The 133088-nt window shown below is 38.7% G+C and overlaps 2 protein-coding genes across 2 annotated transcripts; one reads left to right on the plus strand and one right to left on the minus strand.

The window, feature by feature from the left end:
* Window positions 1–3931: 3931 nt before the first annotated feature.
* Window positions 3932–21575, minus strand: MATN4 (matrilin 4; the record flags this gene model as incomplete). The annotated part of the gene is made up of 10 exons (XM_081322178.1): window positions 3932–3993; window positions 4415–4516; window positions 4998–5150; window positions 11737–12150; window positions 14418–14540; window positions 16432–16554; window positions 17057–17179; window positions 18268–18390; window positions 19130–19699; window positions 21500–21575. The coding sequence occupies 10 exons, from the start codon at window positions 21573–21575 to the stop codon at window positions 3932–3934; spliced, it is 1869 nt and encodes a 622-aa protein (XP_081178304.1).
* Window positions 21576–28891: 7316 nt separating this feature from the next.
* Window positions 28892–71149, plus strand: RBPJL (recombination signal binding protein for immunoglobulin kappa J region like; the record flags this gene model as incomplete). Its single annotated transcript, XM_081323654.1, has 12 exons — window positions 28892–28901; window positions 44888–45002; window positions 49916–50041; window positions 52506–52576; window positions 55889–56004; window positions 59963–60137; window positions 61080–61217; window positions 63243–63355; window positions 65114–65254; window positions 66594–66749; window positions 68740–68843; window positions 70876–71149. The coding sequence occupies 12 exons, from the start codon at window positions 28892–28894 to the stop codon at window positions 71147–71149; spliced, it is 1539 nt and encodes a 512-aa protein (XP_081179780.1).
* Between the last annotated feature and the right edge of the window lie 61939 nt (window positions 71150–133088).

Raw genomic sequence — 133088 nt, forward strand, 5'->3', positions numbered from 1 at the left:
TCCCATTCCCATGGCTGGCTGCGGAATCCTGGGAGTTGAAGTCCACAGGTCTTAAAGTTGCCAAAATTGGGCACCCCTGCTGTAGTTTTCCTTGCTTTCTTTTCCCTGCCTGCTCTCAGTTCTACCTTTCAGCAGTCTTTCGGTTCTAACAGTTGAAGTTTTCTATTGCTTTCTGAAGACTAGTGCGTAATACTTGCCTTTGGCTTTACAGTCTCCTTTCCCCACGTTTCTGCTGTCTTTGGGGCTTCATTATTTTTCTCAACCCACACACATCCTTGTTTTCAGTTCTCTTTTAATAAACAAACACACAAAAACCTCTCCAGGTAAGGAGAGGGTGTGTCTATTATAACCATCCTTCCTAGATAAAATTAAAACTCTGCATCCCTGGAATTAAAAATGCCTGCTCACTCTCCCACATACGACTGTGCATAAATATTTAGCAGTGTATTTTCTACATACAAATTGTTTAAAAGGTAAAGGTTCCCCCGCACATGCGTGCTAGTCGTTTCCAACTCTAGGGGCCGGTGCTCATCTCCGTTTCAAAGCCGAAGAGCCAGCGCTTGTCCGAGGACGTCTCCGTGGTCATGTGGCCGGCATGACTCAGTGGGTTAGGACGCTGAGCTTGTCGATCAGAAGGTCGGCAGTTTGGCGGGTCGAATCCCGAGTGCCGCGTAACAGAGTGAGCGCCTGTTACTCGTCCCAGCTTCTGCCAACCTAGCAGTTCGAAAGCACGTAAAAATGCAAGTAGAAGAATAGGGACCACTACGGTGGGAAGGTAACAGCGTTCCGTGCGCCTTTGGCGTCTAGTCATGCCGGCCACATGACCACGGAGACGTCCTCCGACAAGCGCTGGCTCTTCGGCTTTGAAACAGAGATGAGCACCAGCCCCTAGAGTCAGAATCGACTAGCACACATGTGCGGGGGAACCTTTACCTTTACCTTTACCTTACAAAGTTATTAGAAGCTGATCCTTATGATTATAGTGACAGGTTTGAAGATTTATGATAGCAGAGGGATGTTTCTGCAGAATCCAGAAAGATTTTTAGATTTAGATGTGATATCCTTTCATCTTGCAGTTGGTTTCAGATAGGGAAGAACAGTTTGTACTGATTTTTTTCAAAGGCTCTTGCATTTTATTATTGCTTAATTTATTACCCTTCAATTAGTTCACAGCTGTATTTTTTGGTGCCAGAGTTTCCACTCCTAAAATTTCTCATCTGCTTATATTTCTCTTCCCACTATGATGCCCTCGTGGGCAGTCAGTACTAGAATCAGCCACAACAAGCAGAGCACAGCAAAGAAAGTACATTTTCATAAAAGTTTATTTATGTGATTTGTTTTAGTTTTTTTTTTTTTACTTCAAAATCATTTTAGGTTCACTAGATGCCTTGTCTGAATTGGTTGATTCAGAACTACCAGCAATAAATCTTATACAGCTGTGCTTCGTCCTCTTCTACATTTGCTTGGAGTGGGGAGCATGGTGTATATTATGAAGAACAGGCTCTAGCCATATGATTGGAAAATCATGGGGATCAAATGTCCCATTCAAGGTTTTCACCTGTAAAAACAAGTACTGCTCTGGATCTGGAAGAAAACATACATTTCTATGGGTGGGAGGGCAGGTCCCGTCACTTTTCACAAGTTCTCATTCATTGGCACAATCAAATGCTCCAATTGTCCATTTCTCCAGAGCATGGAAAAAGGGATGGTGAAGGAAATAAGTTTCTTACTTGGCATTCCTCAAAGACGTAATTTGGGTGGAAAAATTATGAAGTGGCTTTGCATGTAGAGCATATTAAGGCTGTGCAGTGCTTTGGAAATATTTCATTAAAAGTATTTTAGTGTACAAATGTAGTTTTTGTCTGCAACTCATTAAAGCATTCATGTTTCTTCCTGGAATCATGTGTCCACTCTCTGCAGCTGCTGATTGATCCCATACAGCTGCATTAAAGAACTGAAAGATGATGCTAAATCCATGTTCTTATGTGCTCCAAAACAAATCCAATTTGTAATCAAATTGGAAATGTTGCACTATTTTTGAGCATGTGTGGAACATATATGAACTGTTTGCATTGTTATGCCCATATGATGATTTTCCAGGAGTATATAGATATTTACAGCATAGTGTAAAGACTCCTCCTGTGTAAAAAAAAGTTCCATTAAATTTTTAAGGATGTACAATAATATACTCATTGGGAAAGACCCTGAGTTTGGGGCAAAACGAGAAGGGGATGACAGAGGGTGAGGTGATTAGACAGTGTCATCAATGCAATGAACATATATTTAGACAAACTCTGTGCGATGGTGGAGGACAGGTGGCCCTCATGTGCTATGGTCCAGAGGGTCAAGAAGAGTTGGGCATGACAGCGACTGAACAATAACAACAATAATATAGTTAGCTGCTTCACTGCTTGTCTTAATATAAAGCTTTAATTTTCTGTTTTTTATTCATCTGTTTAAGCTTACTTTACTGTTGAAGGTGGCAGAGAGTGACATCATTAGGGTGTTGTCTGTTATGCATCTTTCCATCACTGAAGCCTCCTTGATTGTTTATATTTCCCTTCTGGTTTAGCTACAATAGCACCTTGCACAACATAAGTAAAACACAATTTCAGTCTGGAAAACAAATGTGCTGGTTCACCTTGTGGATCTGCTTTCATAACCATCTGGCTAAATATTAAAGGATTCAAAGTCCAGGATACTTGGAAGAACCAGCTTGGAGAATATTTAAATCTAACCTAATATATTCTCTTTATATTTTGGATTATTCTATAGAACGGAAGAGCATCAATCACTGACAGCATGTTTGTCTCCACATGGATGCATCTGTGTATTCATGAGGAAGAGATTTTCTTTTCTTTTCTTTTTTTTTGGCTGATTTGTGACATTTTTGTTCAGATTACTAATATATGCAAAATAATTGGAGGTAAGGGAAAAAGAATTATCCAAATACAAATTATTTTCACATATTTCAAATGGAAAGAAGATACAAAGAAGTAAGAAATCAACAACAAGTTTATTTATCAGGATAAAATTTGTATATAATAAAAAGACAATTATTTAGAAAAAATATTACCCTTACCCTCTCTTAGAAACAAAGGTACATACATATATGCAGACATATAGAACTTTTAAAAGAATTCACTGATTTTTTAAAAAAGGGAAATCATGACAAATTCTCCAGCAATTCTGTCAAAGTCAGGTTGGGCCTAGAGAGGTAAAGAAATATCCCAATCACTCTTTTGTTCAATTTTTGAACCAACTCATTTCAGTTGTTGATTTAAATAAAGAACCACTTTCAAAAGCAAGTATTATTCAAGCATTCCCCTCCCCTGGGCACTTCAAGATATGTTAAAATTACAAGATGCTAGCTGGAAAATCTGCGAATTGTAGTATCAACACATGTAGAGGAAAAGCTGTTTATTAGGAAAGTTCAACTGTTCATAACGAAAGATAGTAAGAAAATCATTCACACCTTCTTTTTGGGGGGAACATTAGACAGTGATGCTGTCTCTTCTTCCTACAGATAGCCTGATAACATAATTTAGCAAGGAAGGAATTTCTTGCTTCATGCTCCCATTTTTGCAAATCAAGACTTCTGGGTTTGCTTCAAATTCCTTTTAAAAAAAATCAATAATTACTGAATAATCCCAGCAGCTCTTGAAGACACTAGATAGTTCACTTCCTTTTCCTTCTCTGAAATGTCCACCTACCAAAATTCAATCAGGTTTTTTACAGTTCAGTCTCAACTATTCAACTTACCAAAAGGGAAAAAATGTAAAGTGTTTTTTTATATAATTTAGACAATCTGGAGGAAAAAGAGTCCCACTCAAGATCCTGAGTAGATAATCATTGCAACCACTCTTGATATGCCAAGGATGAAGTACAGAAAATTTCTTTGCCGAAAACATTGGGTATCTTTACATGACAATCACTTTTTGTTGGCAATTTGATTTTCCAAATGATCGAGTCTGGCAGTCATCTGAGCAAGTGCTTGCATTAAGGAAGCCAAAACAAGAGATAATGTGAAGATACACTGAAATGTTGATTGGCAGGAACATATCTCAGCTGCAAGTCAGGCAATCCTTTTTTTTTAATTCCTTAAGTTTCCTCAAAGTGCAAACTCATCACTGTAAGCACTCAACTATATTTAGTCCCTTACCCACTGAACCTTTATTTTTTACTTGATGTATTAGTTCCTAGAAGTTTAGCGTAAGTTTTTGTATTTTTATTAAATAGTTTATTAAACGTTTCCCTAAATCTTCATTTTTTTAAAATACTCAAAGACATTTAAAGTAAAAATTTCAAATTTTGCTAAAACAGTAGGTTTAAGCAACTTTCCTATTCAATTTAGATTTTCCCAATGTCTCCTATCACACTTTTTGTGCAAGTTCCACTTTTTAAAGGATATTTTTATTGGTGAGATCTTGTAGAATTTCAATAGTGTTTGTCTGGAACTGTACAAGAGCCGCACATTCACATGGGCTACGGATTTCAGTTGTTCCTGTGCCCTCCTCTGAAATACCGCAAAGTTCATTAGACACATAGATATCCAATCCTTTATCCATAAACAGTCCCCCAAATCCCCAGCATCCTAGGAGAATCTTATATAAATTTATCTTATCTACCCATTTTGGAGGTTTCACAAATAATGGTAAGCTTTGGTTTATTTTAGCCATGGTTTTCTTCAACCATTAGCCTAAATCATAGATCATAGCTTAAAAGCCCATAAAGATGCTGTACTTATTTAAGGATACTGAAATATATTTAATGATGAGTATCTATAGTTATATATGTAATAAAACGTGCCCACATATAGTTATGATATGAAGCAAATTTGACAAACAATTCTTTGCCGTCACAGATTTCAACATCATTTTGTAGTGCTAAGTAATCTGGATCCTGAATGACAGTTAGGGCAAGATACAAAATGGACAAGTTACCCATGGGTTTTACTGGAATATGTCCTCTAAATACTTGAAGCTGTAGTAACTTACCTGGGCAGATATTGAGTTTGAGATTGTCAACTATATGAGTCATGGTGTTAAAATCTGCTGAATATGAAAAATGTTGATCCACTGGCTCAGAAGCAATTTCTCTCAGCTCTTCCTCGACAGCTTTACCAACACCAACTGCAAACATGATGATACCTGCATACCCACCAACATACAGTAAATTTCAAGTTAGGTATCTATGCAAGGAATAGCAGCCTAATGCTTCAAGCTATAGTCAGTCATTAATTTATTTTTAAAGCCCCTGGAACAAAGCAGGAAATAAAATCAAGCTTCCTTCTCACAACACTGAGGAAGAAATAGAAAACTGAAGCTTTGCACACACGAGTGATATAAGTCTATACCCTTTGCACTGTCAGCTCACAATCTCTACCATCATCTTCCTTCCAAAATGCTGGCTATTCCAATAATCAAAACTCAAAAAACTTTGAAGGATTCAAGCAATTGTATCTAGTGGGATTTTGGACAATCTGAGCCTCAATATGATAATTACTCTTATCTGTGTCATAAAGATCTTGACAGAATGAAATAGTGATGACAGGTCAAATATTATACCATCGAAGACACCATAACTGATTCTTGGATTGCTCTTGCTTTAACTTCTGGTTCAGATGGGAAATGGGAGCTCTTTCCAACTATGTAGATAAGGGGTCAAACTCCCCACATCACATGACGTGTTGCGACATATTATGACTTTTTTCCCCTTACTGGAGCTAGGGTGGGCACAGCTTCCGCATGACGCATCTGGCCCGCGGGCCGACAGTTTGACACCCCTGATCTAGATCATGGTTTTTCAAAAAGCAGCTAAATTCTGCTATGTATAGGGAAATGACAAATACTGGTATCTTCTTCCAACGTGTTTTAATATGCTCTTATGCAAGCCAAGCCAGGTTTTAAAATACTTTTAACTTCAGCAGCTCCCACTTCAGTGTGAATGGGATTGAAAATTGGGGATTTGTCCATTAATGCCATTGTACCCCTAGTCTTCTGACAGAAAGCTGATTTAAGTACTATCTGCAGATATTTAAACTTTTATATATAAATGCATATATTGACACTAAGTGGATTAGGAACACATTTCAGTGTCTTTAAATTTGTGTGAATGCTTATTTTAAACTGCGTCTTATTTGGCAAATGGGATGAACAGATGGGAAAAAAGCTGACACATACTGTATATCTCATCCTTCAGAAATTGTTTATTTGCTTGCTTGTTTGTTAGTTATATCAAACTAGTAAAGAAGGCCTAGAGGAGCTCATTAGGGATCTAAAAATAGTGAAAATTGGGTTAATGTTAAATATTAAGCTCATGCTAATATCAACTACCATGCTTAATGAATTCACTGCTAACAAAGAATAGAAGATAGTAAATAATGTTATTTCCTTTGGTTTAGGAATAAAGAAAGATGAACAATGTGTTGGAAAAGTAAACATATCAACAAATTGGCTATTCAAATTATAGATTTGGAAATAGTTGCTAAGAATACTATGAAAACATCAATAAATCAATTGTGAACCAATAAATTGGGTATGTGTAGTTTAATGAAGAGAAGGGTGAGGGGTGACATGATAGCAGTGTTCCAATATCTCAGGGGCTGCCACAAAGAAGAGGGAGCCAAGCTATTCTCCAAAGCACCTGAAAGCAGGACAAGAAGCAACGGATGGAAACTAGTCAAGGAGAGAAGCAACCTAGAACTAAGGAGAAACTTCCTGACAGTTAGAACAATTAACCAGTGGAACAACCTGCCTCCAGAGGTGGTGAATGCTCCAACACTGGAAGTTTTTAAGAAGAGACTGGACAGCCATTTGCCTGAAATGGTATAAGGTTTCCTGCCTGAGCAGGGGGTTGGACTAGATGACCTCCAAGGTCCCTTCCAACTTTATTATTATTATTATTATTATTATTATTATTATTATTATTATTATTATTATTATTATTATTATTATTATTATAAGGCTAATTGTTTCTCTGAGTCAATAATCCACAAGGAGAAATTCACACTTGGGTTTGGAATGCAAGCAGTTGGTATATTGGAAAAAATAATGTTTGGCAAGATTATTATTATTATTATTATTATTTAGATTTATATACCGCCCTTTCCCGAAGGACTCAGGGCGGTTTACAGGGCATTTAAAAACAGTCAATACAAACGTTAAAACAAAATTAAAAGAGATTAAATAGAACCCTGAGAAAATTAAAACCCAGTTAAAATTAAAATTAAAAATATTCTCAGCCTGGGCCAGAGAGCTCGAAGAGCCAGGTCTTCAGGTCCCGGCGGAATGAACGGAGGTTTGGGGCAGTCCTAAGCTCCGCAGGCAGCTGGTTCCACAGGGCAGGCGCACCCACTGAGAAGGCCCTACCCCTGGGTGTTACCCGCCGGCAGTCTTTAACCGGCGGCACCCTGAGGAGACCCTCCCTGTGGGAGCGCACTGGACGAAGGGAACTTGATGCTGGCAGCAGGTGTTCCCTCAAATATCCCGGACCCTCGTCATTCAGGGCTTTATAGGTCATCACCAGCACCTTGAATCTCACCCGAAGGGCAACTGGAAGCCAATGCAGCTCACGGAGTAGAGGTGTTACATGGGAGTATCGGGAGACCCCCATCACAACTCGCGCGGCCGCATTCTGCACCAGTTGAAGCCTCCGGGTGGTCCTCAAGGGCAGCCCCATGTAGAGAGCGTTGCAGTAGTCTAAACGGGAGGTCACGAGCGCATGAGTGACTGTGCGTAGGGCATCTCGGTCCAGGTAGGGTCGTAACTGGCGCACCAGGCGAACCTGGGCAAAAGCCCCCCTGGTCACAGCTCCTATATGGTCTTCAAAAGTGAGCTGCGAATCCAGGAGGACACCCAAGATTGAGGGGAATAACAAGGTGGATGGACATGAGGAGAGACGTCACTTAAATACCCATGGAAAAGCTGTAAATTGTCACTGGGGCAGAGCAATATAGAGGAAATTTGTACATACAGGTTGTCTTCATCTTGCAATCAATCACTTAGGATTCTAAAGCAAGCAGCTACCTACATTGAGAAGCAGCAATAGGAACATTACCACTTTAGTGACAATAGCAAACACGTTATTTCACTCTGCACAGGAAAAGGCATTGGTGTATCATTCTTTTATTTTACTAACAAGAAACCCACACATGGATAGACACTATAAATTTGTAGTGTTGCTGTGAAGTGATTGATGATCTAGGTGCCAGATTATATACCCCTCAGGTTGGCTGGCACTCAACATGCTGCCAAGGAAGAGTTGAGGTTCTTTTGGAGTACTAATGGTACTTATTAGAGCCTTATGGATCTCAAATTGCTGACCTTGCAATGCAGAAAAAAGAAAATCTTAAGTTGCAAAGAGAGAATTACAGGGGGACATGGAACATAAAATTCATGAACATGGGAAAGCTAAAAAGTCAAATATGAAATGGACTAACTACACATGAACATCTTAGGTATCAGTGAATTGAAATGGACTGAAATTGCAGTCAGAAGACCACACTGTTTACTGTTCAGGGCATGAAAAGTAAAGAAAGAACAGTATTGCTTTCATAGTCAGGGTAGATATAACAAAGATGGGCCTTGGGTATATTACAATCTGTAGCTGAATAATATCAATTAGACTTCATGAACAACCCTTCGATAAGATGCCCTAAATATGCTTTTTTCACAAGGTAACTGGACTTCCTTGCTTTTCTCTGAAGACGTTTCACTTCTCATTCAAGAAGCTTCTTCAGCTCTGACTGGATGGTGGAGAATGGAAGGATTTTTATACTCCTTGCAGACAGCTGGTCATTTCCATTCTTTTAGCGAGTCGCTGAGCACCTGGAGGTTTATCTGGGTTGTCAGGTTCTCCTGATTAGTGCAAATGGGTATGGAGCCTCCTTGGAACTGTTGAAAGGACTGTGTTGTAGACTGGAGATAGATGATGTCATATCCCACCCTCTCTGTTGAGAGAGGACTGTTCAATTTTGACCCCTCTTTGACCTCTCTTTCAAACCAATGGTCCTCTCTGTCCAGTCAGAGCTAAAGAAGATTTTTGGATGAGAAGCAAAATATCTTCAAAGAAAAACAAGAAAGTCCACTTGCCTCATGAAAAAGCCTCTTTGGAACAACTATGACTTGAATGACTAAGAATCTCCATAGACAATGGTTATCTAGGTTTATACTCCAACCACTGATACAAAAGAAGAGAAGGCTGGTGGGTTTAGTAGTCATGTACAATTTGAAATAGTAGAAAAGAGGTGCTGCTTGTGGTTAAAGACAGCTGAAAACAGCAATGTAGATGGACTTTATAGCCTAGGATACTAAAATGAAATAAAAAAATGATTTATCAGTCTTTGCCAATCCAATAATTCCTTAACTGCTAACATAATTTTCAAATAACCAAAATGATACCTACAGGTAGATGAGGTACACAGAAATCAAATTGACTATTATTTGTACAAGGAGATAAGAAAGCCTAGTAATAGCAGCAAAGCCACTCAGAGTTACCCTGAGGTAAGATGGATGGCCAATAAATTTTACATATAAATAAATAAAATAAGGATGTAGCCAGGGGCTGACTTTAGAACAGTTCATGGCTGTTGTGTGGCACCTGAGATCACTATGTGATACCGACAGCCATATAAATAAATAAGTATATATCTACAACGATTTGAATCCTGTACCCAATGGTCTTCCTTGTGAGACTGTGAAAATGAAAATTAGAAGAACAGAAGGAGTATTGAGATTTTTAAACTTTGGAGAAGTCTCTGAGAATGTGCACTCAAGTAAATAAATAAATGGATCACAAAACAAATCAATGCAGAATTCTCACTCAGGCACAAATCACCAGACTCAAATGATCATATTCTGGACATATGCAAAGAGCCAGCTCCCTTGAGAAGTCCCTATTCTCTTTGTCACACTTAATGCTTTTGGCCATTCTTGGGAAAAAGCAAGGTTAGAAAGTCTGGATCAGCTTCGGTGAGACATAGAGAATTACAATCCAAAAATAACATTGGCAATGGACAAAAATCTTTATTTATTTTTTTGTAATTTTGGGTTTAACTGCAAAACATAAGCTGTCTATTTCATCACTTGGAATTTTAATAACTGCCAAGAAAGCAGTATCAATGTCTCTGTTTTTTAAAAACATACTGTTAATGTGAAACTCTTATATATTTTTTCTTTGGCAATAACAAGAGGAAATTAGAGAATTGACTAATTAGCCACAAACTCCTGGCTCAACAGAGATGAAAGCAATATAACAAAACACCATCAATATGAACATAGTTAATAATCATTACTTTTAAAGGAATAAAATAGGAGCAGATATCTGAGAATCATGATTAGACCAGGTAGGCATGATTTACTAGACCAGGATTGTAAACTTGTTGTATGTAACTCCCATCATCCCTGATCATGGTGAATGAGGAACTAGAGTCCTGGATGCTGTTGGATTCCACTCCATGCCCATCTGGACAAGCTAGTTCTAAAATAATGGCAGTGTCCTATTTTCCATTTCAAATAAAAAAAGGCTTGTCTAAATTTATGTAATTGAGCCTTCCACTCCTTGATGTTCTCTAGATGTGTTAGGCATCTCTTGTAAAGTTTAGCTGGAATGCTGGGTAGGTTTTTTGAGAATTATACATCTGGAAGACCATATAGAAACACTGTGAAAACAGTAACGTGCTAATTATTTTATTAAGTCCTGACATTGGAAGCTGCAGATAAATTGTTTCTGCCACTGGATAAGTGATCAATGTGCTATGCAAAGCCTTTAGTTTGAAAGCCTAACAGTAAAGCATCATTTTGAGCTCTTCTGGGGATGATAGTAGTTCCATACAACAGTTCCTATAGAGCAAAGGAAGTGCGTTTGAGGCACTTGCAAATCACTTGATTAAGAACTGCACTCCTTCTATGGCAAAAAGCACCTCACTGATGTGAAACCAAACCACTTTACACAAGCTTAGTGATCAAGCTGTTGTTCAAAAGAAGGCTATAATTTAGTATATCTCTGTCATGGGTTGTAGCAAAATGTGTCCATTTGGGAGGTGTTTTCAAGGATTAAACCAGTTCAGAGCCATTTATTATATTATCTATATCACTCCACATCTATGCAATTATGAATAATAGCGTTGCAATGCATTAAACACATTGTAAACATAGAAAGAGCCGATGTTTTATAGAGTTTAAAGTTTTGCACTATGATAGCGCAGATCCAAGCACAAGTGCACCATCAATCACGGAAACTCAATGGTTTACTACGGGCAGTCACTCTTTTGCAGGTCAACTTCTCTTGCAAGGTTGTTGATGTGAAGGAAAATTGGACAAAAGAATTATAATTAGAATTAGAATTGGAAGGGACCTTGGACCTAATCCAACTCCCTGCTCAAGTAGGAGACCCTATACCATTCCAGACAAGTGACTGTCCAGACTCTTCTTCAAAGCCTCCAGTGATGGTGCACCTACAACTTCTGAAGGCAAGCTCTTCCACTGGTTAATTGTTCTCAATGTTAGGAAATTTAAAAATTATATTAAATTTAAAAATTATTAATGCATTAATTTAAAATTTGAAAATAAATTTGATTTTAAAAGTTTTATTAATTGATTAATTTAAAAAATTAAAAATTAATTTAATTTAAAATTAGAGAACACTATGTATGCTACCTTCAGTTCCTGGAGGAAAGGCTAGATATGAACCTAACAAACAATCCAAATACATCACACTTTCCATTTATAGCCTTACCTGATTCTTTTCCTTTTCTAGCCCATTCTGAGATGTCATCTTGAGAACGTCCATCAGTAAAGACCAGGCCAATCCTGGGAATGTTCTGGGAAAGAGGTCGGGCACCCTCTGCCTCAGAGAAGCTGTGTTCCACCATGTGCTTGAGGGCCAGTCCAGTCATGGTGCCCTTTTCCATGTACTGTACTCTTTGAACAGCTTCCTTAACATCAGCTGCTGTTGTAAATTTGTTGAGTGGGAACTCAGTGCGCACTCGGCTAGAGTACTGGACCAGCCCCACATGGGTGCCTTGAGGGGACACATCTAGGAAATCCACTATCTGATTGACAAACTGTTTCACCAGCTCAAAATTCTGGGGTCGGACACTCTTAGAGCCATCAATGACCATCACCAAATCAATGTGCCCAGCCTTGCACTCTGTTGCCCAGGAAAAAAAGCAAAAAAGATGGGATGAGGCAGTTTTAATTTTGACTTCAAGAAAGCAGAGAATAGCAGAGAATTTCCTACCAATCTTTTACTTCTTGCCCCAAAAAGCTTTGGAGACTTTCTCTTAAGTTAGCATTCAATGGAATAATAAGGTGCAGGTCAAAATTTTATTGTTCATAAAATGGCCTACATAACATAAAATGACCTAATAATTGAATTCCCAAAATGGCAATGAGATGGATTCCCCCCCCCCCCGATGCCAAATGACCCAGAAGACACCCTGGAAATATATGGAAAAGAACATACATAGATAATTAAAGACTTTAAATATCACATGGGAAGACACTGACATACTCCGAAAATACCGGAGATCCCTTGCTGTTTGATATGCTACATATGCTACATGCATCATGAGGTCACAACATGAATTATTGTCATTTTTGGATGATTGTGTCCTTGACTTACAACCATACTCTTAGCAACTGTTTGAAGCTACAATGGCACTGGGAAAAGTGACTTTCAACCAGTCTTTGCACTTAAAACTGTAACAGCATCCCCATGGTCATGTGTTCAACATTTTGAACCTTGGCAACCAGCATGTGTATATATGACTGTTGCAATGTCCTGGGATCATGTGATCATAATTTGCAACCATTCCTGTTGACTTATGACAAGAGGTCAATGGGGGAAGCTGGATTCCACTTAACAACCATATGATCCACTTAATAACTGTAATGACTTGCTTAAAAACCATGCAAAAAAGGTTGAAAAATCAGGCATGATTCACTTAACAATTGCCTTGCTTACCAACAGATTTCTGATCACAGTTGTGATCATAAATCGAGGACTACCTGTATTATTGCTTTTGGTCTTTTTGTGTGTGTTTTTTGTCACAGAAGACATGGTTGTTCCTTTACCTATTCACTGAATACCACAGTAGGGAATGAAGCAGTGGTTCAAATTCACCTTTCTGGAAGTAAGTTAGTTATCACAGTGCACCCGGCTTCTCAGTAAACCAGTAAACCAAATTCACATATGCCAATATGGTTCAAACCACTAATACTACAATCCAATCAGAATGTCAGCTGCCTATCTTTGTCTTCTTTGAAGCTTGCTAGCAACTGCCATAACCAGGGGGAAGGGGGAACTGAGAGGGGAAGAGTTGTGAAGGAATCTTATGGGAATTTGGGGAGTGTGCACACTGACAGGAGCCAGAGGAGCTAAGCTGCGTAATCTTCCTCCTTTTCAAGGACACCGGCCCTGGGAAAGGAATTTGCTCTGGTGCCAGAGGTACCATGTTCCCAAAACATCAGAATGGGACCTGTTTGGACTACTCTCCTAGGAGGGAGAGTTTGGGACATTGGGGATTGCTTTCAATATATGATTTTTCTCACAGTTTTTCTTCAGAGCTTGCCTCTCTTACGCTGCACTCAGCATCTGTAATAAAAGTACCTTTTCTCTAACATCTATGGAGTCAAGCATCGTTCTTTCTTAGGGAGCAAGTTTAGGCCGGTCTGACACAGAACATGCAAAGCCAAAATAGTCAAGCCAGTTCCTCTATCACTCACAGAAGTGGCTAAATAAAAAGGACTCCAAATACACAGACTCACCACTGGCATAACTTAAATCAGATTCTCTGCATCCAAATTACTGTAATTTTGTCTGACTTTCTTTCAGACACTAGCTCATATTAGATCAAACTTTGTTTTTTCTAACTCTTTGGGGTTGCATGGGAATTATATCTGTCTCCAATTCTAGCCAAGGTTGATACATTGAATGTACTTTATACATCAAAATCCTTGCACATTCCTTCACTGGATTTTTGCAAATTGTACCCGAAGCTTTCTGCTAGATTATAGGGGAATCAAGCAGCATGTTCAGTCCTTTCATTCTTTCACCACAAATCCTAAAAGTATTTCTAATCAAACACATTTTTGTCTTCTTCAGAACCATGGCACTCACTCTGGGACATCCAATAAACTCCAGAAAGTAATATAACTCTCATGATGACTTTAGGTTCTTAATAAATCATTTATGTTATCATTTGCTGGTCTAAAATGTCTCCAAGGAGCAGAAACACTTCTCTGAGATCAGTTCAGTAAAAATATTCACTAGCAAAAGTGATGGCTCTCATTCAAAATGCCACTCTTTGTTGTCTGCTATCTCTAAAATAATCTCTATGGCTACCTTTCATGAGATGTTTACCTGGGAAAAATGTCCAATACATTAGAGGAACCTTTTATCAACCAGATACTCACTGTTACAAGTCTTCTTATCTGCCTGCAGTTGTTGACCTTCTGGGCAGACACAATGGTAAGAGCCAGAGGTACTGAGACATTTGAATTCACATCCATGTTCTACAATATTGCAGAGATCATTGGCTGAAATGCCAATAAGAAGCATGTCATGTATCATTCAGAAAATATATTTTGCCAAACATGGTAGCCTTTATATGTGTCAAACTACAATTGCCTTATTCCATAGTCAGAGTGGAAATAACTGCATTATGACCAAATGGTGACTTGTGCAGTGCTCTAATAAATGGATGTTATTGATGTTGTTGTTAGTCTTGGTTTTCTGAAATATCTTTCAAATATAAACATGAATAAGTATTTAACAAATATCCAGGCTGGTTCACCTAAATATATAGGGAACATGTGTCCTTTATTATAAAAGACAGTCTTTTATCTCTAAAATCTGTCCTTTAAATTTGTTTAATTACTTATTTTCTCAATTTTGCTCCAGAATTTTCCTTTGTAAAGCAAAGTTATAAATATAAACAATTATTTTCTTTTCCTTATGAACCTCTTTCAGATTTGTCCTTTTTTTCAAGTTGGGCCTTTATTTTCCCCAAGAAAATGTAGTCACTTTACCTATAAGTAAAGCTGAAATATCCTATACCTACAAGGATGGTAAGAGACACCCCATACAAGTCTCATCACTTGTACAAAAGCATTTCCCATATTTTATTCATTTTACAAAATGTTATATCATCTACTCAGACAACTTGGGGCAATATGTAATAATCATTCCAACATAACTACCACCAAAAAAATTACACTGAAAATATAAATGATTAAATACGCATCAATCTAAATCTCAAATAGCATGTTTAAATAGCAAGGCTTTATTAGGAAAGGTGAAACACACCTCTGGGGAAAGCTGGGCTGCCATAGAAAACTGCCTTGTAGCCCATCTACCCATCACCTCTCATAGGAACAGGCCCTCTCTAAGTCAACTCACAGAATGGGCAGAAACATTTTGAATAAGATGATTCCTAATGAAACCTGTACCACAACATAGAGAGCTTTATTGGTAATTATCGGCACTCTGAATTGCACCCAGAAGCCTATTGGCAGACAGCTCAGGTATTATTGTGGTGTTCAGATGTTATTCTGTAACATAGTCATTCCATTCTGGACCAGTTGTAGCTTCTGAACTGTCTTTAAAAGTAGCACCAAGTAAATCGCACTGCAATAGCCCAAATATTTGGTAGTAAGGATATGATTCAGTGCTTCTGGGATCCGAAAGATGGGCATAGGTATAGCCATAGTTTCTCAGATGCTGTGAGAAATCCAAGCCATGGATCTGCAGTTTCAGATGACCTTATGTAAGCTAATCCTGGAGCCAAGGTTTCTTGAAAATCCAGAATTTTATAGACAAACAGTATCTCTAGCTTGCTAGGGCTTATTTCTTTCCACACAGTCCATCATAGGCTCCAGACATTGGTTCAAGATTTCCACATCTCTGGCTAGACATAGAGTGGTGATGTACCAGTAAGTACCATTAACCTATTGACAATATCTCACCTCAAACCCAGATAGTGAAGCTGAAACTTAAATACTGAGATAGCTAGATAGTGTCATTGACACAATGAGCATGAACTTGATCGAACTATGGGAAATAGTGGAGGACAGGGGGACATGGAGTGTTATGATCCATGGGGTTGGAAATAGTTGGACACAACTTAGTGACTGAACAACAAATCCTCAGACCAAAAGATGATCACTAACAGGGATTTCATATAGATGAAATAGTAAATATATGAACAAAAATATTTCTCAATTTTTCACAATTCTCCAAATAAAGCAGCTTTTGTCATGGATTATTAATCAAGAGCCTCAGAATCATATTCATAATTCAAGTGGATGCCTATTTGCACTGCTCTGCCAGTCTAATTCCACAGATATAATCATTTGGCCCATTTAAGTGTGCGCTACATGTGATAGATTAAAGCATACAAAGCCACAACCAGCCATATATAAAATATACCTTGGCATGTCTTGCCATCTGCCTGCAAAGTGAAGCCATCATGACATCGGCAATAATATCCATTAACTATATTAACACAGTCATGCTGACAAGTGTGGTTGTTGAAATTGCAGAAATTGATCACTGAAAGAAGAAAGAAACCATTAGAGGACATCACCATGTATGCAATAAAACAATCTGCATTTTTGATTTAACACAATGGCAGGACTCAAGATCCAGCATTTGCTGCAAACATTTGCCTTTCTTTCCTGTAAAATGGCTTCATTTCCTTTACATCAAACAGAACTGGCATAAAATACAGAAGAATATATTTAATACAGTGTGGAAAACCTGAGATGTCCCAGAAGTTGTTGAACTACCATAACCACTTCCCTTTCCTTGGCCAGCAGGGTTGAGGCTGCTGGGAATTCTAGTTCAACAACATCAAAGGATCCACAGATTCTCCCTTTTTTGTATAGTTTAATGAGGACAGAAAAGATCCCAGTATTGCAAAGAAGGGGTGACCTTTCTCACTATGCCACCTTCTTGGTGAAAATTGACTCTCCCACACCACCCAAATTTCAACAGCAGCTACAGAATGGTTATTTCTCCTTATAACTGCTGATGCAACACAGAGTTTACTCACTGCTACAGGTCTTCTTGTCTTGATTAAGCTGGTAGCCTGTCGGGCAACGGCAAATGAAGGTACCTTGTGAATTAATGCACTGGTGCTCACAGCCATGTCTCTCATTAGCACACGGATCAATGACTGCAGGAGTAAAACAGCATTCAGAGTTTGAACTTGAGCCTTGGTGGAGCAGTGGGCTAATGCCTCCTTAAGTAACACCAGCTGCCTGCAATTAGTGCAGGTTCGCATCCCACCAGGCTCAAGGTTGACTCAGCCTTCCATCCTTCCGAGGTAGGTAAAATGAGGACCCAGATTGTTGGGGGCAATTAAGCTGACTTTGTAAAAATGCCGCTTGGTGTGTGTGTGAAAGCCCTAAACAAGCAGGCATATACATAGAATGAAGGCTACTGCTAAGCTTGTAAGCCGCCCTGAGTCTTCGGAGAAGGGCGGGATATAAATGTAATAAAAATAAAAAAAAACTTCAGAAAAAAACCTGAGAGGACTGTTTTCTACTGGGACAGCTAAGAGAGAACCCAATCCCAGTTTTGCAAAAAGCAGAAAAATGGCTCAGATACAGATTTATCTTCTAGTTTATCACTTTCACATTAGCTTCAAGGATTTCTTTCTTTCTATAAGCAGCACTTCTGACTCTCCCCTTGCTATTTTCATTAACAAACAGTTTATAGAAATACAGTATCAGATAAAACTTCCACATGATATAGCTTCTAATTTTTTCTTGTATGGCTCAGCAATTTTGTAAAACCAGTTTCATCCAATGACACATGTTTCTGAGCTGCAGATTTTTTTTTAAAAAAAGGTCTAATTTGTTTAACTAGCTGGAAGATACTGTACATACATAAGCACTGATTCCTGTGAACACTATGTTGGGTACCATAACTAATACATAATCAACACTATTAATTATGTGTGTGTGTGCACTTTTGGGGCCCCAAGAGATTATCATTTGCATCATCCTTTTATTACCACTAAATCACTTGATGGTCTAGATTTTTAAAAATAAAAAATGCAAAAGGGGAGCTAGCATGCTGCAAAGTACTGGCCCCCATAATCAAATGGTCCCACAGCCATTATGATAAATAAAAATGGCAACCAAAGAGCAGAACAATAGTTAAATGTTTTTCCTCAGTGCAGAAAAACAACTGTTTTGTGAGTGCTCACAAAATGGTTTCAAAATTTCACCCATCAGTTAAATGGTCTATTACTCTTACTTGAGCATGTTTTTCCATCTGCATTAAGTTTGTATCCTCGTTTACACTGGCAATAAAAGGAGCTTGGGATACTGACACAAGTGTGCTGGCAGCCATGATCAAGTTCTGTGCACATATCAACACCTGGAAGAAGTAAGTTTGCATATTAAGAAGGAAGGATGTGCTGGGAACTGTAATATTGTAAAGCAGTGGAACTCTTCTGGAAGCATGTATATAGCTCTATTTAACTTTTCTTTCTCTTTAGCTGGAAATCTGGATAGAAAAGATCCTTTAGCAGTGCTTCTCAACCTTGGCAATTTTAAGATGTGGGGACTCCAACTCCCAGAATTCCTCAGCCACCATAGAATAGTAGAAATGAAGCAATAATACAACACAAAAATAGTAATGGCAATAACTCCCCACCCTCAGATACTTAGATACATATTTCTGGAAAAAGTTATTTGAAACCAAGAATGGCTGCTGAAAAAGTGGGTTTTTGAGCTATTTAATCAGTGCATATGCCTACTTTGAAGATAATAATCATCACAAAAGTTTCTATAAATAAATATTAGAGACACTGCATAGGACATGCTTTATTTTTGAACAGTTTTAAGTGAAAAACCTTTACAAAACTTCACTTCTGAATGCAAAGAGTCTGTTTGGAACATTTGGGAAATGTTTGAAATAGAGCTGTTTCCAACTGAAAATATTTCCAAAATGCTCAAAACAGATGGACCCACACTTGAAACACTAGTTGAACACTTGGGATTTCAAATTTAATGACATTTTCCCATTCAGAAAGATTTGCCCACCCATGGTAAGTAGAAGGAAAATAAGAAGGATCAAAATCAAGTCTCAATACAAGCTTTATTCCTTTACTCACCACATAACTTGTCCTGGAACTGTTTGCCAAACTGTTGGATGAGATCAAAGGACTCCACCAAGAAGACATGTTCCTCCAGTGGGGGAGATGCCATGGCCCTCAAAGAGTTCATGTCTGCCCGCTGAACACCCACAGCATAAATCTCAATGCCAGCAGCTCGTGCTTGAGCAGCCACTTCAGTCACACGGTCCTGGGGCCGCCCATCAGTTACAATGACAGCCACACGGGGAATCTTCCTGTGAAGTGGCCGGGCCCCGTTCTGTACAGTAAAGGCCACATTCATGGCATATTGGATGGCCAAGCCTGTCATTGTGCCTTGAGCCAAGGGGACAATGCTATTGATAGCCTTCTCCATTTCGGCCCTGGTGAAGAAGGACTTGAGAGAGAAGACATTCTGGACTTGGCTGGAGTACTGAATCACCCCAATCCGTGTGGCATTAGGCCCTACATCCAAATTATGGATGATGTCAATCATGAAGCGCCGCATGGTCTCAAACTCAAAGGGCCGGACACTACGTGAGCTGTCAATCACAAAGACAATATCCAATGGACCAGTTTTACATTTAGTTTCTGGAGGAGGAAAAAAGATACAGCTGGCTTAATCACTTGAAAAAGATATTCCTTCTTTATTAATTAAGACTGTATTTAGGCTTTTTTAGTGTATCAGCTAAAGAACATGAATGATATATGGCACAAGCATACACACACATGTGCACAAGTATATAAACATACATACATACATAAATTGTAAAGACTTCTGAAGATGAGCCCCTCAGATCGGAAGGCTAGGGAGTTCCAGAAAAACATCTACTTCTGCTTCATTGACTATGCTAAAGCATTTGATTGTGTGGATCATAACAAACTGTGGCAAGTTCTTAAAGAGGTGGGAGTACCAGACCATCTTATTTGTCTCTTGAGAAACCTATATGCAGGTCAAGAAGCAACAGTGAGAACTGGACACGGAACCACTGATTGGTTCAAAATTGGGAAAGGAGTCCGGCAAGGCTGTATACTGTCACCCTGCCTATTTAACTTATATGCAGAACACATCATGAGAAAGGCAGAGCTAGATGAATCAAAAGTTGGAATTAAGATTGCCGGGAGAAATATCAACAACCTAAGATATGCAGATGATACAACTCTAATGGCAGAAAGTGAAGAGGAACTAAAGAGCCTCTTGTTACGAGTGAAGAAGGAGAGTGCAAAAGTTGGGTTGAAACTAAACATTAAGAAAACCAAGATCATGGCATCCGGCCCTCTCAATTCCTGGCAAATAGATGGGGAAGAAATGGAGGTAGTGACAGATTTTATTTTCCTGGGCTCCAAGATCACTGCAGATGGGGACTGTAGCCAAGAAATTAAAAGACGCTTGCTCCTCAGGAGGAAAGCCATGGCAAATCTAGACAGCACACTAAAAAGCAGAGACTGTCAACAAAAGTGCGTAAAGTCAAGGCTATGGTCTTCCCAGTTGCAATGTATGGCAGTGAAAGTTGGACCATAAAAAAGGCTGAGCGCCAAAGAATTGAGGCCTTTGAACTATGGTGCTGGAGAAGACTCCTGCGAGTCCCTTGGACTGCAAGGCGATCAAACCGGTCAGTCCTAGAGGAGATCAACCCTGACTGCTCTTTAGAAGGCCAGATCCTGAAGCTAAAACTCAAATACTTTGGCCACCTAATGAGAAGGAAGGACTCACTGGAGAAAAGCCTAATGCTGGGAAAGATTGAGGGCAAGAGAAGAAGGGGACGACAGAGAATGAGGTGGCTGGATGGGGTCACTGAAGCAGTAGGCGTGAGCTTAAATGGACTCCAGAAGATGGTAGAGGACAGGAAGGCCTGGAGGAACATTGTCCATGGGGTCACGATGGGTCAGACATGACTTCGCAACTAACAACAACAAAGACTTCTGAAATAAAATTATAGATTTGCCACTCCAGATAAAATACTCTTAAATGAAAAGAAACTTTCAGTACAATACATTCCTCCATTTGATAGATAAACACTATCATTTAAAGGACAGCAGGCAACTTAATGCACATGTATTTAAACTTCAGTTGCTATCAATACTCAAGAAGATCAGTGGTCAATAGCAATGGGAGTTCTACTCAAAATCATTATGGGGTGCCAGATTGTCGTTTTTGATGTTAACATACCTTGATTGATTATGTGCCATCAAGTGGGTATCAATTCTTAGCAACCACAGAGATAGATTTTGCCCAAGACAATCTGACCCTAACCTAGATGTTCAGGTCTTCCAATAGTGACGGAATCTATCTACCTTACTGCTGGACTGTCTATATATCAATCTGTTTTTAGCTTCATATCAAGTTTTAATTCAGGTTTGATTTAAAAAATAATAATAACTGGTACTTACCTAAGACTTTTGGACGAGCTTCCATCATGGTGAAGGCATGCATAAAAAAAGGTATAACATACACCAGCTTCATCATTTTCTTTCAAGATGATAGGATCTCAGGAAAAAGTCTAAAGTGCAAAAAGAGAATGTATTTATTTAACCAGATTTTTATAGCCTCTTCTCACAAGGCTGACAAAAATATCTGACAATGTAGTAGAGTCATGTTAATTTTGGGGTGGGGTTTCTGACTCCTGGCAACTGCCTGGACTAGTCCTTGCCATTTTCTTGATAAGATTTCAGAAGTGATTTGTCTTCTTGTAGGGCTAAGAGAGTATAACTGGCCCAAGGTCATTCAGCTGGCTTTGTACCTATGGTGACACTAGAACTCACAGTCTCCTGGTTTCTAGCTTGGTGCCTTATCCACTACACCAGGGGTGTCAAACTGCCAGCCCACAGGCCGGATGCGTCATGCAGAAGCTACACCCACCCCATTGCCGGCAATGGCAAAACCGTCCTGATACATTGCGCAATGTCACGTGACATCGCGAGTCTGACATGTCTGCACTATACCATACTAGCTCTCTATGCTAATATATGATAACAAAAAAAAAATCAGGAGTTTAGTAGAACCATTTCAAACTAATACATTTTACTACAAGGCATGTGATTTTTGTAAACTATGGGTTCATCCAAGATACAGAGTGGCTAAACTGATGCAGGATTTAAATTGGGTAATTGGGGCGGGAGGGAAAGACCAAATGGCTATGCGAGTGCAGGTTGCATGTGAGACTAATTATTAATACCTTACAAGTTAATAATTATAATGCATTAAAAGCCTATTGTGTTTGTTGGGATCTTCCGAGGTTGCCTGAAGCCTTTTTGTGCCTGTGAGTTTCTCATAATGGAATTAAATAAGCCTTTTAATAAAATATATTAGTTCACAATAATAGTAAATATCTGGAGCTCGGGTGTAGGGTGAGGTGACCCTTCACCCTCAAAATGTATTAGTCAACAGATTCCTTTGATATGTTTTTTTGTAATCTGATAAAATTTATAATATTACTTTCACATCCAGTTGTTCACAAATTTATTTATTTTTTGAAGATTAGTTATCTAGCTTTAAATCTCAATATAGATAACCTGGTTTGAAAGTAAAAGGTCATTTTAAAGTTGATTATTCAATGGTAAACTACAGAGCATATAGCACTTATTCTTAAGTTACTTTGTTCTAAATTATCCAGCATTCTGAGAGTCTAGAGCAGTGCTTCAGTTCTTTGGGATACATAAGGCAAGTGTCCATGTAATTTTAGCAGTTTTGTAAATGTTGGTATTAGAAATACTAAGTTGAAACTATTCTTAATGTTAAAGCAGTTATACCAATGGGTGGTTTCGTGGTATTTCTCCTGCTATATTATATTAAAATTCTTCACCATCTAGCAAAACAAGAGAACATTGTGGCTTTCTGATGAAGACCCCAACTGCATATTAATGAACTTCATTTCAGAATATAAACCAGAATAATTTATTGAAATAAAATATTCCTTTCCCCAAACTCCTCTCTCTATTACTGTTTTGTACAACATGCCAAAATATACATTTTAGACTACTATGTTGTGCAAGCCAACCCTGGGCGGTTAGTTTATGGTTCTGTGTACTGTATGGCCCAAGAAGCAAGTAAATGGAATATCCATGGTACGCATATGGTTTATTCAGGGAGGTCAACAAGCCATCATATTTTCACAATTTAGAATATTGGGAAAATGAGCAGTTCACGAAATCCCAACTAACAATTTCACTTATCTCTAGTCACATTCAGGATATTCTGAAACACCCTAACCCAGTTGACATAAACCACAGGGAAAGAAAGTATATTAGTAGAAACAGATCTTTCTGAATAATTCAAAACAAGATGTCTAATCAATAGCATATTTTTCAGCGTGGTGACTTCTAAATGTGGAAGATCCTAGATGATTTAAGGAAACTAACAAATGCAGTAATAGCAAAGTACTAAAGTGTAGTAATTTAACTAATATGTGCAATATTATAGATTTAGAGCTCTGGAAAATAAATAATAAACTCTAGATATTAATGTAAAGATATTGATGAAAAGGTGCCAAGGATCTTCCCAATATTCTGGCCTCAGTTGGTAATGCTGGCAAAACTTGCCTGTTTGGCCCAGAAGTATATTTAGGGAGACTGGCACTTGATTTCAAGGGCACCTCATGGGTTTCACAATAATTACCTGTGATATTTAAAGAAAAACAATAATAAGTTCATTTCAAGTGTTTAGCGTTCTAAATATGGAAGGAAGCAAGATGCATGAAAGGGCATCTCCCTCCTATGATCCAGCTCTGGATATCTGAAGGAAACGTACTGGCCTGGAGGGGACTCAAATCCCCACAGCAATAACTGCAACGAAAACCACCAGATTAGCACAGATTATTATAATTTTTTCAACAACAATTTTTGAGGTCTAAGTGCTATGAACATGCAATTTCATTTTAAAGAAAGCAGCCTTGAGCTTTCAGAGATTCCACAACGGCAACAACTTTTCCCAACATTTTGTCCAGAAAAGCCTTAAGAATTATTTATTTATTTATTAAATTTATTTGCCACCTATCTCATCATGGGGCTACTCCAGGTGGCTTACAACAATAAAAACAGAGAAAGAAAAGAAGTGTAAAACATAACAGTTAGCAAAAGAACACTAGAGTAAACAATGAAAAACAATGAGAATACAGCAATATGGGAACAAAAGATGGGTGGGTGCAGATGCAGAAAGTGAAGGAAGAGGTATGGTTTGCTGTCATTCTACTGGCCACCTCCAGTGTGGTACTCTTTTATTTGGTCCCCAAGCCAGCCAGCAGAGCCAGATCTTCAGACTGTTACTGCTGTTATAGAAATAGATTTCTGTAACATGGAGACTGAAAAGGCTTACGGGATAGGAGTGGTGAAGAGTCATGGTTTTCAACTTTCTAATGAGCCAGACATTCAAAATGCTAAAGGAATAACAGCATTTGCTCTATCCACCAGAGGACTTTGTAATACAATGTTCCCACTTAGTAAATGATGCAGGGAGACTCTAGAAAAGAGCAGTGGAATTCTATGAGACTATACTAAAAAAAATGTAGTGTTTTCCTTCTGTTTTCAAAAGGGAGTGTGGCAAGCAGAAGCTACTTTTTTCCTCAGCTTTGTCATTCTGGAGAAATATTACTGAGAGAGAATGAAACAGGTCATAAACTGCCTCCTCGTGGCCAATGTAAGTAGAAACATCACAGAGGATATAGATGCTGTGTAATGGGTGCAGAAGTCATATAAAACCTCATAAAATGGGGGTATTATAAATAAGCAATATTATTTATCCTTAGAATTATATAGATTATTTTTTTTTAAATGGAGTGTCTACATTTCTAATGTCTCTAGTTTGTGAGCTTCTTAGATGCATCTGCCTGGCCACCATGAGACAGAATTCTGGACTATCTGGACTTTTGGCCTGATCCTGTACTGTAAAATCCTTCTTATGTTCTATGTCTTAAGTTCTATCTTTCTTCAGCTTCTTTTATTCCAGTCTTTGTTTTATGACAAGATATAAGTAACTCAGTTTTCTGCTCCTTGCTTTAAATAAGCAATCAGTTGTGAGCACTTGTTCCAATTCTTGTCATAAAGGTCTTTTTGTGTTGTGTTCAACTGTTGCAGATTCCTGACCAATAATACAGAATAATAATACAGAAATGCTCCCATATGCCAAGGTTAAACTCAGTTATGGAGATACACTGTTGTAGCCAGAACTTATTAAGTGGTATATATATTAATGGGTGGGTACATGTATCATGCTAATCAAAAAGCAAAGAAACTAGAACATAATGTAATGATTAAGTTGTATTAGTCCTGGAGAGAGTCAAGTTCCACAAATGTAACTTTGGGCACAACAAGTCCGTTGTTGTAGGGAGAAATTGAAAAAAAATGATGTTATGTACCTAATCCTGAATTCTTTGAAAAAAGGCAGGATATAAATCTAACTAATAATATGAATAATAATAACAGCAAGCACCCTCAAGTCACCCACAGCCAAATCAGACCAAGAAAAAACAGTGTCAGGCAATGTTATTTATGTACTGGTTGCAAAAGCTTTGATTTTATAATATTTCCTTTCAAGAATATGTGTATCTCCTTACAATTTTTTAAAAACTCTTATTAATTAATGATATTGCTTTTCAGAAAGGAAGGGCATTAAATTAATCTGTTTCAAGGGACAAATACAGTCACTTAATTTTAAAAAATTCTCCTCAGATAAGGTGGATATTTATTATGAACAAATCTAAACAAATTTCACAAATTTATTCTGTAGATTTCCACCCCATACCCATACAATTGATTTAACCCTCCAGAAAACTGCAAGCTAAACAAGATTTCAGTTATTCATTCTAAACCATTTTATACCTTGTCACTTTATGCTACTTTCATACTCCTAAAAACTGGGGCATAATTACCCTATTTTACTAAAGGCCTCTTTTGTCTATATATATATATATATATATATATATATATATATATATATATATATATATATATATATATATATATATATATATATATATATATATATATATATATATATATATATATATATATATAGGGACGCGGTGGCTCAGTGGGTTAGGACGCTAAGCTTGTCGATCGGAAGGTCGGCAGTTTGGCGGGTCGAATCCCGAGTGCCGCGTAACAGAGTGAGCGCCTGTTACTCGTCCCAGCTTCTGCCAACCTAGCAGTTCGAAAGCACGTAAAAATGCAAGTAGAAAAATAGGGACCACTACGGTGGGAAGGTAACAGCGTTCCGTGCGCCTTTGGCGTCTAGTCATGCCGGCCACATGACCACGGAGATGTCCTCGGACAAGCGCTGGCTCTTCGGCTTTGAAACGGAGATGAGCACCGGCCCCTAGAGTCGGAAACGACTAGCACGCATGTGAGGGGGAACCTTTACCTTTTTATATATATATATATATATATATATATATATATATATATATATATATATATATATATATATATATATATATATATATATATATATATATAAAATATTCTCCATGTCAGCCATTTCTCTTCCCCAACACCAAAAATGTCTTGTTCATGCCTTTACAAAATTTCCAGCTCAATTTTGTGTCAGAGCCAAAAATTAAGCCTAGAAAGCATACAGATTTCAGTTAAGAAAATTGACCATTTCTATTTAGCAGGAACTAAAAGACTCCCTGAGGGTTGATGCATGAATCCAGTTCTGTTCTGAGCCGTAGTTGAAGCCAAAGGCTCTCAACATAAATAAACAGAAATTATTCTCAGTGGTTTTTTTTTAACTCAGGGTAAAACAGTGATAGTTGAAAAAGCAGTGTACTGCTGTCTACAACAAATTTGAGGTGACGTAACCCAATTCATGAGCACAGTCCTTGGGTAAGAAGCTGCATGTATCACCTCAGGCTTGTGCTTTCACAAAATACATATACCGAATGTGTGTGTGTGTGTGTGTGTGTGTGTGTGTGTGTGGTATGAATGTACGTTTTCAAAAAAAAACCCACTCACTTATATACAGGATGATGCATTTTATAGGATAAGGATCCAAGAGGAAACATTATGTCTGCCTAAGCAGCAGTATCTATCTAAATTGGAAAATCAGATAACAATGAAATGGGTTCATGGTACAATTCTTTTATATGATAACAGTCACACAGTACAAAAAACAAATCTTATTAAACTGAACACTTATATACTCAGAATGAATTGAAGAGCTACAAGACCAAATCAAAACCATATGGTTTAGGTTTAAATGTGGGTTCACACACTCTTTTGGTCAGCAAATGGCCTAGTATTTCCCAATCTTAGCACATCTTGTCACATTCAAGTTGCCAAGATTAGAAACAGTAACTTAGCTTAAAGGACCCCTGATGCAGAATATTATTGTCTCCTGCTGAAGACGATTTTGTTTTTGTTCACATCTTATGTTTTTTTTTCTTCCTTTTGATAGGAGTGGGGGAAAGCAGTGATAAGCCTGTAGTGGCAATGCAGAAGACCATTGTTATCGCAAGGATTTAGTTGCATATTTTTATTTCTCCTTATATTAAGAAAAATCTAGAAACTTAGAACTCATTCATTGTTTTTTCACTCTTGCTTGTGGAAAAAAGGAGAAGGGGAGTGGAAAATATCATGTAGGCCACACTTGGTATCATGGTAGAGACACTAGAAAGAGAACAGAGAAGAGCAACAAAGAAGATTAGGGGACTGGAGGCTAAAATATATAAAAGGTGGTTGCTGGGATTGGGTATGTCTAGTTTAATAAAGAGAAAGACAAGGGGTGGCATGATAGCAGTGTTCCAATATCTTGGGGGCTGCCACAAAGAAAAGGGAGTCAAGCTATTCTCCAAAGCACTTGAAGGCAGGACAAGAAGCAATGGATGGAACCTAATCAAGGAGAGAAGCAACCTAGAACTAAGGAGAAATTTCTTAACAGTGAGAACAATCAACCAGTGGAACAGTTTGCCTTCAGAAGTTCTGGGAGGCTTTTAAGAAGAGACTGGACAGCCACTTGTCTGAAATGGTATAGGGGCTTCTGCTTGAGCAGGGAGAAGTGGACTAGAAGACTTCCAAAGTCCCTTCCAACTTTGTTATTCTGTTATTCTATGCACCAGCAGCACATGATTGGGGATGTGCAATACTTTGGCGATTTTTATAGATTTCACAGTCATGACAAAACCTTTTGCTGAAGCCCAGTTTATTGCCTAGTGTGTGTAACTCCAGGTAAAGAGGGACACAAAACATGCATAGATTGGAACCATTTGGCCTTAGAAGCAGAAGAAACATGAACAGAAAACTGCAGGGGACAGAATGAAGCCCACTGCAAACTTTTAATCCAGCTCCCAAGTTTGTCATGTAATAATCTGCAACCAGTTTAAGTGGTAATCTTACCCATTTTATCCACTATTATGCCTGCTGGCAAAGGTAGCAGAATGTCTGTGGGAAATCAGCAATTAGAGAACAGCTGGGGAAAGGAAGTGCAAATACTGAGCAGCACTGAAAACCTAGCATCCAAGCAGGAGGCCTTGGGACTTAAAAAAAACAAAATGAAAGACATTTTGCTCTAGCGCCAAGGTGCTCACAACTGGTTGTTTGTTTAGAGCAAAGACCTTTGTAATCTAAATGGTAATAATATATTTGTGCTCACATGAAAACTAGCCAGGAGATATATAGCCTAGTGCAAGACATGACTGGAATCATTTGAAAACCTTATCTCTACCTGCAGTTTACTGTAAGTGTATAAAAACAAGCAAACAGGAGAACAAAGACCAAACAGAAGACCCAGCTGATGCCTTTCACTTCCTAGAATACTGTAATCACAACCAAAAAGGGATCCATCATCACGTAATGGAGCCAGGTAAGCCAATATGAAACTCAATTCTGCTTACTAATATCTTGCTCTCTTCCTTCCCAAGTTTCATATATGAACTATTGGTCACGTACTGAGTTTCAGCAAAAGCTGTTGCTTTGGGTTTCAACACAGCCTGCCAAGTAATAATTCCTCTTGTTATTGTTATTCTGGCTCCCTGTTATCAGAAATACTTTGAATATTCCAGTTGAAATCCTTTAGGACAACCAGAGACATCAACTCTTTGTCTCCTGATTGTTATGACTCCAACTCTGCAAATTCCTACCCAGCATAATCAAAGGTTTCTTTCTCTTGATATTGCACTCTTAGAAAATTTGAAAAATATTGTACAATCCTCAACTTGAGATGTAATATTTTATGGAGGATATTGGCAGGCAAAGCAATTTATATGAGAAAAGACTGAAAGAATCTCTGCAGAACAAAACAAGAAGCATCTGATTGAGTTTGCAAGATACATTTGAAGTTAAGCTTGAGGAAGCTTTTTAATTTCAGTTAGGATGGATGGATGGGTTGACTGATTGACTGACTCTGAGAACTCAATTTTATCTCCTCAAATTCTGTGAAGTAGGTTCAGTGGAAGGAGAATGACTGGCCCAAAGTCACCCTAGGAGCTCTCGTTGAAGGTGTCTTAAACCTAGGTCCTTTGCCCATGTCCAACACCTTAGGTATCACAGTGCACTAAAATTCAGCTACAACTCTACTTGAGACTGATAGGTTTGCATTATAATGGCCACAGTCTTAAACAAAGCTTCTGAGGTGAAGAGGTCCACCATGTATAAGTTATAAATGGAAAGTGACCCAGATTACATGTCCAATGACATTAACCTAAAATTATCAATATTAAAATTTCACTGGCTTTCTGAAGGTAGGAATTAAATATGCTAACATATGGAATTTTTGTTGGCTTTTGGTTTCTTTCCCATATGGTGTGAGAAATATATATATTACATTATATTAGTGCTGCATTGGTCATACAAATGGCCAATGTAATGGAATATGTATGTTTTGGGTTTTTAAAAACTTTTTCTGTTATAATTTTTAAAGAAATATTTTTTTTAAAAAAAGTGTAATAAGCTAAGAGGGCTATAGGTCACTGGAGAACGGATTATATAATGAAAGAACAGGGGAATTACATGTAATCCACTTCGTTCAGATCAGATTGCAAAGAGTCTGCCTGGAAATATTTGGAAATATTTGGAATGGTTCTGAGCACATCAGACATGTCAAAAATTCCAGACTCCATTTATAGCAAAAATAGATAAAATCAGGAGAGAAAAAAATCCTACTTAAAACTTCACCAGTCAAAGTCAACAGCACTGGGCCATCTCAGGCACTCCAGATATTGTTGAACTGTAAAATCCAGCAAGTGTAGTTGGCATGATTAATAGAGAAGGATCCTGAAAGTTATATTTCAATATAATACAGAATGCTACAGTTGCCAATTACTAAATTAATCCAAGGTCTGGCTCAAAATATGGCAATTATTTATGATCACACTTGGGACCAGAATTTCCACTGTTAAGTAAGGCAGCTGCTAAGTGAGCTGTGCCCAATGCTATGATCTGTTTTGCCCCATTTAAGTAAATCACTGCAGTTGTTAAGTGAATCAGGCTGTCATTAAGCAAATCCAGCTTCCCCCATTGACTGTGCTTGCTGGGAGCCAGCTGGTAAGGTCAAAAATAGTGATCATGTGACCCAAGGACACTGCAACCATCATAAATACATGCCAGTTGCCAAGAGCCCACCATTTTGATCATGTGGCCATGGAGATGCTGTGAACGTTATAAGTGCAAGGATTGGTCATAACTCACTTTTTTCAGTGTCATTGTAAGTTCAAATGGTCACTAAATGAAGGTCCTCTTTGAGTCGAGGACTACCTGTACTACATTCAACAGAAAGACCTGCTTTTCCCAGGACTTCTGAGCACTCAGTGTGAGAAACCATGTTGTCAAAGCAAGAAAATAACCAAGCAAGTTTGCACCTGTAGGAGGTTTGGTGACTATTTTATCTTCTTAGCTTCTCTGTGTGACACCCTGGGAAAAGAATGGCTCTCAGCAAAATATTTCCTACTGGGCTACTAATCATTTTTCCATTAGTCTTTGATCAGGTCCTCATTACCAGCCAACAAACCAATCCAGAATAATTGAAACATGAATATGTCTTTGTCCTTAACACAGTAACAAATAGTTTCCCACATGGAACCCGTGGTTCAGTTCTTGACACAGCTCCTTGCAGTCATAGCTGGTGATGAGAGAGTCCTGAACAAAAAGCTCTTTATAAAGCAGAGAGATCATTTTACCTTTTATGTATTACAGAGCAAGAGCAGACATCTCCAGATTTTGAACCAGTCTGTTTAAAGTAGCTCCAAATCTATTCCCATGGGGAAAGATTAAAAACAGTGCTCTATACCACTAAGACATTTAAACTAAAACTATGCTAAAATTGATGCAAATTCTTTAGATACAAAGAGGGATTTCAGAAGACTTTGAATATTCTTGCAAAGATTCTAATATTTTTTATCCCAGCTCTCTCCTATTCTACTGCAATTGTAAGGTATTTTATAAATTCCAAAAATCATACTTTTCTGGACAATCCTAAGTATATCAGTCAAGTGCCTATCTCTCCTAGCTGATGATATGTGTGATAATATGTTGGTTTGAAAAACAGTCTCTAGATTAGAGATCCTAATTTTCACAGAATAGAGTGAGGATGTTTGGAATAAAACTGGGCGGTAATTTTATATATGGTTCACTGGCCAAAATGCATCAGAATTTATCAGGATTACCCTCATTACTAGCAAAGAAGAGTTTATGTGCCTTGGGTAGGACTAAGACTTGTAATCTAGTGTACTGTATACTAGATTACAATAAGCTATGATGACATCTGGTCATGAGCATAGCATAAAGAAGATTGAGACTTGGAATCCAAGACAAATAAATGGTGAAGAGCAGAACAACAAATTAAAGATCGAAAAATAGACATGGTGTGAGTCTACAAAATTCAAATCTAACAAACTTTAATAAAAGTGAAGTGTTTGTGTGTATAAAAATGTAGGTTTAATTATGAACAAAAGGTCTAAACTGTATGTCAGAAGGTATGAATTGGTGTCATCTAGGTGCATATAAAAATACACATTGATAAACTGATGACAGTTGCCATGTCATACTCTAGTCTAGCGAATGGTGATAATGTAAAAGAAAAGAGTGGGGTGGGGGATTGCAGACACCTTCTGATCAAGGGGAAAACATGATTTTGCTGAGTGACATGAATGGATGGACGGGTGGAATCAGGAAAAGAGAAAGTGAATCAGCCATTCAGAAACCCTAGAATGAATTAGAATGGTGACTGATAAGTATCTTCCAAAAATGGAAATAATAAAAAGTGGTTATGAATGGTTTAACTACAAATCTTTGATATGCATAGATGTCAAAAGAATCAGTATAAAACAAAAGCCATGATTGCTTTGCCAGTTTATAATGAAGTCTGGAAGAAGTAATGAAGTATATTTGGATGATGAGAGGTTCGGAGTGTTAAGATAGAGCATTTGTTAGTGAGGTCAAGAATTGACCTTATAGGAAAATAATTGTATGGAAGAAAAGGAATCAACTGAAATAAATGAGAATGAAAATAAATCAACTACGTGAAGAGAAAGTACAAATCCTAACTGGAAAAGAATTAGAAGACGGATTAATCTTCCAACTGAATCGAAACCCAAATACAAAGATACAAACTGTGTCAGCTTGTTGAAAAATGAATAGGCAGCAGACACATCTTGTTGTCCCTAGATGCCTTTACACAATCTCATTTGGTAGCCAAAAAAGAGGGAAAAAAATACTAAAATCTTACACAATCAAGAAATAGTAATAAATTTTGGCAGTACTTCAGGAAAACAAAATTTATTTTACTATTGGCCTCCAGGGGTTATTCTATTTGGAGCATGTTGAAACTGCACTGAAGATTCCTACAGCCTACCAGGGCTGGGCAACCTTGGCTCTTTTATGACTTGTGGACTTCAACTCCCAGAATTCCTGAGCCAGACATGCTGGGAGTTGAAGTCCTCAAGTCATAAAAGAGCCAAGGTTCCCTACCCCTGGCCCTAGCCTTTGCAGATTTCAGTGAAGACCATTAGTTCATCCAGGACATTTTGTGTGTATTGGGCGGGGAGGTGGGGGGGGGGGAGAGGGAGAGAAACTAGTTTCCTCTCAACTTTTATTCTTGTAGTCCATAATTGTAGATGATGATTTGGGAAAGTTTCCAAAATGTCATTAATATCTCTGCTTTCTGCTTTCTATGATACACCACAACGAATTTCTGTCTGAATCTCTGTTTTGCCTATATTTAATATCATACAGCCACAGCTATGTAATATTTATTTACACAGCCAATTATGTTCTGAACTGACCATCAAACTAAAATAAACCTCATTAGATGTTTGAAGAATTATCTTTCATTTGCCATGCCAGGTACAGTATAGGGGCATTTAGCAAGAGATTTAAAAAGATGGAGGAAATGTAATTTAACATATCTTGAAAGTCTTAGCTTGGAGAAGACTATTCAAAAGATCATTATTTAGGTTTAGTACTCAATGCATTTATATTCCAATTTTTCATCATCAGATTTAAAGGTAGTGCTATTTTTAAATAATGGTACATACCATGGTTTGATGAATATCAAATATATTTCGATGGTTACTTTTTTCATTGCATTTTTGGGGTATCACTGCAACTAACCACTTTGATATTTTGATTTTCTCTGATTTTCCATGTGTGCAAATAACATAGAAGAGCAGGGATCAAAAGGATGTTGCTGTAAGCTGGTAGAAATGTATGTATCCTGTCCAATTTCCTTTGTATTTAAGTCACAGAGTTGTATTTAGTGTCCTTTAGTTTTTAATCAAAGTTTACAAGGCTTCTGAAAAAGGAATTAATCTTGGATTCATCTTTCTTTTCCAATAGGGTTTGTGAATTTTAAAGCTAAAGTATTTTTTATTTTCATTAATAACATGTGGCCAAGCCAAGCTATGGCATGGCTCTCATCTACTCTATGTAACATTGAAACACATAGCAATCTGCACATAACAATCTATGTTATCATGGAACCATTTCTGGAGTTTTGCATAATTTGCACAATTATGCAAAACAGTTTAATTCCAAATGGAGTGACAGCTCCATAGGGAGGAAGAGAGAGGGAAGAGGATTTTCACATTTGGATAATGCATTTATGTAAATTAACCATGTTTGTTACTAATGAACAACGTCAGAGTGAGTTTTAAATTAAAAAAATTAAAAAAGAGGAAATAATGCTGCAAATGTCCAAAAGCAAGCCTAAGGGAAAATCCCACATAGTCTATTCACCTAACCTTGAGTTTCCAGGATCTTCCCATTGCCATCCTTTCACATTCCCAGGTATTTGCAAGGTCACAATTAGATCTATCTTTGTCCTAGGCTGCCTTTTTAACATGCTTCAATATGAGTCCCAAGGGGTTGGACCCAGAGCTATGTCAGCATTTCCCATAATTTCCCATAATTATTTCCCTGTATTCATGTTATCTCTGGAAATGTAGTTTGGAAAATGTTCCTGTCTTTGTCTGAAGTAACTACTATTGAACGTTCATTTACTGAAAGAAGTTGGGGGGCACTTGATATAGACATTTCCTGTATATTCCATTTCCTGTTTTAACAAATCTATTTTTTTTCTTTTAAAAAAATTAAAATCATTCTGCCAACATGCATAGAGGAAGATACACTAACAGGGAGATACACTAAGTTGCTTATAAGGGGGGAAAAACTTGCATAATACCTAAAGCTGTGTTGGTTTTACAAAATATACAGAAGGCTAATTCTTTCCTTGCAGAAGCAGGTAATATAAAAAGGGTTAAGGGTGAGCTCCAGTAACCACTCTCTGAATAGACCTTTATTGAATCTGCAATGAAATCTGGGATGTAAACCATATATTAAAAACTGTGATTGAATTAGGATAAGGGTAGAAAAGGAAAAACAATTGTGTAACAATTTAGAAGAACACGCTCCTTCGAAAATTCAGCAGGGCTTCTCAGTTAGATGAGATTGCTGAAAATGGGAGTTCTATTACAACACAACCAAAAGACACTGAATAGGAGAAATCTGTCTTAAAAACTGATAGGATTTGCATGCTGGGTTCATTTAACACCCCCCCAAAAGCTCATTTATTAAACTAGACATATCCAATTCCTGCAACCATGTTGTGTATATTTTAGCCTCCATGCCCCTAATCGTCTTTGTTACTCTTCTCTGCACTCTTTCTAGAATCTCAACATCTTTTTTTATATCATGGCAACCAAAACTGAATGCAATATTCCAAGTACGGTCTTTTTCCAAGGCATTATAAAGTGACATTAATGCTTCACATAATCTTGATTCTGTCCCTCTGTTAGTGCAGCCTAGCACTTGGCTTTTTTGGCAGCTGCAGCACACTGCTGGCTCACATTTAAGTGATTGTCCACTAGGACTCCAAGATCCCTTTCACAGTTTCTACTATTGAGCAAGGTACCACCTATACTGCACCTGTTCACTTGGTTTTTCTTGCCTAAATGTAGAAGTTTACTTTTATCCACATTGAATTTCATTATAAGAGCCTTGGTGGAGCAGTGGGCTAATGCCTCCTTAAGTAACACCAGCTGCCTGCAATTAGTGCAGGTTCACATCCCACCAGGCTCAAGGTTGACTCAGCCTTCCATCCTTCCGAGGTAGGTAAAATGAGGACCCAGATTGTTGGGGGCAATTAAGCTGACTTTGTAATAATGCCACTTGGGGTGTGTGTGAAAGCCCTAATAAGCAGGCATATACATAGAATGAAGGCTACTGCTAAGCTTGTAAGCCGCCCTGAGTCTTCGGAGAAGGGCAGGATATAAATGGAATTTAAAAAAATAATAATAAAAAAATAAATTTTGTTAGATAGGGCCAGATTCAAGTATATTGAGATCTTTCTGTATCTTGGGCTTATCTTCTGGCGTGTTGGCTATTCCCACCAGCTTATTGTCATCTACAAATCTGATGTGTTCCCCTTCTATCCCCTTGTCTAAATCATTGATGAATATATTGAAGGGTATTGGGCCTAAGACAGTCAAGATTGACTGAAAAGGGTCATCCCTCCCCATTAAAAAAAAACCCCATAAATAGCCTGGACTCATAAAGAGGCAACTAAACTCCCTTTTGAGCCATGGATTTTGAAAACCTTGTACACACATGTTTATTTTTAACCAATATAAAGAACAACTTTTCCCAGTGTAACTAGCCTTGGACATTTACAATGGAATGAACTAATGACATATTGTGGTTTTGGCTAAAAATCTATTGTTTCTCCTGCCCAAACTATTTAGTATTTGAATCATATTTCGTGCCTGGAAACATACAGCTATTCCATTCCTTTTCACTGGGTGAAGTATAGTATTGGCTCCCTCTTATCACTTAAAAAAAGGGTGTGTGTGTGTGAAGATTTCCCTTGTCCCATCGTTTTTAATTCTAGGCAGCAGTGCTCATCTCTGTTTCTGAGCCAAGGGAGCCAGCATTATCTAAAGATGCTTCCATGGGCATGTGGCAGGCATCACTATATACCGATGTGCACAGACCACTGTTACTTTCCCACTGAAGTGGTGCCTATTTATCTACCAGCATTTGCATGCTTTTGAACTGCTAGGTGGTCAGGAGCTGGGGCAAAAACAAGAGCTCACCCCATCACATGGTTTTTTGAGCTCAAAGTTCCAACCTTCCGGTCAACAAGCTGAGTGTCTTAACTACTACTCCATTATGCCCCCTTATCACTTTGCACACCTTAACTAGGCTAGTGTTTTTCAAATGTAGCAATCTTAAGATGCGTGAACTTCAACTCCCAGAACTCTCCAGCCAGCATGCTTTGGAGTCCACACATCTTAAAACTTGCCAGGTTTGAAAAATACTGAATTAGATCCTATCAGCCTTTCAAAAGGTTCAGAAGATCTGGCTATTCCCTTGAGTATAAGAACAGACAGTTGATGAACCCATCTTGGTATTATGTTGTACATTTTTGTGTCACTCTAAGCACATTGTGATGTTTTTCATTTCCTTTTAAATTGCTTCAATTTGTTTTAAATTCCAATTGTTAGCCAACTAAGGTCATATATCAAGTAGGTGGTTACATAATTTAAATACCAAATAAAGGAATAAAAATAATTAATGGAAGTCTTCTGGTCAAGCCAATAATTCATGTTCCAAGGCATAGATCTTATTGCTAGTTTGTTTGCTTTCAATACATTTTTTTAGAAAACTGTAAATTGCGCAGATATTGCAATTATGCACAATAAAATGCTCTGCAAATATGGGGGGAGGCTTCTTCAGTATTACCAGGAACAGTAAAAGTCAAATTTAGAGATGGTAACAGCCTTTACCTGCTCCCTGAAGGATAGTTAAACCAGTAATAGTTCAAAATTATCTGGAGCTCAGCAGATTGGATAATCCCAACCTTACATCATATTTGCTAGTTACCTATTTATTCCTAAATGTATCAAAATACTTGTGAAGTTAACTCTTATCATTCTTAGAATATAATTCTATATTTTTGTCTCAGAAATAATTTAATGGGGTTTATTTACCTGGTAAGATCGAATCCTTAGTTAGTTTAGATTGAACAACCATAGCCCCAATTTCTCCATTATACACATACAGAAAACTTTAGATTGACTTTGAAGTCCTGACCCTGTGTTCTTTTGCTGAGATATAGTTAACAATGCTACTCACCCAAATGGTTATGCAACATGATACCTGGGAAATCCTACAAAAATCTTTTTCTTCTTGCATTCACACTGCCATTGGACACATTCTGATCAGCAGACTGATCAACATGTTGCAAATATTATTGTTGTTGTTGTTAATCATCACACAGTCAGCCAGATGTTCAGACTGGGTTTGGCATTTTTGTCTATCGAGTCCTTACCAAGGACCTGGGATAGGCATATCTGGATGTTTGATGGTGTTACAGATATTGTGTCAGGATGGAAGCTGTTCCAAAAATCAGCAGCAGCAGCATCCTGGGATATCACACATCTTCTTCATGCTATTGTTGAGTTTATTATTGAATCCCAGCAGTAATATTAGCTAATGCAATGTTTATATCTTAGTTTGTATTTATGAAGAAGAGAAGAGTATTAATCCACAATAAGAAAATCAAGTAAGGAACTGGACATCAGAATTGGTGCTACATTCTGCATGCTAGGAAGCTGTTGTGCCTCTTCACAGTCATGCTCAGAATATTTACTGGTTACCTGATTCCCTTATATGCACATAGCCATAGATTTTGTGTTGGTTCCATAATGTAGGCATGTTTTAGAGGAAACTTCTGAAGATCATTGGGATCTAAATAACTCTGTCAAATACAATGAATTTTAATGTCATGTTTAGAACAGATTAAATCTAAAACCATCCCATTACTAACCCAGTGGCTACAAACTCACTTTATTTATTATTATTACATGTTAATGTAAATCTGAAGTGTTCTGCACATTGAGGAATACTCATATACTATGCAGAAAGTGTGAGTGGTATGCTGAGTTGTTGCAACCCTTAACATTTTTGCCCAATGCAGGATCACTTTATGCACATTTACTTAGGAGTATGTCGGATTCGCTCGGATTCGGACCGGTCTGGACTCCAGCTGGGCAGAGTCTGACGATCAGGACACGGGCGATCTTGTCAATGTTATCTGGGAGGAGTTTGATTCTGTGACCCCTGATGAAGTGGACAGGATTATGGGGAGGTTGAGCTCCACCACATGTTTATTGGACCCGTGCCCTTCCTGGCTGGTTTATGCAGCTAGGGAGAGGACACGAGGCTGGTTCCAGGCAGTTATATCTGCTTCTTTGAGTGAGGGTAATTTCCCCACCGTCTTGAAGGAGGCGGTGGTGAGACCCCTCCTCAAGAAGCCAGCCTTGGACCCAGCTGTGTTGAACAACTTTCGTCCAGTCTCCAACCTTCGCTTTCTTGCGAAGGTTGTTGAGAGTGTGGTGGCGCATCAGCTCCCTCTGGTCCTGGATGAAGCGGATTATCTGGATCCGTACCAATCGGGTTTCAGGCCCGGGTACAGCACGGAGACGGCATTGGTCGCTCTGGTGAATGATCTCTGGAGGGCTCGGGATAGGGGATGTTCCTCTGTCCTAGTCCTATTAGACCTCTCAGCGGCTTTCGATACCATCGACCATGGTATCTTGCTGCGGCGTCTCAGGGGATTGGGAGTGGGAGGCACGGTTCTTCGGTGGTTCTCCTCCTATCTCCTGGGACGTTCGCAGTCGGTGTTGGCAGGGGGGCAGAGATCGGCCCCTAGGTCTCTCATTTGTGGAGTTCCTCAGGGGTCGGTTCTCTCGCCTCTCCTGTTCAACATCTACATGAAACCGCTGGGTGAGATCATTCGTGGTTTTGGAGTTGGGTATCATCAATATGCTGATGATACTCAACTTTTTATTTCGACCCCAAACCACCCCAGTGATGCCCTCGCTGTGATGTCCCGTTGCCTGGAGGCGGTTCGGGTCTGGATGGGGAGGAACAGACTTCAACTCAACCCTGACAAGACTGAGTGGCTATACATTCCGGCATCCCGGGACATTCAAAATGTTCCATCTCTCTTTATGGGGGGTGAGTCTTTACCCCCCGTGGATAGGGCGCGCAACTTGGGAGTCCTCCTAGATTCGCGGCTTACCTTAGAAGATCATATAGTAGCCGTGACTAGGGGGGCTTTCGCTCAGGTTCGCCTGGTGCGTCAGTTGCGGCCCTATCTAGACCGGGATACCTTGTGTACGGTCATTCATGCGCTCGTGACCTCTCGTCTTGACTACTGCAATGCTCTCTACATGGGGCTTCCCTTGAAGACCACTCGGAGGCTCCAACTGGTACAGAATGCGGCCGCGAGAGTTGTCTTGGGAGTTTCCCGGTACTCCCATGTTACACCTTTGCTCCGCGAGCTGCATTGGTTACCAGTTGTCTTCCGGGTGAGGTTCAAGGTCTTAGTGATGGTTTTTAAGTCCTTACATGGCATGGGTCCGGAATACCTCGGGGACCACCTGCTGCCGGCGTCAACTCCCCTCCGCCCTGTGCGTTCCCACAGAGAGGGCCTCCTCAGGGTGCCTCCGGTCAGAGAATGCCGGCTGGTGGCCCCCAGGGGGAGGGCCTTCTCTGTGGGCGCCCCGGCTTTGTGGAATCAACTGCCGGTTGAGCTCCGGATGGCACCGGATCTCTGCTCCTTCCGGCGCGGGTTAAAGACCCACTTATTCGAACAAGCTGGCCTGGCCTGATGGGGAGTTAATTTAGGGTTTTAAATATTTGTATATTTTATTGTTTTATTTTGGGCATTAATTTAATTCTATTTTAACTTTTGTATTTTTGTATTTTTATTATATCCCTGTTCACCGCCCTGAGTCCTTCGGGAGAAGGGCGGTATAAAAATTTAATTAAACTAAACTAAACTAAACTAAACTAATGCCTGTATTCATGTGATATGATTCAATAGGTTAATTAAAGTCCTAAATGTTGCATGATGGAACATGTTAAGCTTGGTTAGCTGAATTTTCTGAACCCAAGCATTGAGTTCATTGGAATATTAGCCACCAGTTCCTTCAGGATGAAAAATAGTATAAAAATAAAATTTAAAAAATGAAATAAAATAAAAAAATACATTATTGATTTTTAAGCAGAGCTTCAACAAATAATGGAAACTACATCCAAGAGAAATATGCATAAGATTGCATTATATCTTCCTAAATTGGAGCAATCCAGTTTGCAAATTGAACCCTTTTACAGAAATGTCAGATGTAATTTGAATGTATCTGCTAACTTTTCAGTTATGTTTTCGCTTCACATTTGAAGGCTGAACAGACTTTCCCCCTTCTTTTTTTATGTACTGCTAGAGTATTTAACACAAAGAGACATATTGTGTTTGACCAACCAAGAATTAATTCATATGGAATTCTTTTTTTAAAAGCCACTAAAAATCAAATGAACAAAGAAAAAAGATCTATCCACTCTCCTAATGAACAACATCTGATGAAATGCTTTGAAAAAGACAGAAAAACATCCTTTTGAAAAAGAGAAAATTTTCAAGCAGTCTTCCCAGAAGGCTGAAGGAAAAGCTTACTAGTTTAGGTAGATAGTATCACTTTACCACATAAATAAATAAGACATACCAAATTCTGCTACCACATACCAGACAGGAATTCATATTTGAAATGGGGCCAGTTCCATCTTTGAAGTAAATCCCATTGACTATATTGGGCTACTCTCTTAGGGACATATGCCAAAGCAAAGTTCTGCAGTTTTGCTCCAAAAAATAACTTCTCTGTTCTCACAAAGTTTTAGCTACCACAGCTTTTACAAGACAGATCTGGTGATCCCTGCAGGAGATGCAAGCCTAAATTTGAAAGGTAATTTATTTTGCTAGTTTTAAGCATTCAGTTTCAAGGGGAAAAGTCGCATTAACTCAAGGGGTTTGGAGCCAGGCTTTTCTTAAATGGCTTCTTGGAAAAAATGGAACATTCTACAGAATATTTTTCTCTCCATTCCTATTTTCTGCAGTACATGATTCTCTTCTAATAAGAGTTTCACTCAATCACAGAAAATTCTTCTGTGTCTTCCCCGCCCCCTTTCATTCAAGACTGCCTGCACAAGTCCTTGCCATTTTTCTGGCAAGATTTTTCAGAAGCGATTTGCTGTTGCCTCTTTCCTATGGCTGAGAGAAAGTGACTGGCCCAGGGTCACAGATTTTGTGCCTGAGGGCGATGTGGGGAACTAGAACTCAGTCACCCAGTTTTTAGCCTGATGTTTTAATGACTACACCAAACTGGCTCTCTCTGCAACTTAGCCCCACTTCTACATTTTTTAATTAACTTATTGAAGCAGCTGGTTTCAGGCTGACTTAGCCCAGCTTAGCCCTGCCCTTCAGGAACCATTTTCCTTTGAAGCTCTGCAGCTTTGCATGGGGAAAAGTGTGTATTCTACCTAAACTTGTAGAAATGTTTCACTCTTGATGCAACTTTAAACATGTTTAAACATTAAACATTTTTAGTACTACCCAATGCATAAAGCACAGAAACGAAGGATCATCTCAAAGAGACATAACTTACAACTTGGCATGCCAATACTTGTTTGCAACTTTGTCACTTTTGTGTAAATATAAACTATGCATGTTTACATGAAATGGGGGTGATATTTTAAGTATTCATGTAAGCAATAGAATACCTCAATGGAAATTGAACTATTAATCAAAGGTTAACATTATCTGGAAATAGCTTCCATAATAAATTAATGTATTAGAATTATTAGAATTAGCCAAGTCTTTTTAAAAAATGACATGTAATCATGTGTCTTTTCAGAGTCTGCTCAATTCTTTGCCATGTCTCACATAGAGGATACAGACATTATGTAGTAAATAAAATATGTTGATTAATTTTGCTTACCTCCCAAGGCTATGTGGAAGAACAAAGAACTGATTTGATTCAATTAAGGAACTATAACTATAACAAACTCTAAGCTGATACTTATAGTTCTTTAATTGATTCTGCATGAATAAAAAACTTAGAGAACATAGTAAAAGCCATTGGTTATTTATGCAAACATTACTGCATGCACCAGCAATTATGATAAACATTTTGAAGGTATAAAGAATAAACCTTGTTTAGACCTTTTCATGCTTAAGAGCACTGCAGTGATGTATTTTAACTGAAGTAAAAGAAAAAAGTACAGCCACAAAGAGACAGCTGTAAAAAGCATTTCACATTCCAGAGCAGCACGGAATGAGCAAATCCAGAGTCTTCAATATTAAAAACAGCAGATAATGTACCACAATTGTTGCATAGTTATTACAACTGTAACAGGAAATATTCTGATTTCTTATTATATAGCAATAAGTAGGTCTTATGATATTCCCAGAATTCTGTGTTCCTGTCACAAAAGGATTAGGGATGTCAAGAAAAATCTAGACATTATTTTTTAAGTTCCCATGAAATTCTATATTAGTAATACATGGGTGGCAAGAACTCAAAAATTACAAAGGGTGAGCAAGGAGAAAAATATATCTCAAATTGTCTTTCTACCTTTTCTCCATCCAGAAAAATCCAGTTCATTAAATTATTGGTATTGTTTTGAACTAATGATTAAGAAAGTAAGAAAAGCATAATCAGTTGATTATGTCTTAAATTCACATACATGATTACTTTCTTCTCTAGTGGCAGCTCATTTTTTACAACTCTTAAGATAGCTTGAAGAGAAGCAACTGAGTGGTGGAAGAGAACTGATTAAATCCAGATTCAAATTCTTACTAAACTACAAAGCTCACAATATGGGTAGTCACCATCTCTTGAGATAAAACTGGTTGGAAGCCATAGATCTTCAATAGCATCGATCATAGGCTATGAAAAAGATACTTAATAAATAAACTGTTTTCTCTAAACAATGAGAAAAAGTGGTGTTCTGCTTTGGAAAGTCTATGAGGGCTAGTTGGATATATGCTAACTTTTTCCCCATTTAGGAAAAAGTTTATACCAGTCTTTCCCAGTGTAATACCTACAAGTGGGTTTGTCTATTATATCCAATATCCCTAATCAGCAAGATAAGCAGAAATAAAGGACACCATAGTCCAATATACCTAGAGTACAGTATTGGGAAATGTATGCTTCTATAGTGTGTGTGTGTGTGTGTGTGTGTGTGTGTGTGTGTGTGTGTGTGTGTGTGTGTAGAGAGAGTGGTCTATATCCATTTTACTTAGCTCCTTTGTCAATAGGATATTTGACTGACATACTATGAAAACAACAAATATAAGAGAATCACTGTAAGTGATGAATTTGAGCCAAGCATCTGCATTTGAGAATTCACTAATATCTCAGGGCATGCATGTTGCCTTCTGATGTGCTTCAGCCACTTGCTGAAGCAAATCAGACCTGCCTCAACTAAAATCTGCAACACGTTCCCTGCCATTCTAACCAAGTCTCCCTTGATGTCATTGGAGGTTCTTCTTTGCTTGATTACATGGCTTCCTACTTTCCAGCTTCAATCCCCATCATTACCACACAGGGCTGGGAAAGCCTCCTGCTTGAAACCTTGAAGAGCCAGCACCCAGCCAGACAAGAGATGAAGCAATAATCTGGCTTAAAATAAGAAAATGAGCGACCTAATTTGTCTCCCTAGGCTGAAACTTTGGGCTGACAAACCTCAGTCAGCAGGTTGGTGGAACAGGACTCTTCCCTATGGTCCCTCATTATCTCCCTCCACTTTTTGGCAAAGAGAAATCTTGATGTCAGAAGGATATACACATCCTGGGATCTTAAGGGCAAAAATCCTTAAGGATGGTAGAGATTTTAAAAGGATAGGGAACAATAAATCAAGTGAGGAAAAAAAGAGCATATGCTCCCTAGTCAGAATCAAGCCGCAAGCCAATACAAAAACTGCCTTCACACATTTATTTAACCAAGTACTAGAAAAAGAAGTTATACAACTGCTTAACAAACTGCCGGTGGAAATGTGAGAAATGAGTAGGTTCAAGGCTGCCTGGTGTTGGCTATTTGGAGAAATGGTAGTCACTTGTTTCTTTGCAATCTTTTCCCAAAGGGCTTTCAGGAAAAGTTAAAATGCTGCAAATGCCTTGTTAGGTGTAGGTCTAGTGATGGTACCTGATGTCCAAGCGATCCTCAGAAGTCAGATTTGGGGATGGTTTGTGGGTGAGGGGGAAGCCCTATTCTCACACCCCAGTGTGAATAGATCTTACAGCCACACGCGGCTTGTGGGTTGCTACCTATTAACAGGCACCCCTTCTTAGCTTTCCAGGCTTTCTCAAAGCAGCGGCCAAGAGAATCCTTGGGCTTTGCACTTGCACATGGCCAGGCGGTTCCTCGGGAACTCGCCTTTGGAGATGATGGAGATCAATCGTGAGCCTTCCGGGGCAAACTTGCGCCTGGCCCGAGCTCAACTCGAGTTTTCGTCTTGCAGGTGCCCGGCTGTCTCCGGAGCCCCTCACTCACCTGGGCCGGCAGGAAGGCTCGGCGAGACAACCAGCTAGGACAGCGGCGTTTGGGAAGACGACTCCCCCGCAGTCTTGGTCCAGGTAAAGCGGATGGGGAAAAAGCGGAGCGGTCGGTGGGGGAGGCAGCTCCGCTCGGTACTGGCGCTGCAGACGCTGCTCGGACTGAGAGGAGCCAGAGAGGAGAGCGCGGTCTTTAATCGAGAAGCTGGAAAGGATAGGGGGGAGGGAGGCTGACCCCTTGCTCTGTGGGGCTAAATTGCGGGGCTGTCCCGGCAGGGAGCGGGGCTGCACTGTTTCAGCCCCACCCAGGCACCCACCTCCGCGGGCAGCATGGGTGGCACCGGGCCTGGGGTTTCCCCCCCCTCACTCACTGCCGGGCACGAACCCCCTCCCCTTCTGCCGCAAGATCTCCTTGAGCCTCCCTCCGGAGGGGTGAGGGTGGCTGGCTTAGCTAGACGCCTTTGAGACAAGGTCAAGGACAGGAAGTCCTAATATTAGTGTGTCTCCAGCAATGTCTGTGCAGTCCTGTACAATCGCTAATATCTGGAAGATAAGCGAAGTCCAACTTCAGTGCAATTGAAAATCCGGTGCATCGTCTCCTGAATGGACCAATGCGGAGTAAGGCTTCCTTACTTAAGCCTCCCTAGTTTTATAGCAAGCCAAACTGGACATCGTTTTTCCTTGAAGACGTTTCACTTCTCATCCAAGAGAATGAAGAATGAAGCGAAGTGTCTTCAAGGAAAAACAAAGCCCAGTTGCCTTTTGAAAAAGCACCTTTGGGACAACCATGACCTGGATGAATGAGAATCTTCACAGACGTATAGTAGGGCAACCATTCATAGATTTTCCTTATAGACAGTTCTAAAGAAAAACTTTACACCAGTATTTTATTTTAAAATGTGCAAAAGTAAGAAATTTATTAAAATGTGGATAATAAGTCTTATTTGGTGTTGTCCATTATACAGTGAGACAGCTGGAGGGACCGTAAAGCCCTGTTCTCTAAGACTTCTGTAATTGGGCTAATTGTGAGTGTCACACCACAGTCTGATTAAAAGGCAGTCAGAGATAAGTAATCTTTATCAAAAATGGGAAATTGTGCAATATGAATTGCATTCGGTATACTGCTTTTAATCACCTTGTTGTCACAATAAAAATATTTAAAAGAATGTTAATGTAAAAATCCAGATCCCCAGTAGCATCATTGCTAGAGAAATTAGATCTCTGACTCATATTTCTGTTGATGCTGGCGAGATTTTTTTTTCTCCATCTGGCACAAGCAAAAGTTCACCAGCTCTTAATGTTTGCAAATCATATCCTTTCCATCATTCTCAGCCTGAGTTTAGATGGAAGATGGAATCCTAAGGCTTATATACCACCATGATGCTGATGGAGACATTAGTCCTTTTCAGGTATACAGAAGGAAGCTACAAAGAAGAAGACTGAGAACTAATTTGTCTGGCTACAGAAACTTGGACCAGAAATAGTTGTTGCTATCTCAAATTTGTTTAAATCTAAGGAAAAAACTTTCTGACATAAGATGTATACAACCGTGGAATAGACTACCGATGAAGGTTAGGGCTCCATCCTTCCTGAAGGTTTTTAAGAAGAGGCTGGATACTGCATCTCATATTAACTGGTTTTCCACCACATTGTACAATGACCAAATGATTCTTGTGATCTCTTCCAATGCCACAATTCTGTGATTCAATCAAGTGATTATATTCAGGTGAATTTTAATAGCATCAGGCAACTATATAATGGAATGTTTAGTGGACCCAGAAAACATAGGAGGAAGCAGGAGCATTTCAGAAAAGATTCCTTGGTCCAGGGAGAAAGGAAGGAAGCTAGGAGTAACTCCATCATAATTATACTAGTTATAAGTTGATATGCAGAATTGCCAGCCTTTCAAGATTCCCTTACCTTGCCTACTAACAATAGAAAGCTAATTCAGTCTAGTAGTTAAGATGTTGGACTAGGAGCATGGACATCTGGGTTGTAGTTTTTACTTGTGGCATGGAAGCCTGCTGGATGACCATGGACCAGTAATCTCTCTGAACCCTAGGAAGAAAGGTCTAGCCATGATTTGCCCTGTAAAAGTGCAGTGATACCAACTGAAACTGGCTAAGTGTTGGACAAATATGTCTCTTGGAAGGGGAGAAGAGGAAGGCTAGGGAAACTAGCACATAAGCAACAAATTGAATTGTAAGTTGCCCAATTGTAAGTAAGATGGTAAGCTGTAGAAATTGAATAAATAAAAAATAAATCATAGTGACATCCCTAATTGTTTTCAGGAAGCTGAAATGAGTAAGAGTGGTTGAGCCACATTCTGAAAATAATGCTGTATCGGGTAGATACGGTTCCTGCTGACACAATTTCAGAATTGAATGAATATGCCCTAGTTTCTTCTACTATACTAAAGGTAAAGGTTCCCCCGCACATGCGTGCTAGTCGTTTCCGACTCTAGGGGCCGGTGCTCATCTCCGTTTCAAAGCTGAAGAGCCAGCGCTCATCCGAGGATGTCTCCGTGGTCATGTGGCCGGCATGACTAGATGCCAAAGTCGCACGGAACGCTGTTACCTTCCCACCATAGTGGTCCCTATTTTTCTACTTGCATTTTTACGTGCTTTCGAACTGCTAGGTTGGCAGAAGCTAGGACGAGTAGCAGGCACTCACTCTGCTACGCGGCACTCGGGATTCGACCCGCCAAACTGCCGACCTTCTGATCGACAAGCTCAGCGTCCTAACCCACTGAGCCACCGCGTCCCTACTATACTACCACTACTGAAATAGTGGTGATATAGTCATGCCTTCTTTCCCATGTAAAATTGTGGAACTCTGCGCTCCTCTGCAGTCCTTTGCTGAAAGCCTGGAGAGAAATTGATATCAACAATAGAGATGGGTGAAAGGAAGGGCATGAAAAAACTCAGGAAACATCATGTTGGTAGAGATGGAAAATGCTGATTGAAAAAAAAAGCTGAAATGGGTATATGGGGAGTGATCTCAGCAATTTGCCATCTGATAAATGCATGATGTGTGACGAAGCCTACGGTTCTAAATACTGTGTAAATGGTAAGGTTTCTTCTATAGAGAATATACTTTTTATATTGTTAAAACTGACTCCCAGAGATTACTTTCTCCTAATCTACATAATTCATCTCGCCATTATGATAAGCTTTTACAATGACCATAGTTAAGGCTCCATTGTGCTATCTTTAAAGTTCCTAGCAATTCAGTTTTATTGGTGTGATATATTTGGTTGTCTTTAATTTTCAGTTATTGAACTAAGAATAAACAGGAAAAAACATGCATAGAAACATGAAGAGATTGAGACTTAAATTTTCAAAATACACATGATGCCTAAAAATACAAACAAGCTTCTTGGAACCCATTATCCTTGTACCTCATCTTGAATGCACTTGAGTTCCCTGTACAGCAACTCTAATCACATTCCATCGCTTTCTGTCCTGATATGTTTAATTGCATAAAATATTTTTGGCACATAAGAATTGTTCATCCTTTAATTTGCCTTGATTTTCTGTGTTCGTGCTTGTGCAGAAGCAAGTGGTATTGAAGACTGGCCAACTGGAAATATCAATGATTAAACCTGTTCATCAAGTTTTGACTTGGTGTAATTAAAAAATTATTTACATCTTCCTAGATTTTTATGCATACTAAATAATGTCCGGACAGGAATTGTTTTTCTCATTAATTATTGCAAACATTAATAGTGATGGTACAGACTAAAGAGAAGAGAAGAATGAGAGGATTTATTCAAATGTGTTAGAAGCATAACCAATAAGACTATTATTTGCTTCCCAACAGATGTTAGATAATTGAAGTTCTCAGTTACTATTTTGTGCCTCTCTGAAAGCTCTGCAATTTGATCTTTGAAAGAATACTCCACCTTTTTTCTTGGTTGGGCAGGTGATATTGGATACTAATAATGAAATTACTTTTATTTGTTCATCTACTTATGTTAATGCAGATGCTTGCATTTATCCCCAAATTGATTCACCTGAGTTTCTGAGTAAGTGTGCATACTTTTAAGTATATAATGTAATACTTCCTCTCTATTGACTCCAGAAAAATTGTCTAGAATGTGTAAAGGTACTTCAAATTTATGTTGTAAATGTGGACAACATAAAATGACATTTTATCATTATCACCTATAAATAAACCCAGACATTTTAGTGGTCAAATACATATAATGATATAAAGAAGTTTAAAGATTAACATTCAACTGAAACCAGAACTTTTCTCACCGGGATTAATGGACAGCCAATTGGGAAAAAAACCATGAAAAATTATGTATATATATGATTAATGCTGCAAGACTACACATAGTCCTCAACTTATAATGACAATTGGGATCAGAATTTTCATTTCTTAATGAATGGTTGTAAGTTGGGAGTCCCTGCGGATTTTACTCCACTAATTGTTGCCAACTAAAGGGGGTAGTACTCATCTTTGTTTCAAGGCCATTGAGCCAGCATTATCCAAAGACATTTCCAAGATCATGTGGCCAGCATGACATCATGGAGCACTGTTACCTTCCCACCAAAGTGGTACCTATTTATCTACTTGCATTTGCATGCTTTCAAGCTGCTAGATTGGCGGGAACTGGGGCAAAGACGGGAGCTCATTCCGTCATGTGGCACTCAGGTCTCGAACCTGGGCTGCTGTCTTCTCAGCCAACAAGCCCAGCATCTTAACCGCTGAGCCACTGCGCTGCCCCTGGTTCTAAGTTGAGGACTACCTGTATTATATGGCCCCAATTGGAAAGACTATGAAATACCCACATCAGTGAATTACTTCATAAAAAGAACAGAACCAACAGCAAAGGCAAAATTAGCTTGTTTGATTAGAGAAAGATTATAACTATGTTTACTAGTATATTTTCTAGTTCTTTTTTATATATTTCATTTTCATTTTCTTAATACTGTTTTTTATTCTTCTAAATATGAACTATGTACTGTTGATTATCCTCCATATAGGTCCAATCCAGAGCAAATGGACCCTCTCCAAGATGCTGTGCATAGATATCTTCAGCTTCCATTTGATCAGACGGTGCTGATACTTCATGCAAAAGTTGCTCAGAAATCATATGGGAATGAAAAAAGGTAGGAAAAAATTTGAACTTCCTGTTAAAAGTAGATTTCACTGGAAATTCCTGCAGTAGTTTAGATAGCGTAACTGGACTTCTTTGCATATGAGTGCACACTATGTGAAGTATACTATGGATCTCTTGATAGTCCATTGTTTTCTATAAATGTCTGGTTTGCCCAGGTAGTAGTCCTCTGACAGGTGCTAAAGTTCTATTTCCAAAAGTTCAGTCAGCTTCATAATTAGTGATAGATGCTGAGAGTCATTGTTTAAAATTTGGGCCTGGGGGCAATTCTAACTGGAACATTCTTGAACTATATCTTAGTACACGGATGTGTACCTCATTCATAATTTGGGTTTTTCTGTATATAGAGTCAATATTTTAATATCATAGGATATTCCAATTAGAATAAATTCTCAATATTGATTCAGTGTAGCTTATCATTTCAGTCAGTTATTTTTACTGCACTGTGTTGACCATGGTCCATGATATCTCTTCTCAGTTTAAAGCTTAACAGCAATGTTTAATCTTTTAAAGCAATTCAATATGTTCTATAATTCATAAACAATTAATGATATATCTGTAATACAGCTTAGACATTTTTATTTGTATTTTTTTTCTTTTTTTCTTTTTCTTTCATCTGTTGCTGTTTATATTATTCTTCCAAAACATATAATAAAAATTTCTGAGGGGCAAAATTTGCCTATTTTAATTTGTAGCTTAGTATACCCTTTCTCACAAACTAATTGATTTTCCTGTCACTATCCTATCTAGGAAACCTATAAGGGAATAAGGGGAAGCAAGGAGTTTGCCACTAACCAATGTGCCATAACAGAGAAATATTATATTCTCCCCTTTATATTCTTGTCTGACGCTATGCTGAGAAGTTCATCAACATGTCTGCTTTGTACAGATGTCTGAAACTGTAAACATAAGAAAGGAAAACAAATTCCTGTTTTACATAATAGAAAGTAATTGTGCACAAAGAAACAAAAGAATTTCTGAACATAATTTATGGTTAAAGAAGGAGCCAGATCTATCCATTAGAATTATTTTTATTTACAATTGTAATTGCAATCTGTCCAATCCAAAAATCTTAAAAATAATTTGCATTTATTCATCTTGTGCTGTTTCTATGTTTCTACAGATCTCCAGGATATATGCAGGGTTAATCTGAAAACCTGTCTGACATGGGGTTAGGTTAGGCTTTAAACAAATCTACACTGAATTATATACTTTAATAGATGACTTGGGACAAGTCATTGGCAGGGTTTGTATATTGCCCTATGTATTTTTGACTTAGTGCTTTTTGAATTCATCCAATAATTCTCAGCCTAGTCCTTTTTCCACCCCAGCAGCTGTAGTAGGATTACAATAGAAGGCAGAGAAAATCTGGCAATCAACCTATTCTCCAAAGCATCTAAAGGCAAGACAATGGATGGAAATTTATAAAAGAGAGAACCACTTAGAATTAAGGAGAAATTTCCTGACAGTTAGAACTGTTAATCAATGGAACGACTTGCCTCCAGAAGTTGTGGGTGCGGCAACACTGGAGGTTTCTAAGAAGAGATTGGACAACCATTTGTCTGAAATGGTATACGGTTTTCTGCCTGAGCTGTGGGTTGGACTAGAAAATCTCCAAAGTCCCTTCCAACTCTGTTATTCTATTAGGGTCACGGAGAAAACTTAGAATCAAAAATGGAAAAAAAAATCTAGACATTTTGCATTTTAATTCATTTCTGAGGGCGATTATTACTATTAAACATACACACTGAACTAGCCAGCTACTAATCTGGTGTTTTGAGTGAACCCAGCTCTATTTTAAATTCACTACTTTATATGTTGTGCAAATCCCCAAAATCAGTTTGAGTAAAACATGTTACTGCTAAACATAGGTAAGCCTGTCATGGATACAGTTGTACAGTTGCCATACATTATTCTTTGAACAATGAACTATATGAGGTAATCATAAAAGTTAAGAATACAGAAATTATGGATAATCTGCAAGAATCAATCTCAAGGATATATAATTTTGTTACATAAATAATGAGATCCTTTATCTGTTTTAATCCATAAGGTGAAAAACACTAATAGTAAGAGTAAATCTGTTTTTCAAAACAAACATGAGCTGAAACTTAATAAGGTGACTTCTTCCAACAGACTGAACTTTCCAATTGTTACTAATAATTTTTCAAGCCCAGAGGATATTTTAGTTAAATCAAGGGACCTTTAGAGCCCCATGTAAAATTATCAGGAAGACAAATGTTAATCTCTTTCTTTGCCACATGATAACTTTGAATTTATACATTATGGTAAACTATGGTGTGATTTCCTGTGTGCTGCTCTCCTATGAACTTTCTTCATATCATTTATAAAATAATAAATATTTTTAAATCTATTTCTCCAGAAAAATAAAAATTGAAAGAAACTTTCCTAGTTTAACTATTTTATTACACAGATTTTTTTTCTTTTCTTATCAGATTCTTCTGCCCACCTCCATGTGTGTATCTCAGTGGACCAGGCTGGAAACAAAAAAAGGAAGAAATTAAAGGTATAATCCATTTTAGTTCAGCCTTCATTTTTCAAGAATTAGAATGATAGAAGTTTGGAAACTATGTGTGGGAACTATAACTGGACTGCAAAATCCAGGTAACCACCATAAAATTTACTGGGTGCACCTAGATGAGATTGATAATCCTGAATGCCAAGTCTATCTGTAATATCCTAATAAAATTGAATATATATATTACTGTTCCAATAGAAGAAAATATATATACTGTAGTCTTCTGCAGATCTAAGACTAGAAGAGTACATCCATGAACATCAAATTCAGCCATAGTTTCAACTAGGAAACTGTGAGCATTCTTTTATTTTTCTTCTATTCAATCATGTCTGATTCTTGACATTCAGACAAATCAACCACTAATAGGCACATAGAGATAAACCATATTTAAACACCATTCAAAAGAGATAACAAACAACTAAGAAGGAAATACAATCACAGATTAATATATTTAAGGCACTTCCCCCCCTGTTTTTTGTATTTTCATACATGATACTTTTATTTCTTGTGTTTGTAATAGAGGGTAGATAGGAACCGAGTTATTGCAAAATGTGGCAATGGTAAATCTTGAGCCTTCAGCAGCCAGTTGATGCTCACTTCCCATTAGTCATCACTGTGCCACATAAAAGGCTGAGCACACACCTGCTACTTGATTTTGCGTATCTTTGCCTTCATATGCAACTCTTACCAGCTGGATAAAATCTCATTGAAAACAATACCAAACTTAAAAAGTTCTCAGAGCTGCAGTAGGTGATGAATTTGAAATATTTATCATCATCGTTACTGGCACTGTGTTTCCCATTCAGTCATCAATATAGTCTCGCACCACACACCTGTTTTTCATGTACAGCCATGAACTCACAGTCACTCTTTTGCTTAATTTAAGGCTGTTCCACCTTCGCTGAACAATCTTAGCAAAAGAGCTCCAAGGGGAAAAAAGAGATGTGTATTCCCTTAGGAAAAAAGGTTACTTCAGTTTCGCAGTTCAGTTGTCATCTGTTAATTGCACTGAGTATTAAGCATTCCGTTTTCAGCCTAACTGGTAGCCTGAAAAAAAAATGCCACAAAGCTTGCAGCAATTGGGTTGTAGCTTGGCCTGCTGTTATAGGAATTGTATCCAGACCACAGGAAATTTAGACTCATGATCTGCTGGCACATGAAGAGGGCAGAAGAAGGTTATTTCCCAGACATATGCCAAACTCAGCTTTAGGAAACTGATTGCATTGCCAGGCTACCCTGAGAAATAGAAGATTCCACACCCCCATTTGAATTGGGCAGAGAAGACACAGTATCTTGACTAGAAAAACAAGTAAATTACTTTAAGAACATATCAACAAGCATGTGGAAGGGAGTGAGTGAATAAGAACTACATGCTCATATACTGAATACCCCATTCAGAGGCAGTTTGCTATGGTAGGCATCCAATTGTTCCTTTAAGTTTAGCTCATGTGGAAAACAGGAGCCTGTACTATGTGGAGAGTTTTAAAATCTTTACCAGCAATGCTATTTCTTATCCTCTTTCATCAGCAGAAGCTAATTGCAATTCAAGAAAAAGCAGGCAAACCACTTCCCCTTTGCACTTAATTCTTTTATAAGGAAAAGGATCTTGCAAATCTACTTGATGGGGGAAGACATATCAGTTTGACTTGCATAAACATGCAAAGCCCATGCTGTTAACATGCATGGTTAATTCCCAGGGATGGGCTAAAATTACATGATAAACACCTAGTGATGGAATAGTGCTTCTTTTGATTCATGTTTAAGTACAAACTGACTTAATATGAAGTTTCAAAATGAATTCACAGAAGCCAATTTTCCATAGTATTTTGAATTCTGCAATGCATTTCTCTAATAAAGCAAAAGCAAGAAACAAAAATATAAGGCATAAAAATATAAAATAAAGAAAGATTTTGTCTAGGTTTGTTTCTAGGTGGAAACCACTTTTGGACTTTTTTGGACTTTTTTTGCTAGAAAGCAAAATAAATGTTATATTAATTTTGGGATTTAACGATTAGACTTGTTTATCATGATAGAAATACTGTATAACATCGAATTTTAGATGAAAAGGTTAATATATTTTATATTTGTATCAAAGAAAGTTGGAAGTTATTCTTTTTCCATTTCTTTTTTTCTTTCCTTGTTCCTTTGTACCATCCCCTTCACTATTTTTCCTTCTGAATCCTTTTTCTTCTTTTTTATATTTTGCCTTATGCATAAATTTAATAAAGAATATTTTTAAAAGAATATACAAAATACAGAAGAAAAGAACCCTTAATATATTTTAAAAATAGTTGCATACATAATAGTAGATATTTTACTAAAAATAATGTGTGTATTGGAATATAACATCATAGATATTTTTATGTTCATGGATATAATTTTTGTAGTTTTTTTTAGAAAATACCTTTAAAGTCTGATTCAGAAATCAGATAAAATGTGTCTGAAAGAAATTGTGCATATAGCTGTATTGTATCTGTATTCATTTTATATTGTATGGTCTCTTGGAAATCTACAGAAGGTAGATATGACTTAAATGAATAAAATTGACAAATATGTGGCAAATCAGAAACAATTGTTCATCCTTAGAAGCGAACTATTACAGTCCACATTTTGGATAGAGAGGACCATTGGTTTGAAAGAGAGGCAAAAGAATCCATCTATGTTAGAACTGAACACCCCTCCCTAACAGAAGGGCAGGAATAAGACACCACCTATCTCCAGTTTACAGAAATTTCAAGAAGATTCCACAGCCAATTGCACCCTGATTCAGGTAACCCAGAGGGCAAAGATAAAACCACAAATGGCCTCAACAGCTCTCAGAGAATGCTAACAACCAGATGACTGCAAAGAAATATAATCCTTCCATTCCCCACCATCCAATCAGAACCTATCCTTCCATCCCCCATCACCACCACCATCTGAACTAATGAAGCTTCTTGGATGAGAAGCGAAATATTTTCTTCTTCCTCCTCCTCAAAAACAAACAAACAAATAGTTCAGTTGCCTTCTGGAGAAAAAAAACAACCCCACACCTTTCAGACAACTGTGACCTGGATGACTGAGAATCTCCACAGTCATACAAGCTACTAAAGCTAAATAGAGCTGTTTTGTGTTTGGTGCAGGTTTTGTTCCACATTGGAAGAAAGATGGAGTACAAATGTAATAATGTAACATAAATAGCTAGCAGATATTACAGCATATATAGAAAAAAAGATACGCAGGATTGTTTTGGCTTTCATTCCTTCTTTTTTCTAGACACATAGTATGTTGGTGTGACATTGTATCCCTTCTTTTGCCTAGGCAAAGATGTAACAGGGTCCAGTTCCCAGATATGTGGGTATATAGGACTTGATAGCATGGGCAGTAGCCACGTAGAAATGCAGAAGCTAAACTTTGAAGAACAATTGGATTCCAAGGTAAGCTGGATCAAACAGCTTATATGCATCTCAGAGTGCAATGCACACTTTCTTTTATTAAAAAAAACCGCTGCCTTTGGGAAAGCTGATTATTTTTGGCATTTCAGCAAGTGCAGAAAGGGAGCTAAGCTTTTCCTCCTTATTACGGTTCTCATGAAAATCCTTTTGCATTATGAAAAAATTCTCCCTTTAAGTGCCAATAATAGATATTTTTATTAATACAAAGAGCAGTTCAGGACAAGGATTTTGTTCAGGACAGCAAGGGAAGAAGCAAAAGAAATTGTCCTTTTCCACATTTGCTTCAAAGGATTTTATTAATGTATGCAATAAATGCAAGACTATTTATGGTCATGCCTAATTTGGGCTTTTGTTATTTATTCTCTTGGGTTTTTTTATTTAAACAGTCTTTATGATATACAGAAATGTAATTTTTTAAAATCAATAATATATTATGATAAAAGAATAACTTTGAACAGTCCGAAAGCTGAAAAGATTATTAAATCTTTTGATGTGAGCAATTTATTAAATCAATTACCTAAGTATATCTGAGAAACTGATTTATAACTAGTGTCAAAAAGAAGTATATAGCTGGTCATTTCCAAACAGAGGGTATTGCACAAACAGGGCACTTTTGGGGGAAAAAAAGGTCTCTTTCCTTGTGGTCATACAATGCACTCTCTTGATTTTCACATTTGGGACAATAATGTTACCGCTCTGGAGAGAACATACTAGTCAGCAAGTTAAAAATACCTGAAGAACAGGGAAGTTCTGATTCTACCCAGAAGTAACTAAATTTGAGTCCCTTAGTGAACTAAATTGTTAAATATTACATGTGGTTCTTGTTTAGTGACCACAACTGAACCGGCAACTGCTAAGTGATGCAGTTGGCAAGTGGAAAAATCACATGATCGAGACTGTGCTTATAGTCTTATTTCAGCTTTCCCTTTTTCCCACTCCCCTGTCCTTTGGCATGCTCATCCTGGTACTGGGATAATTGGCAAGAAAGGATTTATGCTTTGTGAATGTATTTGCATTCATTGGAAAGGAAGGGATTACAAGAGAGTAAGCAGACATACAATGGGGAGTATATATGGAAAGGAATCCTAGCTGTTTGCTAAATGCGCTGCTTAGGAGGCAAAAAAAAAGCCTTTAGTGTGAAACTGATTAGGGTCCTGTCAATTTCAGATGGCAGCTGAAGCTGGCTGCAGAGCAAAGCAACTCAGGAAGAGATCACTTGTTTAGGCAATCACTCTGCTCTCTTGGAGTGGGAGGAGAAAAAAAATGGGTCAGGCATAGGACAAGACTGTAATGTCAAGCAGGAGTTTGAGGTGATGTGAGGGTCATAAAAGTGCATCTTGGTTGCAGTTATTTTTTAGCATGATTGTAACTCCAAAGGGTTGCTGCATGATGCAGTTCAATAAGTGAGGTGTACCTGCCTATACATCAAAGCCATTCAAACATCAGCCAGTTCATCAGAATCCTTCATAAACCCCCGGGTTTACCTCCACCTTTATTAGATGCTTTGAATGCCCATCCTTTGTACAAGTTAGCCTGTTTACTCTTTTACAGTACTATTTTCCTGCACGTGACAGACATAAACATCTAACCTTTTAGGGGCTTCAAAGAAGCTCATCTCTCTTTGCTATGGCCTTTGATGTTCATGGCAGTGGGAGGTCTGCCAGAGATTACCCTGTAAAGCCTGATACTGATTGCTGCCAAGTAAAAGTGCCTTTCTTTATTGAAAGATAAAGAGGGAAAGAAAACACAAGAGTGTCCCCAAAGATCAAGATGAGAGTGATCACTTGGCATATTTTTAATAGAACAAAAATGTCCACAGCATTATCACAGCCCTGAAAGAATGCAGAGGCCAGAAGAGGGCCAGTGGAGCTACAGTAGCAACCTTTGTGCTTACATTATTTAACTCATTGTAAAAGCAAAGCTTATCAGAACAGAGAGAGCGCCAAGATGACTGGGAACAGTAAACCTAGAAGGCTCTTTGCAGTCAGAAAAGTGAATACATATGAATACAACTTTCCATTTGGATTTCCCTAACTGCTAAGTCAATAAAGCATGCATGAGACCCATATTTTGCATTTCACCTGTAATAACATCCCTAACCACCTCTCCCTTTATATTAACCACAAAGACTTTGAATAGGATCTATTATAAACTTTAGTGGGAGCTACTTGATCCCACATTTCATTCTCATTAATAACAAACTGAGCTAGTGGTGGCTCATGTTGATAAGACACCCTCTAAAAGCTGGCTGCATGATATCGGAGATGGAGTAACGTCTTTCGAATCTGTGCCTTCTTGATTGAACAGTCCTCCCCATTGTACAGCTGTTCACAATATTTGGCAAGGAAGTGGCATAATCTGGACTTCCATCACAGTTGAATTTTTGTAATCTAACAGATTCTTGCTCAAGTCTTATTCTGCTTCTTATTCTTATTGACAACATTGCGGTCATGATTACATTAACCATTTAAATTCAGCACTTTATTCTTTACCAATGCTTTATAATGCTTTGTTTTGCCTCTTTTGTGCTTCAAAGCTCCCATATCAATCTTTTGGAATAGTATATTCAGTTAGATGTATCACTTTGTTTACTCTGGACATTGGCTCCAGGAATTAGAAGGGCTAAAGTGCTGCTGGACTAGAAAATGGGAGACCAGAAGTTATTGTCCTCTCTTAGGCAGGACAGTTGGCTTGATAGCACCGGTCAGTCACCACTTTCTCTAAGCCCAACTGATCTCTCTGTGTTGTTGCTGTGGGAACATTATGTACACTATCTTAAGTTGCACAAAATAATGCCAGACTACTAGTAGTAATAAGTTATTGTGATTGGTTGGTTGTTGTGATGATAGGTTATTTAAAGAATCCCTACTAAGTCTTCCTGAAACAAAAATGATTTTTAAAAAGATTGATGATAGTATAACATAAAATTTCCCAATGTATAGAATTCTCCAGTGAGCATCTCTAGAATTCACACTTCTAGAGAGTGCACAGTTTCATGGAGTCTGGTATAATTTAAGGGTCATTCTGATCATTTTTAGGTTTCCATTTCTTTTCTTCTATTTTTACCTCCAATCAGCTAAGTTTTGGAAACATTGCAGAATCCTGCAAAACCTTTCTATCAGCAGTGTAAATGGAAAAAGTGTAAATATCAAAGGCAACGCTTTTGTATATATCATCTTTGTTCTGTGGGGAGGAACCTTTGCAGAAGAAGAAAGCTGAAAAACTTCAGCCAAGGTCCGTTTGAAATAAAATATTAATCTCCGCTGCTTGAACAGTTATTACTTAATAATATTTACATATGAAGAGAACTTCCGAGTGTTATTTACTCCACTCTTCCAATTATTTGTCTCCCCCAGTGAATTGGTGCTATTGTCAGCCATTCAAAATAGACCAGACCAGAAAACAAAGCCAAGCAGGTAAATACAGTTTTAGCGTAGCAATGGCAATAGCACTTAGACTTATACACCACTTCATAATGCTTTACAGCAGTCTCTAAGTGGCTTACAGAATTAGCATATTGCCCCCAACAATCTGGTTCCTCATTTTACCAACCTCGGAAGGATGAAAGGCTGAGTCAACTTTGAGCGGGTCAGGATCAAACTCTTGGAAGTGGGCAGAGTTAGCTTGCAATATTGCATTCTAACCACTGCACCACTACAGCTCAGATAATATCTTCTTGAAAGTCTCAGTATCATTCTTCCTCCCTGTCTTTATCTTCATGAGAACTAGGGAGAGTCTTGTCTGAGACATTTTCTCAGGTCATCTGGACACTGGTTTCTTTAATCTGATGATTTGCAGCTCTTCTCCCTGTTCCTCAAGGTTTTTTTTCTTCTTCTTCTGCCCATTACACTAATCTGTCTCAGGTTATCATGCCTAAACCCTCTTCTCAAGCCCTCCTTCCACTTCATGCCACTCAATATCCCCTCCTTCTTTAATGTAGAACTTCAGCTGCGCCAAAGCTCTCTACATCTCAGACTCTGACAAGAGGAAACACTTCCAGCTAGCCCTGAAGCTGTTCTTCAGCAATGGGCAGGAGATTGGCATATTCCACAGCAAGCTGATCAAAGTGATCTCCAAGCCCTCACAGAAAAAGCAGTCCCTGAAGAACACAGACCGTAAGTGTTTCCATGAAGAGCAGTTGCTATAAATTCTTTGGGATAGTGCTGATACCAGGAGAGGTGATAGATTGGAAAGCATTAAAGAAGGTACTGCTATATTAAGACAGGCTACTATGGAATGGAATGGAAAGAAATAGAAATGGAAATAGAGGAATTTGGAAGTCTTCTATCTAGTCCAGCCCCCTGCTCAAGCAGGAGAACCTATACCAGTGGCTGTCCAGCCTCTTCTTAAAAACCTCCAGTGATGGAGTGCCCACAATTTCTGAAGGCAAGCTATTCCACTGATTAATTGTCCTCACTGTTAGAAAGTTTGTCCTTATTTCCCAGTTGCTTCTCTCTTTGATCAGTCTCCAACCATTGTTTCTTGTCCTGGCCTCTGGTGCTTTGGAGAATAATTTGACTCCCTCTTCTTTGTGGCAGTCCCTCAAATACTGGAATACTATCATGTCACCCCTGTTTCTTCTTTTCTTTAGACTAGCCAAACCCAAGTGTATAGGACATGGTAGCTGGCTTTGGCATGTCAGAGAATAAAATCAGGTAGCAGGAGACAGAAATGTTCTCTTTCTGAGCCTTTGGAGAGAAGCTGTCACTGAGAACAATGATGAGGTGGTGAAGGTGCTTAAGTAGTTTCTTATGTTAAAGCAGATAACACAGAGCAGAAGAGCTATAGGCCAAGTGAAGGTCTGACCTGCTAGAGGTGCAGAGCTAATGTCACAATCACTGCATCTTTGTCAATTCACATCAGTGCAGAACAATCCTACTTGGGTTGTTCATGTTAAGTCCATCTATATATACATGCCTAGGACTGCAATATCAAGGTAACTAATAAAATAATCTAAATATACATATGAAAACTCCAAACATCTCTCTCTCTCTCTCTCTCTTTCTCTCTCTCTCTCTTTCTCTCTCTCTCTCTCTCTCCCACTTGCAATTTCCTAGTGTGCATTTTATCTGGGTCAAAGGTCTCTCTCTTCAATCGCCTGCGCTCCCAAACTGTCAGCACTCGCTACCTTTTTGTCGAGGGTGATGCCTTCACCGCAAGTGCCCGGCAGTGGGCAGCATTCACACTTCATCTAGGTGAGGCTGTTTTAGGGCAAGTAGAGGTTTAATCATTCATGCTGGAGCCTAACTGCAAGTCTGTTTACCCAATTGCTTAATGACGTTTTGACCTTGAGTGGCTGAAGACTATCAAAATGAAGAAAGGCTGAATAAACTTTGATACTGAAGTGAAAGTATACATTATGACTCTATGAGATTGGGTTTAAACCTCAAATAAGCTTTGGAGACAGATAATTTAGTGTATCACATTAACATCTGAAATAAATGTCGGTTTTCTAAAAGGAATAGATGTAACATTGTTACCAATACTAGGAATAGGGGCATATACAGGGGAATTCAAGAAAGACTTCCACTACATGGTCACAGAAGCCATCTTGCCTCTTGATCTCCCTTGCAGATGTCCTTGATTGTAAAGCTGCTCTTCCATTTCTGGAGATGTGATTATCTTAATGGCTTCTTTAAAAAGCCTTTCCTGAGAAGGCCATCTTCAGACTAGAGTATGCTGTCTGGGAATTCTAGGATTTATATTCCAATACATCTAGAGGGTATTGCCTTCATTAAACAATGCTTGTTAGCAGCTTGATGGCCAGTTGATATCTTTTTATAAGAACTTATTGTTAGATAATTGTCTGAAACGTAGGGTTTCCTGCCTGAAAAGGAGGTTGGATTAGAAGACCTCCAAGGTCCCTTCCAACTCTATTATATTACTACTACTACTACTACTACTACTACTACTACTACTACTACTACTTATTATTATTATTATTATTATTATTATTATTATTATTATTATTGTTGTTGTTATTGTTATTGTTATTGTTATTGTTATTATTAATCATCGCACAGTCAGCCAGATAGATGTTCAGACTGGATTTGGCATTTTTGTCTACCTATTGAGTCCTTACCAAGGACCTGGGATAGGCAGATGTGGATGTTTGATGGTATTACAGATATCGTCGCAGGATGGAAGCAGTTCCTAGTAAGGCTGCCTTTTGCAATTGACTAATGGCAAATTTGTCAATGCCAGTGGTGTTCAAGTGGTGCTCCAGTTGTTTTGGGGTTGTACCAAAGGCACCTATTACTATTGGCACTACCCTTGCTTGCCTTTGCCACAGTCTTTGTATTTCTATTTGTAGGTCTTTGTATTTTGTTATCTTCTCCAGTTCTTTCTCATCTATTCTGCTGTCTCCAGACACTGCCACATCCACTATCCAGTTGTTGTTGTTGTTGTTGTTGTTGTTACTATTATTATTTAGATCTTTCTGGGATGCCGTAAAATACAGAAAACGTGGTACAGAGTGCATTTGGTCTGGCTCCATATTTCACTAACACCTTCCTCAGTTCCAATGCCTGGTAATTCATTTACAAAGAAATTAATGGGAACTTTTAATCCATGTTCCCCACAATACTTTTGTGTCCTCCCAAAAATTTCACTGACCCATGAAGGTTAAAGATTCCAAGCTAAAAGAAAAAGGGAAAGGAGTGGGTGTATAAGATTCAGGAGTGGGTGTATAAGCATAGTTTGGTTTATTTGGCTTCAATGTATTAAACTACACTATTGTGGAATATTGGTGGATAAAATAATCAATGGTATAGGACACTGCTAAGGAATACAGAGATGAATAAGCATTTTGGAAAGAAGCATACTGGAACCATTTTAATAATTTAGTTTATTTGCAAATATACCGATGGAGCACAAGTAAGGTTCTCCTGCAAGGCAGATGATTTGTGATTTCACATCAGATAATCGGAGAGGGAGGCTCTGTGGCCCAAAATGCTTTCATTCAATATTTGCAATTTGTTCTCGTCTTCCTTCTTAGCTTCTCCCCTTACTTCCTACTGTCTCTCAGTGAATGTTTGCTGTTATTTGGCAATCAGTGGCACAGATAGAGAAGTAGATTATGAGATCAAAATCACCTTATATTTTAAGTACCATTTTTAAAACCTACCTTGTCATTCAATACAGCAAAGTTCCTGCTCCTTGTCATCATATTTTAGTCTTTCTCTCCCTTTGTTTTTCTCTCCCTTTCTTGTGTTATGCAGATGAGTTCTGTTCCCAATCCCAGGGTCAGTTCCCACTGCGGGAAGTCTACATTCGGTATGGTTCCAAAGTTCGGCTTATCTGTACAACTACTGGGCTAGCACTGCCTCCTCTGGTAAGGTTTTAATAATACTTGGAAGAAAAATAACACTGCAGAAGTAACATTTTGGAATAGTCTATAACTCTACAATAGTATATTGGTGCTTGCGCTAATCATCTTCTCTTTTCATCTTATCCATCCAGAAAAGTTATATAGTCGCTACATAAAACAGAGATGCGTCTCAGTCATAATATCTGAGGATTACTGCAGGCTGAGAAGCAGAGGTGTCCACAACAATTGTAAAAAGATGTGGCTGTTCAATTGTAGCTCCTTTTGTATGGACATCATCCATGTGATACATATGGATGGGCTTCAAGCACATGGTGGTGACCACCTCCTTGACTTTTTGCAGTCTTCTTCATAGACACTGACAGACACAGACAAAGAGAAGGGAATGTATAAGTGACATATCTCCAGTCAACACATTTTTGATATCACCAGAAACATTTATTATATTCTTGAGATATCTGCTAAGCATTCCATTTACTCTCACACATGCTGTACGTCCATCATATACTGTTATCACATTCAGCATTTTACCTTCAATTCCATATTCATTCAGCATTCCATAATTTTTAATATTTGTTAACAATAATGATTTTAAATGTTTATTGTTTTAGTTTTGTTCTACGCCACTCAGAGTCACCTGCTCATGAAATGAGCAGCTCCAGAAATTACATAAGTAAAAATCCCAGGCTTTTTACTTGTCGTATGCTTGTTTTAATCAATACATTTGCTAACCTTCATACATCTCTCTTGACCTGCTGAAAAGTAAAAAATATGTTCGACAAACATTTTGTCTACTGTAAAATTGCATTATATTTCCCAAATTTCCCTTTTTGATGTCTGGACCTCTTTCAGACAAAGTTGAGAAGAACTTTGGAAGAACTGGGATGGTCCATATCTATTCTAGTCCTCCTTGACCTCTCAGTGGCTTTAGATACTGTCGATCAAAATCTTTTTCTTGACAAACATAAGGGTCTGAGAGTGTTGGAGTCTGGGAATGTTACAGTGATTCTTCTGCCTCTGGATTCAGTTCCAATTGGTGTTGTGAGAGGAGGGTCCACCTCAAAGTCCCTAAAGAATGAGGTTCCATAGGGGTTGCCTGTTTTCTATTCTTATTTAACATCTACATGAGGTTGTTGGGTGAAGTCTTCCAATGGCACATATTTAGGTATCATCAATATACTGTTATTATATACGTTCAAATACAATTGGTTGATGAGTGATATCATCAAGGTGCTTTCTCAGCATCTCACGGAAAGGACAGGCTCAGGCTCAGTTTGGAAAGACTGAGTGAATATAGGTTTGGGAACCTCCAACAGCTGGTGCACAATTTTTTGGGGACAGGACTTTTGGTTCTAAGTTCCCATTTAAAGACTAGATCAGAGGTCCCCAACCGTTTGGGCACTAGGCACCAGTTTCATGGAGAGAGGGTTTTTTTTGTGGACTGGAGGGGATGTGGCTTTATGTGTTGCCTGCATCCTCCGGATAGGGCTTCACTTGTTTGCACAGATCAGTTTCTGGCATGCTGCTGACCGGTGCCTCTCCATGGATCGGGGGTTGGGGACCCCTGGACTAGATAGTAGTCATGGTTGAAGGGCCTTTGCATCAGTCCCAAGTACAATTCTTGGAAGACCTTACTTTGCATAGCTTGCCATTTTGTTCCTATTCTGTTCTCTGAAGCACAGTTTTAAAAATCTGAACTCCCTGCAGATGTCAAAAGGCTTAATGCTCTCTATTGAACTTTTGTTATGTCTATTTATTCTTGAGATCATTCGCAAAGTTACTAAGCAATTGGTAATGCTGGATGTGGATGAACCAGTTTCCCAGTTGCATAAATGTGCATTCCAGTTTCATGGGAGTGATAGGATGTACCTCTGCCTCTCAACGGAGAAAGTAATCCAGTACCAGGTAATGGGGATGCAGTTGTCTTCCAGTAACCAACCTAGCTTGGATATAAGTGTACTGCAGGTATCCACAAAGCTTGAAGTTGTTCAAGTTGTTTGAGTATAAACAAGGATGTGCTTGCTTGTACTCAGAGAAAGAAATTCAATCAACAAATGAGAAGTGAAAGCAAAGATGAGCAAATAAGTCCTTCCCCCCCATCCTCTTTAACCTTCCATGAATAAACAAATCTTTTGAGCTGGTAAAACTTTTGGGAGTGCACAGGCTCCATATATAGTTTAGACCTCTAGAAAACTAGTGCTAGATATCTGTGAAATTTACCTCCTATCCATAGAGGGTAAAGAGAATGGCCATGATGAACATTGTCACTCTTCCCGTCATGTGTTCAATATATGCAGAAGAGTATCTGAATAGACCACAGTGACAACACTTTCCTTTTTCCCACAAGAATTGGGACTTGTCAGAAGGTAAAGTGCATGATCCTATATCAGTATATTAATTGGGCACAACTGGAGAATTACAGATGGCTATCTACATTGGCCCCTGAGCAGATTGAAATAATTTGCAAAATTTGACCAAGATTGGATGTGATTACAGTTTCCCATGGCCATAATCAAGATCACTTCATAAGCATAGAAATGAGAAAATTAATTAGACAGATAAAAAAAAATCCCTTGCCCTTCTTTTGTTTTGTTGCAGGCTAGAAATACTGAAATGGAAAGTTGAAAGTATATGTGTAGTGTATAATTCCATTGTTTAACCATTCAAGCATTTCATTTCATTATTTCACTAACAACATTAATAGAAAGTGGCAAGTATCATATTGATCAGGTAAGACTTACTTCAGGCTTCCCCAATTTGCCATTTGCAATATCTAGACTACAGCTCCCAGGATTCCTGGCTAAAATGGAAAATCACAGGAGTGTATGGCCAGTGCAGACAGGAAAAGTCTCCTTAGTTTAGTATTTTTCAAACTTGGCAACTTAAGATATGTGGACTTTAACTCCCAGAATTCCCCATTGAGGATGATGAAGTCCACAGATCTTAAAGATACCACGTTTGAAAAACACTTAGTTCAGTTCCTCAGCTGTAAATAGAAGGCTATGGGACTCTCTTCCCAATTGAGGCAGGCTGGCTCCATCTCTACTGCATTTTAATCAAGGCTTTGCTGGCTTCTAAATAATTTTAATATTGCTCTGGATTGTTTTAAATAAATCTATCAGCTGTATCTCTCTGCTTTGTATTGGTGATGACTTCATAGAATAATTGCCTTTTGGTAGTCAGAAAAGTGGTTTATAAACACAATTGATGAATATATTCAAAGTTGATGCTTATTGCTATGCAGGCATCTCCCTGTCCCAAAGAAATAAATCGAGAATTACTGAATGACAGTTCCTGTTGGACCATCATTGGGACAGAGGCTGTGGAATATTCATTCAGCCTCAATCCAACCAGCATCAAGAATCCAGTGGGCCCTGTCCCTCTTATAACGACCTTGGAGGTACATAGAGTTTTTTTCATGCTCTTTTTACCTTGCTGCCTTGTGCAAAAAATCAGGAGACAAAATGTTGGCTATTTCATCTTAATGACTCTATCCTAACATCAAAAATGGAAGATTCATTTAGTCTTTCTTTCCCTGAAATAGCAATTGTGCAGAATATATTATAAGTTTATTAATTAGTATATTATTAGTATTGTTAGGTCCCAGTTCCTTACTTGAACTTGAGATACCATATCAATCTAATCAGTTAACCCAAGCGGAGACTTCTTGATCAAGCAGCACTTTATTTGATCAAATTAAGCAATTGGGTGGGCAACAATCTGGAACGCTGACAGAGTTACGTCCAGAAGTGCCACGCATTAGAAAATTGGTAGCATTGCTTTATAAACTTTGTTAGCCAATGAAAATCAGACAACAGAGCCATTGCATCAATCATTCCTGTACGCTTATTCCCTCCTTCAGTATATACCCTCCATGTACATGTTTCCCACACTTGCATGAAATTTCTCTGGTGTAAAAGCTGATTACAACAACTAAGAAAGCAACAGTTAGACTAAACAATTTCCCTTTGTTCCAGAACCCTTCAGTATATTAAATTAATAGTATATTAAATTTAACTATTAAATAAAATTATTCTTTCCTTGTACAACCATCTCTACAAAGCTTAGATGGAACATTCAGTTTTCACCGGAACAGAGACTGGCAATTTGTATGAGTTAATTAATATAGAATGCAACAATAGGACTAGTACAGAGCTCCGTTGGGAACAGAAAGCAGAACCTGAAGTGTGGCTGCAGAAAAATGTTTATTGATGAGACTAAAATGAAGGATTACATTGGTGCTTTTTGTTCTTCCATATCTTGGAGGCATTCAGATGGGAGGCATAAAAGTAAGCACAACTTGAGGGTTTTTTCTGTTCTGTCAATGCAGTTTGGAAACTACATTACATGAACCATATCAATACGGGATCAATATGATCCCATTTAAATTATTTATGTATTACTGTGACTTCTATAAGCATCAATACATTTTACCCTTCCCAGCATGGCTTGGGTATATGAGAAACCTGGGAAATCATTGTTCTCCAGGTATTCAACAGTCAGCCCTAGATTTAATAGATAGTGTTCATGACAACAATTCCATAATCTCTGGAGAGCTTTAAATTTTTCAGCCCACTGGCATTACAGAAGTTATAGACTTCTGTGCACCACACTCCAAAAGATTTGTTTTCCATTGCATAGTCTTCTTTCTCACTTCCACGTCTAAAACTCCCAAAGTGTATCTCCATTATCATTCTGCTTTACCTTGAAAGTGTAATTCTGACAGGGAGAGGGGGATAACTTTTTCGTTAGATTTCTTAACTCTTTTATAGAACTATAATTTCCCAGTATTCCTTCACCTGAAAACAAAAACAAAGAAAAGCAGCCTTGAAGATGGTCATGGCAGGGAGGTCTGGAGGCACTTGGCAGAGCAACATCTGTGATGGTAACATCAGTGGTGAATTTATTATTGTGTTGCTGTTTTTAAATGCCAGCAGGCCTTATGTGGCCCGCAGGTCACATGTTGTGCAGACCTGCCTTACAGTAGTATTGTATAACCCAGGGGTAGGCAACCTCAGCTCTTTTATGACTTCTGGACTTCAACTCCCAGAATTCCTGAGTCAACATAACTGACTCAGGAATTCTGGGAGTTGAAGTCCACGAGTCATAAAAGAGCCGAGGTTGCCTACCGCTGGTATAACCCAATCCCATCAGCAAATGCCAAGAATTAGAAATGGATCTTCTTCAGGCAAAGCACATTCTTGACAATGAAACAACAGCTTCTCCCATAGAGTTCCTGGGGAGGCTAGCCAAAAAGCCTTCCAGGTCAAAATATGGGTATCTTTGCTTTAAAGTCCACAGAGGTGCAAAATGAGGACAAAGTGCTGGAAGGCTATATTGTACCTTCACGATAAGATGGATGATCTGATGCTTGGGTTTGTTTTTCACAGCTGACAGGTGGAGGAGATGTGGCAATGCTGGAAGTCCAAGGCAACTATTTCCATGCAAACATGAAAGTTTGGTTTGGAGATGTGGAAGCAGAGACTATGTACAGGTAAGGCAGACACAGACTGTCCTGAAACCACAGCATATTCAGTTGGACAAGTCTCATGGCCACTATTCTTTGCATAGCCTCCCAAAACATCTCTTCAAGGGAGATCAGGAATGAATGAAATGAACCAGTGCAATATTGGTTCTTGTGTTTAGTCATTCGATATTTTTACTTATAGTAGAAGGTAGCAGCTTCTAAAATCTTGAGTCTCCCTGTGCCTGACACAAGAAAAGAGAGATAACTGAATCACACAGCAGCAGCAATGTAATTATATGGTTTCTCTGAAAAGAAGGCTCACATTTCCTTTCTGAAAGTATGGAAATAGAATCCAAAAATCTCCAATTTTTATTTCATGTATATACTGTCAGGCATTTTGTGGCTGATACCAGAACTGGAAGTCACAGAGGTAGGGATTTAAGTAAATTTATTGCAAAAATAATAAAAGCCACAAAGAAAAATTCCATTCTCTGTGAAGTAGATAACTCAAGCCTTATTTCTGGTAAAATTAATGTTTCAACAATATGCCTCTTTCTCTTGGCTGTACAATACAACCAGCTCAAGGTCTCTTACTTCTGATGGAGGAAAGATTAATGGAAAGTTACTATAATGAATACGGTAAGTCTAGGTTCTGACTTTGCCAGAACTAGTTCTCACAAGACAGTGTATATTTTGCAAGATAATCAAGATGAAGTATATAAACATATCTCATTTTCATCCACATGACAACACTGCCTGAGAGATAAAGACTAGCTCAAGATTAGTTGGAGAGCTTTGTGACTGATGTGGACAATCTGGAATGTGTGTTTGAGTCTAACAGACCTAGCATCAATGTATGATCAAAAGAGTCAAGATAGCAGCCATGGTGGTGAGATCAAACCATTTTTTTTAAAGTACAGTGCACATGCAGCAGACAAAAATGTCCAGGTGGAGTTTTGATTGTACTGATGCTTTCCTCTTTTAACTTCTGCCATGGTCATGTTTCCCCCAAATCAATCCATGATGGGATCTTTTGCTACTCACAAACTAGATTCTTATGAATGGTTTTGAATTGTCTGAAATGTTAATTAATGAACTAGTCTGTTCTCTGTTGCTACTTTTTCTTACATTTGTTTTAAACACTAAAACATAGTGCAGTTGATTTTAATTTTGTATTCCACATCCTCTGTGAAGAATGTTAAGAGAATAATTAGTAAGCACAGAATGACATCACATTTTAATATATTTTGGATGCTTCTATAACCCAAATGGGCTTTTTCTAGCCCATTTCTTGTTGGCTATCTTGTAACTAAGATAAATGATAAAATGATGGCTCTCATTCATTATTTGGGGGGGGGGTTATCATTAGATTTTGGGTTTGAGTATTAGAGTTCTTATATCTGTTGTATTGGTGTAGCACACTGCACAAAGTCATGAACATAATACGGAAAAGATACTGTTCAAAATCAGACAGTGAAATACTGCATCCTATACTAACCAAACCAAACCAAAGGCTTATTTAATGCAGCATCCTTTTTTCACATTGCTCAACCAGGTACCAATTGCAAATCCATAATAGGAAATAAGGAGAAGAATTTCCTTATTCGATAACAGGTATATACACTATAGAACCATGGCTTGTGGAAATGTTCCATAGCTAAGCAAATAGATGTCCCATTTGACTGAAATTGCCCCAGTTTAGGGCTGCATTTGGATGTCCTATTTACAAAATAGTCCTGGAACGTTGGCCTGTGTAGAGCTGCAAACAGGGAGGATAGATTTAGCCAGCTGTCATTCCGCTTTGCCTGTTCAAGTTCCATAGATAAAAAGGAAGTACATGTTGAAAGAGCATTGAAATCCAAACTCTCCACATTTTTATTTGCACAAACTTATTGATTACAACCACTGCCTCAATTTAACTGCTTGAAAATCTACTGAGCCTATCTTGGGAGGGGAGGGGAGAAGAAAAAAGGCACATGTTATGGATATGAATATAAATATGTGTGCATGCACACACCCAAACACATCAACAAATTTGTATTTTTGTTCATTTGTTTAGGAATTCAAAGTCCTTGGTGTGTGTTGTTCCTGATGTCTCTGCATTCAGCCCTGATTGGAGATGGTTACGATACCCAATTACTGTTCCTCTTCTGCTACTACGGAATGATGGTCTGATTTATTCCAGTACATTCAGCTTCACATACACACCAGAACAGAGTTTTCTGTGTGGTCCACCACTCCTGCCAGAGATGGTGCAGGATTCTGACACCTTGCTCAATTCCATCCATCAAGAATTCACTAAGACAAAGTATCACCTTTTTACGCAAAGTTAGAACTGGAACTGTATGGTCACCATTGTTTGACTAGAGCAAAATTATGGCAAATACATGGTTTTATAAAATGATGGAATGTGGTTTTTCTAAAATAGGATCATATGAACATTTTATTTTTAAATCATGCTCTGTACACATATTAAAGCATACAGCTCTGTGTTTCAACACAAGAAGGGTGGGAGTTACTTAATAGCAATGCATTGCTTTAGTAGGGAAAAAGTTTGCTGATTTTTTAACCTGTATTCCCTATTTGGCATCTTAAAGAGAATATCTATTAATATACATTATACAATTCTGTGTATATTGAATATAACTGTAACTGCATCAGCACAGGCTGAGAAACTCATGTTGCATATTTATCAAGTATCTACTAAAACACAGCAACAGCAAGAAATTCTAGTGCTCATGTCACAGTGATGGTTTTAACGTAAATGTGAGTGTTGGTAAAAGAGTGTATTCAGGCATTTGCAAGGCAGGAGATAAAAATATCAGAATGCTTTTTTTTACTTCTTTATTTTATTTGCTTGTATGATTTTATTTATTGGATGATCAAAAAGAGAGTTTTTGTCGGGGAGTTGCATTAGAAGAGCTCCAAGGTCCCTTCCAACTCTCTTATTTCAACAAGAGCCATGATGGCGCAGTGGTTTGAATGCAATATTGCAGGCTAATTCTGCTAACTGCCAAGAGTTCAGTTCTGACCAGCTCAAGGTTGACTCAGAGCTCTATCCTTCCAAGGTTGGTAAAATGAGGACTTAGATTGTTGGGGGCAATATGTTAACTCTGTAAACCATTTAGAGAGTGCTGTAAAGCACTGTGGAGTGGTATATAAGTCTAAGTGCTATTGCTATTCTGTTATTCTGTTGTTCAGTTGAAAAGAGAATTGTAGTTAGACCCATTTCTGCTACAGAGAGATGTATTCTTCTTCACCTCCCTTTGGTTTTTGGAGCACTTCTAAACCAATGGAGGTCAAATGAATCTGTGAAGTGGTCAAATGGTTACATAAATATGCTAAAACAAATTACATCAAAGAAGTCTTATTTAAAACAGAGGACATCCCACATTTACGTGCTTTCAAGAAGATACACAATTTTCTGTGAGAGGAATATTCTCAGGTACTTTTTGCTTCAAAGGCCTGCCCCACGCCAACCATTTGGTTGGCATTTAACAGGCACTGAAACACAAGCTCTTCACTATTTCTTATCTGATGGCTGAAAACAAACCTCTAAGAACCTCTACTGTAGAACCCCTTTCTCATAGCGGTCAAATATCTGAAACACACCATTTTATACAAGGTGGCATTTTCTCAGACAAATAGATCACCTTTCGGGATAGTTGCTTCAAAGAGCTGCCCTCACACACTTTAGTTCTCCAGCTTCGGTTGTAAACATTGGCAATCTATCTCCAGTTCAGTTCTTAACCAACACCAATTTTTAGCTATCCTAGCTTTAAGGAAGTAGTAACGTGTCTGAAAGAGGAGGAAAATAGCGTGCTAGTGGGCCTTTTTCAAGTGTTCAAAAGGAATTTTGAAAAAGATTTATGCCCCCTTTTAGACAGAGTCCAATTGCCAGTTAATTTTAAGCAAGCAAAGCCACCGGCGGAGAGAAATAAGGCAGTAAAGACCCACATCTCCTTGCAGGAGGCAGTAAAAAAGGAGGAGGGCAGATTAAACAATATTCCATTCATTGGTCCACCAAAAGAAGGCCCTTCATTGAGATGCTGCTATGCGGTCCTCCTCATATATAAACGTGTGCACAGTTCTTTATTAATAAGTTTCTAGCAAGTTTCAAAGGATATTGGGAAGCGTATGTAGTGTCCCATACATGTCGTTGGCTTGAAGGTTTATTCTGAATGATGGATACAGCACCAAAGGGCCAATCCAACATTCTAAACAATGTTGTTTTAGCATCCAGTGCCAACTCAGAAGGGAACCTGTTGCCAAAACTGTAGTGGCTTTTCTAACTGTGATGAACTCTCGAAAGCTTATAAAAGAGACGGGTGGAACAGACCGCAGGCTAGTGACTGTCAGCCTCCTAAAACAGCCAAGGGAGCCGTGCCAACAAGAAGCCTTTCTTTATTTTTATGGCCATTTGAAATCCTGTGGTTGATGTGCTTCAGATTAGCACAGCAATCATTTCATGCCAGTAGTTTCTAATACTGGGCTCTCATCCACAGCCCTTTATGTTAACTTAGGTACTTCTGCAGTATCAAAGATTCAGTTCATTTATTCATTAAGAATGCTAATCTCATTAACAGGTGACCTGCCTTTAACACACCAAAGTACTTCTAGGCATTCACCAATTACTGTTGCAGTGTAGTTCAGTGCCTAACTAATTCCAACTAGACCTTTACAAGCCAAGGGGTACTTTATTTTCATATACACAGTATTATATTGTTATTCATTCCCAAGTCCGGAGCAATAAACCTACATCTCTCTATGTTAGCCTCACAACAACCTTGTAGAGACAGGTGAAAAGTCAGGAGAGTGTCACACCATAGTATTGCCAGTTTAATACAGGAAGTTCTTGACTTATAAACACAATTGAGCCCAAAATTTATGTTGCTAACTGAAATGTTTGTGAGTTTTGCCCCATTTTATGACTTTTCTTCCCACAGTTGTTAAGTGAATAACTGCAGTTGTTAAGTTATTCACACAGTTGTTAAGTGAATCTGGTTTCCTCATTGACTTTGCTTCGCAGAAGGTCACAAAACATGATCACATGACCCCGGGACACTGAAACTGTCATAAATAGGAGTCAGTTGCCAAGCGTCTGAATTTTGAAAATGTGAACACAGGGATGCTGCAGTGGTTGTAACTGTGAAAAATGGTCATAAGTAACTTTTTTCAGTGCCACTGTAACTTCAGTCACTAAATGAACTGTTGTAAGTTGAGGACTACATGTATGTTAGGCTAATATTGTCCAAATAGGGTGGGACTGCCACAAACACTTCCCAAGCCTGAAGAAATCCAGGGATCTACCATATCTAGATGACACCAGGTTAGAAAAAATAGCTCTGGGCTGCAGTGCAAGTAATTTCATCTTGACTCATGTGGTTTTCATTGGTTATGTCTTTTGACCCTTTGAAGCAAAATGAATTTATTGTATATTTATTTACTTAAATAAGCACCAAATGCAATTTCCACCAATTTATGAGCCTTCACCAGAGCTGGTGCAATATCATGTCTATCACTGTCAGAAAGGAGAAACCTGTGCCATGAATTGTCATTATGTGGAGGGCATAAAGTTGGGTGAAGTTGACTAAAATTAAACTGCCTTGAGGTTTACTGTAATATATGAATCAACTATAGATTTTACTATTCAAAATGGGAGAATTATCATTTTTAATTGAGCAGTTGGGTATAATAATTTCCCTGGCTTATGTGTTTGTGTTTTGTTTTCCTTGATGCATCCCTAAATAAATGTGATTGAAATTCAGAAAAGGCGTGAAATTCACCTCATCACGTGATGTGTCACAACGTATCATGACTTTTTTCCCCTTGCTGGAGCTGGGATAGGCGCGGATTCTATGTGACACAACTGGCCCATGGGCCAGCAGTTTGACACCCCTGATCTAGAATATCTCTTAGGTGATTTGTAATATAAAAGATAAGATTTTGGAAATGGATGTTTAGAAGTATTATACGGAGAGCCACTTGGCTACTTTGAAACTGTTTCATTTTCTTTTAAAATGTCTTATGGATTCTGCCAATTGCCTGTCATTGAACAAATGTTGGCTTGGCAAATCATGGCTCTATGTGATGTGCAAACTATGTGTTGACCTTCAAAGTGTGATATCTATCTCAGAATCTGGCCCTCGTAATGCTTTCTTTTGAGTATTAGAGCCAATATGGTCTAGTGGTTAAGGCACCAGGCTAGGAAGTGCAAGAATGTGAGTTCTAGTGTCACCTTAGCCATGAAAGCCAGCTGGATGACCTTGGGTCAGTAAGCCCAACCCATCTCACAGGGTGTTGTTGTGGGAAAATAGAGGGGAAGTAGGGTGTTGGATATATTCGCCACCTTGAGTTACTTGTAAAATAATAAAGATAGGAAACAAACAAATAAGACTGCTCTTCATTACATTACTGTACATTGTGAGCAGAGGTTTGCAGAAGTCTGAACTATCTTCATATACCCCCCCCATCCATATCAAACTAAAAGTGGTTTGAATGCAAAACCGCTATTCCAAATTTGAAACACATTGCTCTGATAATTTGAAACATTTTGACTTTGAAACAAGAGTTATTTCTACCATGAAGTGATTCTAAAATGACAGCCTTTCAAGTTCAGAATAGTTATTTCATACTCCAAAACAACTGCTTCAATCCTGAAGAAGGGCCTTCTGAATTTGACATTATACAAATTCAAAAACATTTTGTACATTATTAGTTCCAAGCATTTAAAATCAATTATAATATACACTACACACATTTTTGTACTTCTGATAGTGCCTTTTATGAGAGGTGGTCTTAGTCCTTGCAAGATCATATTTGACTCTAGTTTACAAAATATTTATAGGATGGTTATTTAAATAAGCTATCTTTTCTCCTATCTTCACATGATATTTTTGGAGGGTAGCAACAAACTGGGGGCAGATCCACACTTTCTGCTTGCCTATTACCATTAAGGGACACTCATCACTTTCTGAGTGAGGAAACATTCTCCTCTTTATCTCCAGACATTGAAAATGCACTCAATGTTTGGATTAGCCAATTCCAATTCAAAGCTACAGTTCAGATCAGCACCATCTTAGGTCCTTCAGAGCTTATGGCCTCTGGCACATATATCATTCTGTTCTAGTAGCAACTCCAGATCAAATTAGCTGCAATACGTGATACAACCCTCCCCTCCAAAGACTGGTTGTTCCCTTCTGCTATCATTTTGTTCTGCATGGTTAAGTTCTCTACTGATTAGCAGTTACTAGTTTTTTTAAAATATATGATATTGACCCAATGATGACACATAAAGTCAATGAATTATTCTCAACTCAAGACCTTCATTCAAGCCTTGAATCTCCCAGGGGGCACTCTTTTGATTTATAACCAGGCTGGGAGAAAGATCCCATTGTTTTATTAATGCATTTTTCTTTTTAACAATGCTCTCTACTATTTAGTCATTCACTCAGTTTTAACACTTGGCACATGTCCAAGAGCAAACCCTCTGACAAGAGCTGCATAATTCAAATCTTCAACAGGAGATCTGAAGCTTTGTCTCCTAAGTCCCTGAAGACTCCTCAGTAATTGCAAGTCAATTGAAATTAATCTGTGCCTAAGTATAGTTTCTTCTAATCTGCTGCCCTTCAGGAATGCTATGTCATGCTGGCTATGGAAAATGGGACTTGTACTTTCACAGATCTGGAGAGCACTAAACTAAGGACCCTGGGATTGCTTAAGGTCTGAACTAGTCTTTTTCTTTTTCTTTTTTCTCATTCCCTTCCTTCCATTTTTAGTACAACAAGCAAAATGCAAACAAAAAGTCCATTCTGTTGCTTGACTGTCCTCAATGCCCAAGTGATCTTCTGGTTTGTTCAGGGACAAATACACTGCAGAGTAAAAAAAAAAAACCTCCAGAGGATGTTGGTGGGTGGAGAGCCCCTTGGGCATTATCCATGAATAGTGCAATATATAGACTTGGCTTGCTATTTGGGACACATAAAAACTAATTTATTGACCTATTTTAAGGAAAAGGACAGAAATGAGTAGATAGGGTAATGCATAAATGGATTTAAATCAAGTCTATTTCTTCTTTGTGGCAAAAATATTGGCAGAGTACTGCAGGTACAGTTGGCTTTATGTGCAAGAAAAGTAGGTAGTCACATCATGCAACAAAATCCACAGGGTCTGCCATTTGCCTTTATTGCTGTAAATAAAATAAAATAAAATTACACATCAGTAAAATAAATAAAGTAAAATTACATATCAGTGGGGAATATTGGCATTCCAGCCATTCAACTGCAGATATGGGTGGCTTCCCATCAGGTGCCCTTTCTTTGTTTATCTTGCTCTGCATTCCTACCATTACCTGAGATTTGGGTCATGAGCAAAAGGAGTAGTACTTTTTTCACAATGGCACAGATTTTCTGGAATGCACTTTCTAGAAAAGTTACACAGCACAAGGGGGATATTTTTTTTCTTTAAAGAGGCATTTAGAAAAGGCTGCAACGACTGAAATTTTCATTCCTTTATTTCTTTATAACCATCATTCCTGTTCCCATGCAGAATTTTGATGCTATTTATATAACTTTATGATCTTGAATTATGTTCTCGCACCTGTATTTATATTCCTAGGCTGAAGAAAAGAAGCAAAAATACCAAACATGAACTATTGATCAAACACACACACACACATATTTCTACAGACTTGTATTATTATTTTTTAAAAAAATAACAAACATAATTTTAACCCCATTTAAGAGCTCCCTTGGGAAAGTGGCAGCACAGAAATTAAGAAGTTAACACTCTGCATGGACCTTTTCTTTAAAAATGACAGGCACTCTTCTACGGCCAGTGGTTATATACTTTTCAATGTTTTTGATGGTAATGTTTCAACATTCCCATAATATTTCCAGAAACCATCAAATATTGGTGTGCTAGTATTTATAGTTCAAAACTATAAAAGTTTCTTCAAGCAATTAACTCTAATGCTGTGGTCAGCAAAAATCAATATTTACTGATGGGTTTTGTAGATGCCAAGGGAAAATTGGTTTCAAAGAATGCTTCAGGACTAGGTCTTTGGGGAATAATTGGCTGAGATCAAAGCAATATGCAAGAACAGTAAAATATTCAATAAATATATCCTTCTCTTTCTCTTTTTTTCCCCAGTCATCACCTTAGATAAAACATAATTGCTGATTGATGCTACATCAGATTTAATACTAGCAGGATGAAATGTTTCTGGAATAGCTTTTGATAGAGAGCTTTATCTGCATACCATGTTCCATAACATAGATCTAATTAGAGCCTGCTCACCTGTACCTTCATTCAGCCACGAAGTTCACAAACAGAAGGGCATGTTTATAAAATAATTAAATTCTCACTTACAGATCCAGATATATTAGAAATTCAGAAGAGCTTTCCCCCCTGTTAACTGAGGACAGGTTGCTTTACTGAATGTTGTTTTGTCTCCACATACAGTATGTGTGCATCTACATATAATAACCTAGCCCTAATTAGGTTCGGGATGCACTGATAATGGAGCTTACAACTAAGCATTTCTTTCCAGTTCTTTCCAAATCACTTGGGTGGCCCTTTCAGCCAGGGTTAGATTTACTGGAAAGAGATGTTTTTGAAGTAACTGATTTGGAAATATTGGAGTCAGTGAGACTCCATGGTGGCCACAAGAAATGGTACACCATTACCTAGCCTGGCATTCTCCCATTATATACAGTTCTAACACATGGAATTCCTAATTCCATTAGTGAAAGTTAATACCTCTGGAGAGCAAAGAGTTGGGGGTAACTGAAATGTACATAGTCAGCAATGTTGGGGAGTTTTAATCCATAAGAAAACTTCAACCATGGGCACAGATGTAATTATAAGAAACTGTAACTGGTCACCCATACAGGGGCACGTACCTGTCTACTTGTCAAGAAAAGAAATTAAGAGTACAATCCTTGTCTTTAATATATACGGGTGAGAAAGGCTATTTTAAGTGAGAGATGCCAAAGTTGAATAAATAATGGAGGGAAGGGTCTTGCAAATAAATCTAGTTAAATCTAGGACTAGCCCTATTAAAGCAAGCCATAAATGGATTGCTCAAAGGGAATACAATATTGTCCCAAGAAGGATCCTGCTCAGTTGATTACCCATAGGAATGGAAATGATTGATTCCAATCATTTTCTACATGGCTATGTTAGAGTTTGACTTTTCCTGGTCCAATTGATGCACCATGTTGAATTTTGTCTTGGTTTCACCACCTGGCCCATCCAGGAGGATTGAGAACAATTCCAATTACTGATGATTGTGTATCAGAAAATAAAAGTATAGAATTCCTTTCCATTAAAAAGAAGACATTCAAATGCATAATTTGCATCCAAAGTTTCTAAAACTCCATGTTTCCAGTTAGCAAAGTATAGGATCAACACCTGCTTTGCAGGTTATGCACAAGGGATTGTGTCAAAGAAGATATTCTTGTTGGCTTAGCAAACTGTTTATATTATTAATTCAATAGCATAGCTTCTAACAGAGCTGTTATTAAACTACAATCCAAGTATTATTAGATCCCATACTGACTGATCACAGTAGTTGCAATCCAAGATATTTTGAAGATAGTAAATAATTGTTATCTAGAGATCGCATCAATTTGTATTCTGAAAAGCTCTTTATTCTCCTTTGAAAGCATTAAGCCAGTAAAATATTTCAGAATATGCCTTTTCTGTTTTTGTCAGTGAATTATCAACGAGAATTCCCTTCTCCTTTCATAAGAATGTGCAGCCAAAGCTTGATGCTTCGTGCAGAAGGAGGTGGCATTTTGCCTCACAGTTTAAGGGACTGACATAACCAATATTTTTTCATTGATTTCAAAACTATTGGAAAGGATGGTCAGGGAGGCAGAGCTTAATGGGTTAAGCAAATGTGCTGCAATTTAAATCATACTGGAAAATGGAAAATGTCTTCTTTTGGGTTGGAAATAATCTCAAGTGGATTACCCAGTCCTACCTGTTTCATGGCAAGATTAATTTAATTCTTCTGTTAATCAGTCAGGAATGCCAATAATCATTATAAGTCCTGATTTTTTTTATCTGATATTATTTTTCAATAACAAAAATGAATTGATTTTGTCCTTGCCTTGCGTTTCTCTAGTTTATGCACTTTGCTTCTCCAAAAAAGAGGGTAGGCACTGCCAACAGAAACATGTGAAGGTTTATTTGTTAAATCAGTTTCCAGTACAGAGATTTCTCAATTTGATATCTTTGCTTAAATCAAAAATCTTCTTGGTCACAACCAATATATTGGATTAACAGATCTTCACTAGGGGTTGGATGGAAAATAATAAAAAAGGATGCCAACAAAGCAGGATCCCTCCCTGTCATTTGCAATATGTATTTTATTTTGCTTTCAGCATTTGCTTGGAGAGGAACAATAATATACTTCTCTGGCATATCACAATGAAGCAAATGTTAAAGCTGTTTAATGCAATGACTAACAGTGGGTGCAACCACTGGCTAACTATGGATTTCTCAAGAAGCCAACTTTTCATTTGACAAAAATATTTATTTAGATTAACGTTCCACAGTATTCCTACATCTTAGCATGGAGAACTATGTCTGTTTTGTCCTTAGCTGTTCTGGTTTTAAAATAGTGTTTTCCATCTTTGCCCAAATTAATTTTTGACATATGAAGTATCTACTAATCATACTGTCAAAGGCTGGCATCCAAACTCTTATCAGCTGATTAAGGCTAAGGCTTATTAACCCCCTCCTCCATTCACTAGGCACTACAAGCAGTCATTTGGGCTTAGGCACCAGCATAGCTGCACATATGGCTTCCAAGGAGGCAACTGCCCATATAACACCTGACCCAAACTTTGCAAACTGCCATCAAAGCACTGCATGGGGTTCCTTCAATACACAGCTATACTAGCCTTCTAGAAGACCATCACATTTATTATTAAAACAAATGTTTATAGATCTGTATGTTTTAAAAGGAGAAGGTATTGTCAAGTGGTTTAAAATAGGCTAAAACCTCCATCCCAGGTACCCACTCCCCCATCCAAACCCACCCTTTACCTGTGAACAATGGGGCATGGCTTTTCCAGCCAGTTGTTAATGTTGAATGGGAAGGAAAATAAAGCTAGAAGAATCTACCAATTTCTTGCCATAAATTCTCACAGCAAAACTATAGGAACAAGGCTGCTCAAAAGCCTCCTTACTGAAGCTGATTTGAGTTTAGCCATCAAGGCGGTGAAAATATTTTTATGATAACTCAAGATTGTAGCGATACACATTAATGCAGCTGTAATGGTATGTGGGAATAATCTTGGGAGACAGGAGGAAGAGCTGCAGACTGGACAACTGGCATGTAAAAGGTATTTCAGTCGACAGGAGGGGGCATGGGAAAGGTTTCAGAAATGACCCTCCCTAGTTTTCCAGAGAACGAAAGGAAAGGAGGGGAGAGATACTTTCAGTCTTGCAAGATTCTGCTAATGTAGCAATAGCAACAGCACTTATACTTATATACTGCTTCACAGTGCTTTACTGCCCTCTCTAAGCTGTTTACAGAGTCAGCATATTGCCCCTAATAATCGGGGTCCTCATTTTACCGACTTCGGAAGGATGGAAGGTTGAGTCTACCTTGAAGTGGTGAAACTCAAACTCCCGAACTGCTGGCAGTCGGAGTCAGCAGAATTAGCTTGCAGTACTGCATTCTAACTACTGCACCACCACGGCTCTAATTGTAATCTTACAATAAAGAGAAAGTTAATATTCATGGATATACTTCTTAACTGGACTACCTTGAAAGGCTCATGGCAGCCATAAAATGTTTCCTCCAGTAACTTTTCTGCTCTAGGAACTAAAGTTGCAGTGCCCACACATTCCACTCTATTGATTCATCTGGCTGAGTTTTATAATCTAATTATAATTGTGGTGTGCCAATAAAGAATTGTTTTAAGAAATACACGGTAAGGCAGGGCCAGATATCCTTTTGCTATTAGCATAAGACCATCTTATCAGTCTGTATCTTATCAAATAAAACACTGTTCCCCTTCCGTTCTTTACAAACTGCCAGGTCCAAAATGTATTTCTTTTTGTAAGCAATGTTTTTTTTTTTGGTCATAGAATTCACCGGAACAGAGTTCCGGCACCTTTTTTTGATGGATTTTCCAAGTTTTAAAAGTAACTTTTGAAAATTTGATGTTTGGTCCACGTGGACTTGAATCGCCCTGTCGAGTGAAGCAGATCGGCGGCAAAATTATTAAAATGATCCATGCGGGCTGCTTGTGTGTCGAATCTGATGCATGCATGCTTCATCCAGCTGCTCGGCTTGTGGCACTGCTCAGCTTGTGATTGATCATGTGGTTGCATGCTGAATGCTTACTGTGGGCGGTGACCATTATGTTTTGTTATACAATTGATGTGTGTGGGTGTGTGTACAGTGATTGACTACGTGCGAAAAGTAAATAAAAGATTAACAAGATGTGAGTTCCGGCACCTTTTTTCTTACAAAAAAAGCAGTGTTTGTAAGTATATTGATAATGAAAATGTACATGATGATATCTTATCAAATAAATAGTTATTATTATCATTATAGCAAGAACATATTCTGCCCTGTCTTATTTTGAATCCTTTTTATAGGTGCTTATAGTTACTATACATGTATCAGTTAACATGTATTCCTATTTAATATGTTTTTATGGTTTTAGAATGTTTAATATATTTAGTGCCTCTGGTGGACACTTTATTTTAAATGCTTGTGTTGTTTGTAATTGCTGTCAAGTGGATTTCTTGTGGAAGACTATCTTGCATATCAGTTTTAATATCAGGGCTCCAATGACTCTAATTTAGTATTTATTGTTGTTGACCTATCTGGACCTTTTCTCACATACTGGTATAGCTTACAGCAATATTTGATTTTTTTTTGTGCCTGTACAAATAGCTTTTTAAAGATGCAAATCAATAAAACAATTCATGTTTGATGTTAAACATTCTGGATACAGCCCAGTTAAAATTAAGTACTTTTGGTCCTCTTTATTTCAACAAACTACTTTTACAGCCTGTGTGTTACTCAAGGTCTTCATGTCCATTTCTTATGCAGATGAAAGTTTCTTTCCATTAAATGAGGTTACCAGTAGATCTGCCAGCATCTAAAGGACAATGCTACAATTGAAATAAATTAACTTCCAAATGATCTGTTGGATTGATATTATGCCTGGAAGTCCTAAGGCAAGTGCCAAGGTCTAAAGTCACATCATTGACAATCTTCAGGTGCTTCAGATCCCAGGGGAACCTAGCAGAAAAACTTGGCAACTGTAAAGTTTTTTCTATCAAACATGTTACAATCATTTTTCATAGTATCAAGGATAGAAATGAAAGTAATGCCTACTGTTTGATTAATTTCTCTGATAAAAATGTGACTGAATGCCAAACAGTGCATGATATAAACAACCATACAAACTGCAAGCAAGCCAGTAAGGAGCTTCACAAATCTCACCTCCTACCCAATATGTTGCCATTATCATATGACTTTTATCCATCTTTATTCATAGAAAACTAATGTAGAATAATTAGTTCTTCTTAATTGTCCAGTTAACAATATCGGTGCAGGAATCTTCCAGCAAATCAAGGGGCCTGCCACCCCAGCTAATTGTAAGACACTTGGAGAAATTAATATGGAGCACTTTTGCTTGAACCATATTTAGATTCACAACTGTAAAATTATGATAAACCCCAAAGGAAGTTGATGCGTTCTCAGATTTTGCACTGCCTCATGTATAGGGCTATCTATCTTGCATTGTTCACATTTTGCTCACTGATTTTATCAAGTTCTAATATGCCCATACATGCATATGCAGTGTTTCACAACAATTTTTAACTATAAAATCCAGTTAAAATGATAAATACACATGGTCATGTAAATCCTAAAAGCAAAACTCCCATACCATCAGGAATTAATAAAGTCAACATTCCTATCACCTCCCTTCTAACACCTCAAACAAAGTGATGACTTTGCCTTCTTTTTAGAATACCTCTAAGGAGGGAGCCATTCTAAGCTCAGAGAGAAGATAATTCTAGAGGGGTAGGATGACCATGGTAAAAGCTTACCTATGTGCTTCCTTCCAAAAACCTTCCCACTCACAAGATAGGTCGTTTCTACCTGGAGGACATAATTCTGTAAAAACAGAGTCCTGTAAGCCAGCTCTTTAAATTGCATTCAGAAGCCTACTGGTAATCAAAACAGCTCCCATGAGTTAGGCATAACTCTGTTAAAGCAGTCAAACAGTCACATTATGTGTAGTTGCAGTTCCCAGTGATCTTCAAATGAATGAATGAATTCTAGTAATTGAATTTTGAGATTGTGAGAATATGATGACTGTCTCCAGAACAGAAATGGCAAAAGTTCAGAAATGGTAATGGCTCTTTTGGCCACGGGCTCCATCAGCTGTCCCAACAGAAACTATGACCCTAGAAGACCTCTCTCTCACACACACACCATCCTAGACCACCTCTCTATGTAGTAGTGCAACACAATGAAGAACTACAATAAGTAAGGAATTATATGACCTGGGTGTTCTCTTCATAAACAACCACTGTCTTGCTGATCTGAGTCTGATTTGTCCAACTCCTAAAAGCCTCCAGACACCTGGCCAGCACCACCACAGCATCTCCTGCACAGCCCAAGGTTAAAGTATACAATTGAGTGCCACTGACATATGGAAGATCTTCACCCCAAACTGGTAGATTATCTCTCCTAGAAGTTTTGACTATGAGTAAAATAAGATGGAGGAGAGAGCCATGTGGCCAAGGATTTCATCTCTCATCTCCCTCTCATCCAACTGGACCTACGCATTCAGGAAGGAATGGAACCATTAATGAATCTCCAATCCTCAAAAGCACTCCAGAGGTTACAATAATAAATGATACTGTTGGGAGGTTCTAGCAGGATCAGAAGAGTTTCACTCCCTGCATTCAGGTCCCACAACAGAAGATTCATAAAAGAGCAACAACTGTCATTTTTGTCCTAGTTTGAACCTACACTGGAAGAAATCCAGATAATCCACTCTTCCAAGATCTGGTGTAGACTGCAAACATTTTCCTAAAAGACTTCTGTGAAAGAAATTGTCCATTGCCAAGGGAAAATTTCTTCAGAGGGGCTGCATCACCCCCTCCTTCAATTACAACCCTCTCCCTGGAAGAAGCATCCACTGAACTTCTCTCTCCCGTCAACTTGAATAATCTAGGAACATTAAAAATCCAATCCAGAGGTGGTTGAACTCATATTACTCAAGATCATATTTGTTCACTTTCTATGAAAGAATCCCAGATGATATCAGAAGCTGACTCAGTCACCTTAATGGATTCTGTCAGTACTGGGTGCAGCTTCAAGTAAATATGAGTGATTTTGTCCTCAAAGTGATTTTCAAATAGTCACTGGATTCTTGTGGTTGATCTGGAATATTTCATGATAGAAATAATGATTTGACCAGATTTCAATGACTTAAACATAATTCCAAAAGAAACAATACTGTGAAACAACCCATTGTTGCTGCTTATAGATTTGATAGTTTTGCAAGAGATTCTTAAAAAGAAGAAAAGAATGCAAACAGCCATTCTCAGGGGGGGAAAAACTGTTCAGATTTTAAATCAAGATTTCAACAAGCAGCAAAGTAATTGAAGAACTGCTTTAATTACTGCATGCTACTTCTATAAAAATTAAAGTTATTAGACACGTTGCACATCATGCATAGAAACAGATTCCAATTTCAGTTTGAAAGGCATTTCTTACATAAACAGTTGCTGACCTCTAGCGTTCACTCATCTCTTCTCCATAAACCAAAGAACCAGACAGGACAAAATCAAGAAGACACATTTTGTAAAATGGAGCACATCATAAAATGATAAAATAGAGCAGACGTATATAAGGAAGGTAGTTCAGGAAACCCATTAGATATTTCTGTAAGGAGTTTGCTAGAAATTGCTAGAACCATTATCCAAAAATATTCATTTTCCTGAAACTTCCATTTTTAGGAAAGGTAGTGTTGCTTTTAACCCAGTCCAACAGTTAAAGATTGGAAATCAGTGCTCTCTCCCTTACCAATTTGCCTATGATTTCGTTTTGTTCTCTTTCACAGCCACTAAGAATCTCGGATCTCAACTGATCTTCAACTGACGGGCTTAATCGATACATGCACACAACATTTCTTTTTCCAAAACTTTTTTCATACTTCAGTAAGCAGAAATGTTTCCAGTTCTGCTGACAGGCCCTGGATGGTGTCACAAAGAACCTGTGGCCCTTCAAACGCTGCTCTGCTACAATATGGGTGTGGACCAGTAGCATAAGGGGAGCTGTGGTTTCCCCACACTTGATCTCTCCTATCCTAATTGAGCCTCTGAGCTGAAGGGTAAGAAACTGTGAATTTGTGGAAATGGCAAAGCTGACTACGGGCAATCTTTGATTTGCAACCATTCATTTAGTGACTGTTCAAAGTTACAATGGCACTGAAAAAAGTGACTCACAACCTTTTTTCACTTTCCATGACAATTGCAGCATCCCCATGGTCACATAATCAAAATTCAGACAGTTGGCAATTGGCTCATATTTATGACAGTTGCCATGTCCTGCGGTCATGTGATCAGCTTTTGTGACCCTCTGACCAGCAAAGTCAATGGGGAAGCTGGATTCACTTAACACCTGTGTTACTAATTTAACAGCTGCAGCGATTCATTTAACAACTATGGCAAGAAAGATCATAAAATAGTGCAAAACTCACTTAACAACTGTCTCACTTAGCAACAGAAATGTTGGGCTCAATTGTGGTCATAAGTCAAGGACTACCGGTAGTTTGGTCAGAAAAAAAATGTTAAAGACTTTTTGTGTGTGGAAAGACTGGAAACCCTATATGGATTTTTTGTTGAAAGAAGAAACAAATGCATGGAAGATATATAGAATTGGAGTTTAATTGGGTGGGGGGGAAGTAAGATGGCAAGTACTTGATAGACGGGTAGAAATCATAATCTACATTTTCTTTCCTTTTTTCACTTCTTTTTATTCTATTTTCTCTTATTTTTTTTATTTAATATTTATACTATAAGTATAAAGTATACACACTTTATAAGAAAGAAAGAAAGAAAGAAAGAAAGAAAGAAAGAAAGAAAGAAAGAAAGAAAGAAAGAAAGAAAGAAAGAATCAAACTTAACTGATTAGCCATTCTGTCTTTTTCTAATTTTAAAATATACTTTTAAGATTTCTCTTTTTGAAGGCAAAGCTCAGAATTTATTTTAACTTCCAAAACTCACTTTTAGCATATTTAAAATTAGACTAACCTAGTCACAGATTATATACAGAGTACTTTTCTTTCTCCAGTTCTCCCAACTGGAATAAGAGGCGTGGGTGTTTTAAAGGGAGGCATTAACAGCTCTCATTTTAGAAAGCCTTAATTCCTTCAGTGTCAGTTAGGAGTGTTTTTCTGCTCTCTCAGGATCTTAAGGTGTACTTGTTATTAATACTTGCATTCAGCTACCTGACCGAGTAATAAATATGCCTGCAGAGTCAACACTGGTGAAGAGACACACACACACAGAGAGAGAGAGACTCTTGGTACTGATGGTGCCAGTTTTGCTACTCAGAGGCCATCTTTAGCCCTTTTAACAGCAGTGTTGACCTAAGTCGCAAAGGTGGCACCGTGATGCATTGTGTGCTGTCTGCTAAGGCAGTGAAGGGCAGTTCTGGGCAATTGCCAGCTCCCTGCCCAGCCAAATATCTACCAACATATTGCAGCCATCTGATTCAACATTATACAAACTTCAAAGCTGCGGGAGCAGTGTCTGCCAGGAAAGTTCTTTGGCTGGTTTAAAACGGGTGGGCTAGTCAAAAGATAATTTGCCTTTGCAGCCCTCTAATGGCTGCTGTGATGTGAACATACTATCCCCATGGTTAACAGAGGGTTTAACCAATCCCAAGTTGAGCACTATGGTCCAATTTATTCCAACCATCTGCTTTTAACTGTCTACAATGGAATCTAGAAGGCCACAGAAACCAAAAATGTGAAATGGACTATGTTTCTCCATCACACCAAAAGCTCTTATGAAAAACTCTCTACCTTGAATGGCCTCACTTGCATTTCATGACACTGGGAGATGTCTTAAAGAGAAATCTGTGCAATGAAACAGTCACCTTTCTGAGCAGTTGGAAAGAATGTGGTCAGAAGATGCTTCCGGCTTTGGAAATATGCCTAAAGTTCAAGCAAACTGCTGGACACATAAACAACAGAATCATAGAATTGAAAGGTCTATTTACTCACACATCAAGCCCCCTGCTCAAGTGCCAGGTTTAATCCAAATTAAACCTGACAGACAACTATCTTGTCTCTGCACCAACACATTCAATGAAATGGAACCCACCACCTCTGTACGTAATTGGCTCCATTGTCATATTCAGACTGAACATTGTGTGGAGAAGAGAAACTGAAGTGCAACTCCTCACCAGAAAATCCCTTCTATTGGCTGACTTTTAACATTTGCAAGCAAGAATTGCTCTCTTTGGATTAAAAATGATTGTGGGTTTCCATTGTCTCTATGTTGAAATGGCTGCTTGCGCATTTGGTCTTTTTGTTTTGAATATTTCTGTTTTTAATTAGGTGCACAACATTTTCCAGCTGAGGATTACACTTGGCTTTTAAGAAGTATGCTTCAGGCATATTGCAAAAAGCAGGCAAACTAGGGCAAACATATATTGGACTTCACTTATATTTAATTAAAATTAAATTAATTAAATAGAGTTAAGATTATTATTCTTAATGTACTTAGTCATATTCAACTTTGGGAGGATTCTGAGAGTTGCATAAATTGTACTAGGCCACCATGTATGGTTGCAAACATCTAGCTCACCATGAGATGGCATCAAAGGTTTGGAGACTCTGTTGTTATCTGGGATGATCTACAACCCTGGCTATGATAGGTATGATTGGGTACCTCTTTCTAATTGAAGAAACTTTGCTCAATTTTAATGTTAGTTAATGTTCATTGGCTGTTAGTTTTATTTCAAACCCCGTTGGGTGTGAAAGTGTTTGTACTAATGGCACTTTCTGGAAACTCAAGTCTTTGATTCTCCTGTACTTATCTGAAAAGAAAGTTCATAATTTAATACAGAAAAACAGAAAATAGTTACAAATGCAAGAATCAATTTTGAGCATTGTTTCTCCATCTTGTCAGCCTAGCTACCACTGAAACAAGTCCTAAAGATTTCTCCTTCTCAATAAATGTATGCAATTGCCTAACTTGTATACACATATGTATAGTACATTCTATTTTTTTTAAAAAAGGCAGGAATATTAAATTAATAATCACCGTTTAAAATTAGTTTCCTTTAAAACCAGGTACCCAGCTTATGGTGAGATGGACAGCACACAAATTAAATAATAATGTGATCTTTGTCTGCATATATCAATTATTCTCACATGTGCATAAATAGACAAATATATCTATAAACATCTCTCTCTCTCTCTCTCTCTCTCTCTCTCTCCCTCCCTCCCTCCCTCCCTCCTCCCCCCTTACAAGATCAAAAGGCAAAAGAAGAAGAAAAAGGAGGCAGAAAGGAGAAAGCCAGAGAAAGATAACCGTCTTAAAAATTTAAAATGATGGAAGAGAACTGGATGAAGAGGAGACAAGAAAAATGTTAACTCTTTTTCTGTTTCCTTGTATCTTGTTTCCTTGTTTAGTACTGGTCTAGTTCTAAAATAGTATTAGGTGGGGCAGTATTATTGTTGTCTTTGCAGTATTTTAATGGAAACCATTTGGAACATATAAAAATGACTGGTCATATAGCTTAGCAAAGGCCCAAAGTTTCAGAATAAGCCTGGAATGTTGCTGATTATATCTGTTATGAAAACACAACGCTCCCAAGCTGAAGTGAGAATATTCACAATCCATGCCTATCACCCAGAGTTGTCTATCTGGTGCTCTCAAAATAAATTAAAATTTCAGTTTCCAGAATCCACAACACTAAACCATACTGACTAAGAATTCTAGTTAACATAGCATCAGCACAATCTGAAGCTGTCATGCAGTGGAAAATTGGCATAGTTTAATTTTACTGATTATGTTCTTGTTGTCTGTTCTGAATTGCTATTATTTAATTAGCCTTGCAGTGTACCTTGAAAATGAATGTTTCACTCTTTCAATTTGGCATTTCTGAATGATTTGACTTAACCCACAAGCTGCTTTATTGTAATTAGCTCAGAGCGAGATATGAGCTGGAAAAACAATCTTAATATACATGGAAATCCTGCAAATGAAGTTGAATGCATGTGGAGAATTCTTCACTTCTTCACCTTCTTAAGAAATACATACTCTGCGTAGATGGATCTATGTGTTGCCTGGTTTTTTAAAACCATGATCTTGATTCTGTTCAAGAGTCCCAGTTTTTCTTTCACACATATATGCTTGCTCACAGATACACACACTTTTGCTTAGTAGTCATGATATTTTGAGAATTAGGAGACTATTTGAAGGAAATGTTTTGGAACTTGCACAACCATAGTACTTCTCTGATATATTCATTAAAGCAATCTGGTTTTTTAGGTGATTCTACAAAAGATGCAGCTGCTTTAATGAATAAAGAAAGGTATTGTCCTTCCCCACGTCCAAAGCACTTATTTGAAATGTAATTATTTTTTATGTATTTATTAGATTTATCACCCATTTTTCCTCCAAACAGTGATATACCTTGCATATTTCCCCCATATCCACTTGCAAAAATAAATCCGTGCAATAAAGTGGGCCAAGAGAAAGTGACTATCACAAAGTCACCTAATAAACTACAAGACTTACATTTTGGAAGGGTCCATGGGTCTAGGACAACTCACCACAACCAACTCGCTGCAGCCAACTCACCACGGCCAACTTGTCACAGACAATTTGCTGCAGCACAGCTTGCCGTGCAACAATTCAATGCTGTATTAATCATTTTGTGATGACTCCTGCCCCCCCCAGACACTTCGTCAGATACCTCTCCAGTTGTCAGCTCAGAGGAAGATGAACCAGTTCCGGGCACATCAGGAGAGGAGTTGGTCAATGGCTCCAAGTAGCCATCTGAGAGTGATTTGGCTGAAGCAAAACTGCAGCAGGACAGCCCTCAGGCTTCAGATGGGGAAAGCATGCAGCTGCAACCTGTCAGCGATGAGAAAGAGAAACTGCATTCTGCACCTGATCCAAGAACGTATAGGGTAGAGAAAAGGCAGGAGCAGCGATAGTCAGCTAGATTACTCATGAGGAGGCAGCCTTGCCCTTCTTGATGGACTGCACCAGAAGCTAGCTATTTAGCACAGCAGAGAGATGGAAATGATGCTGGGAACAACGTGTTTGTTTTCTTACTGTGTGTTCTTGCTTTGAACTTTGGATTGTGTCTCTTCAGCTGCTTCCTTTGCCTTGCTTTGCTTGCCTTTGTCTGTGGATTTGCCTTTGCCTTGGGAACTTGCTTTGGCCTAGTGGACTGGACTTGCCTTGGCCTTGAGAATTAGTGTTGGCTTCATTTGAGTAGCCTGTGGAACTCATTGTGATTGAGCTGATGCCATTTATTTACCTATTCAATTTCTAAGGCTGCCCAATCACAATATAATTCCAGAGAGTTTATAAAGGGAGTTAAAACTAATTATAATAATTAAGAAGAATAAAAAATGTGAAACATACTGTAAATACATACATCTCTCTATAAACACTATTGGAGCCAGGGATTTAGATATTAAGAGATCTTTCAGTGGATAAATCTGGAGCTGAAATCTCTAAAATGAGCAAAGTTGCAATAGACAATTAGCCAAGTCAAAACAGCTGTATCTACCTGAGCCTCTATTTGCAATCTCAGTAGCTAGCTGAGAGAGGATCATGACTCACAGTGCTTCAGATATAAATTAGCCCTAATTTGACTATATTTAACTTGACCGCTTAACCACAAACCAGTCTCCTGCCTTGATATGTGATATAGCTGGAATGAAGAACTCTTTCTTCATTTAAGATAAACTTAGAAGCAACCAGAAGCTTTTCGTGTTGTACTGGCCTAGTTATGTGGAGTTGTACAAGTAGTCCTTGACTTATGACTGGTTGCTTAGCAACTGAAGTTATGATGAATCTTCCTTAAGGCTAATTATGACCCAGTTCCAAAATTCAGATGATCAGGACTCCCTCACAGTCACGTGACTGAACTTTGGGCATTTAGCAGCACAGCCATACTTGTGAACTTTGGGCAAAATCCTGCAATCAAGTGACTGCATTTTAGAACAGTTTTGCTAAAACCCAGCACTTCTGGTTTTCAGCAAAACCATACCCATAGTGAACCACTGATCTGCTTTAAAATGTTGTGCTTTCTTAACAACCACTGCAAAAAAGGATCATAAATTTGGGTAGGTCACATGATTGGCCCATTTTACCACTGTCATGACCTATGGCCATGATGAGCAGGTTCCATTATGGTCACAAACTGAGGATTACCTTTATAGAAGTTATAATCCAGTACACTTGGTGTGCCCTATGTTGGGAATGTACATAATTATATACTGCCATAGTTGAGAGAATGAATACAATTGAATTAGAGACATCATTTCACCCATTGCTTTATGTAGACAGAGAGCTGAGAGACATTCATTTGTTGCCTTTCAGCTGCATATAGGCAAGTATAGCTCTTGGTTCTGAGAGATAATAGAAACTTTGAGTCCAGGATTGCATCTGTATCTTTTTTTTTCTTAGATACACATAGACCTATATTGGTTTTCCTGTAATTTTTTATTGCACATGCCAGAACTATACACAGGAATCTCAAACAAAGCCCAGGAAAACCCTCCAAAGAATAACCTTTTTTAAAACTCCCCAAGTTACAATTTCATGACCTTTTGATAATTTCAACCTTGAAATGGCATGGATTATCACCTAAAATAGCATAGCTTATCAGCTGAAATTTCATAAGATTTTGTTGTTCTTGACTATGATTCCACAAAATACCATGCAACAATCCTGAAAGCTTCTGAGATTCTTCACATATTACTTTAAAAAAAACATTAATTACAAGTTTAAATATTGAATGTTGAGATCGTGTCAGTGCTTGTTGCCATCTCTGCTGTTTCTCTGGCAAAGTTTTGCTATTTCCTCCCTCTTAATGCTGAAATAGAGTGACTGGCCCAAGGTCATCTAGTTGGCTTTGTTCCTAAAGCAGGACTAGAACTCCCAGTCTCCTGGTTTCCAGACTAATGCCTTAATCACTTCATCAAACTGCTTCATTTGATTGACATAAGATGAACCAAAATTGAGAGTTCCCCCTCCCCAACTAAGCTTTGCTGGATCTTTTCTGTCTAGAAGAATATAAATTGCTGGGTTTCAATCAGAAACCTCTCTGGAAGGAGAGAGAATATTATTTCCAAGCTAATCCTTGCTCCTGTTGCATTTCATCCTTTTTGAAGGCCTGAAGTTTGCCAGTCTTTGTTTCAGTCTCTGGTTTGCTTTGGTTTTTTGTTTGCTGTGGTTTTTTTATATTTTTGTGTTCTGCATTATGACTGTGCCTCAGCAACGCTGTTAACAACTTTATTCTAGTGACCTATAACCTCCATTTCTTCAGAGTGCAAAACAGAAATTCGTTTACGTAAGGATTGCACAAATGCACACACACACACACACACATACATGCCTCCTTGCCAATGCAGTAATATATTTACCCATAAATCATTTGCTCTGTGTGTTCATGTATATATCTTCTGTTTTGTGGTGAAGGTGGCAATGCTTGCAACAGTAATTGGCTGAGCTAGTGTGACATTACATCATGGTTGTTAGCTTTCCAACTGTTTAGGGAACAGCTGACCTTTTACGGTTTATTTTCTATATAAGAAAGGAAAACTTGTTTCTTTGGCTTGGGGCAAGATCATGCACAGCTCTAGGGAAAGGGTTGGTTCTAAGAGGAGCTGTAAGCTCATGAAGAGCCCAAAAAGAAGAATGCTGAACAAAGTAAAGACCTTGAAGAAGAACAGGAGAAACTAAGAATTTATTGGTTACAACTGATTATTTTGTTGCACTCAGTGGTTCTGCATGATTCCAAAATGAAGCTTTGTTCAATTAACTGGGATATTTCACGCTCCTGAAGATGGTTACATCAACCCCTCTATCACTTGTGTCCTTTCTTCTACCTAGGGAAAAAAGAAGCTTAATAGGATTTTTATTTTATTTTATTAACATTAGATCTTCCCATGCTATGTAGCATATCGGGCAGCAAGGGATTTCCAGTATTTTTGGTTTGGGGCTTCAGCATCTTCACATATGGTGTTTAAAACCTTTAAGTCATCTATGAATATTTTTCATCATGTATTTTGAGGGTGTCCTCCTCCTGGTCATTTGGCATGGGGAGGTGGGTGTCCATCTCATTGACAACCCATCCCTGTAAAAATTATAAACGCTATGGAAACAGCAAGAAGAATCTCAAGAAATTGAATAGGAATGTTGATTGATATTCACTTTCAAACAAAAACAAACAAGAGGATTTTATTTTTCCCAGCAATTGTCTTAATATAATAAACCCTAACAGAAAATTGGTTAAATTTGCAGCGAATGTACTGCTTGTTTTAACTCCATGCTTTCAAGAGCCAATTAAGTTTCTGTGGGGCAGATGGGCTTACACCATCCTGCTGGTTTAAGAAGCAATTTTAAATGAGTCAGCAATCATTTTTATAGAAAGAAAAAACAAGTCTACAGAGATCAAACTGCTAGGTTGGCAGGAATTGGGGCAAGAATGGGAGCTATATATATATAATGTAATTATTTGTGCCTTTCTTTATAGGCTCCAGAAAAGGTGCTCTTGCCCAACAGGTTAGAAACATTAGCTCACTTCTGCTTACTCAATACGATATTGTATCACTTGATATATTTGCTCTCCAGTAAGGCACCACACCCAAGAACTCACCTCACATCTCCCAAAGCAATGGCTTTTTGTTTTTCTAGGCAACTTTAATCTGAAAGTAAGAATAAAAAGGCGTTGAAAACTCCTGACTGAAGGGCAGCTTCTCAGTGCTCCAAAGGCAGTAAGGCAGAAGAGGAGACACACGGCTCCAATTCAACAGATAATGCTTTGTTTCCTTTTGCCAGCCTGAAGGTCTTTGGGGTTGATTTCCCCACTGACTGGAAGGAGCCTCTTTCAAGAGTTATTTTTTTATTTTATTTATTTTAATCCCATTTATATCCCGCCCTTCTCCGAAGACTCAGGGCGGCTTACAAGCTTAGCAGTAGCCTTCATTCTATGTATATGCCTGCTTATTAGGGCTTTCACACACACCCCCAAGCGGCATTATTACAAAGTCAGCTTAATTGCCCCCAACAATCTGGGTCCTCATTTTACCTACCTCGGAAGGATGGAAGGCTGAGTCAACCTTGAGCCTGGTGGGATGCGAACCTGCACTAATTGCAGGCAGCTGGTGTTACTTAAGGAGGCATTAGCCCACTGCTCCACCAAGGCTCTTAACCTGAAATAATCTGTTAACCTGAAATAATCTGTTGCGATAAAAAAAAAGGCCTTGTGCTTCACTGAAGTCAGTACAAGGGCAAAGAATATCATGAAATATTTTTGTTCATATAGCCCAGGGGAGCCAAACTATGAGAGATTATTTGGGTATCACACATTCCTTCTCTCTTCACCTTCGTATTTCCTATTTCCATTAAGAGGATGTGAATAATTTAAAAGAGGCTGTTAGGTTTTAATTGTAGCCATGGTTTTGATAAAGACAGTTTTAAAGTGAGTTTTAACATCTTTTTTGCCTAAGAATAAAAAGACATGTTCTTACACTGAAGGAACACATAAATTAATATGGCTATTTAACAGATTGAATATTAAAGCAAATGAAAGCAATTATATCCTCTTTTCCCAAAATAATTTTGTTCTGGAGCCATTTTAGGATTTTTAATGACCAAAGGAGTGGGTGGGGTGGTTGGAAGTGGGATCCAGCCAGCACCTCTTAGCCACTAAAGCACATCCTATTTCTCTAGCCACTGGACTCTACGCTCTAGCGCCATTTTGCCTGGGACTCCAAGAGAAAATGGACATTTCCACAGCTGCCCATCTACTGCCAATTGGTGCTTCCAGGATTGATCAAGGTTCCTCACATTCATAGCTCTTTCTTCTGAAATAGCAATAAAGACCTAACTGTGGGGGGAAAAACCCAGGAGCTGCAGAGAAATTCAACTACACCAGGGTGAGTGTGTGTTGCTGGTTCTGACACCAAAAATACATTGCAGATTTTCTACTGCTTCTGCTGATAAGGGCTTTAGAAGGGGGACACTATTTTGCCTATTCCAATGTCATTTTATGGACTATTTTTTCTGTGAGGGAGATGAGCGGTTTCAAAAGTAGGTAAATGATACAACTGTGGTGGGTCTTATTACAGGTGGGGATGAGACAGCATATAGGGAGGAGGTACAAAAACTATCCATATGGTGTAGTAACAACAACTTGCACCTAAACATTGGCAAGACGAAAGAGATGGTGTTAGACTTCCGGAGAAAAAAGGAGGAACCTGCCCCACTTTACATCGGGGAGGACTGTGTAGAGAGAGTTTCCTCCTTTAAATTTCTGGGAGTCTACCTCTGTGAAGATCTGACCTGGAAAGTTAACACAACCCAGGTGGCTAGAAAGGCCCAACAGAGGCTTCACTTTCTTAGGGTCTTGCGGAAGAACAGGGTAGAACAACAGCTAATGACCCTCTTTTACCGGTCCTCTCGTATGGTATTGTGGTTTGGTATGCTGGTCTGACAGCCACGGACAGAAAAGTATTACAGAGGGTAGTGAACACAGCACAAGACATTGTGGGCTGTTCCCTGACACCACTGGATGACATCGCCAGGGCTCGTTGCCTTGGAAGAGTGAGGAAGATTCTCAGGGATGACTCACACCCTGGACGGTATCTCTTTACTCTCCTACCATCCAGTAGGAGATATAGGAATATAGCCAGCCGTACCAACAGGCTGAAAAATAGCTTTTATCCGTGGGCTGTTAGGCTTTTAAATGGGACATAATCTTATGCAGAATTGACTTGGGAGGCCGGTGTGTGGTGTAGTTGGTTCACATAGTGTGGTGGGATGGAGAGTTTTTTGTCACTGTGTGTTGGGGGGAGAGAGCACGGGGGGAGGCTCAGCTAATCTCAATGTACACATGTTGTACATTGAGATATTATTATTATTATTATTATTATTATTATTATTATTATTATTATTATTATTATTATTATTATTATTATTATTATTATTATTATTATTATTATTAAACAAAAAAGAAATATTTGCTTACAGCTAACCAGTCCAATTACAATTGGCACTGTTGTTCTCCTGAAGCATTTGAGGGTGAAACTTGATATCAACTGGTATCAACTGCTCGCTTCCACTTCATCTGTGCTTCTCTGCTGGGCCTCCTAACTCAACTGGCAGCTTCCACTATGAGGAATAGCAGGAGCCAGGGGTATCCAGAGGATATAGGCCAAAAAGACAAAATGCCTGCCATAATAGCACAATTGAATTTCTGTCTATATTTTTATATGCAACAACAAGCACTTTTTTATTACATCTGGCAGACAGTTCTAACAGGAGATGAAATGGTAGGGACTACCTCTGATGCCCCTTGAAAATCTCCATCCATGCCTCTGGTTTGTCAGCCAGGATATTTCAGAATGCATGTGTCCCTCCTTCTCACTTCAACTTTCCAAACCTCTTTTCAGCAAGGATATTTTTAGACATAGGCTTAGCACACTTTCAAAAGAGTGCTAGACTCATGTTCAGAAATAGCCCCAGTGACAGGGCATAGAGCAAAGCATCTGTGACCTGGCACTCTCCTACAGTTGCTCAATCCCGCCCTACTGGCATTAAGTTGAGCAATTGAAAGTTCTTTCTGCTAGCAGGTGATGCTTGAGTGGAAAGGAAAGGAAGCTGGAGAATTCAGCTAGATCCACCAATCTCTCTCCTTTATGAGTCCTATATTAGAATTATTAGGACAGTGCTATCCCACTGCTTTTCCCCCCTGAATGTGAATAGGATTCCGTAATCAGATCAGTGTGATGCTATCATGTTTTTCTCCTTTCTATTCTCAATGGCTGGAAGCTAATTCATTAATGCAGGCAACCAGCCATGCCCTTACAAGAATTGTAGTCCAGATATTCTTCAAATCCTCAGGTTAAATTGACATGTATACTATATATATATATATATATATATATATATATATATATATATATATATATATATCTCCATTTTTCCATTCATTCAGTTACTTTTCTAGACAACAGGTTCCAAATCCCCTTTTTTAGACCAGCAAGATAAGCTCTGAAGACCACTAACATCAGCACATTTCAAATGTCTTCCCAACAACTGTTCTTGAGAGCAACTACAAAACCAATATCCCTGATAAGCTAAGACTGTGCAGAAGGATTCCCACAGCTGATGCCCTGCTGTTGTGCATCTTATACAAGGATCCAAGGACCCACTTTATAATTCCCTATCTGACAAAGCACATAGACAATTCTGATTGGTGCGCATACTTTTGTCAGATTAGTATGATTTGGTTTTCCTAAATGTGACTGAATTTTATAATAGATATGCTCTGACTTTTAAAATTATTTACCTATCATTTTATGTTGCTTTATTTTGAAATAGAATCAGTTTGTTATTTGTTTCCTTGTACATTCTGGTGAGATATTACCTTTCTATGCAAGCCAGGGCATAAGGCAGAATCTATTTTAGGACAAATTGGTATCTTTCCATACTCTAATTGTAATGCTTACACGTGCTGGAAGACAGTAACCTTTATTATGTCTCTGGAAGGAGAAATTCCCCACAGAGACACAGTTGACTAGTTTGTGCTCTTTGTTGCCTTTATAAGAGCTACTGTCTACTGAGTGATGAATTGCTTCCTGTCCCATTCTTGGCCTGCTCAGGGGCTTCTCAATGACCAACCTAGTTGCCTGTCCCAGTCATAGAAAAGCAACTACTATGAATATCCTTATTTGGAAAGTACTTGCATATATGGATGGTGTGCTAGTTTTAAGAGACAGCCAAAATTATTTTTAGATTTAGAGCTACTTCAGACATTCATTGCAGTCCTATATGTCAACCTTCACCAATGCTCCCCAAACTGGTTAGACTTCAACTCCCACAATTCTCAATCAAGCTGGTTCAGAAACTGAGGAGTTCAAATCCAGTTCAGTTTCACAGCAGATGTGAAGGCTGCATTCACCCTTGGAATCAGAATTATTGATTGATTGCATTTATATCCTTTCTTTTGCAGAGGAGTTCAAGGCAATGTGCATAGCACTTCCTCCTCTTTTTCCAAGCAACAACCACATGATGTAAGGTAGGCTGAAAGAGAGTGGTTGGCCCAAAGTCACCCAGCCAGTTTCTGCGGCTGAGGGTGGGATGTAATCTGGATCTCTGCACTCTTAGTCCAAAACCTTCATCACTATACCACCCTGAAGGGCCTTCAGATGTGCCCTTCACGGCTTCGTTCTGTTTTATCATTTTATCCCATCTTATCACATCCTCTGGATCTTTAATCATTTCTGCACTAGCAATTTATAGCATTTTCAAGTGCTTTCTAAATATTATGGTGCCCAAATAACAGTGATGGAGGCAGTTGTTATGTTACTTTAACAATGCTATGAAGATACTAGGAGTCACCAGTATAAAAATGATTAATGAGTGTGTGTGAGAAAAAGGTATAGAACAGGAAGCATAAAAAAAGAGAATAATTATGGGTATCTTTTTTTCTCACATGCTTTTTAATTTAAATTAAATAAGGATGAATATAAATTGTGCATTTGTGTGCGCTCATACATTAACATGTAATCATTAAATAATTACATAATATTACTTCCATCCAGTTTAATCTTTCCCTAATTTAATTTTTATTGTGTTTCAATTCACTTTTTAACATGTTTTATGTGATTTCCCCTTTTGTGTTTATGTGATTTTTAACATGCTAGGGCCATTGTAGAGTTTATTACAGTTGTGCAAATTTACTATACATATAACAAATTGTTCTATCAAGAACTCCACTCCTCTGTGATTGTTGACACTATGTATAAAGACAATTAAGATGGAAGATATTGATTCCTATATCCAGCCAGTGTCCATACATGCAACTGACACTTAAAACATACATTTCTCTAAAGACATTTGTGTCCATGCACACATACACACACGCATTCTATATGTTAACACTGGACACAGTGTAAAGTAAAACCTGAGACTGAACTGCATTTATGCTTCTCTCTGTGTGTACATTGAATGATACTGAACAGCTTTACATGGTTATGCACACAAGGTAAAAATGTTGTATGCTTGTTTTACTGCCATGTTTATGGTTCATTGAACTTGACACAATCCTAATGCTTCCATCATCTGCAAAAACATCCGTCATGCTCATAAACCACTGTTCCGATAAAAAAATCAGTGCGTTTGTTCTTGCCAGTAATAGCCGTCTTCTTGTTAATTTACATTTACAGCTTGAGGATAGGGCATATTTAGTGAAGATAGGGCATATTTATCACTGTATTGGCTGCAGACTTAAATCAAGTTGGAATGAATAGTTGCTTTGTTCATATTCAGCTACCATCCGTAACAAAACTGCATTTTGCCCATTAATAATACTTTGGCTATTTCCCCTTTCCTTATAAATAAACAAGTCGATTTTCCAACTCCCTTGAACTCCAAAAATTCTTAATCTAATGTTGGTTTTGAAAAGAAGACCTGTATTTGACCCATGTAATTTTCACTATAGTTTTGGCCTTGATTATTTTCCTTTGTTTCTTAGAGGAAGTATATTATATTATCATCAAACAGTTCTCCTGTACTTTCTTAGGGTTGTTCCACTTCTTTTCAACTCTTAATAAAACTATCTTTTAAATAGTCACTGTTTTTCATTGCTTTAGATTGTTTTAGTGAATATTTCCCTGTTCAATGGTTTACAGGTGTGTTTTCCAGCCTGATCCCTTCTAAATGTGCTGGCACTGCAGTTCCCAGGATTCCTAATTGGCATGGCCTGAAATCATACTGGCATAATTCTGTGATTCAGAGTTGTGTATCAGATACATCACCTACAGGTAGTCCTCAACTTACAACCATAATTGAGCCCAAAATTTCTGTTGCTAAATGAGACATTTGTTAAGTGAGTTTTCTCTTATTTTATGACCTTTCTTGCCACAGTTGCTAAGTGAATCGCTGCAATTGTTAAGTTAACAACATGGTTGTTAAGTGAATCTGGTTTCTCTTGTCAGAAGATCGCAAAAGGTGATCACAAGACCCCAGGATATTGCAACCCTTATAAATATGAGTCAGTTGCCAAGTGTCTGAATTTTGATCACATGACCACAGGAATGCTGCAATGGTCATAACTCTGAAAAACGGCCATAAGTCACTTTTTTCAGTGTTGTTGTCATTTTGAACGGTCACTAAATGAACTCTTGTAAGTCAAGCATTACTTGTATTCCAATTTCTTCATTGTCTTTCCCATCAGTGCCCATTTTAAGAGTCTTAATTCTACCTTTTTAATCAGGGAACTTCCTTAGTTTGCTGCTCTAAAAAGAGGCTCATTGACTTGGTTAAGACGCAGAAAGTCAATTCAGGACAATATGCCATGCAATGAATAAAGAGGACTCTTGGGCACAATTTTTAATGCTGATCTTTCCACTTGTGCTGATGTGTGCTTTTTGGCTTAACAATGTGGAAATATTGGTGCAGGAGCACTTTTTAGGAAAAAAAATAATTTGCCACGATGTAAGCCAAAATCAAACTATGGAAAAGAAGTTGAGGATAGGGTGGGAATGATACAGCAGCACTATAGAAGAAAGTTGCTGATTGTCCAAGAGATAAAACAGTTCTCCAGTGTTTGATATCAGAATAGTCAATTTTTTTAAAAGTACCCAAAACAAACCGAAGAGGAAGGAGAAAAATACTGTGTGTGGTAACAGTGAGCTGTCACTGAGTCATCACTTGTTTCTCAAATCAAAGAGAACTTCCAAGCCACATCTAAGTTTTATCACATTCTGGTAAGGCTACTAAGCCCAGTTTCCTGAAGTGGATAATCAACCAGATCCCACTAGGAAGCATGTAAACCTATTGGATGAACTATCTGTGGCTGCAAAGTTTCTAATTACACTGAATTCTTCAGGACGCTGCACCCAGAATAAGAATGCCATGTAATTTAAAACCTTCATAATGACATAATTGGTCTAACAAACTGTAGAATTGCTCGGCATATTTATTTCTCCAGTTTCTGAAGCTACTGGATTTAAAGGGAGATTGTAGTGTAATTATTTGTAATAGGAACAGCCACACCTTGAAATATAATTCCTAGGTTCTTTTCACATGACCTATGCCGGGTGGTTTCAGATATGTTTTTCATGGAAAGCTGACTCTGGTTAATTATTACAGGGAATAACAAGAAAAAAGCTCTGTGTGATTTCAGAGATATGAGCATGCCTTCATTTGGCACTAGTTAGTAAATATTTGATTTTGTAAGGAAATCACCAATCCACCCTAAAATCTGTGGTCAGTCTTGGTATAAACTCAGAAATAATCTAAAGACTATTCCAGTAGAGTTGAAAAAAAGTCTCAAAATCAGCATATACAAGCATTATTTCCTATTGTAAAGCTGCTTCCACTCTAAAAAGGGAGTATTGCATAATTTTCCCCCAGAAAAGAGTTTTACAAAACACTAAAGACAGGACACATCCACACAATCTGTATTTCCACCTACCAATCCCCCACAATGCAGCTGGAAAGCAATCTTTGTCTTCATTTCTTCTGACCTTGAATTCACAGGGGAGGTCCATGAGTCAATCAGTTCTCTCTGAGTGACCAATAGTAGAAGACAAAATCAGTAGCAAACGCTCCTTCATTCCCAGAAACTATAATGAATCAATACACACAGAGACACATTATTCAATTATCTGGTGATTTGCCTAAAATACTAAGAGGCTGCTATGATAAAAAGTTATTGCAAGAACAGGCCAGTTTTTTGCTTGGTTGTTGTTGTTGTTTGCTTATTTGTTTTAAAGCTATGAAAGGTTTTCCAACTGCCTTGCTAACATTCCTCTGTTGCATTCAAAAGATGCTGTGAACTGAGAAATCATAGCATGTTGATTGTTTGCAATTAGGCATTTATCCCAAAATGTAATCATGATTATTGTCTCTTGCTAGGGTGGCAATAGTGAAAGAGTGAAAGAAAGGAGATGAGTTCTATCTATGAAGGAAGGGAGAGGTTATGTGAACAGGATACTGCATCTTTATAGGGTGATGCAAACCCCAGACCATGGCAAGAGTTTCAGCTTATGGGAAAACAGGCTACCCAGAAAGTTTGCAGAAACTCAAAGGGAAATGAGTTTTGTTATCGTTTCCCATAAAACAGAGTAGAATTTGACAATTCCCGAAGCAGAAATTACTCAGATCTTTAGAATAGGGTCATAACTATACCTGATATACAGTAGTTCATAGAAGGCATGTAAAGGCAGGCCCTAAGACTAATTTTCAGTATTGGGGATTTTACAGAACTTGAGGCAGTGATACTAGCACAGACAACTGATTCTAATCGCCTTATGGCTTTTTCTGATTGTTGATGTTTTTCCTCTTATCTTGCTCTTTTTTTTAATGTGCAAAATATAGGATTCTAGAGCCAAAATGAGATTTGGGAGGGGGGAATGTCAAATGTCAGTTTCTCAATATCCCCTAAAATATTTAATAAGATATGAACAATTTTCTTCACGTAGCAACAGCCAGGGATGAAAATTACTTCTAATGAATATTCAGAGGATTGAGGCGTGGGAAAACTGAGAGTACATTTTCCTACCTTTTAAGGGGCAAAGAATTGTCTGCTCAGCATCTTAGAAGCAAGAAAAGCTCATGTGAAGAGATCATGCCAGAAAAAGATATTGGCATCTCCAGCCACATGCACAGACAAGTTTAAATGGCAAATGTTTTAAATGTTGATAAAAACTGCAATGAAGCAACATGCTACTACATACACCTAACTCAACTTTTGATAGCTTGAGAAAATAATCACAATGCTGCTAAAGAAGTGTCTGGGAAAATCAGATCCCAGAATTCTTGGTGCAGGAATGTGGCAAGGTACCATTCTCTTTAAGGAAAAGCGTGAGGAGAGGGATGTTGAAAGTTAGGCTATTTGTTGCCCCTGACTTACAAGGAGGCCATAGTAGAATCTGACAGGCAAATTTTTGAATAGTCCTGGAAATTGCAAGTAAGAGAAATGGAGTTTCCAAAATGTAAAAAGAGGAATTGTTTTGTGTAGTTTCTGTTTACAGAATAGAGAACGTCTCCAGATTTTATTACGTCACTCTCATCTCTTCTGATGACAACTCATAGCTTCTGTGAACTTTGAAGCTAGCTATTCCTTGTATTGCTTGTGTGGTTTTCTCCTGAGAGTAACATTTCATGGTTGCCATGTGTCCTTTTGAAAAAAGCAAATCTTCACATCAGCCAGAGGTGGCACCATCAATCCTTGTGGCCTAGAGGCATTATATACCCTTGAGTCAGCACTGAAGGATGAAGCTTAATTCTAGCTATACTTCAGTATTTGAAGCTATCACAGGGATGTTTTTTTTCCTTCAAGGAGGTAACATCATCTCACTAACTTCAATAAATAAAAATGTACAGAGAAAAAAATTACATTGAAATAAAATGCAAAAAAAAAAGAAAGAGGATGGCCCCATGTCCCTGGCTTCAGAATTTTAAATAGAAACAGAGATAAGAATACGGCAAAATATTATTTCAATTGATAGGATGAGAAAAGTTTGAATTTTAGAAAAAACACTCAAGGTTCTTCCCTTGATGGCATATAGCAGACATGTCAAACACAAGGCCCGGGGGCCAGATCCCCCATGAAGCCATCCTGGAAACAGTGAGGGAACAGCCCCCACTGCCTTGGCCCTGGCCCAGAGACCCTCCTTCTGCCAGAGACCCTCAGATCTGTCCCACTCCTGCCCAGGCCCCCATAGGCACCTTTAATGCCAACGATGTAGAGCTGGCCATGCCCACCCAGTAGGCCATACACACTTTAGCCACGCCCACCCAGTAGGCCATGCCCACCCAGGCCACACCCACCCGGCCCCCTGAGGGCAACCGCAATGCTGATGCGGCCCTCAATGAAATTGAGTTTGACACCCCTGGCATATAGTGTCTAGAAATCATATTACTTGCTGACTATGTGGGGCTAGGAAAGAACAGCAGTGAATGAGTTTCAAACAGAGAACATTACCATATTTCCCACTAGCTTGAAAACACTTTTAAGAAGTGAAATTTAACTACCTTCAAACCTGCCAATTTCAAAATGCTAAGAAGCATTTCCCTCAGTAGCAAGAACAAAATAAAAAACCCTCATTCATATTCTATGAAAAATAGAAATAAAATGGATTGCTTCTGTTCCTCTTTCACATCTTTCTTGCTATATGCATTTGTTTAGGAAGTTTTTGTTTCTTGTTTTTATTTCAGTCACCTAACATTTTGGGGAAGGAGAGCAACAAAGCCATCAAATCAACTCTCCCTTTGAAAACCATGAAACCCACAAGCAGGAAAGCCCCTTGAGTCAAGAGTTGTGTGAAAATGGATTCTCCACAAGCTCTGGAGAGCTGTAGAATTAAGTTTTAGACTACTTTTAACGCCATTTTGAAAACACTGACACATTTACCTACATTTATTGGTGCCTGGAAACCTCTTGTGGACTTTTTGCATAAAAATGAACTTGTGATTTATGGTTTTGATGTTAGAGAGGGTAAATGACAGAAGAAAGAGTATCATGATGTAACTTTAGAGAGAGAGGTTAAAATATAATTATACTTATAACTACTGTGAAGAATATCAGAAACCATGTCTTTGTAGGTACCTTTCTTTCTTTTCTGTTTTTCTTTAACTTTTTTTCCTTTTCTTGCACTTTTTGCTTTCCCTTTGCTTTTTTTTTTTTGCTTTTTTCTTCCTTATTTTATATTGCTGTCAGGTATAAGCCCACAGACAACACCATGAGACCTAACTAAGTTCACCCTCAAGATGGTGATATACCGTGTTTCTCCGAAAATAAGACCTGGGCTTTTTTTTTTGCCTCCAAAAGAGGCACCAGGTCTTATTTTCGGGAGGTGTCTTTTATACTCACCTTTGGCACTGACAGCCCCGTTCAGCTGGTGCACTTCTTCTATGGCCGAAGGAGTCACTTCATTCTGCAGCTGCATTCCAGCCTGCATTTTGCAGTCAGGCCTTTCCAGAAGGCCTATGCAGCCAAGTACTGAGCTATGGATTCAATCCATAGCTCGGTTCTCAGCTTCAGAGGTCTTGCAGAACCAAGCTATGGATTGAATCCATAGCTCGGTTCTCAGCTACAATGGCCTTCGGAAAGGCCTGTGATTGAGAAATGCAGGCCTGGCTACAGAAGAAGTGGGCCAGCAAGGAGAGACCTGGCTACAATCAAAGTGGGTGCGGGGCACATGGAGCTGCTCCACAGCCCCACCCCCACATAGCTTGATTTTTAGGTGTGTGCCTCAGCCCAAAACTAGGATTTTAGGGGTAGGGCTTATTTTAGGCCCACCCCCCAAAATTAAGCTAGGGCTTATTTTAGGGGTAGGCCTTATTTTCGGGGAAAACATGGTATCTAATAAACAGAATCTTGCCAAACTAAAACCATAACTTTTTAACTTACTAGATGTATCCTTAGGGATTCTAGGCTGTGGCTATCCTGAACCTCTTCCTCCGTCTGCCATCCAGCTTGGGACTGCTCAGTCTCTTAATATGGGCCTCTTTCTGGGGAAGTCCAAACTCACTGTTCTGCTACTCTGTGTTATTATTTAATGATTTGGGATGCCTTCCTGTTGATATTTGATTGTGTCTTATTTTTCCATTCATTGTGTCTCTTTCATGAAACATTGTAAAGAGTTTATCAATCCACTCTTTTATTTTATTTTTTTACTAGACTGAAGGGAAAAAATGCATCAGGAAGCATAATAAGGAAAAAAAACTGATGGGAAAAGATTGAGAGGATTATAAATAGAAAATGACTGGACCCTCAGCTTTATAAAATGACATGAATGAAGCAGGGTGGTTACATACTTAACCTGCCGAATGGAAACACTCTGGGAACATGCAGAGTTTATTTAATTTTAGGTCCCATGTAAAGGCTGGTTAAAAATGGAAGCAAGGCCCACTGATAAAATATCTGAGTTCTCTGAAAAAGGAAGCAGAATCACAACCTTTCACTCACATCTTCCCTATTTATTAAGGCATAACTTGAGATGCTGAGTAACATCTCAGCCCTGAACAGAATATTCCCTCCTTTTTCCTGTTTTTCTGATTCATAGGAAAGGGGGAAGGGAAAATACCATGAAGTACAGTATTCACTTGCAAAATATTTTTGCACCTCAAGGCAAGTATCAGATGGAGCTTTTATCTGAAAAGATCAAACTCATACCAGGTCCCTCCAAAATGATGAAGAAACATTTAATTGGCCTCCTCTCCATCCTGCAGTGGGAGGGATGTGTCAGGATGTTGCCATCATAGTTACTGGAATACGCAAAAAAACATTTCTAAGCACACCTTCCTGAGTTGAGGTGCAATTCAAGAACCTGGCCAGGAGGTGGCAGCAGATTATAAAATGAGCTGGCACTGGGTACCTTTTCATATTTTTAATGATTTAAAATATTTAGCTGTATTTTTTTTACCTCTTATTCAACTTTCATTGTGTGGGGCTATGTGGGGCTAGGAAAGAACAGCAGTGAATGAGTTTCAAACAGAGAACATTACCATATTTCCCACTAGCTTGAAAACACTTTTAAGAAGTGAAATTTAACTACCTTCAAACCTGCCAATTTCAAAATGCTAAGAAGCATTTCCCTCAGTAGCAAGAACAAAATAAAAAACCCTCATTCATATTCTATGAAAAATAGAAATAAAATGGATTGCTTCTGTTCCTCTTTCACATCTTTCTTGCTATATGCATTTGTTTAGGAAGTTTTTGTTTCTTGTTTTTATTTCAGTCACCTAACATTTTGGGGAAGGAGAGCAACAAAGCCATCAAATCAACTCTCCCTTTGAAAACCATGAAACCCACAAGCAGGAAAGCCCCTTGAGTCAAGAGTTGTGTGAAAATGGATTCTCCACAAGCTCTGGAGAGCTGTAGAATTAAGTTTTAGACTACTTTTAACGCCATTTTGAAAACACTGACACATTTACCTACATTTATTGGTGCCTGGAAACCTCTTGTGGACTTTTTGCATAAAAATGAACTTGTGATTTATGGTTTTGATGTTAGAGAGGGTAAATGACAGAAGAAAGAGTATCATGATGTAACTTTAGAGAGAGAGGTTAAAATATAATTATACTTATAACTACTGTGAAGAATATCAGAAACCATGTCTTTGTAGGTACCTTTCTTTCTTTTCTGTTTTTCTTTAACTTTTTTTCCTTTTCTTGCACTTTTTGCTTTCCCTTTGCTTTTTTTTTTTGCTTTTTTCTTCCTTATTTTATATTGCTGTCAGGTATAAGCCCACAGACAACACCATGAGACCTAACTAAGTTCACCCTCAAGATGGTGATATACCGTGTTTCTCCGAAAATAAGACCTGGGCTTTTTTTTTTGCCTCCAAAAGAGGCACCAGGTCTTATTTTCGGGAGGTGTCTTTTATACTCACCTTTGGCACTGACAGCCCCGTTCAGCTGGTGCACTTCTTCTATGGCCGAAGGAGTCACTTCATTCTGCAGCTGCATTCCAGCCTGCATTTTGCAGTCAGGCCTTTCCAGAAGGCCTATGCAGCCAAGTACTGAGCTATGGATTCAATCCATAGCTCGGTTCTCAGCTTCAGAGGTCTTGCAGAACCAAGCTATGGATTGAATCCATAGCTCGGTTCTCAGCTACAATGGCCTTCGGAAAGGCCTGTGATTGAGAAATGCAGGCCTGGCTACAGAAGAAGTGGGCCAGCAAGGAGAGACCTGGCTACAATCAAAGTGGGTGCGGGGCACATGGAGCTGCTCCACAGCCCCACCCCCACATAGCTTGATTTTTAGGTGTGTGCCTCAGCCCAAAACTAGGATTTTAGGGGTAGGGCTTATTTTAGGCCCACCCCCCAAAATTAAGCTAGGGCTTATTTTAGGGGTAGGCCTTATTTTCGGGGAAAACATGGTATCTAATAAACAGAATCTTGCCAAACTAAAACCATAACTTTTTAACTTACTAGATGTATCCTTAGGGATTCTAGGCTGTGGCTATCCTGAACCTCTTCCTCCGTCTGCCATCCAGCTTGGGACTGCTCAGTCTCTTAATATGGGCCTCTTTCTGGGGAAGTCCAAACTCACTGTTCTGCTACTCTGTGTTATTATTTAATGATTTGGGATGCCTTCCTGTTGATATTTGATTGTGTCTTATTTTTCCATTCATTGTGTCTCTTTCATGAAACATTGTAAAGAGTTTATCAATCCACTCTTTTATTTTATTTTTTTACTAGACTGAAGGGAAAAAATGCATCAGGAAGCATAATAAGGAAAAAAAACTGATGGGAAAAGATTGAGAGGATTATAAATAGAAAATGACTGGACCCTCAGCTTTATAAAATGACATGAATGAAGCAGGGTGGTTACATACTTAACCTGCCGAATGGAAACACTCTGGGAACATGCAGAGTTTATTTAATTTTAGGTCCCATGTAAAGGCTGGTTAAAAATGGAAGCAAGGCCCACTGATAAAATATCTGAGTTCTCTGAAAAAGGAAGCAGAATCACAACCTTTCACTCACATCTTCCCTATTTATTAAGGCATAACTTGAGATGCTGAGTAACATCTCAGCCCTGAACAGAATATTCCCTCCTTTTTCCTGTTTTTCTGATTCATAGGAAAGGGGGAAGGGAAAATACCATGAAGTACAGTATTCACTTGCAAAATATTTTTGCACCTCAAGGCAAGTATCAGATGGAGCTTTTATCTGAAAAGATCAAACTCATACCAGGTCCCTCCAAAATGATGAAGAAACATTTAATTGGCCTCCTCTCCATCCTGCAGTGGGAGGGATGTGTCAGGATGTTGCCATCATAGTTACTGGAATACGCAAAAAAACATTTCTAAGCACACCTTCCTGAGTTGAGGTGCAATTCAAGAACCTGGCCAGGAGGTGGCAGCAGATTATAAAATGAGCTGGCACTGGGTACCTTTTCATATTTTTAATGATTTAAAATATTTAGCTGTATTTTTTTTACCTCTTATTCAACTTTCATTGTGTCTTTAGCATTATTGGCTCATGAATAAATTTTATAGAGCATGTCATCTACATCTGACATGAGCCAGCCAGAGGAGGCAGCATAAACATTATATTGCACATTAATAAATATCTCTGGATTTATTTGAAATTGGGATAACAACACTGGATTTTCTTCCTCTTTTTAAAAAATAATTAGAATCTGCCTTGCTGTGACTTAATTATTTTTTCTATGTCCTGCACTTTGGGACAATAAAGAATAGGTGTGTGACTTCTTTTTAGATCAAGGGTGTCAAATTGCCAGCCCACAGGCCGGTTACATCATACGGAGGCTGCACCCACCCCAGCTCCGGCAATCCAAAAAAAAGTTGCGATATGTTGCAATACATCATGTGACACGGCAAGTTTGGCACCCGTGTTTTAGATAGTTAAAAAGTGCTGTATTATCTCTTGCCAATTTTCTGTCATAATTAAGCTTTTCATATTCCTTCAGACTTTCTTCATAGGACTTAGCAGGGATGTCTATCAGCTGTGATTTTTTTTAAAAAACCCTCAAGATGGTGATATACCGTGTTTCCCCCAAAATAAGACCCGGTCTTATATTTTTTTTTGCCTCCAAAAGAGGCACCAGGTCTTACTTTGGGGGGATGTCTTACCCGCCTACCTTAGGACCGCTACAACTAGGCCTCCCATGCCTCACCTTGCCAGCCCACTTCTGTGGCCACTCACCGCCACTTGCACGAGTTGCCCCCGGCCTCCATTTTACTGTCAGAGGCCTTCAGGAAAGGCCTCTGCAGCTGAGAAACAAGCTCCTGATTGATGCACGCAGCACCGTCCTGGCCCCTGTTTCGCTGTCAGGAGCCGTATGTTGTTAAGTGAGTTTTGCCCCATTTTACAACCTTCCTTGCCACAGGTGTTAAGTGAATCATTGCAGTTGTTAAATTAGTCACATGGTTAAGTGAATCTGCCTTCTCCATTGACTTTGCTTGTCAGAGGGTCACAAAAAATGACCACATGACCCCAGGATATTGCAACTGTCATAAATATGAGTCAGTTGCTAAGTGTCTGAATTTTGATCATGTGACCCTGGGGATGCCACAATGGTCATGTGAAAAATGGTCACAAGTCACTTTTTTTCAGTGCTGTTATAACTTCGAACAGTGACTAAATGAACTGTTGAAAGTTGAGAACTACCTGTATATTGCTTTATAGCAGTCATATGTGTGAAATGGATTTCTTATTTTGCCTAAAATTGAGCTATCAAAGGAGAGGCAATTATGTTTTCCAATCCTACCATTTTGCCACCTGCTGCCTGAGTTCAAATACATTTTGCAGTTCAACAGGGAAAAATAATACTGGCATGAAACAGACGGTTGTCTATTTTCTTTTATTGTCTTTTCACAGGAAGACTAAGCAACAGCTGGGCGGGGATGAAGAGATAGGATTTTTATGGTGGTGGGGGGAAAACACCACCAAGGAAACAGTTAAGTTCCTTTCGCTTACATAGTTGTGATTCAAAGCCCCCTGCTGTTTGTTCAAAGTCTGCTTGTGTGTTTGGCTTTCAAGCACAGTAGGAATGCTTATGATCCAAGAAGCCAAACTGATATGCTACTCCTAAAACACAGGAGGTTTATATGTCCTGAGCATATGTCAATAAACCTGATATACCTCTTATTGATGGAATGTGAGCAACAGTTTGTTGACTTCTAAGATGGTTTCTAGATGAGAAATGTCAACTTGCATAGAATAGCAGAAGTCCAGCTGAGGCAAAATGGACTTTATTTTTTTTAATTTAATTTTTATTTTAATCCCATTTATATCCCGCCCTTCGCCGAAGACTCAGGGCGGCTTACAATTTAAGCATAAACCAATGTGCTTAGCAATAGCCTTCATTCTATGTATATGCCTGCTTATTAGGGCTTTCATACACCCCCCCCAAGCGGCATTATTACAAAGTCAGCTTAATTGCCCCCAACAATCTGGGTCCTCATTTTACCTACCTCGGAAGGATGGAAGGCTGAGTCAACCTTGAGCCTGGTGGGATGCGAACCTGCACTAATTGCAGGCAGCTGGTGTTACTTAAGGAGGCATTAGCCCACTGCTCCACCAAGGCTTTGGTTGCACTTAGAGCATGCTGGCCAAAATATACTGAAATTGACCAGTACTATCCTTATCGTTATCAAGGAATGTTGCATGGACATCAGCAAGACTAATGCACAGTTCATAAATTTGTCACCCATGTGTAATCTGTCTAATAATGAAGCTGGTATCAGGATTCCTATCTGGATTCCAACCTTTCATCCATTTTGCCCATATTGATGGCCAGGAGTTTTTTCTGGACACCCTGATGGATTCTGTTTCCTTTTCCTTCCCAAGAAAGCAAACTCTTAATGGCTTTCCTTTCTACAGGTATGTCTTTTGAGGACTGCTGGGGCAGGTAGAGACCATATTTCATCCTCTCTCTTGGGTTAGGAGGGAAAACCTGGCAAAGCTCCTGTCAATTTCACCAGTTAAAAAGGGTGAAGAACCCAACAAACAGCAGCCATTTCACCTTTCATTTCTTTCTTTCTTTCTTTCTTTCTTTCTTTCTTTCTTTCTTTCTTTCTTTCTTTCTTTCTTTCTTTCTTTTTCTTTTTTAAAAAAAATCATCCTAGCAACCAAAATGATTGGTTCAACACAAAGCTTGGACTGGAGGGAGAATGTACTGGCCAGAGCAAAACCAGCAAGTTCAAATGGAGGTAAATTCATAAAGTACAAGAAGGAGAGAAAAACAGTAGTTTTGATGCAGAGCCAGGTAATTCAGGTGGGGGTTGACTTCCCAGCAGATTAAGGTCAGAGTCAAGATGACATCAGCCATTCCTGTCCTCCTAAACAGTAGGTGGCCTGCTGGGATAGCAGGAAGTGAGGACTGGCTCTAAGGTCACATATCTTCACCTAGTCCACACCTTCTCTATCCTATTAAAATGTGTTGTCTGAAAGCCTTGATTAATTAAAGCAATGGTAGGTGACGGAAATCACTATCTATGGGCTCATCTAATGATGACCCTGGCATAGGAAACATTGCACCTTGGAATGTAAGAGGACTAAACAATAAAGACCATAAATTAATGAATGAAATCAAAGAAAGAATGGATTGTGCTGGATGTTTCTAAAACTAAAAGAAAGCAAAAGGATGCAATAAATCTGAATGAAGGTGGTCTCCCCTTGTGGAGTGGAACCAATGAAAGATTGAAAGAATCAGTGAAGGATTCAAGGTTTACGAGAAGATATGAATCATTTGGTAGCCTTTGGAGATAATAATAATTGAGAAACAATAGATGTTGAAGAAAAGAAAAGACGTAAAAGATAGTGGAATGAGTGTAGAATGACTCCAGGAAGAGAAAGTACAAGACTTATATGAAAGAGGTTCTAAAAATAGATTAATCTCCCACCAGAATGAATGGAAAGTGGCTCTTAGGAAAGAGAATATGGACACAGCTTGGAATGGAATGAAAAGAATTATGTTACAAGGTAGCACAGGAACTTGTGGGGGTATGAAGAAATTATGAAGAGAATGAGGTAGTAGGCAGGAAAAATTCACATAAGAAAATTTAATTATTTGTTTATATTCCACTTTTTATTTTTGCAAATAACTCAAGGTAGTAATCATATCCAACATAGTTGCTGCTGAAAGAATGAAAGATAATGTATATTGAAAACAAAATATGGTTATCATCTATAATGTACATTGAAAACAAAATATGGTTGCAGATAATGCAGTCAAGGAGAAGAACAATTAAGATTAAAAGAGGCAGAGAACAAGACTGATGATTCCAAGAAATACTTTTTTTTGCAAAGTTTGCAAAGAAAGCTACACAAGGTGCATCTAGCAAAACAAATAGGATTGAAAATAAAAATGAAGAAATTATTTGGGACATGCTCTATGGCAGACATGTCAAACACAAGGCCCGGGGGCCGGATCTGGCCCGCAAAGTGGTTTCATGCAAAGCCATCCTGGAAACAGTGAGGGAACGGTCCCCACTGCCTTGGCCCTGGCCCAGAGACCCTCCTCCTGCCAGAGACCCTCAGATCTGTCCCACTCCTGCCCAGGCCCCCATAGGCACCCTTGATGCGAACAATGTAGAGCTGGCCATGCCCACCCAGTAGGCCATACACACTCTAGCCATGCCCACCCAGTAGGCCACGCCCACCCTGGCCATACCCACCCGGCCCCTTGAGGGCAACCGCAATGCTGATTCGGCCCTCAATGAAATTGAGTTTGACACACCTGCTCTATGGAGTGTTTTATAGACTTGTATGGAAATTATCGTAATATAGTGGTACCTTGGTACTCAACTGCTCTGAAACTCATTGAAACCTATTTTGATGTGAACATTTTGTCCCAGTACTCATTATTTATTTGGTACTCAAGGCACAAGGTAGAACTCGTCAGTGTCTGCTGCCTTGTGACTCACTATATTATTCCTTATGGGAAAAATTTATTTGGTACTCATTTTTGGTACTCATCATTTCTGGTACTCATCCCAGATCCAATTAATGATGAGTACCAAGGTACCACTGTATATGAAGAGTGGAACTGGAATAAATGCTATCAAAGGTAATGTGCCAGGAAAATAATTGATCAAAAAGAAGTCATAAATTGTGTGGAATATTGAAAATGGTAAGGCTGCAGATGTAGGTAATATAACTGGAGATACATTTTAAAATTATTTGTTTTGTAGCAGCTGCCATTTGTTTAACATGTACTATATGTGAAGACTATATCTGTGTCTGGAAGAATGTCAATTTTTGTAACCCTGCACAAAGGGGAAAATAGTGTGATTAATTCCAAAACTACATGCGGATTAAGTTGTTAAGTATGCATAACACTGCTTACCCTGAAAAGGAATAGTATGTTGGATATGTATGTCTATACGTAAGTCTGTACAGTTTATTTATGAAATAAGTTCTGGCAAAACAGGCTTTTCTGTGCCACTTCTGTTTTGGCCTAAAGCACTGCCTGCCAATACTGGAGATACTGATTAAACCCTAATTAATAGACCTATAAGATCTGCACTGGAGGGGGAAAAAAGTTGTGCAAGCATAAGGTTCAGGGATGTACATACAACCCTTTTTAAAATCAAATTTGGCTCCTATTACAGGAAGCAAATCTAGGCTTGACTGCTATCGGCATGGGACAGTACTTGGGATTCCAAGAAATAATAAGCCAGAGGCAGTTTTATTCATAAGTAGAGCAGACCCTTTGAACACAAATCCCCCTGTTAATGAGTTAATTATGATGAACCTACGCTTCATTATCTCAGCCTGTCTAATCTAAGCATATCTAAGTCTACACCCAGCTCATTGGAGGAAGAACAGGAATCTCAGTACGAGTATGCAAAACAAAAATAATAATCCCCAAATCTACTCAGAACCAATCAAACCCATTGAATGTTTATTAATTTAAATGGATTTTAATTCTAGAAGGGAATTTAGAGCAAATTTCCCCAGCCTTAACAGCAATATTTCCTAGCCTTGAGATAGGTTTCTCAACCTTGTGCTTTCCAGAACAGGAATTCCTAAACTGGTATCTCCCTTAATGTAATCTTAATGTACACACCTTTCCTAAAAAAATCCAAATACCAAAATGAACAATCAGCACAATACGATGAAACCTTGGGAAAAGTGGATTTATTGTAGCAATGTAACTAAATGTCTTACATGTCTCTGGAGATTCTCATCATCATAGTTGTCTCAAAGGTGCTTTTTTTTTCTTCAAAAGGCACTTGGACTGTTTTTTTACTTGAGGAAGAAGAAGAAAATATTTAGCTTCTCATCTAAAAAATTTCCTCAGTTCGGATGGTGGGGGGTATGGAAGGAAGTCTCAATTGTCAATACCTACCCCTTCCATTCCCCTCCCCCCCCATCAGAACCGATGAACATCTTGGATAAGAAGCTAAATGTTTTCTTCTTCCTTCTCAAGGAAAAAACAGTCCTTTGAGACAACTAAAAGGTTCTTCACACCTCCCCTGGTCTCCACACCTCCCCACAATTTAAGAAGACTTGTATTTTTTTTTATAAAAAAAGAGATGTATTGGTGGAAACGTGGTAGCTCAGTGGGTTAGGACACTGAGCTTGTTGATCAGAAGGTCGGCAGTTTGGCGGGTCGAATCCCAAGTGCCGCGTAACAGAGTGAGCGCCTGTTACTCGTCCCAGCTTCTGCCAACCTAGCAGTTCTAAAGCACGTAAAAATGCAAGTAGAAAAATAGGGACTACTACAGTGGGAAGGTAACAGCGTTCCATGCGCCTTTGGCGTCTAGTCATGCCGGCCACATGAGCACGGAGACGTCCTCGGACAAGCGCTGGCTCTTCGGCTTTGAAACAGAGATGAGCACCGGCCCCTAGAGTTGGAAACGACTAGCACGCATGTGCGGGGGAACCTTTACCTTTACCTTTTATAGCAGAGAAGATTGCTTAAAAACATGTTTTGCACTTACAGGTTCTACATTTAGGCAAGAAAAACCAAGTGCACAGGAACAGAATAGGTGGAACGTGGCTCAATAGCAGTAACTGTGAGAGGGATCTTGGGGTCCTAGTGGACAATCGCTTAAATACGAGCCAGTGGTGTACTGCAGCCACCAAAAAAACCCAATGCTGCATTAACAGAGGGATAGAATAAAGATCACATGAAGTGTTAGTATTGCTTTATAATGCCTTGGAAACCACATTTTGGAATATTGCATCCAGTTTTGATTGCCACAGTATAAAAAAGATGTTGAGACTCTGGAAAGAATGCCGAGAAGAGCAATGAAGATAATTAGAGCGCTGGATGCTAAAACATAAAAAAGAACCAGGAATTGGATATATCTAGTCTAGCGAAAAGAATAACGGGGGGTGACATGATAGCAGGGTTCCAAAATTTGAGGGGCTGCCATAAAGAAGGCACCAGAAGGCAAGACAAGAAGCAATGGATGGAAACTAATCAAGGAGAGAAGCAACCTAGAACTAAGGAGAAATTTCCTGAGAGTGAGAACAATTAACTAGTGGAATGGCTTGCCTTCAGAAGTGGGTGTTCCATTACTGGAGGTTTTTAAGAAGAGATTGGACAGCCATTTGTCCAGAATGATATAGGGTCTCCCGCTTGTGAGGGGTTTGGATTAGAAGTCCTGCAAGGTCCCTTCCAACTTTATTATTTTGTTGGAAAAAAAGGAGTTATCAAGAAGGAATACTGTGGGGATTTTCCTGAGTCTCCATCATTGGCAAAGGAGTCCATTTCTCAAATTGGCTAAAAGAAGGAAAAAAAGATTTTGCCAACTTTTTTGGCCTTCTTCCATCGTCCTTCCTCGTTTTGTTCTTAGTGATACTTATTTTAAAACAAAACAATTGTTCACATTACCTAACAGCAGGCTGACCCTGATTCAAATTTTCAATCAACTACGACAACCATTGCAAAATATTGGTTTTCTAATTGGCTTCATTTATAAAAATTTGCAAATTTGCAAAAGGCATTAAAATGTACAAAAACAGGAAGGTATAAAGATCCCTGTTGCCACCTAGCTGAGAAGGCAAAAATGTGGTCATATTTTATCTTAGCAGGCTGTGTGAACCAGGTATTATATTATGTGCTATATAATTTATTTGTGTGGACAATATAACTGAATATGTTTATTATTCCTGAAGCAGAGGTTAAGCAGAGGTTAATATGATATGTAAAGCCAATTGTCCTGCCCAGCCTGGCTTACTTCAAACACTATAAAATAAAGGAGAAATAATAAAACCATCCATATAGACAAATGTGCACACACACTACAATCCTGGTCTCCTTGAATAAAGAGTAGGCTAAACAATGTAATTATAAACTGATTTCCAGACTTATTTCACCGCTTTTATGCATTGGATACATTCTGCTGTGTGTCTTACTTACAGGGAGTTTGTTTAGTGAGTGTTCAAAGTTACAACGGCACTGAAAAAAGTGACTTATGATCATTTTTCACAGTTATGACCTTTGCATCATCTCCATGATCATGTGATCAAAATTCAAATGCTTGGCAACTGGTTCATATTTATGACGGTTGCTGTGTCCCAAGGTCATGTGATAGCCTTTTGCGACCTTCTGACAAGCAAAGTCAATGGGGAAGCCGGATTCACTTAACAACCATGTTATTAACTTAACAACTGCAGTGATTCACTCAACAACTGTGGCCAGAATAGTTGGAAAATGGGGCAGTTTAAGTGAACAAATGTCTCACTTAACAGCAGAACTTTTGGGCTCGTGATTATAGGTCGAGAACTGCCTGTATTTTATTCCCAGATAGCGCTCAGCATTTGTTGTTGACCTCAGCCTTTCTAGAGCACTCGTTTCAGAGGCAGTGAACTTCTTTGGCATGGGGTTCTGTGAGGATTTTGTTTTTCCTACCTGTCTTAAACTCTTTAAGCTGAACAATCTTTTAACTCCCCGCTTTTGTGAGATTCAAACCTTTTCTTTCAGCTTGTAGTCTTTCTCTCTGTTCAAATCCTACAAGTTTATCTTGTTTAAAAATCAGGCTGCTGGTGCCAAGTGCAACAGAATAATTGCCCAGCTTGGCATCCATGTGATCCTCAAAAGGAACACTTGCTCCTGGCAGGAGCTCTTTCCCTGAGTCACACAGATAATTCAGCAACAGCCGCTGGGGCCACCACTACCAACAGGCAGAGGGTAAGAAGAGAAGGTCAGGGCAAGAGCAGCAGGCAAGAAGAAATTCCTTGGGACAGAGGCGAAGTCACAGGACAGCTGGATAGGAGGGAAAATATGTGCATGGGCGCAATTGTGCTTGTGGGATAACCCAGGATTAGAAAAACAAAGGGTGCCTTCTGTGATTTATGATTGGAAACACCCAAAGGCAGATTGCCAACTGCAGCCTAGGTGCCTGGAAGGATGGCTTTCTTTTAGCAAAGACAAGGTCTCATGACTCATGAACGTTTGAAAAATCAGGTCAGCAAGGCAGACTCAATCACGTTTTATGTGCAACCTGTAAAAAAAAAGGTGAGGCTTTGATTATAGGGTTGTGGCCACCATTATTTTGACTTTTTGATCCCCTCTGCAGGCACCTCTGCCCCATTGCTGCCCCAGAACGATTAGCAATCAGAAAGCTTATATTAACTATTGATTAATTATATTATTCTTCCCAGTAAAAGAAGTTCTTTACAAGCAGTTAAAACATTTTTTTAAAAATTGTCCAACAAAAATAAACAGCATAAAGCCTTACCTATTAAAATTTAAGCTGAGAAAAGTTCAACAGGTAAAGCATTAATCCACAACTATAATATTAAAGGTCTGAAACACCAAGAGAGGTGGGAAGAAGGAAACGTTTTCATCTTTCAATGAAAAGAACCAAAGCAAGGACCTAGCAAGCCATTCCAGAGAGGGGAACTGCCCCAAAGGACCTTTCTCTGAGAACCATCTGCCTTGTTTTATGATTTATTGATTTAATCCATTTATTAGCCACCCCAATCACCAAAGCAACTCTCAGCAGCATGCATGTTAATAAACCATTATGACTGAAGATAAAACATTCACAATTGGAAATATAATGCTATATGCTAGAGAACAAACAATGCCTTGTAACACTCCTTAACAGAAATGCCTGAAAAAGGAAAAGCTGATTATTTTAGAGCTGTCATAACTATAACAGTATATATTTCTTGAGATGATCCCAAGACTCAGGCAGTTTTATAAGTTTGTAGCAAGCAGGCATGTCTTACACTGGTCAAAAAAAGTCAAGATGGCAGCCACAACTATACAATTGAAAATCTGTCTATTTGTAAGTCAACGTATGTAAAAGGATGTGGCCTTCAATCATGCAGTCACAGACATAGTCTCTTTTTAAACCATCATACCCAACAGATATCCCTGGTACTCACATTTTAAATTAGTCTGGAAAACTATGTGGTAATCAATAGAGGAAGAAATACTGGAATAATATACTTACAGTGGCCAGACTATCTATGTGGTCTTAAGAATCAACAATTTGTTTTTCTTTTTATAATTTTTACTGGAGATTTTAATTACAATAGTAAAAGCAATGCAAACTTATCTCGGAGAGAGAAGTAGAAATAGAACAAATGAAAAGAAAGAAAAAAGATAAAGAATCCTGGGAAGATTCTGGAAAAGATAATCAAACAACGAATCAGCGAACACCTAGAGGCAAACAAAGTCATTACTAAAAGCCAACATGGGTTTGTCAATAACAGATCATGCCAGACAAATCTTATTGCATTCTTTGACAAAGTGACAAAATTAGTGGACCAGAGTAGTAACTGCGACAGGGATCTTGGAGTCCTAATGGACAATCACTTAAATAGGAGCCAGCAGTGAGCTGCAGCTGCCAAAAAAGCCATCACAGTTCTAGGCTGCATTAACAGAGGGATAAAATCAAGATCACATGCAGTGTTAATACCACTTTACAATGCCTTGGTAAGGCCACACTTGGAATACTGCATCCAGTTTTGGTCACCACGATGTAAAAAAGATGTTGAGACTCTAGAAAGAGTACAGAAAAGAGCAACAAAGATGATTAGGGGCCTGGAGATTAAAACATATAAGGAACGGCTGCTGGAATTGGGTATGTCTAGTTTAATGAAAAGAAGGACTAGGGGTAACATGATAGCAGTGTTCCAATATCTCAGGGGTTGCCACAAGCAGAGGGAATCAGGCTATTCTCCAAAGCACCTGAAGGCAGGACAAGAAGCAATGGATGGAAACTAATCAAGGAAAAAAGAAACCTACAACTAAGGAGAAATTTCCTGACAGTTAGAACAATTAATCAGTGGAACAACCTGCCTCCAGAAGTGGTGAATGCTCCAACACTGGAAGCTTTTAAGAAGAGATTGGACAATCATTTGTCTGAAATGGTATAGGATCTTTCTGAGCAGGGGGTTGGACTAGATGACCTCCAAGGTCTCTTCCAACTCTCTTATTCTGTTATTCTGTTCTGTTATTCTTAAAAAAGTAACATATTTAAAAATGACTTCTGATCTTCATCCCAAATATAAACAAACTTAGTAGCTCTTCACCCCTATGTTACAATCAAATTTCTTCTCATATCTTTACCTATGGAAATCCATAAATTATCACTTTTGGTGTCCAAAAAAACTCCATAAAGAGTTACCAGAGCTTTATATAAATATGTCTTATTTTAACCTTGGTAAAACAAACCAACTTTATATTCCATCCTTTTTCTTCTGACAATGTTGTTGTTGTTAGTTGCGAAGTCGTGTCTGACCCATCGCAACCCCATGGACAACGTTCCTCCAGGCCTTCCTGTCCTCTACCATCTTTTGAAGTCCATTTAGGCTCACACCTATTGCTTCAGTGACTCCATCCAGCCACCTCATTCTCTGTCGTCCCCTTCTTCTCTTGCCCTCAACCTTTCCCAGCATTAGGCTCTTCTCCAGTGAGTCCTTCCTTCTCATTAGGTGGCCAAAGTATTTGAGTTTCAACTTCAGGATCTGGCCTTCTAAAGAGCAGTCAGGGTTTGATCTCCTCTAGGACTGACCGGTTTGATCGCCTTGCAGTCCAAGGGACTCGCAGGAGTCTTCTCCAGCACCATAGTTCAAAGGACTCAATTCTTTGGCACTCAGTCTTTCTTATGGTCCAACTTTCACAGCCATACATTGCAACTGGGAAGACCATAGCCTTGACTATACGCACTTTTGTTGGCAGGGTGATATCTCTGCTTTTTAGTGTGCTGTCTAGATTTGCCATGGCTTTCCTCCCCAGGAGCAAGCGTCTTTTAATTTCTTGGCTACAGTCCCCATCTGCAGTGATCTTGGAGCCCAGGAAAATAAAATCTGTCACTACCTCCGTTTCTTCCCCATCTATTTGCCAGGAATTGAGAGGGCCAGATGCCATGATCTTGGTTTTCTTAATGTTTAGTTTAGTGTCAATCTTGACAATCTTCAATCTGACAATCTTGATCTTTAATTCATTCAGATGTTGTCATAGGATTTGATCTCTTTTCAGTTTTTCTTTTTCTATCCTAAACACTTTTTTGAGGCTTTAGCAAAACTCATTTGTAAATGCAGTAAACAGAAAAAGTCGTTATCTGAATCATCCTCTTAGTTAATCATTTGTATTTCCACTTTGATTTCCATTAAGAGTAACAACTTGATGGCACATAATCATCATCCTTATCAAATTACCAGACTCACCTAACAGCCTAGACAAATCTGGGCTTCTGTGAACGTGCTGGATCAAAGAATATCTACAAATTACAGACACTGAAAAACTCTTATAGAAAAGGAGCAGCAACATTTAATTCACTGTTTCTCAACTTCAACAACTATAAGAGATTCAGACCAACTTCCAGGATTCAGCTCCATTCAACTCCAAGGGATTGAAGTCCACACATCTTAAAGTTGCTGAGGTTGAGAAACATGGAGTTAATTAGATAGATGGATCACTTGCGATGGATGGACAGCCTGCATGAAGACATGTGAGTGGAAGGCATGTGCCCCACTGGTGCTGCATAACAGGTGAGTGGCAGACAAAATACAAAACTGCAGACCCCATGATATGGTGGGAATAAAACAAAGAACAAGATGGATCAGTTGAAAACCTAATAAAAATTACTCAGACTAATATCTGCCTATTACTGGACCACAATTTTTGCTAGCAGGAAATATACTCTCTGAACAATTTAACCACACCAACAGTTAATTCATTGTGAATCCATAGATCCATTCACACATTCCTTGCTCTTTATGGCCTGGTTTTCTCCAATATAGCTTGACATGACATCTGAATTGGTAAACTGCATTCAGCAGTCTGCTAAAATGCATCACAGTACTTGAAACTAAGATTGGAAGAAAATCATGCATCTGTGATTTGAATTTAATCACAGGTTTCCATTTTAACTAATTATGATTAAAATTAAATCAAGGAGCAATGGAAAAAAACAAGAAGCAAGGCTAACTCTGAAAAACTCTCAGACTTCCAAATCATGTTTTAGAAAATCAAGTGTTTACGTCTTAACCAAAGTAAATATATGATGCAAGGGAAAAGCAAACTAGTTTCTAACAAGGGAACCACTGTGACATGTGTAACTGCAACAATTTATTTTACATCCATCTATTACATTTGAGTCACAATTCTTATTCTCCTCATAAGTAGAATAAGAATATTATTCTGATAAGAATATAAGAATATATTATTACTGAGGTAATATTCCTGGCTGCTTTTGCTGTGGCTCTTTCCAATACAACTAATGCTGCAGTGACACAAATGCCAATTGCGCTAGTTGGGTAAGGTATCCACTCCTAAGTCATTGGAAGACTTGTCTCCAGTAAGCAAGAATGTTCATATTATCATCCTGGGTTTTCCCACTTTTCCATCACTCTCAAGTCCTACTCCACCCTCAGCTAGTGAGAAAAGCATCCAGGGATCCTAGCAACTGCTGCCCATGCCACCATGAAGCAAACCATATTATTACATCCTTTTAAAACAACCATGGGTTGAAAAGCACTGGACTAGAAGACTTCCAATGTCCCTTCCAACTCTGTTATTCTCCTCAGTTGAGTACAGTCAGTGAAGTTAGATATCTTTTGTTGGATCTTTAATGACCTAGCTAGCTTGAGTTTGGAAATTTAGCTACGTTTTAAAAGTCTGAAATGAAATATATGGATTGAAAGGCACTAAAAGAATTGCATAACCATCACAAGCCATTAAGGACCACTTTGAAAGGATACTATGTGGTCGTGCTAGGTGGAATCTCTCTACATGAAGAAATATTCTTGGTTTCTAGATTATGAATGTGGCATGAATTCTGTGATACCTCCATGGATGGTATAACTGGTGGCACAGCCTGAAAATAGCCTCATTGATTTAAAAAACATTGTGGCCTGAAGTATATTTTGCTATGAAGTAAGATCAACTTTAAGAATAAAACTGAACCTTTCAATTAAATAACACCAGCTGGGCTAATTTTAAATAGCTTTTTGGAGAGAAACATTTACCTAAAGTTTACTACTTTTGCTGGCTGAGGAATTCTGGGAGTTGAAGTCCACAAGTCTTAAAGTTGCCAAGGTTGAGGACCCCTGCTCTATTGGATTCTTAGCAATAAAAAATACAGAAAAAAGGGAATATTTCTGCACTACAAATTGTGTATTTATCTCATTTTTGTCATTGGCACATACTGCAGTATTCTATATTAGAAGAATTGTTAAGTGAATCTGTCAAGCAATAACATTCAATGTTAGCAGTTGTTAAATTAGTAACACGGTTGTTAAGTGAATCTGGCTTCCCCACTGACTTTGTTTGTCAGAAGGTTGCAAAGGGGGATCACATGACCCTGAAACTTTGCGACCATCATAAATATGAAACAGTTGCCAAGCATCCGAATGTAAATCACATGACCCTGGGGATGCTACAACGGTCATAAGTGAGAAAAATGGTCATACATCACTTTTTTCAGTGCTGTTGTAACAGTCACTAAGCAAACTGTTGTAAGTTGAGGACTACCTGTACTTTATCATTTTTCCTTTTTTGGGGGGGGGGTCATCAAGTTTTTGACACCTGGCTAGGCAACTGTGGTACTCAAATATTGCCATATACTAAAAGTGGTACAATCTGTGAAAAGGTTGAAAAGCACTGTTCTACTCCAATCCCCTGCTCAAGCAGGAAACCCTATACCCTAAACCAGGGGTAGGCAACCTTGGCTCTTTTATGACTCGTGGACTTCAACTCCCAGCATTCCTGAGCCAGCATGGCTCAGCTTGGAAACCTCTCCCTTTCCCCTCAGCATGGCTGGCTCAGGATTCTGGGAGTTGAAGTCCACGAGTCATAAAAGAGCCAACTTTGCCTACCCCTGCCATAAACAAATGGTTGTCCAATCTCTTCTTAAAAGCTTCCAGTATTCACAATTTCTGGAAGCAAGACCCAGCTCCAGACCCAGCTCTGGAGTTAGAAGATCCAAAGTGAACCCCTGACATTTCCAGCTAGGACTAGAAAATCTTATTCATGAAACTCAAGACAGCTTCTGATAGCTAATGCTTACAGTGAGCTTTTAATGGCCCCTGAGCTAAATTCCTATGTTCCCAAAGTCGTAGTTCCAGTCCCCAGTATCTTCAGCTACCATTGTCCCAGTCCCCAAGAAAACTGCAGTTGAGTGCCTGAATGACTACAGACCTGTTGCATTAACGTCTGTAGTCATGAAATGCTTCGAAAGACTGGTTGTCCCACATCTCAGGACATGCCTCCCACTGGATCTCGATAAACATCAATTTTCCTACAGGGGGAACAAGTCGACAGATGATGCCATAGCTACTGCTTTACACTCTGTAGCAAGTCATCTTGAGAAACCTGGAAGCTATGTCAGGATCTTTTTTGTTGATTATAGCCCGGCTTTCAACACCATTTTGCCGGGCATTCTCATCGAGAAGCTCACTGACTTGAAATTTTCCCCCTCCATCTGCAATTGGATTCAATACTTTTTTAGGGACTGCTTACAAACAGTGAGGGTTGGGTCTGTCCACCCCCCTGAAGCTTTGCACCGGCTCGCCCCTACCTGTACTCTTTGTACACATACAGTATGACTGTGTATCATCTGACCCATCTACTGTGATAATTAAGTTCGCAGATGATACTACCGTGGTGGGTCTTATTACAGGTGGGGATGAGACACCATACAGGGCGGAGGTACAAAAACTATCCATATGGTGTTGTAACAACAACTTGCACCTGAACATCGGCAAGACGAAAGAGATGGTGCTAGACTTCCAGAAGAAAAAGGAGGAATCTGCCCCACTTTACATCGGGGAGGACTGTGTGGAGAGAGTTTCCTCCTTTAAATTTCTGGGAGTCTACCTCTGTGAAGATCTGACCTGGAAAGTTAATACAACCCAGGTGGCCAGAAAGGCCCAACAGAGACTTCACTTTCTCAGGGTCTTGCGGAAGAACAACGCCTTATGACCCTCTTTTACCGGTCTACTATAGAGAGCGTCCTCTTGTATGGTATTGTGGTTTGGTATGCTGGTCTGACAGCCACGGATAGGAAAGCGTTACAGAGGGTGGTGAGCACAGCACAAGACATTGTGGGCAGTCCCCTGACATCACTGGATGACATCGCCAGAGCTCGCTGCCTTGGAAGAGTGAGGAAAATTCTCAGGGATGACTCATACCCTGGACGGTATCTCTTTACTCTACCATTGGGTAGGAGATATAGGAGTATAGCCAGCCATACCAACAGGCTGAAGAACAGCTTTTATCCGTGGGCTGTTAGGCTTTTGAATGGGAAATAATTTTATAAACTTTATGCATAATTGACCTTCTAGGCCGGTGTGTTGTGTAATTAGCTCACATGGTGTATGGAGGGTTTGTCTCCCTGTAAGTTGGGGGTGGGGGCATGAAGGGAGGCTCAGCCAATCTCAATGTATACGTGGTTGTACTTTGACAATAAAGGTTCATTCATCATTCCCATAGAACTAGATGGCTTTGTCTAACACGTCAGTTTTTGCAAGTCTTAAAGATGGCTGCAGATAAAAGGATTAATTCAAAGCCATAATTTAGGTGATTGCATTAGTCCATTCCCCACCATTCCCTCTGAGCCCACTGAGCCCAAAACTGCTAATCATGGATGGTAGAACCAGATGTGCTTGGATGTGGCTGAAAATCAGGAGTCAGAGGAGGTGATGCTAGCAGACTTTAGCCTTTGTAAAAAAAAATTGCTCATTTGGGCTGGTAAGGTGGAAAAATACCAGGACTGTCATTTGGTAACCTTGGAAGAGGGTGTTAAACCATTTGCTCTGTTCAGTGAGTAAAGAAGTGTTTGTTGGCCATTTTCCTCTCTCCAGCAAGCCAGGAGGTAAACAAACATGTAATTTGTAACAGACTGCCAGGAAACTACTCTTTTACCTTGTGATGGGTCATATTTCAGAACTTTTTTTCTATTTCACTTTTCGGAGTACTCCAGGAGCACAACTGAAAAAGAAGAAAACTAGAGATTTCTAAGGAGAAAAAGGAGGGGTGAGTTGGTCAGGGAGACTTAAAGGGCAGATTAGATTTTAGCTGGTTCTTCAGATAGCAAGTGGCCCTTGCTAAACTACTACTGGGAGCCAGAAACCTCTTCTGGGGTACAGGTTTTATAGAAGCAATGAAATTGAAAGGCATGGGATATTGCCAGTTGAATGTTTTATATTTACTTTTTGACATATATTTATACTAGAATTAACGAACCACTTTTTTATATATTGTTACAGCACAATTCTTCCATAGTGGAACTCTAAGATTAGCAGGTAAATATTTTGGCCAATAAAGAAAAAGCAAAACAAGTTATGATCTACTTCTACAATCAGTTAGGAGTCAAATGTAGCTTAACCTGATTTCTGAATTAATCCATTTTCTATGTTTTGTAATACACAACCATAAACAGCTAAGTTAGCTAGTTTGCTCAAAATATCAAGCCATGCATACCCACAATGAATAAAATTAAACAAGCTTAGTATGAAATCTGCAAGCAACCATTGGTTTTTTAATTTCAGTTGAGTTGACTTTCTTGAGCATGAACCAGCCACTGAAATTGTATATATACATGGCCATCATAAATTCAATTTAGGGAATACAGTTTACAGAAAGGAATGATTAAATAGACATATCTTATTCTTTCTTTCTCTCACTTGATTTGAAAGCAATTCAAGCTTCTTATTTGTAAGTGAATGTCTTATGCCCTTTTACACAGCATTCAATGAATCAACAGTTTGATCAGGAGTCTAGATTGGTCTATGAATCAGCTATTCATAAAAGTTTAATACAATTTTAGTCTATGTTAACAAGTCACAAAAAGTTATTATTTTTTTGCTGTTCCCCTTAGATATTATCTGCAGTACTGTATTCCACCTGTGGTCCTACATTTATGGACCACAATTATAGATGAAAGATGTGAAGAATAATAAAAGTACCAATATGCCAATAGTGCCACTGACAAATGACAAGAATAAAACTATCATGCTCTGAGTCAAAGTCCCAACTTCTAGCATCATCTTCATTTCCAAGAATGCTTTTAGGCCTCACAACAACATTCATAGTAAATAAATGTGGTAGGTCGAGGAGAAGGAAAAAAGCAAAGGAGGAGCATTGAAGAAAATTAGAAGCAGCTTGTCTTAGTGCTTCATTATCTCAGCCAAGATCAACATATATATCCCTTCTTAAGCAGCTTTTCCTGAAAGTAAAACAAGAAGAAATACCTTGTCTGTTACTCTGGTACAAGAAGTTGTAGCAGGAATGATGGAATTGCTGATGCATATTTCCCTCTTTCTTGTCATTCAAAGGCCAATATTTCCATCAGTTTTGAAGTTTTCCAGGACATACAGCAAGTCCATCCTGCCATTTTCAACTCATCTCCTTTTACTTCTTATTGAGCAAACCCTCCATTCTTGGAGGTGGGGAATGGAAGGATTTATATTCCTTGCAGATAGTGGACATTTGCATTCTTTTAGAGAGTCATTAAAGGACACTTGGAAGTTTATCTGTGTCCTCAAGGTCACCTGAGGGGTGTAAATGGGTGTGGAACCTCCTTGGAACTACTGAAAGGACTGTGTTGTAAACATGATAGGTAATGTTGTATTCCTTCCTCTCTATTGAGAGGGGGCTGTTCAGTTTTAATGTAGATGGCCTCTTTGACCTCTCTTTCAAACCAGTGTTCCTCTCTGTCCAGAATTTGGACTTTGCTGTCTTCAAAAGAGTGGCCTTTGTCTTTCAAATGCAGACAGACTGCTGAATCTTTTCCTGATGGGTTTGTTCTCTATATTGTGCCATGTATTTATGAAGTGATTGTTTTGTTTCCCCAATGTACAGATCTGCAAATGTCTCACTGCATTGTACTTCATATACCACATTGTGTTCTGTTCCAGCCTACAACCGGCCCTGTTTGAAGGTCAGGGACAACCCCCTTTTGTAATCAACAGGCTGGAAAAAACCCAACCTAATTTATTTGCAAAGAGTTCAAACAAAAGTTAAACGAAAAGTTCAAACAAGACTTAAACCAAAAGGTTAAACAAGAGTTAAACAAGAATAACAGACCAGGACTCTAGCAGAAGATCTTCAAACGGTTGCCTTCAGCAACCAGCACCTCCCACACATTCCCCTTTTATCAGCAGTCCTAAGGCGTGGCTTTTCATTGCCTTCTCCCGAGTTGCCTCATTGCTTTCCTCTGTTCTGCTCTGCTAGATTGCCTCCTACTCCTAGTGTCCCTGAACAGAGCCAGCTGTGGATCATCTTCTTCCAATCCCTCATGCTCACACAGCTGAGTGAGGAGGAACAAGATGGGAGGGGCCTGGCTGAGAGTTCTGCAGTGCATCAGAAAGTTCCTATGACACCAAAGGCTCTCCAAACCCCTCCTCCTCCTCTTCAGAATCATCAGACTCAGCTGCCGAAACCACAGGCTGATGCTGAATCACAACACATTGCTTAGTTTGTGTCTCTCTGTGTTTTATCCTTGGGGTGGACAAGCTTCTGCTTTAGTATATTCTTGGGTTTAGTGTGTGCACGTATGTTGTGTTGGCTGAAAATCCTCCTGAGCTTTTTAGATATTCCTGCAACATATGGAATGACAACATTGCTTCATTTATTGTTCTCTTCTGCTTTGGAGGAGCTCTTGCTGGGTCTTTTTTGAGATTTGATGAAGGCCCAGTTGAGATAACCACATATTCTGAGGGCTTCCTTGATGTGTTTTTAGTTTTTTTTCTTTCCCAACTTTGCTGGTAGGCAAGCCTTCAGCTTGGTGGTGTAGGGTTCTGATAACTCCCATTTTGTGCTCCAGTGGGTGGTGAGAATTAAAATGTAAATATTGATCTCTGTGTGTGTGTGTGTGTGTGTGTGTGTTTGTTTCTGTAAACTTCAGTGTTAAGTCTTCTATCTTCCTTAATGTGTATTGCACAGTACAGGAAGGGTAGACTATTTTCCTTAATATCTTACTGTGTGAATTTCTTGTATCTGTCCACAGAGTTGGTATGTTTGGTAAACTTTCAATTCCTATGTTTTGGTCTTGACCCAAGTATCGTCCACATAGCTATACCAGTGAGTGGGTGGAATTCCTGTGAAAGAGTTTAGGGCTTTGGTTTCTACCTCTTCCATGTAGAAATTAGCCACAATGGGGACACAGGTGAACCTATGGCACAGCCGTGTTTTTGTCTGTAGAAATCTTCATTGTATTTAAAATAGTAGTAGTCAGGCAGAGGTCCAGCATGGCACATATGTGGTCTGGGCTGAGGTTGATTCTGTTACCTAAGATGCTGTCTTTTTTTTATTGAAAAGTTTTACAATACATTTTTTTAAAAAGACAAAACCCCTCCCAACCCCCTCCCCTCTCCCCAACCCTCCCCAACACCTCCCTCCCCTCCCCCTCCCCCCTCCCCAACTTCCCAGAGCTCAATACAGGGTATAAAAATACAAACAATCATAGTCTACCTTATGCAAACAACAATAAAATAAGATGCTGTCTTGTAACAGTCGTTACTTCACAACAATGACAGCTTCAGTTGTTGGAATGCAGATGAAGAGGGAAGTCACATCATAGGAAACCATGGTCTTATCTGGGTCCAGTTTTAGTTTCCAAACCTTGCTGGTGAAGTCCTGTGAATTGCTGATGTGATAGCAATAGCAAAAGCATTTAGGCTTATATACTGCTTCACAGTGCTTTACAGCCCTCTCTAAGCCGTTTACAGTGTCAGCGTATGGCCCCTAACAACCTGGGTCCTCATTTTATTGAGCTCAGAAGGATGGGAGGCTGAGTCAACCTTGAGCCAGTGAGAATCAAACTTCCGAACTGCTGGCAGTCAGCAGAAGTAGCCTGCAGCACTGCATTGTAACCACTGCGCCACCATGGCTTTTGATGATGGGTGGTGTTGCCAACTAGAGGAGCTAATAAGGTGGGCAGATGTTTTGCAATGTGGTAGGTGCAGAGTTGACGCTGCTGACAATTGGTCTGAGTGGAATTCCCTCTTTGTGGATTTTGGGGAGTCCATCTATGCATATATGCAAATTAAATCTAAACCGTTAAAATAACATCCCATGCAAATTATTTAGTGCTATCACAGCAGGCAAACCGACATTTTTCAGCCTCTTTTGTGAGTTTTGGGCTGGACATGATAGCTGTGTTTTTGGAGGTGTTTGTCCTAAAATGTGCCAAAATTGTGCTACTGGAAACAAGACTAGGGAAGCTGGAGGAGGCGAGTGGGCTGGAGGTTTTGGAGGTGTCAAACAAAGCATTAATCCACATTCCAAGGATGCCTTTGTGTCCTTGGGCATTCTTAAAAAATAAAAATGGAAAGGATGACATTCTAGTAGTATCTCTTTTTGAAGTGTGCCATCTGCCCCTCCCCCCCAAAAAAAGTAAAATTAGGGTGCACAAGTTTGCCTTAGGAAACTTTATGAGGCTAGAGCTGATGGCAAGGAAGAACTTCAGCCACCTAACCTTTTGCTGTCTGGCAAGTGCTATTTGGCTGGCCCCTGCTGTCATCCCACACTATGTGCTCCAAATTCCAGAAGTGTGCAGCAAACTAAAAAGGTTCTGCACAACTCTAATGCAAGGAATGTTTACATTTAAAAAAGGAAATTTTCTTTCTTTTTGTAAAATGTTTGAGGGAGCCATAAATAAAAATCCAACTTTTTATGTTGGATTTTCAATAATCTGCACTAATTGTTCCCCACTTGGCTGTTCTCCTTTGTCTTGAATTATTATGAGTATCTCTTCTTAGTGTACACCACACCTCCAGGGAAGATTCCATAATCCTACACATAGGAAGCTGCCTCTCTTGGCAAACGGAGGGTGTGTGGCAGGGGTAGCATGAAAAGAATGTGGTTAAGGCGGAAGCATATAATTTTTCAGGACTGAATTCCTAGAAAACTAAATTGAGGAAAAACATGTCCCAAAAAATGACTGTTTGGATATTTGTAGTCACATGCAAGGATCTTAATTTATTTAGTCCAATATGTTAATTTCCACAAACAGTGTTTCAAGTGGGTGTTAAACTATGCAAAACATCTTGCTTTTTTGTAGATATTCAGCATTTTCAATATACACAAATCTTAAATGCTCAGAAACCATTCTGGCAGGTCCTTTGAGGGATTTATGCATTTGGGACAACTGCATACACATTAAAACAAATAATAAAACCTAGTAATCATTCTAATCCCAACCCCAGTAAGTTAGTAAATTCTCCACATTGCAGGGGGCCTTCAAGGGGAGGATAAAGAGAAGCAGAGAGACAGCAGCTAGCTTTGTTAAAGCTATCAAGTGACATTTTAATTCAACTGAGATGTGACCTGAAGTGCAGACTTTCTTGCTCCATCCTTACAGCACAATCTTAAACATGTTTGTTTATTTATTCAGAACTAATCCCATTCCAGAGACATGGCCCTTTATTCCCCCTTAATCTTGTTATACTTGCTGGAATAGGATTTGGAAGGAAGGAAAAGTAGTAGCAACAGGAGATGTAAAATGGGGCAAAGACCAGACCAAGCCAAGCCAAGTAAGAGAAATGCATTAAGAAGTAAAACAAAAAACAAAAACAAAAACAAAACACCAGAGTGTAAATATAGAATGAAAACTAGGAAACCAGGTTCTCTTATTTCCACTGCTCTGCCCCATAGCCCCAGATTTTCTTCTCCAGCCTCAGCCCCATCGACTCAAGCCGATTTTTTCCCTCCACCTCCAGACTCCTTAGATTTTCTTCTTATCAGTCCAGACACCTGTCACTGCTGGAGCCCGTCCAGTGAGGAAGAAAGGATTATTAGCAGAGAAGAAAAGAACAAAACAAAGAGTGGACCTTGAGCACAAATTGGAACAGCTCCTACCATTTGGTGAACAAGCTGGAAAGGGAGGGACTGGATTATTTTGGAGACAGGCTTGCAGGCTTGTTGGAGAGCTAGTCAGGCTAGGGAGGCTGAGACCTGAGTTCCAAACATCAAATAAATTAGGAAGTTTCTAAGGGATGTATGGGAGAGTAGAAGCTCTATGCAGGAAAACTAATACATCCATGTATTAATTGGTATTTAAATTATTGTCAACAATGTGATGTTCTGAGACTCATTCCTCATCAA

The sequence above is a fragment of the Vipera berus genome (genome assembly GCF_964194415.1).
Source record: "Vipera berus genome assembly, chromosome: 3".
NCBI lineage: Eukaryota > Metazoa > Chordata > Lepidosauria > Squamata > Viperidae > Vipera > Vipera berus.